The 140,546-nt window shown below is 39.6% G+C and overlaps 8 protein-coding genes, 5 long non-coding RNA genes and 4 pseudogenes across 23 annotated transcripts; 8 read left to right on the top strand and 9 right to left on the bottom strand.

The window, feature by feature from the left end:
• Positions 1 to 14,944: 14,944 nt before the first annotated feature.
• On the bottom strand, positions 14,945 to 16,515 carry LOC121051346. The gene is made up of 3 exons (XM_040513618.1): positions 16,408 to 16,515; positions 15,512 to 16,085; positions 14,945 to 15,388 (listed from the first exon to the last, which is right to left on the bottom strand). Exons 2-3 carry the CDS (start codon positions 16,082 to 16,084, stop codon positions 14,945 to 14,947), a joined length of 1,017 nt encoding a protein of 338 aa, XP_040369552.1. The 5' UTR covers position 16,085; positions 16,408 to 16,515.
• Positions 16,516 to 30,565: 14,050 nt separating this feature from the next.
• On the bottom strand, positions 30,566 to 33,226 carry LOC112185140. Its single transcript, XM_024323351.1, has 4 exons — positions 32,816 to 33,226; positions 31,955 to 32,581; positions 31,625 to 31,849; positions 30,566 to 30,958 (listed from the first exon to the last, which is right to left on the bottom strand). Exons 1-4 carry the CDS (start codon positions 33,224 to 33,226, stop codon positions 30,566 to 30,568), a joined length of 1,656 nt encoding a protein of 551 aa, XP_024179119.1.
• A 6,823-nt stretch (positions 33,227 to 40,049) lies between these two features.
• LOC112187408 lies at positions 40,050 to 45,737 on the top strand. Of its 6 annotated transcripts, XR_005806504.1 has the most exons (9): positions 40,050 to 40,382; positions 40,848 to 42,022; positions 42,437 to 42,510; positions 42,666 to 42,774; positions 43,618 to 43,754; positions 43,907 to 44,040; positions 44,204 to 44,302; positions 44,994 to 45,104; positions 45,477 to 45,737. It is a non-coding gene; the product is annotated as an uncharacterized LOC112187408 (long non-coding RNA). The 6 variants fall into 6 exon arrangements; XR_002931077.2 differs by having other exon boundaries at positions 40,848 to 42,510; XR_002931076.2 differs by having other exon boundaries at positions 40,848 to 42,510; positions 43,609 to 43,754.
• A 2,273-nt stretch (positions 45,738 to 48,010) lies between these two features.
• On the bottom strand, positions 48,011 to 54,816 carry LOC112187409 (receptor-like protein kinase FERONIA). Its single transcript, XM_040514670.1, has 2 exons — positions 53,475 to 54,816; positions 48,011 to 49,481 (listed from the first exon to the last, which is right to left on the bottom strand). Exons 1-2 carry the CDS (start codon positions 54,572 to 54,574, stop codon positions 48,011 to 48,013), a joined length of 2,571 nt encoding a protein of 856 aa, XP_040370604.1. The 5' UTR covers positions 54,575 to 54,816.
• Positions 54,817 to 56,577: 1,761 nt separating this feature from the next.
• Positions 56,578 to 60,400, top strand: LOC112185139 (annotated as a pseudogene).
• A 454-nt stretch (positions 60,401 to 60,854) lies between these two features.
• On the bottom strand, positions 60,855 to 62,821 carry LOC121048933 (annotated as a pseudogene).
• Positions 62,822 to 63,079: 258 nt separating this feature from the next.
• Positions 63,080 to 67,524, top strand: LOC112190837. The gene is made up of 8 exons (XR_005806500.1): positions 63,080 to 63,315; positions 63,759 to 63,817; positions 64,120 to 64,239; positions 64,730 to 64,771; positions 65,378 to 65,449; positions 65,560 to 65,615; positions 66,635 to 66,707; positions 66,827 to 67,524. It is a non-coding gene; the product is annotated as an uncharacterized LOC112190837 (long non-coding RNA).
• A 1,126-nt stretch (positions 67,525 to 68,650) lies between these two features.
• LOC121051692 lies at positions 68,651 to 72,482 on the bottom strand (annotated as a pseudogene).
• Positions 72,483 to 72,558: 76 nt separating this feature from the next.
• Positions 72,559 to 75,527, bottom strand: LOC112190834 (annotated as a pseudogene).
• LOC112190840 (PRA1 family protein B4-like) lies at positions 73,423 to 77,838 on the top strand. 5 transcript variants are annotated; one of them, XR_005806499.1, is made up of 3 exons: positions 73,423 to 73,907; positions 73,989 to 74,132; positions 77,699 to 77,838. XR_005806499.1 is itself a non-coding variant. In XM_040514672.1 (2 exons), exons 1-2 carry the CDS (start codon positions 73,456 to 73,458, stop codon positions 74,050 to 74,052), a joined length of 516 nt encoding a protein of 171 aa, XP_040370606.1. In that variant the 5' UTR covers positions 73,423 to 73,455; the 3' UTR covers positions 74,053 to 74,495. The 5 variants fall into 5 exon arrangements, 1 of the variants encoding a protein (XP_040370606.1); XR_005806498.1 differs by lacking the exon at positions 77,699 to 77,838 and adding an exon at positions 75,067 to 75,701; XR_005806497.1 differs by lacking the exon at positions 77,699 to 77,838 and adding an exon at positions 74,303 to 74,495.
• Positions 77,839 to 78,464: 626 nt separating this feature from the next.
• On the bottom strand, positions 78,465 to 81,551 carry LOC112190833 (receptor-like protein kinase FERONIA). Its single transcript, XM_024330337.2, has one exon. The coding sequence runs from the start codon at positions 81,310 to 81,312 to the stop codon at positions 78,667 to 78,669; it is 2,646 nt and encodes an 881-aa protein (XP_024186105.1). The 5' UTR covers positions 81,313 to 81,551; the 3' UTR covers positions 78,465 to 78,666.
• A 4,830-nt stretch (positions 81,552 to 86,381) lies between these two features.
• On the top strand, positions 86,382 to 89,665 carry LOC121051693. The gene is made up of 5 exons (XR_005806505.1): positions 86,382 to 86,574; positions 87,189 to 87,658; positions 87,750 to 87,800; positions 87,929 to 88,412; positions 89,293 to 89,665. It is a non-coding gene; the product is annotated as an uncharacterized LOC121051693 (long non-coding RNA).
• A 9,739-nt stretch (positions 89,666 to 99,404) lies between these two features.
• On the top strand, positions 99,405 to 103,498 carry LOC112185138. The gene is made up of 4 exons (XM_024323350.1): positions 99,405 to 101,183; positions 101,585 to 101,764; positions 101,852 to 102,010; positions 102,143 to 103,498. The coding sequence occupies exons 1-4, from the start codon at positions 99,405 to 99,407 to the stop codon at positions 103,496 to 103,498; spliced, it is 3,474 nt and encodes a 1,157-aa protein (XP_024179118.1).
• Positions 103,499 to 103,627: 129 nt separating this feature from the next.
• Positions 103,628 to 105,358, top strand: LOC112190835 (eukaryotic translation initiation factor 3 subunit M). Its single transcript, XM_024330338.2, has 4 exons — positions 103,628 to 103,727; positions 104,140 to 104,278; positions 104,358 to 104,570; positions 104,669 to 105,358. Exons 2-4 carry the CDS (start codon positions 104,211 to 104,213, stop codon positions 104,889 to 104,891), a joined length of 504 nt encoding a protein of 167 aa, XP_024186106.1. The 5' UTR covers positions 103,628 to 103,727; positions 104,140 to 104,210; the 3' UTR covers positions 104,892 to 105,358.
• Positions 105,359 to 114,106: 8,748 nt separating this feature from the next.
• On the bottom strand, positions 114,107 to 121,623 carry LOC112185136. Its single transcript, XM_024323349.2, is given in 3 exon segments — positions 114,107 to 116,935; positions 116,938 to 116,971; positions 118,736 to 121,623. Coding segments are annotated over 3 exon segments (5,376 nt in total). The 5' UTR covers positions 121,412 to 121,623; the 3' UTR covers positions 114,107 to 114,269.
• Positions 121,624 to 128,317: 6,694 nt separating this feature from the next.
• LOC112190505 lies at positions 128,318 to 130,546 on the top strand. 2 transcript variants are annotated; one of them, XR_005807168.1, is made up of 3 exons: positions 128,318 to 128,477; positions 128,806 to 129,102; positions 130,215 to 130,546. It is a non-coding gene; the product is annotated as an uncharacterized LOC112190505 (long non-coding RNA). The 2 variants fall into 2 exon arrangements; XR_002932432.2 differs by lacking the exon at positions 130,215 to 130,546 and adding an exon at positions 129,763 to 130,020.
• Positions 130,547 to 132,179: 1,633 nt separating this feature from the next.
• On the bottom strand, positions 132,180 to 132,805 carry LOC112186286. The gene is made up of 3 exons (XR_002930729.2): positions 132,748 to 132,805; positions 132,541 to 132,617; positions 132,180 to 132,219 (listed from the first exon to the last, which is right to left on the bottom strand). It is a non-coding gene; the product is annotated as an uncharacterized LOC112186286 (long non-coding RNA).
• Between the last annotated feature and the right edge of the window lie 7,741 nt (positions 132,806 to 140,546).

Below are 140,546 nucleotides of genomic sequence, written 5' to 3'. Positions count from 1 at the left end.
TGCTAACAAGTCAAAATTTAGTAGCGAAGGCTTGCAATCCACATCGATCAAATAATAAGGGTGAAATCCACACTCCCAATTTTACGATCTAAAGAAAGGGAAGATATATGTGTACGAACAAGACATCCAACAATAGGAACAAAGGTGTTTATGATTCTTGGCTCTCTAAATTAGGGGTGGGCACTTTGTATCTTTTTTTTTTTTTTTTTTTTATTTTTTATTTTTTTAAGGAGAAAGGGATTAGGCGATATTAGTTCCTCGGAGACAGACAATGCAGGCACTTTGTATCGAAAATGCGGTTACCGACCCGATATTAGGCACTTTGTATCGAAAATGCGGTTACCGACCCGAACCACACCGAACTAAAACGGTGTCGTTTCATGGTCACACCGTACAGAACTGCATAAAAGCGGTTCGGTTGCAGTTTCGGGTCATAAACCGCCCGATTTAAACCGACCTGCACCGAATTATTTTAATTACATTTTATTTATTTATTATTTCTCTATTGATGGAAATGTTGGTTTTTAATATATAAGAAATCTATTTTTGTTTAGGTTTTCAGTTTGTAATCAGTTGCTATGTTTGCTTGATCATTGATATATATATATATATATATATATATATATATATATGTGGGTTTGTTAAGTGTTCAAATATGGTCTTTCTGCAAGTTGCTTGATATTTGAGTGACATTTGTCAATTTGTGTGAACTCTAAATGCATTCAAAATTTATTTATGCTTTATTGAAACTGTTAGGTAAAAATAAGCATGATTTTGGCCCTCTCTTTCTCTTTCTAGTTGAAATTAATAAATTGGTCCAAACTGAAACCGACCCGCACCGCACAGAAAAATGGTGTAACCGAAACAATCGGTTCATCCCTTTTGTAATGCGGTTGCGGTTTGATATATAGGCCAACAAAAAAAAAACGGTTTGGTTGCGGTTTGAGTCTTAAACTGAACCAAACCGCACCGCGCCCACCCCTACTCTAAACTCTAAATGATGAATGCCTTGTATCAGCAACTCTTGTGTTGCATTTTGCAGTAAAAAAATCCACATGAAAGTTCTACCACGTTGGTGATAAGTAACTGGTCAAGGTACTACAAGGATTTAAATCTCTTTATGTGATTTGAAAGGGTCATTCCAATCAAGTTTACATTCAATTGCGGATCACTGACCACGAATTGAGCTACGATGTGCAGGAACACGGGAAGGTAGAGTGAACTGGTTTGATGATATTTACTGTACAAAGGTACTTGATGATTAGGTTCTTCATGATAGCAGGAGAATTAAGGAAAAGTGGAGGTGTCTGATAGATAGAATCTCCATCGCTAATCTGCTTATAGAAATTTGTGTATGGATGGGTTTCTCTGATTTCACTGACTGTAATTTTCTCGAGTAGGAAGTGGGGCATGATCATTCAAAGACTTGCAAGCCAAATATCAGACAAACAAGATAATAGACTATGACGACGTGTTGACGAATTAATTAGCTAGTAAATTAGTAGAAGAAAAGTCTGTCCTCCCTTATTCATGCGTCTTGATCGTGTTTAGCTGTTTGAGAGGTCATTTTACGCATTCATCAACTTCTGTGCAAAACTGTAAATTGATGTTTTTAGGGTGATGACTACTACAGTCCTTAAGCAAATTCTACAGATACGTACCGCTGCAAAATTCTACTTTTAATATAATAAAGGGTTAATGCTCATACACCCCAAATCTGGGAAAATACTTCTCATACACCCCAGTGTATTATTTTTGTTCCCTTTTACACAACTTTTTCTCATTTTCTTTCCTACCTACCCATCTTTTCAAAATCCCTACCATTAGTACCCCTTTGTTGTTTTGGTCTGTCAGAGTCTGCATCTGCATATGTCTCTTTCATAAGTCTCTATACTATATATGTTGTTTTAGAAACGTGGTGGGCCCATCAGAGTTTGTTTCATTTGAATATATATATGAAGCTGACAGTCATCCTCTAATTCGAAAGGTAAACAGTACGATTTACTATTCATAATTTCAATTGTAGACAGACTTGAGTTAGTAGCTATATGCAAACATACTACTAAAGAACTGCAGAAAGAGAGAGAAAAACTGAGAAAATTGAAAACCTATCGGGACAACCTTGATAGAGAATCTCCCAATTACTGGGATATTATTTATAGACTACAGACTAGAATCTATAAAATAGAAGAAGAGATAGAAAATCTCTTATATGTTCTGGAAGAGGAACAAAAACCTCTGAATTATTTGAGCATTGGTTAGATCCGCACCTCACTGGTATCAGAGCTTGTAAAACAGCTCAAGGAGAACCCCTCCTTAATGGGGACAATGTCAGAATTGTTATTAGAGAAAATAAATTCTCTACTGAAATCTTCTGATGAGAAATATCAGAAGCTGTTACTAGAAGTCTCTAGATGTCAGTCGACTCTAGACAAATTTCCTGCTATAATCCACCAATTGGAAAGATTGGAAAACAAACTGGATTATATCAAAGATCTTCCAAAAACGGAAGAAGAAAAACTAACGAGTGTTAGTAGAAAAATCAAAGAACAGCAAAAAACGCTGGATTCTATACTGAAGGACAAGAAATTGCCTACAGTAAAAAAGAAGACTAATGGATTCAAACCATTAGAAAAACCAGATACAAATCGTGTTCCTAGCATGATTTTTCTGGAACCATCTACTAGTCAGACTAGTATCCGGTATGAAAACCCGGAAAAAAGAGAAATAAAGATGTTAAGCATCTTTGGAAAAAAGAAAGGAGTTCAACTCCTGAATTCTGAAGAATTTGAATACAATGAAATCGAGCATGAGGTAAAAAACTCCTCAATTCCAAAGCTAGATTTCAAACAGATCTACAGACGGGGAACATTTGACCTGATGGATAGCCATCATTTCAAAGTACTTGAATTCACAACCCCCTCAACAACAGGAGAAACAGATCTCTTGATGATCACCCCTGCTGAAGTTGCCAGAGCACAAGCAAAGCAGTACCAATTTATGCACATTGGAGCAGTCCAAGTCGGCATAAAACTGTTGGCAAGAGAAGGCATCAACTGTTCAGTCCTATGTGTCCTGCAAGACAACAGATTGACAGACTTCCAAGCTAGTCTGTTGGGAACTCTAGAAGCATCACTATGCAACCAGGTAGCATATTTCAACTGCTTCCCCAACTTCTCAACCAGCTTGAAGGATGCAGCCCACTGCCTCAGACTGAGAGTCAAGACAGACGGGATCTCAATGAAAGAAGAAATGCAAGAATTGGCAATAGTATACAGAGTGTACTATAAACTGATGAGCACCACAGTGGAACCGAAGACAAGGATCTCCAACATCCCTGGTCTCACTACTGGATTCCTCACCAGCCAGAAGAACCATTCACAGCAGATTCACAAGGTTGCTTGGAATGAAGTAACTTTTCCTCTTGAATGGAAACTATCCGGTCCAAAAAAGCTACCGGAGAGAGCATCAGCAAAGATCTACGAGAGTAGACGCACTGGAGAAATCAGCCTCAACTTCGACAATCACAGAAAAAGTGATGTCTGTCCTGAGAACATCAGGATAAACAGCAGTCTTCTGAGAAGAAGCTACAGCACCAGAGAAGCCGGTGTCAGTGGTACAAAACCCACTACTGAAGAGCCAATATCAGAAGAAGATCTGGAAGCTGATCTATGCAGACCAGTCCATATGCTCAGAGCTGAGAGGCTCTATGATCTTTACAAAGAAGCTGAGAATTGTGAAAGTCCTGAACGATTAGAAAAACTAATCGAGGAAATGAAAGAATTCAAATGCAGAAAGACAAGAAAAGTCTTTCCTTACCAAGATGTTGAAATGGAAGAAGGAGGAAGCTCCAGAACTTTCATCAAAAAAGAAACAAGGGAAATGAAACTCCCAGTTCAGAAAGCCCCCACGGGTAAAAAAGGAGAAAGAAATTCTCAAAGATTCGTCCCCGAGGACAATCTGCCAAGAGTTCCGATCACGAACTATGGCATCTGGTTGAATCTAGACAAGAGTCTAGACAAAAGAAAAACCATTGACCAATGGGTAGACAGCCTGATGATGGCCTCTGCACTTACCCTTGGAAAATTTGAAGCACCAGATTTGCAGGTGTACTATGAGACTACTCTCACCGGAGTGGCAAAAAAGTACTACCTATCTTTCAAAGAAACCGCCAGAGGAAGAGACTGGCTTGAAGAGATAAAAAATTCAAAGTCTCCGTATGATTTTGCAGTACCCCTGTACGATCAGTTCTGTGGAGATCTCTCAAATCTGAGTGAGAAAGCCAAAGAAACGGCAAAGTCGAATATCTATGCTCTCAAAATCTGTGACATGAGATATTTTGAAGAATACCTGAATGAATTTCAGGAATATTACTGTACAATTGGTGAACTAGAGAATACTGATCTAGTTAATCTGTTGCACAGAAAGCTCCCTGAACCATGGAGAACAGCTGTGAGAGAAAGCATAGCTGAGAAACCAATTGAAAGATTTTCAGTTGGAGGAATTGCCGACAGAATCCGGCAACTACTGAAGGAGCAATGCAAAGCCAATCTTAGAGCTAAGATGGCCAAGAAGCAACTCAAAGGAGTTGAAAATTTCTGTTACGGAATACTGGATATGCCCACAAACTGGGGATGTCATGACACCAAATTCCACAGAAAGAAGAAATATTACTCTAAAAAATTCAAAAAGAGTAATCAGAAGAAGAATTGGAGATTCAAGAAAAGCTCCAATTACAAGAAGCAGCAGGATGAAGATCCAAAGAAGAAGTTCTTCAAGAAAAAGAAGAATACTCATCAGCATAAACAGCCTAGCAAGAAAGCTTGCAGATGTTGGTTGTGTAAAGCTGAAGGGCACTATGCCAATGAATGCCCGGAAAAGGGTAAAAGATCTACTAATGCTCTCTTTGAAGAATACGAGCAAATAGTAGAAGTAGCAAACATGAAAGGCTACGAAATAGCCTATTCTGATGATGAAGAAGATGACAGGTCAGTCTACTCTGCCTGGTCTGAAGAAGAAAGTTCATCAGAAGAGTCTGAGAATGATTCTGAAGTAGAGTACTTCGAATCCAGACAAATGAATGTTTTGAAAGTCAAAAACTGGGAAGAAAGCAAGACAGAATCCTTCATGTCTTCTTATCAGGTGAACCCTGGTTCATTCGTTTGTGACTACTGCTTTTGTCACGAAAAGAATGGTCTCCCTATGTTCTGCGAAGAGTCTAAGAAGACTTATCACAAAGAATGCTTCATAGCTGAAGCAAGAAGAAAAACCAAGAATGGTCTTGTCAGCCAATGGGTTGAGCAAGAATATGAAGAATATTTCGCTGAGAAAAAAGCGAAAGAAGTTGAAACTCTGTTCCAGGAAACCATGGAACAAGCAAAAGGAGTTGCAACAACCGTGTTCCAAGAAACAACAGTGGAACAACAACCTTCTTCCTCAAAAACAAAGGAAGAAATCATCGGTGAAGAAACGATCGATGAAGAAATTGAACTGGTTGAAATACCAGAAAATGAAGAACTGGTGAAACCACCAGAAACTGTTCATCTCTTAGAACGACAGGAGAATACTGACACATGGGATCTACTTGGCCAACCTTCCGGCAAGTTTGATTATATGGTCAGATACGATCCTCCTCCCTGGTTCACTGGTCCAGCCAGCAAAGAGATAAGTCCTACAGATTGGGATGATGATGACAAATCACCCACTCAGGAAAATGTTCCAGAAGAATGCAAACCATTCATTCCCCAGGAACAAGCTCAAGAAAATGAGCTTCACCAATCGAAAGTCGTCTCTACAAGTAGATACAGCAACTACATAGAGATCGGACTCAAGTTCCCTGATCACAGGAAATATCATCTACATGCTTTTGTAGATAATGGATCAGGTTTTACTGTTGCAAAAAGATTTGCAATTCCAGACGAACTCTGGAAAGAAGATAAAAAGAAGTCAGCTACTGGTGTTACATTCGATGGAAGCCATCTCACCATGAAGAAAGTAGCAAAAAATGTTCATATCACCATTGGTGGAGGAACATTTATCATCCAGAATGTTTGGCAGTCTGAAGGCCAAGGATCTGATTTCTTGTTGGGAAATGATTTTATTCTCCAACAACGATTCATTCAGGATGAAGAAGCGATAGGCTTCAAGAAAGGAGAACGGGTGTTCTGGGCAGACCGCCTCACACATGCATTCAGTGTGGTTGGTCCCGGTTTTACTACTCACTATCAGAGATCGCAACAGAATAGTGGTGATCTTACCCCCTACAAACCCAAATTTCAGCCCATACTCCAAATCAAACAACAAGAAGAACTGCTTGTTGAAGAATCTTCAGAAGAAGAAGAAGAAGAAACTAGTGAAGATGAAGAAGCTAGTTTCATCTATGAGCACAACCTCAAGCACTTTCAGAACAAGCTTGAGTCTCAGCAAATTCCCACTCTTGAGAAAATCAAGAAACTACTCGAACAGAATGTAGATACAAATCCTCAGAAGTTTTGGGAAAAAGACCCAGTGGTCTGTGAATTGAGATTGCATGACATGAACGCTATCTGCCATGTCAAAGCCATTCCTCAGTACAAAGAGGAAGATCAAAAAGAATTCAGAATTGATATTGAAGATCTCCTGAAGAAGAAATTAATTCAACCGTCCACTAGCCCTCATCATGCTCCAGCATTCTACGTGAGAAATCATGCAGAGAATCTACGAGGCAAAGCTAGAATGGTTATTGACTACAGAGATGTCAATAAGAAAACTGTCAAAGACGGATATCAGATCGCTCAAGTCAGAGTCCTGATCAACCAGCTCAGAGGAGCTAAAGTCTTTTCGAAATTCGATGCAAAGTCGGGTTTCTGGCAGGTCAAGATGCATCCTGAGAGTATCCCTCTCACTGCATTTGGAACACCACAAGGTCATTACGAGTGGCTGGTAATGCCTTTTGGTCTCAAGCAAGCTCCCTCAATATTTCAAAGAAAGATGGACAACATTTTCAAGCATGTAGCGGAGTTCTGTGTCGTCTACATAGATGACATCCTGGTCTTCTCCAAAAACAGAGAAGAACACATGAAGCACCTCCACGAGGTAACAAAGCTGATAGTTCAGCATGGAATTATCCTAGGTGAGAAGAAAATCTTCTTTATCCTTGATGAAGTTGATTTCCTAGGAATAAACATCAAGAATGGAGTCATAAAACTCCAACCTCACATCCTTGAAAAGATCTGGAAGTTCCCAGACAAAATTCCTGATGCTAAGAGTCTAGAGAGATTCCTTGGTGTCATAAATTATGGGAGAGATTTCATCCCTAGAATCTCAGGGTTAACAGCAATGTTATCTCCCAAGACAAGTTCCAAAAGAAAATGGAACTTCACAGAAGATGATGAAAAGATCGTGAAGCAGATAAAAAATCTCTGCAAGAACCTCCCTCCTCTTCAACAACCAGAAGAGAATGATGAAATTATCCTCCAGACAGATGCGAGCGATAATTACTGGTCCGGTGTTGTTCTGGCGAGAGCGCCTGGAACTAACATTGAAAAGATCTGCAAATTTTGTAGTGGCAAGTTCAGCCCTGCAGAACTGAATTATCCCACAGGGGAAAAAGAAATTTTAGCTGTCAAGAAAACGATTTTAAATTCTCCCGCTTATCTGGGAAAAACCTTTACTGTCCGCACCGATTGTGCTAGAGTAAAGAATTTTAAAAATTTTAAACTTGACAAAGCTGCTGATAGAGGAAGATTAGCAAACTGGCAATTATTTCTTAACCAATATGATTATACTGTTGAATTAATTGCAGGTAACAAGAACTATCTTCCAGACGCATTGACCAGAGAACTGGCAATGTTCAGCCAAAGAGAAGACGACGAAGGTCGTAATCCCAGAAGCAGAAGAACTGGGAAAGAACAGGAACCTGAAGAGGATCCAAAAGAAACCAAGGAGAAAATCCTGAAAAGGTTTCTGCTAAGCTCAAAAGGCTTGGCTTCAACTGATCAATCCCAGGGTAAAGGATTGGCTAGCCCGTCTCAAACGGCAGACGGTAAAGGCACATCAAGACCGTTGACGGCTGCTGCTTTGCCAAAAAGCAGACCAACTCCGAGTGGAGTTATAAATGTTTTTAATTATGAATTAAGAACTTTTGATACTCCTGTGTTCAGAACTGGCAGGAGACTAGCTTATCACCAGAAGGCAATCCTGGATAATCTCTTATTTGCCTTTCAAGAAAGAAGCAGTGGATTAATGTTCCCGGCTCTGTTTGCATTAGCTGAAGAACTCTACGAGAATGGTAGACCACAAGGTGAAGAGCTTCATACACAGCAGAGTGCTGTAAGGAAAGAAAAACTATCCTTCCTTGAAAGTCCAGAAAGTGCTAGGATCCCTATCATGGCACTCAATGAATCAGACTGGTATGAATTCCATAATCTGATAGGAAGGCACAATCCTGAAAACCTAGTTCCTCCAACCCTCTTCATTGTCTCAGGACCATATGTTGGAAGGTACCTGGTAAATGTTCAGAGTGAACATCCTCAAGAACACAAGCTTTGGCTTGTTGAAAATGGTTTTGTCCATAATCTGTGGACTAAAACTAATGATGATCTAAGAGGCTTGCCGCCTATTATTGTCAACACAGTCAAGAACATCAGAAAAGATAACTGTATGCTTCGTCTGAAGTTCAGATCCACTCCTCCAGAATGGATTCAGAAGACAGATGGTGAAGTTGAATATATTCCTCCATATCATTATGTGAGAATTATTCAAAGAAGATATCTTCAACCAGCCTGTACTGCATACAATGGCCAACCTAATTCTAGCATTCCTTGGATGAAGGCCATGGCTCTTGACTACATCAAAAAGATCATCTCTGAAGACAGCAACAACACATTCCTGGCAGCAGGAGAAAAGACAATTATCACTGCTTACGATCATCCTGACGTAGTCAGCAGCGATATATTCCTATCTCTAACCAGAAAAGAGATAGACTCGACAATGGCATGCATGCGTTGGGTGGAAAAGCTTGAAAATGACAACCACTACAAAATGTATGTTGATACAGACGTCGAGGATAATGCAACAACAACTCGCATGGCCCAAGCAGACAACAACTCCTTTGTCTTTGGCCACCATTCTGAAACGGACGAGAACATGTGAAGCTACAGGTGAAGAATCAGCACCAAAATAGCAACTGTAGAACTTTAGACTTTTCTAAAGCTACTTTTGCTTTTTCCTTTTCAAAAAGAAAAGGTTAAGTGAAAAACATTTCACTTCTTCCTTTTGCTTTTCCCTGACCGACCTCCACCAGCAGGAGCACTACGAAAAGCAAGAGTCACGGAGTTGCCCTGTACATTTTGTATTTTGAATTCTGGTTTGAGTTCCGCTCCCTATATAAGGAGCTTTAGCTTCTCTTAGAAGGCATTGGAAGTTTAGATCAGAAAACTCCTCTGAAAAATAAAAATAGAATAGCAGTGTGCTTCCCTTCCTGTTTAGGTGTGAAGTAGTGTGCTTTCAGTACAAGTAAGTAACTGTTCTCATTCTTATGGATAGCTAAACAGCTTTTGCTGTTTACCTGAGAATGAGGCTCTGATTGTTTAAGAGTTTTATATGTATATTTGAATAAATAAATTCAGATGGATGTTCACCCACTTCTTTAATTTATAAAATGTTTATGTCATTATCTTTACATCTCGTAATCATCTTTATCATGCATAATTCTACGATGACAAAGTTTAAACTCTGTTCCAGGAAACCATGGAACAAACAAAAGTTTACAATGTCAAAGTGGAAAGTTTAAACATTCGTATGCATGTATCTCATGGAAAGCTAAAGTTCTAAAGCTTTACTGTTCAGCCAAAAGAATCAGTTTTAAAATGGAAAAATTAGGACAAGCAGCAGTGATTCCGCCCTTTGAGTAGCCGTTTAGACAGGAAGTCGTTAGGCGAAATGTGGCATGTTGAAGGCTAGTCTTGTTTTTGTTTTAAAGTTTTTACTGTTCCTTTTTGTTGAATAGAACGGTAGAAGAATCTAAGGTCAACATAGGATACAAATGGCATTTGTTTGTTAAAACTATCCCTGTTAGTCTTTGTCTTTCATCAATAGTGAAATACCAAAGTGTTGGGCAGTTGGGAAAAATACCAAGGTTTTCTGGGTATGCGGGAATTACCCCTATAATAAATAGAACCGGGTGTGGGACTCCAAACCCCTTTCAAAAAAAAAAAAAAAAAAAAACCAGAGTCATTATCAGACATAAATGGTAGGAAGCTATATAGGCAACTGAGATGGTGATTGAAAATTTGAAATTGGATTTACATAGCTTGGAATCTTTCAAGAGCACAAGACTTTCACAATTTTATGAGTTCAATATTACCAAATTTGTTTAAGGATAAGTAAATTGACAGAGAGAGAGAGAGATAATAGAGATTAAGTGTGTCTTTCATTTCATTCAAAGGAGGTATTTATAGGGATACATTTTGAAGTAAATAATGATACAACTTGATGGCATCTTCAATTGTAGCCTCTCCTTGTGGCTTCTTCATTTGCAGCTTCACATTGTGGTTGTGATGATGATGATTGCCACACTTGTTCCCCATTGGCATAAAGATTGACTCACAAATCATTATACCTAAAATACCTATCTTATACATGACATAGACATTTTATACTATGAACAATACAACATGTTTCATATATACTACAACACTCCCCCTTGGATATTTCATGTTGATAGTATTTGTCTAAGCCGTGCGCTTCGAAATTGCCTCGTTAAAAACCTTGCCAAGTAATAAAACCCTGTGGGAAAAAACAACCTTGGTCGAAGGAGAAAAAGAGTGCAATGCGCATTGAGTGTGGAGTTTGTTTCTAGATACTCCCCCTGATTTAGACTCCCCCTGAAGATCATGAGAGTTCGGATAATCTTCTTAATCCGATACTCTTCACATGTTTCTCGAAAGGGGTTTTTGGTAACGACTTAGTAAATAAGTCCGCTACATTATCCTCTGATCGGATTTGATTTACTTCAATGTTTAGAAGTGTTTGCTGTTGCTGATTGTAGAAGAATTTCGGTGATATATGTTTAGTATTGTCACCCTTGATAAAACCTAATTTCATTTGCTCAATACAAGCTGCATTATCTTCGTAAATGCATGTAGGTTTATCTGTGGTTAACTTCAAACCACAAGTTCCTCGAATGTGTCTATTTATAGACCTTAGCCATATGCATTCACGCACAGCTTCATGTAGAGCAATAATCTCTGCATGATTTGAGGAAGTAGCGACAAGTGTCTGTTTTGTAGATCTCCAAGATATCGCCGTGCTTCCCATGGTAAAGACATAACCTGTTTGGGAGCGACCTTTATGAGGGTCAGAGAGATACCCTGCATCAGCAAAGCCCATCAAAACATTATTTTTATTTTGATGGAGGGGAGGAGGAGAACGTCGGTCACCATGGATGGTGTTGCCGACGTCTGTATTACGGAAGGTGGCTTTTTGCCTCATAGGGTCTGATCCCAATCTTCCGTCTTTTATTTTCTCTCTGTAGGGATAAAACAAGCCCATATCAATCGTACCTTTTAAGTATCGAAAGATTGTCTTTATGCCAATCCAATGGCGGCGTGTTGGCGCAGAACTATGTCGAGCTAACAAGTTCACTGCGAATGAGATATCTGGTCTTGTGCATTGTGCTAAATACAATAATGCGCCTATCGCACTTAGATAGGGTACTTCAGCCTCTAATAATTCTTCGTCCTCATCCTTTGGACGAAACGGATCTTTTGTGGGCTCAAGACTTCGGCCGATCATGGGAGTACTTACAGGCTTTGCTTTATCTTCATTAAAGCGCCTTAGTAATTTTTGAGTATATGCTGACTGATGGATCATAATCCCATCACTACGGTGCTCGAGTTCTATTCCGAGGCAAAACCGTGTTTTCCCAAGATCTTTCATCTCAAACTCGGATTCCAAATATTTAGCAGTTTCCTTTAACTCATCTAGAGTTCCAATTAGGTTCATGTCATCGACATAAACTGCTACAATTGCAAATCCGGAACTTGTTCTTTTAATGAACACGCAAGGGCATATTTCATTGTTAATATATCCCTTTCCAATCAAGTAGTCACTTAGACGGTTATACCACATCCGTCCGGATTGTTTCAATCCATATAGTGAGCGTCTTAATTTTATTGAAAACGCGCTCCGTGGTTTAGAGCCACTTGATTTTGGTAATTGAAGTCCATCAGGAACCTTCATATATATCTCTGAATCTAGATCCCCATAGAGATATGCTGTAATTACATCCATAAGCTGCATGTCAAGTTTTTCGGAAACTACCAAACTGACAAGGTAGCGGAACGTTATAATGTCCATTACGGGAGAGTATGTCTCCTCGTAGTCGATTCCAGGGCGTTGTGAGAAACCTTGCGCCACGAGGCGGGCTTTATATCTCATCACCTCATTTTTCTCATTACGTTTTCTAACAAAGACCCATTTATGGCCAACAGGCTTTATATTTGGTGGTGTCAGCATTATAGGCCCAAATACCTGTCTCTTTGTTAGTGAATCCAATTCAGTCTGGATCGCATTTTTCCATTTAGGCCAATCCGCTCTTCGTTGACATTCTTCAACAGAGCGAGGTTCGATATCATCATATTCTATGATTCCTTTTGCAACATGATATGCAAACGCATCATCAATTGCCATAGAATTTCTATCCATCATCTCATATACATTATTGTAATTTATGGAGATTTCTCTATTCTCTGGAGTTGGTTCTGACATTGGAGCGTCCCCCAATGGTGTCTCTTGGACATAACCATAATCCGGAATATTCTCGTGGGATGGATTATTCATATCTATGATTAATGGATTATTATTTTGTGCCAAATTCGCCTTCTTTCTTGGGCGAGAATCCATCGAACCTATAGGTCTCCCGCGCTTCCTGGCAGGAGCCGTGGGCCTAGCCAATGTGTCACCCATAGAGGGAACGTTGGCGCCATTCTCATGTATTTTTGAGACGGCATTATGTCTTTTAGGGACATCAATCCTTGCAGGTGTATTTGCAGCAGGTATGTGTGATCTTGTCACTTTAGCGATATCAGAAAACGCATCAGGCATCGATTCTGCTACGTTCTGAAGATCGAGAATTCTCTGCACTTCTTTTTCAGATTGTGCAGTTCGGGGATCAAGATGAGACAAAGTGGGGACAAACCACGACAATTCTTGTCCTTTTTGTTGAACATTAGTTATGTTCATGTCTCCCCCTAAAGACGGGAAGACTGTCTCATCAAAGTGACAATCCGCAAATCTAGCGGTAAATAGATCACCTGTCAAGGGTTCTATGTAGCGGATTATGGTTGGAGAGTCATAGCCAACATAAAGGCCTAATCGTCTTTGAGGACCCATTTTAGTGCGCTGTGGTGGCGCAATTGGCACATAGACTGCACACCCAAATATGCGTAAATGTGAGACATTAGGCTCATACCCAGTCACCATCTGGGATGCAGAAAAAGGTTGGGTGGCAGTGGGCCTTAGACGAATAAGCACAGCTGCATGTAATATTGCATAGCCCCAAGCAGAAATAGGGAGATTGGTGCGCATAACCAATGCCCTAGCAACCATTTGAAGTCTTTTAATGGCAGCTTCTGCGAGACCATTTTGGGTATGTACATGAGGGACAGGGTGTTCAACCTCGATCCCAATGGACATGCAATAATCATCAAAAGTTTTTGATGTAAACTCCCCAGCATTGTCAAGACGAATTGACTTAATAGGATGATCAGGGTGGTGAGCCCTTAACTTAATGATTTGTGCTAGGAGTTTAGCAAATGCAGCATTTCTTGTGGATAAGAGCACGACATGTGACCAACGTGTCGATGCATCAACCAACACCATAAAATATCTAAATGGTCCGCAAGTTGGATGGATAGGTCCACAGATATCACCTTGTATTCTTTGCAAGAATGGTATATTTTCTTTAATGTCTTTTGCATAGGATGGTCTCGATCCTACTTTTGCTAAAGAGCAAGCTTTGCAAAACGAATGATATGCTTTAGAAGTAATTCTTTGAACCTCTTTTTGGTTCGTATTCCTCTTTGTTTTAAAGAATGGATGTCCGTGTGAAGTTTTTAATATACGGATCATCATATCACGACCTGGGTGTCCCAAACGGTCGTGCCAAAGCCTGTATGTGTCGGAATCCCATAAATTTTCATTCATGACATGGTTGGATTCAATGACTCTAATAGTGGTTGCGTACAATCCACTAGAGCGACACATGAGTTTCTCTAATACTCGTGTATTTCCGTAGTTATTAGAGGTGATGTAAAGGAACTCTTGTCCATTCTCACAATGTGTTTTCACATGAAGATCATTGGCTCTTATATCTTTAAAACTTAATAGGGTTCTTCCAGCCCTTGGAGCATATAAAGCTTCGGCGACATTAATATTTGTGCCATTCGGCAATAGAAATTGAGCTGGTCCACGACCATGAATCAATTTAGATGGTCCTGCCATCGTGGTCACTGAAGATTGACTAGGCGTCATCCATAAGAATAATTGCCTATGTCGTAATATAGTATGTGTGGTGCCACTATCTAGAAGGCATTCCAATTCTCCCGGAGACATACTGAAAAATAAAGTTCGGAATATTAACACATGTCAATGACATTGATAATGCGATACTTTATTAATAGGGAAAATAGTCAATGATTACATCAAAGTTTCCAAAGTTTATTCCAATATAAAATCAAACTTTATACAAATTGTAATTGCTCAATCCGTTTGGTAATTTCAATAAAATATGACCAGGTAAGTATAGAGATGTTGGTGGAGCGAGGCTCGCTTAAGTACCATGATCTCAATTACTTGCCTAGACATCATACTTCATTGAGTACGCCACATAAGAAAGAGTCAATACAATTGTTATTTGACTAAGGCACATTTGCCGTTTTATTGGAAAACAGAAAAGACTATTTTAATCAAAGTCTGCGGCATCCTCGTGCTCTTCATTTCCAGCTTTGAAGTCTTTTATGGTGAGAATTACATCTTCACCATCATCTTTTTCAGCAAGGTGAGCTTCTTGCTCCCTCATTTCCCTGTACTCCTTGTAGCTTGCAGCTAGTTGTGTACTTGCTTGGCATTGCTTAAACCAATGCTCGATTGATCCACACCTATGACACACGTCATTGTGGTTGACTTTCTTTATTTGAGGTGCACGTTGTGGATATTCCCTAGGCGGGTTGTTGCTGCTACTACCACGGCGTATTATGCGACCTCCACGGCCCATAGTGTTACGGCCCATGGTGTTGTTATATTCTCCTCTCCCACGTGTGGATTTGCCACCACGTGTGCCCGCTCCAAAGTTGCGGTTTCCTTCCTTATTGGGGCGGTTGTATGGACCCATGCGTCCGTCATGTCCCTTGTTAGGGTATACATGCCCCTTATTAGTAGGGTACCGCTCCTTGCGCCCTTTCTTGGGTGCATTATAATTCGCCTCACGAACGCTTTTGGTTCCTACGGGCCTTGAATTATAATTCTTTACAAGGATATTGTCGTGCTTCTCATCTACCGACAAAATATTGATACGTTCATTGAACTTAGTAAGTCGTCCAGCATTATATTCAGTGCGATATTGCTTTGATAGTATAATTGCTGCGACGGGGAAGGTGGAGAGAGTCTTCTCAATCAGTTCTTCTTCTGTGAGAGGTTTTTCACAGAACTTCAGCATGGCTCTTAGCCGAAGAGCTTCTGAATTGTATTCAGCAACAGACTTGAAGTCGGAGAAGCGTAAATTGTTCCATTGAATCTTCAAGTCAGGGAGGAGGGAATCTTGGATATTATCAAAGCGCTCTTCTAGCGCTACCCATAGTTCCCTTGCATCTTTGATGGACATATACTCCAATCTGAGTGCTTTGTCCATATGGCGTCGCATCAAGATAATTGCTTGTGCATGCTTTATGGGTGTTCGTTGGAACACAAGGCCCGCGTTTGGTGCCTGGATTATGGGCAATATCCCTTTTGATGTGAGATGGTTCTCAACGTCGGTTCTCCAACTATGGTAATCCGAACCAGTTGAGTCAAGGATTTGAAAATCGAGTCTAGGTTCATTCGACATCCTTGAAATATAAGAAAAAGATGTATTAGTTTCGGAGTTTAAAACTTCCACGAAATAATAAGATTTCCGAGCTATGCTACCAAGAAATCAATATTTGGATTAGACCGAAACAATGATGTTTAATAGGGTCATAAATCGATGCTTGCGGACGCTCTTAGTCCGAATATTATGAACACTCTTAGTTCATTGACTACGAACGCTCTTAGTTCGTTTAGCGTGAATTTCTATAATTCCGCTTTTTAATTGTAAGTTCCCAAAAAGAAAAAGGAGGAGAAAAAATAAATAAATAAGACTCAAAAGCGGGAACTTTTAGTAAAGAATACCTTGAAATAGTGTTGTCGGAAATGACCGAAAAAGTTGCCCAAGAATAGCCGGAAAAGTCACCGGAAGTGGCCGGAAAAGTCGCCGGAAAAGTGTCGGAAAGTTGCCGGAAAAGTGTCCGGAAGTCGCCGGAAAAGTGTCCGGAAGTCGCCGGAAAAGTGTCCGAAAAGTCGCCGGAAAAGTGTCCGGAAGTCGCCGGAAAAGTTACCGGAAAAGTGTCCGAAAAGTCGCCGGAAAAGTTGTCGGAAAGTCGTGTCGACAGATGCTCGGCAGCAACTCGGCAGCTGCTAGGCAGCAGCTCGGCAGCTGCTAGGCAGCAGCTCGGCAGGTGCTGTGCAGGGTGGCTCGGCAGCTGCTCGGCAGCTTCTCGGCAGGAGCTAGGCAGGGGCTCGGCAGGCCTTCGGCAGCAGCTCGGCAGGTCCCTTCGACAGGTATCGACAGCTGCTCGGCAGGTCTTCGGCAGCAGCTCGGCAGGACTCGACAGCGGTTCGGCAGCGGTTCAGATCTTCCGGCAGCCGGTTCGAGCGGTTTCCGGCCGGTTCTGGGGGTTCTGAAACCGGTTCTGGGCTTCTGGAATCAAGGGCTTTGATATGAGCTAGGGTTTGGAGGTTTTTTGTAAGTTTGAGAAAATGGCTTCGATTGGATTATGAACTACCTCTTCTCTTCTCAACTTCGATCCTAATTCTAGAGCAATTTCGTGCTGATAACGTGTTTAAGGATAAGTAAATTGACAGAGAGAGAGAGAGAGATAATAGAGATTAAGTGTGTCTTTCATTTCATTCAAAGGAGGTATTTATAGGGATACATTTTGAAGTAAATAATGATACAACTTGATGGCATCTTCAATTGTAGCCTCTCCTTGTGGCTTCTTCATTTGCAGCTTCACATTGTGGTTGTGATGATGATGATTGCCACACTTGTTCCCCATTGGCATAAAGATTGACTCACAAATCATTATACCTAAAATACCTATCTTATACATGACATAGACATTTTATACTATGAACAATACAACATGTTTCATATATACTACAACAAAATTAACAATTGATGGTGAAAAATAGAGATTGAGTTGAAATGTTACTGATCGAATGTACTATACAAGAATTTATTACGTATATTATCCACGTACCCTCCTATGATTCTACAAATTAAGAGTGCTTCATCCTGTTAACAATGTTGCTCGTCGATCATCTTGGGTGAAAATATAAGAGGATGAATTTCTGGCCTAACTGGCCTTGACTGAGGGAAAATATGTACGTAAATTCGAAATGAGATAATCGAGCAGTTCTGTGTATGATATTAGGCTAGGCTAGCTATGGAGGAGGAAGGTGGTGATGTAAGAGGTGTTACCAAAGGTGAAAATTCCAAGTTGATATCTCCCGGTCGTCCTGTTTCTTTTACTGTAAAAATCGTGTACGAGGCCCGAATAGCCACAGTGGATTGTGATATTTTCCACATTAGCGAAGATGTGAAATTGATAGTTGGTTTCATGTCGGTAACAGTTTACAGACACGTTATTGCGTACTTGTTAGTTGGAAGACTTGCTAGTCAAGATTTGGTAGCGAAGGATTGCAATTTACATGGTGACATTGATCAAATAATAATGGAGGTGCTTACTTCCTCTTGTGCTTATTCCAAACTCCAAGTGTCTTCCTCTTGTGCTTATTCCAAACTCCAAGTGTCGTCCTGTTTCTTTTACTGTAAAAATCGTGTACGAGGCCCGAATAGCCACAGTGGATTGTGATATTTTCCACATTAGCGAAGATGTGAAATTGATAGTTGGTTTCATGTCGGTAACAGTTTACAGACACGTTATTGCGTACTTGTTAGTTGGAAGACTTGCTAGTCAAGATTTGGTAGCGAAGGATTGCAATTTACATGGTGACATTGATCAAATAATAATGGAGGTGCTTACTTCCTCTTGTGCTTATTCCAAACTCCAAGTGTCTGTCTATTAAAGAGCTGGACGACTTTTCTCTTCACGAAAGTGTCTGTCTATTTTGTTGAAAAGTTTGTCTCCAACTACAAGTAGTTGGTCATGAACTCATGATAAGGCCTTATGGTGTTGAGTTAAATTTGCGTAGTCTATTTTAGATGCCATAAGATTTTGGTTAAACAAGATTGGTGAAGTCTGTTTAAGGATAAACATAAAATAATTTTGGAATGAACATAAATTAACTTGAGAGTGAGAGAGATTTGATTCTGAGAATGGAGAGCAATGTGTGTATTTCATTTCATTCAAAGGAGGTATTTATAGGGATACATTTGGAGTAAATAATGATACAACTTGATGGCATCTTCATTTGTAGCCTCATTTTGTGGCATCTCCATTTGTAGCCTCATTTTGTGGCATCTCCATTTGCAGCTCCACATTGTGGTTGTGATGATGATGATTGCCACACTTGTTCCCCATTGGCATAAAGCTTGACACACAAGTCACTATACCTAAAATACCTATCTTATACATGACATAGACATTTTATACTATGAACAATACAACATGTTTCATATATACTACAACACTCCCCCTTGGATATTTCATGTTGATAGTATTTGTCTAAGCCGTGCATTTCGAAATTGCCTCGTTAAAAACCTTGCCAAGTAATAAAACCCTGTGGGAAAAAACAACCTTGGTCGAAGGAGAAAAAAGAGTACACGATGGTTAAGTGAGTATGCTTCTGGATACTCCCCCTGATTTCAACTCTCGTTGATTAGACTTCTTATTGTGTCTCCCAAACGTGGTGTTTCTCTTGTTGCCTCATTAAAAACCTTGCCGAGTAACAAAAACCCAGTGGGACAAAAATTACCTCGGTCGAAAGGGAAAAAGAGCACAACACATTCTTCACGTTTCGAGACCATATATGTAGACATCTCTCCCTCTGATTGATCTTTTGAGGAGAGTCAGTTGTTGCTGATTTTATGCTTGGTGTTGTCGCTTTGGATGTAGCCTTGCTTCATTTGTTCAAAATAAGCAGCATCATCCTAAATGCTTGTAGGCTCATCTGTGGTAGACTTCAAATTAACCACAACTGTTCGAACATGCGTAACTATGGATTCAATCCATATACATTCACGATCTTCTTCGTGAAGAGCAATAATCTCTACATTGTTCGAAGATATAGCGACTAAGGTCTATTCTGTAGACTTCTAAGATATCGCGATCTTACCCATGGTGAACACTTTACCAGTTTGGTGGAAGACCTTTGTATGGGTCAAGAGATACCCAATATCAACAAAACCTTCCAAAACGCTGATGTCGTTTTGGGGTAGAGATAGAAAACGCAGGTCAGCGTTTGGCGGCGTTTCTAGTGTGAGATTGGTCCGAATCCATCATCTTTCTATAGGGATAGAATAAGCCCATATCGATCGTACATCTCAAGTTATAGAAAGATATCTTTTACACCAATCTAATGGTATCGCGTTGGCGCAAAGCTATACCTTTAGCTAACAAGTTCATGGCAAAGTGAGATGTCTAGTCTTGTGTATTGAGTTAAGTACAATAATGCGCTTTATTGTACTTGTGTAAGGCATTTCAGCCTCTCTAGCACATCTTCGTCTGATCATCCATTCAGACGAAGAGGTTCCTTTTCAGGATCAAGACTACGAATGATCATGGGGTGCTTGAAGGCTTGACCTTGTCAAAATGCCTAAGCATCTATCAACACGGTGCTCAAGTTCAAAAACCGAGGCTTAATCGTGTCCCCCCAAAAATCCTACATCTCAAACTCGGATTTCAAGTGTTCAGCGGTTTCCCTTAACTATTTAAGGGCTTCTAATGAAGATCATGTCCGACATGAAAACCGCGATAGAATCCAAAACTTGTTATGGAAACGCGTGGGCATATCCCTTCCCAATCAAGTAGTCACTTTAGTGAGCGTTTCAACTCTATTGTAAACGCGCTCCGTGGCCTAGAGCCACTTGATTTGGGTAAATAAAGTTTCACTATGAACTTTCATGTATATTTCGTATCTACATCCCCATAGAGATACGTAGTGACCACATTTATAAGCTGCATGTTCAGTTATTTTGGAAACTACCAAACTGACAGGGTAGTGGATGTAATGTCATCCATTACGAGAGAATATGTCTCATCGTAGTTAATTCCAGTGCGTTTTGTGAGAAGCCTTGCGCCATAAGGCGAGATTGCCATCTCGTTTTCTCAACACGCTTTCTAACGAAGACCCATTAATCAATAGGTTTTATGTAAGGAGGTGTTGGCATCACTGGCTCAAAAACCTTCCTCTTCGTTTAATCTGGATCTCATCTTTCCATTTAGGCTAAATTTCTCTACGTTGGTATTCATGCTTCAACGGAGTGTGGTTCGATATCATCGGTCTCAACAAACTCATGCGCAACAGAATGCGTAACTATATCATCAATTATGATGGAGTTTCTTTTCCATGTCTCATGTACACTAGTGTAATTTCATAGAGCTCTATATTCTCAGGAATAGGTTCTGACGTTGAGGCGTCCCCCAACGATAACCATAATCTGGAAGATACTCATGAGACGGATGTTGAGTGTCGATGATCCAAGGATGCCAAAGTCTCCTTCGAATCCACGAGCTTCCCACGCATTCTAGCTGGGGCCATGGCCTATAACGCCAGAGTGCCACTTTCTATGGCGTTGGCGCCTTGCCTACCTCTGTGTAGGGTGGCGCTACGTCCTCTTTGTAGGGACGTCCTTCCTTGCAGGCATTTTTGCAGTAAATGTGTGATCTCGTCACTTTTAATAGGGATCGAGATGAGACATAGTGGGGATAGACCACGACAATTCCTGTCGTTCCTGTTGAACATTCGAGTTCTTATCTCCCCCTAACGATGGGAAGACTGTCTCATCAAAGTGAAATCCGTAAATCAAACGGTAAGGAGATCGCCTGGCAAGGGCATTAAGTGGCGGACGTTTGTTGGAGTCTCAAATCCAACCAAGTTACTCACTTGTTTTTAAGGACCTACCATAGGCGTGGTGGCAGCGCATTTGGCACATAAATGGCTCACATTGGCACATAAATGACTCACTCAAATGTGCGTAAGTACAAAATATTTGTATCCAGTCACTAGCTGTAACCAAGGTTTTAAGTTTCTCCGAAACTGCCGAAATTTCCGTCGAAATTTCCGTAAATTTGAAGTACCGAAACGAAATTTATATGCTATATCATTTCCGTCAGGAGTTTTCCGACATTTACCGAAATTTTCCGTACATTTCCGCGAAATTCTAAATTTCCGAAATATCTACACACACAAAATATATTTAAATATTCAAACCGAAATTTTGTCCGAAATTTCTCTGAAATTTTTGCTAAATTCGTATTTCACAGTTTTCGACTTTTCGCTGACAAAATATGAAATTTTGGTTTTTTTTTTTTTTTTCAATCCTCCTTCATAACACAAAAGCTCTCTTTCTATCATGTGTTTCATCCACCATATAATTATTAATTAAGAAGGTATGTTGAAGGCTTTACTGTTCTTTTTAGTTTTTACTAGTATTTTCTTAGTGCGTGGCTTTTTGACCACCATGACCATAATGATGTCTTTTAACTTTTTCGTAGGCTTGGAGTTCAGTTTTGTCACAACAAACTTTGAATTTTTCTAATTATTAGTGAAAAAGGCGTGATGGCCAAGCCTCCCACTGAGTTCCAGCCATAAAAAAAAAAGTAAATCACATTCACATTATCAATATACAGAACATTTATAATTACATATAGAATTATAGATAGTGTTTAGCAACTTACTACAGTTTTAGTTAATTACTCGTCGTCTCGTCCATATTAAATATCACAATTCTATTATTTATGTATAATTTTAGAGAGTTTACATTGTAAATAGGTTTATTAGTTTAGTCTATGTAAAAGTTTCATTCAAAAATATCATTTTATACATTCAATTAATGTGATTTCTTTATTTTTAACCGAAATTTCCACCGAAATCGAAACTTTCTCCGAAATTTCTTTAAATTTGAAGTACCGAAATCGAAACCGAAACCGAAATTTGAAACCTTGGCTGTAACGCAGGGATACATTGAGTGGCGGTAGGTCATAGAGTGATTAGCATAGTTGTATGCGATATTGCATCACCCCAAGCGGATATAAGGAGATTGGTGCGCATTGCCAATGTCTTAACTACCATCGTAGTTATTTCCGCGAGACCATTTAGGTGTGTATATGGGAATGTGATATCCAACATCACTCCCTTTGCAATAACCATCGAAAATCTTCGATGTATACTCACTAGCATAGTCAAAATACATTTGACTAAATAGGATGATCCGGGGAGTGAACCCGTTGTCATATTATATGTGCTATGAGTATATCATAAGTAGCTTTTATAGATGGACAATGGCACAACACGTGATTAGTGTGTTTGCGTGTCAACCAACATCATGAGATATTCAAACGTCCGCAAGTTGGTTGAATAGGTCCATAAATATCACCTTGGATTCTTTGTAAGAATGGTATATTTTCTTTAGTGTCCTTTGCATAGGATGGTCTCGATCCTATCTTTGCTAAAGAGCAAGCTTTGCAAAACGAAGTAAGTCTTTGGACCAATATATCTTTGGTTCGTACTTCTTTTCGTTTTGAGGAATGGATGTCCGTGAAGTCTTTAATATACGGAACATCATATCATGACCTGGATATCCCAAACGGTCTTGCTAAAGCTTATATGTGTCAGAATCCCATAAATCATCTCTTATGACATGGTTTGATTCAATGACTCAATAGTGGTTGCATGCAACCCACTAAAGTGACACATAAGTTTCTCTAATACTCATTTATGTCCGTAGTTATTAGAGGCGATGCAAAGGAATTCTTGTCCATTCTTACAATGTGTTTTCACATGAAAACCATTGGCTCTTATATCTTTAAAGTTCAAAATTTAACACATGTCCATGACATTGAATAATAATGCAACACTTTATTAATAGCCAATGATTACATCAAAGTTTCCAAAATCTATTCCAAAATAAAATCAAACTTATACAAATTGTAATTGCCAATCCGTTTGGTAATTCCAATGAAATATGACCAGGGAAGTAGAGAGATGTTGGTGGAGCGAGGCTCGCTTAAATACCCCGATCTCAATTACTTTCCTAGACATCATACTTCATTGGGTACGCCACATGAGAAAGAGTCAATACAATTGTCATTTGTTGACTAAGGCACATTTGCCGTTTTATTGGAAAATAGAAAAGGACTATTCTAATCAAAGTCTGCGGCATCCTTGTGCTCTTTATTTGCAGCTTTGAAGTCCTCAGTGGTGAGAGTGATATCTTCACCATCTTCATCTTTAGCAAGATTAATATCTTCATCTTCAGCAAGATTGATATCTTCATCTTCAGCAAGATTGATTTCTTGCTCTCTCAATTGCCTATACTCTTTGTAGCTTGCAGCTAGTTGGGTACTTGCATGGCATTGCTTGAACCAATGCTTCAATTGATCCATATCGATGACACATGTCATTTGTGGTTACCTCCTTTCATTTGAGGTGCAGGTTGTCCACATTGTGGATATTGCCAAAGCGCTCTTCTAGCACTACCCATAGGTTTCTTGAATCCTTGATCGACATGTACTCCAATCTGAGAGATTTATCCATATGGCGTCACATCAAGATAATTACTTGAGCAGCATGCTTTGTGGGTGTTCGTTGAAACACAATGCCCTGGTCAGGTGCCTGTATTATGGGCAATATCCCTCTCGTAGTGAGATGGTTCTCAACGTCGGTTACCCAGTCATGGTATTCCGAGCCTGTTGAGTCAAGTGTTGGAAAGTCGAGTCTAGGTTCATTCGACATCCTGAAAAATAGGAAGATAAGATATATTGGTTTCGGAGTTTAAACTTCCACGAAAACTAAAATAATAAGATTTCTGAGCTATGCTACCAAGAAATCAATTTCCAAGAATATTTGGATTAGATGAAAACAATGATGTTTGCGGACTCTCTTAGTCCAATTATTATGAACACTCTTAGTTCATTGATTTACGAACACTCTTAGTTCATTTAGAGTGAATCCCCACGATTCTACTTTTAGTCCATAAATTGATGTTTTGCGGACGCTCTTAGTCCGATTATTATGAACACTCTTAGTTCATAGATTACGAACGCTCTTAGTTCGTTTAGCGTGAATCCCCACGATTCCACTTTTAGTCCATAAATTGATGCTTGCAGACGCTCTTAGTCCGAATATTATGAACACTCTTAGTTCATAGATTACTAACGCTCTTAGTTCGTTTAGCGTGAATTTATATAATTCCTCTTTTTTATTACAAGTCTCTGAAAAGAAGAGAAAAGGAATACAAACTCAAAAACAGGAACTTTAATCTTTAAAACTTACTTGTTGAAATTCGGAGCAAATTCTCTTCTGAACAGATCCCACTTCAAATGGTGTACAGGTCTCACAACGACTCCAACATGGCTGAAATTTGGAGATCAGATATATGAGACATAGATGAACAACTTTTATGAAGAAAGGATTTTGATTATATGTCCCGAAAAGGACGTTTCTTGGCGTGCAAGAAGGCTGATCTGCACAGGAATGAGCGTGCTGGATAGCTCCCACTTCGGATGGTGTACAGGTCTCAAAACGACTCCAGTAAGGCTGAAATTTGGAGGTCAAATAGAAGAAACATTTATAAACATCTTTTATGCAGAAAGTATTTTGATCAGAGGTTCTGAACAAGATGTTTCAGGGTGTGCAAACAGGCTGATCTGCACAGGAACGAGAGTGCTGAACAGCTCCCACTTCAAATGATGTACAGGTCTCAAAACCACTCCAATAAGGCTGAAATTTGGAGGTCAGATAGAAGAGACAGAGGCGAACAACTTTGTTGAAGGAAGGATTTTGATCTGAGGTCCCGATCAAGATGTTTCGGGGCGTACAAGCAGACTGGAGTTAGAGCCTCGTGCTGATAACGTGTTTAAGGATAAACATAAAATAATTTTGGAATGAACATAAATTAACTTGAGAGTGAGAGAGATTTGATTCTGAGAATGGAGAGCAATGTGTGTATTTCATTTCATTCAAAGGAGGTATTTATAGGGATACATTTGGAGTAAATAATGATACAACTTGATGGCATCTTCATTTGTAGCCTCATTTTGTGGCATCTCCATTTGTAGCCTCATTTTGTGGCATCTCCATTTGCAGCTCCACATTGTGGTTGTGATGATGATGATTGCCACACTTGTTCCCCATTGGCATAAAGCTTGACACACAAGTCACTATACCTAAAATACCTATCTTATACATGACATAGACATTTTATACTATGAACAATACAACATGTTTCATATATACTACAACAAAGTCTTGGCTATCCCAATGTTTTTATTTTGGGTCAAAAATTACCTAGCAAATTTCTAAGTATATCCAGCAATTTATTTATATTCAAAATTTATAATTAAACCCAGCAATTATTCCCAAAATACCCACCTAAACAAATTACATGTACCAAGCAAACTGAATAAACATATAAACAAATCGCAACCCTTCAAAAAAAAAAAACAAATCGCAATAAGGGAGGAAAGATGGGATTACGTCTATTAATCCTATTATGAAAGGAGGCCTATGCTCCCTTGTGGTTACTGCTCTACAGCATGATGTGGAAGATCGATCTGAAATTGGGCGCATTATGCATGATTGTAAGTCATATTTGACGTCTTTTCACTCTTTTCAGGTTAGGCACATCTTCCGTGAAGCAAATGGTGCTGCAAATAGGTTGGCACACCTTGCTAGTTTTAATTATCTTTCTTATGTTTGGCTAGATGAGTCTCCTGTTATTATTCGGGATGTACTCTATGAGGACTTTTGTACTGATGCTCGAGGTCAAGGTATTATGTCCCCCTCGACGCATTCTAATTCTAATATAATAAGTCAGGCGTGGGGATGAGCCTCCCAGCTTGGCTGGGTTCCAAACCCCTTTCAAAAAAAAAAAAAGATAGACATCCACATCCAACAATTACAATAGCCAAAAAACTTCCTTATAGTTCTAGCTAAGCGTATGGTGCATTTCACTACAGCCACCATAGATTGGTACCCATTCTAATATTTGATGCTCATAGTACCTTGATCATGGACATCTTGCAAAAATACATCATAACTTCATTTTGGCCATCCAAGTCAGCTTCCAAATATGAGTCTGGAAGTTGCATCCTTGATTAGCATAAACAATCACCAGTACTTTAGCACTCACTTTTGGATGAAGCTTCAGTTTGGCAATGTATTCTCCAACTCCTGAATCTGTGGAAGAGATGCTATTGGCTTGTTGACATCCCTACAGATTAATGAAAGAGCAGAGAATGGAGCGATTAGACAATCATGGATTCATGGGCATGAAAGAACCGAAAAAGTTTCTGAAGCTAAGATTGTTGAATTGGACCATTTCCATACCCTTCTCTTCTCTCAAATACACACCCAATTAAATGAAACCAGCCTCACCTGACCATTACATCAAAACCATTGTCTTGTGGGAAGAGTGATGCTGGTGAAGAACGCTAGGAATTCTGGGATTGTTTGTGCAGGGTGCATAGTTTTGTTAAAGATGTGGGTATTTTGGGAAACTTGTTGGGTTTAATTCAATATTTAAAAGCATATTTAAATATAAATTAATTTGCTGGGCGCACTAAGAATTTTGCTGGGTACATTTAGAAACACCCTTTATTTTTATTTTTATTAATTCAGGCTATTTTAAAAAATAAAAAATTGTATAACTTATCTAGAAAAAAAAAACAGTAATTATAGCATAGACCAATTACGATAAGGTGGAATTTTACCCTTCATTTTGATTCAGACTTTTTTTTTCAATACATAGTTCTTAATACTTAATACATAGTTTTTTCAATACTTAAGGATGTCTTTCCTGATACCCCATTAAGATTTTTTTTTGTTTTTATTTTATTTTTAATACCATTTTACCCTCACCTTTATTACTTAGAGAGAGAATGGAAGAGAGAGAAACCATAAGGGACTTCGCCGGAGCCCCGTCACCGGCTGCGGGATTCTGGTCACCGGAATCTGGAATCTGGCCAACTTTCTCCGGATTTCGGCCACCGATAGCCGGATTCCGGTCACCGGTCGCTGCCCACCGGAATTTCTGAAAACCTCACCGGAAAGGTTTATTGCCCCCAATAGACCTCTATTGCTCCCCAATAGACATCTATTGCCCCCCAATAGACGTCTATCAGTCCTGTATTGGTCCCCAATAGATGTCTATTGCCCCCCAATAGAACTTTCAATCTCCGGAATGAGAATTAATCTCCATAAAATTAGACAAATAAAACTTTAATTAAGGAAAAAACAAGGAGATTACATCAATTCAAAACATATATTGGCCTCCAATAGATGTCTATTGCCCCCCAATAGACACTTTTTTTTTTTCGCCCCGTCTCAGACTTCATTCTGCCCATAGTTTACCAAAAAAAAAAAAAAAAACCTGAACGAAAAAAAAGGTCGGGGGTGAGAGACTTGAGCAGAGTGGCCCGTGAGGGCAAGCCATTGATGAAGCCATTGATGTTCACGAGAGGATATTTCCAGTTATCAGTTTCCAATCCAGTTGTGCCCACCGCGTCGGTCCTAGCAGCGAGGATGTTGACTCCCGGAACAATCAGATCAGGCTTCAGAATTTTCGGGTTCAACCCGTTCGGTCTTCTACCCGAAAACAAAGCAACCACAAGAGCAGGATTAGCGTCGACAAAGTAGCGAGCCTGTCTCCCGGAGCAGCAACGACGACCAAGCAGGGACTGACGTCGAGAATCGCCTGCTACAGTCTGGTACCCTCCGGCATCGGCGACCTTATCAATTCAAACAAAATCTTGGCCTCGATCGGTTTGGCTGCTTTGATAAGAAGTTGGATACAGAGGGGAGGGGGAGAGAGAGAGAGAGAGAGAGAGAGAGAGAGAGAGAGAGAGAGAGAGAGAGAGAGAGAGAGAGAGAGAGAGAGAGAGAGAGATCGGGATGAGAGAGGAGACAGTGGCAGATGTTGTAATTCTTTGATTGAGTTTAGGGTAAAATGGTCATTTGATATTAAATTGTGTATGTGGGAACAAAAATCAGTTATTGGGGTAAGTGGGATGATTTTTACTTATTTTGGTGCTTTGAGTCAAGATCTCTAGAAATTAATCTTCTTCAGGGGTTTCCCATATTTCACTAAGATTTGTGGTTGATTGTGACTGAATTAGTTTTCCTTCTATTGATAATCACCAATATATACAGATATACAGCCTTGATAAACAAGGAATTCGTATAATCTAGGGATACAGATAAAACCATAATCCTCCTGTACATGATTTCCTAAAGATATAAGAAATCTATTCTTAATTACATAATATTCTCAATTCTAATTACATAATATTCTCAACACTCCCCCTCAAGTTGGAGAGTGGATGTTAAGAACTCCCAACTTGTGCAACAAATTCTTAAACCTTTCTTTGCCCAACGCTTTTGTAAAAATGTCTGCCAATTGCTGCAAGGTTCCAGCGAACCTAGTGCGAACGGACCCATCAACTATCTTGTCACGAATGAAGTGACAGTCCATCTCAATGTGAAGAGTTCTTTGATGAAATACTGGATTTGCAGCAATGTGTAAAGCTGCTTGATTATCACAATATAACATGGCAGGTTTGGCAATAGGTATGTGCAAATCAGCAAACAAGTTTTGCAACCAAGTAAGCTCACAACATGTACCTGCCATAGCTCTGTATTCAGCTTCAGTACTTGATAAAGATATTTTTTTTTGCCTTTTGGTGCGCCATGAAATAAGAGATTTTCCCAGGAACACGCAATAGCCAGTGGTAGAACGGCGAGTAATGGGACAACCCGCCCAATCAGAATCACAAAAAGCTCTCAAACTTAAATCGTTTTCACTATGCAAAAGAAGACCTTGACCAGGACATGATTTAAATACCTGACGACCCGAAGTGCTGCAGCCATATGATGTAAACGTGGCTCATGCATAAATTTGCTTAAAACATGAACTGAATAGGTAATGTCAGGTCTGGTGATGGTGAGATATATGAGGCGGCCAACTAAACTCCTATATGCTGCCGGATCCTTAAGAAAGTCTCCTATTTGACAATTTTGTTTCTTCCATTGGAAACTCAACAGGTTTGGCACCCAAAAAACCGGTATCCTTGATAATTTCCAATGCATACTTCCTTTGGGAAAAATATATACCTTTTCCTGAACGAGCAATTTCAATCCCAAGGAAATACTTAAGATCACCCAAGTCTTTAATTCTAAAGCGGGTATGTAGAAACTGTTTAAGAGCCTTAATAGAGTCCAAATCATTCCCAGTGATGAGAATATCATCAACACAAATCAACAAAACTGTAAGGGAATTACCAACCTTCTGAATGAAGAGAGAATAGTCGGCCTTTGATTGAGTGAATCCAGCAGAAAGTATCACCTCAGTAAATTTAGCAAACCATTGTCGTGATGCCTGTTTCAAACCATATAAGGACTTGTTGAGGCGACAAACATAATTCTCCCCCTGTCGCTGAAGACCAGGAGGAGGTGACATGTACAGTTCTTCATGGAGATCCCCATTAAGAAAGGCATTATTAACGTCAAGTTGGTGAAGGGACCAGGCCTGACAGGCTGCAAGAGCAAGAACACAACCGATAGTAATCATCTTGGCAGTGGGGGAAAAGGTATCATGGTAATCAATGCCTGCAGCCTGTGTAAAACCCTTGGCCACCAGACGAGCTTTATAATGCTCAATAGAACCATCTGCCTTACGTTTAATCCGGTATACCCACCTACATGCTATAGGGCGTTTTCCAGGAGGAAGAGGAACAAGAGTCCAAGTATTATTGGCAACAAGAGCGGCAAGCTCAGCATCCATGGCGGTTTGTCAGTTAGGATCAGAAGCAGCTTGAGCATAAGAGGTAGGCTCCTCATCCCTACTAATAGCAGCAACATAGGATAGGTGCAGTGGTGAATAACGCTGATAGGAGATGAAATTGCATAGAGGAAAGCGTGTACCTTTGAAAGGATTCGGCAAAGGAGATGACAAAGGGTGTGGAGGCAAAATCACTTGCGAGCAGACATAGTCCTTAAGACGGACATTAGGAACATGTGGGCGTTGTGAGCATCGCGGAGCAAGGATAGGATCGTGGTCGGCCAAAGGAGGAGGTTCAATGGCAGGTTGGTCGAGGGGAACAACAGGTTAGTCAATAGGGTGGAGGACAGCAGTATCCGTGTCGAACAAAAGATGAGAGGAAGGAGGGGAGCTGGAGGATTGTAATGAGGTATCAATCCTGGGCTGGGATTGCGATGAGGTATCAATCCTGGGCGGGGATTGCGACGAGGTATCAATCCTGGGCTGGGATTGCAACGAGGTATCAATCCTGGGCGACGCAGGTTCTAGAGATGGAGGTGGTGGAGGTGGGCGGTGTGAGATGGTGCTATCAAGGATAGGAACAGGAAGCGAGAAGGAAGGAGGAGAAGATGACGAAATCCCTTGAGAAGAGGATTGAAAATGGAAAGTATCCTCCAAAAAAATAACATCACGATTTGCAAAAATCTTTTTGGTTTCAAGATTATATAACTTATATGCTTTCTGACCAATCGGATATCCAAGGAAAATGCATTTATGAGCACGTGGAGAAAATTTTGATGAAGGAGTGACAGAAGTGGCAAAAGCGATACAGCTAAAAGCACGCATTCGAGAATAATCAGGAGGTGTATGATAAAGTACCTCAAAAGGAGTTTTCTGGTGAAGTAAAAGAGTGGGCAGCCTATTAATGGTGTAGGCAGCGGTGAGAAGACATTCACCCCAAAATTGAAGAGGCAAATGAGATTGAAAACGAAGAGCTCGAGCAACTTCTAGGAGGTGTCGGTGCTTGCGCTCAACAACACCATTTTGTTAAGGTGTGTAAATGCAAGAATGCTGAAAAATGACTCCTTGATCTTGAAAGAAGTTGCATAAAGAAAGGAATTCAGCACCATTATCGGAACGAAATTGCTGAACATGGGTATTAAATTGAGTTTTAACATAGGCAAAAAAATGTCGAAGTAAATGCTGCGTCTCACTTTTGTGATGCATGAGAAAAACCCATGTAAAAAGAGAAAAATCATCCACTATAGTCAAAAAATAATGAGCACTATTAAGATAAGGCGTCTTATGACGTCCCCAAATATCACAATGAATAAGGGAAAAACATCGAGAAGTTTTTATTGAACTAGAAGGAAAAGGTTGGCGGGTCTGTTTAGCTAAAGGACAAACCGTACATTTATGACTAGAATCAAAATCAAAAGAAAGAGAATTCTTGGCTAGAAATTGTAAACGAGCAGGAGAGGGGTGTCCCAAGCGGCGATGCCAGAGATCAGATGGTATGGTGATGTGACCGACAAAGAGATGTGTGGTAGGAATGGAGGAAGACAACGCCACAAGATAATATAAATTTCCACTTCGCTTACCCACACCAATCATCATCCTCGTAGCCAAATCCTGCAAAATACACCAAGAAGGGAAAAAGGTTACTGAACAGTGCAAATCATCTATAGTGCGTCCAACAGACATCAAATTGACATCGAATGAGGGAACACAAAGCACATCCCGCAAAACTGCATTATTAATAGTGATGTTTGCCTTGGCTCCACTAGGCAAAGATACAGAAGGAAAAGATGCATTCATGTGGCTAGTAAAAAGATGTGGTGCATTAATAATGTGGTGAGTTGCTCCACTATTGATTATCCATCGATTAGGATCCACCATAGACAAACCTAAAGCAAACTCTATAGCAGAAGCAGCATTAGCCTGAGGAGTTGGTGGCTTCGGATTCAATGCAGCAATAACCTGAGTGTATTGATCTTCAGTCAGGTTGGGAAGTGTCACTTGCAGCTCCTTAAATGAAGGTGTGCAATCAACATGATTAGCAGAGGCATCATTGTGTGGTGGAGGTCGATTTCCTTGTTGTGGATTGCGTTTATAGAGCCGATGACCAGGTGGAAAGCCATGTTTCCTATGACAAGTCTCCTCAGTATGATAAAATTTGTTACAATAGGTGCATTGAACTGGAGTGCGATTGCGAGAACTGCTGCCTTGATTGCCAGGATTGTAACGAGGTATCAATCCTGGCCTGGGATTGTTACGAATGGCCATTACTACTGCATTAGATGGAGCAAGGGCAGCAACACCAAGTTCTAGCTGCTTCTCTTCCTGAGTTACTGAAGCATAGGCCTGTCTCACAGAAGATAATGGATTCATTAGTAAAATTTGACCACGAGTACCTGCATACGATTCATTCAAGCCCATAAGGAATTGCATGAGTTTGGTGCGGTCATTTTGTGCCCCACAAGTACAATTCTCCACTGTATTGTATGAGGCAAGTTCATCCCAAAGTGCTTTCAACTTGGTATAATAAGCAGCGATTGAGAATTGGCGTTGTTCAATCTTGTAGATGTCTCTTTAAACCTGGAAGATAAGTGGGGCGTTTCCCAAGGCGAAGCGTTCCCTGAGGTCTTCCCAAATTGCACGAGGTGTTGTGCAGGAGAGGACCGAATCAGCAAGGTCTGGTTCAAGAGAATTGAGAATCCAGGACAAGACCATGTCGTTGCATCGCTGCCATAGAGCATGCTCCTCTGGTTTCTTGATTGCAGATGGTTCTTTGATTGCACCAGTGATGAATCTGGTCTTATTCTTTGCACTCAAAAAGATCCTCATGGCGCGACACCATGAGTTGTAATTGTCTCCTGTCAATTTCTTGGAGACAAGGATGAGATCGGGATGGTCTGAATGATGAAGGAATAGCGGATTTGCAGATTCATCAGAGGAGGTGCCGCTGCCACCATTGGGAGTTTCAGAAAAGATATCGTCTCCAGCCATGAAGAGTCAGGGAAAATGAAGAAGGATAAAGGCTGCAAAAGAATTTTGCAGAAGAAAGAAGAGTCAGGACGTTGCTTGCTCTGATACCATAAAGAATTATGATTGTGACTAAATTAGTTTTCCTTCTATTTATAATCACCAATATATACAGATATACAACCTTGATCAACAAGGAATTCCTATAATCTAGGGATACAGATAAAACCATAATCCTGCTGTACATGATTTCCTAAAGATATAAGAAATCTATTCTTAATTACATAATATTCTCAACTAATTACATAATATTCTCAACATCATTAAAGTAATTGCAACAACTTGATGTCAGTTATTTGAGGTGATGTTTATTCGTTTAATCTCTGTTTGTATTGCTAAGATAATCCGATTCTGTGTTGTCTTTTATTAGGATATATAGGCGACAACAAAACAGTTGATGATTTTGATGAGCAGACTTGGAGCAGTTTTGATGATCATTGGTATGTTAGTTTAACCCACCCCACCCTCTGAATTATAGATGGGAGTTCTACTAGGAATTCTGATAACCTATTATTTCCCATTTGAACTAAATGTGTAGGAAATTTTGACAGTGAAAAGAGTTTTGTTATAACAAATGTCCTATTATTCTTCGCTTTCCAAATGATGTCTTTCTTATATCACGGGCAACTCTTCTGTTGCATTCGATAGAAACAAGCTTCATAAGCTATATAGTATATTGGTGACAAGTAATGCTAGGAATACTATATACAGGCATATAGATTGAATTGTAATGTGATTTGAAAATGACACTGCAAGTAATATTACATTTTATTGGTTTTCGTTACAATCCAGTACAAATATATTTAGAAAATTACACAGAAGTGTCATTTTAAAATTTTAATTAGCAATAAAGCCACCTAGTTTTTCTTGTACAACTAAGGCCACTTTCATCTTCAATTTATTTTGTACTTTACGATTTTGCCCATATGCAAACAAAACAGTCTCTGTCTCTCTCTCTCCCCTTCCTATCCGTCACCACAGACCTCTCTCTCTCTGTCTCTCCTTCCTCCCTCCCCGTAACCATAGACCTTTCTCTAGAGCTCACTTGGACCACCGGAGCTAACTGCCGCCGGGATAGAATGATCGAGCCTCTCCACAGTTTGAATTCGTCATCGGGCTGCTGGAAGAGACTGATTGAGCCTCTCTACGGTTCGAATTCATCGTTCAATTTTCTGATGCGCCGGGCCGGAGGCTGTGTGCGTCACCGGAGGTAATGGCTTCATCGACAACGGTCGGGGTCTCCTCCATCTTCCTCCGTGACTGGATAGTCGTTATTGTCGTCTAGAAGATCTGGTATGCGAGCTCCAGTGTCGCAAAACCACCTGGCCTTACGGCTCCAGCGTCAGGTCCAATAACGACAGCGACGACATCGTCTCCACCTTCGAAGGTAACTCCAACCTCTTCTTGCAGCTTCTGCCTCGTTCCCACCGCCGGGATCTGAGATTGCGTATCTGAGCTCCGATTTGAATTCGTCGGGATCTGAGATTGCATATCTAAGCTCCAATATGAGATTGCATACCTTGAGCTTCCGATCATTGAGCCCGGTGGCCAGGAGCTCAAATTCGAAGCCCAGTCGTTCTCCGACGAGCGGCTTTGATCTAGCGGCTGAGATCTGAAGCAGTCGATGCTTTCAAAGTCGTCGGTGGCGGTAGAATCGCCTGGTGGAGTGAAATGTTTGGGATTTTAGGGTTTTGATTATAATGTATAAGAACATTGATGATTTTGATAGAAATGTTTGGTGAAATGGAGTAATGGAGTGATCTATATGCAAAAGTAGGAGTCTTCTTTTGAGTTTTGGTATAGAACAGATTGGATTTTTAATTCTTTAACTGGTGAGTGTTGAAAGCCTTCGATATTGTAAATGGATAGTTGTTTTAATGTTTCATAGAAGTTTTTGTGTAGGTTGGTAATAGCTTTCTCAGTTGGTGATAGTAACTTCGTTAGTCTCTGGTAATAGTTTTTCAATCTTGCAAATAGATTTTGTTTTGCATGATAGTAGTTTTCTGTGTTCGTGTGAGTAGATTTTAGTGATGATTAAAGTAGTTTTTGGTGCCGATAAGAGTAGTTTTTTTTATATTGGTGGGAGTACTTTTTATTGGTGGTGACAGTAGCTTTTATTTCTTATGAGAGCAGTTTTTCTTGCTAGTGACAGTAGTCTTTGTTTCTGGTGAGAGTAGTTTTTGCTGCTGGTGATAGTAGCTTTTCTGATGACAGTAGCTTTCTGATATTTGTGATAGTAGTTTTTGTTGTTGGTGTGAGTAGCTTTAAGTGTTGCTGAGTGTAGTTTTTGTTGCTGGTGACAGTAACTTTTGTTGCTGATGACAGTAGTTTTTGTGACCTCGCCAAAAAACTCAACAGAGTAGCTTTTGTTGCTGGTGACAGTAATTTTTGTTGTTGGTGGGAGCAGTTTTTAGTGTTGGTGATAGTAGTTTTTGTAACCTCACAGAAGGCCTTCGGAAATTTCATCAGAGTAGCTTTTGTTGGTGGTTACAGTAGCTTTTGTGACCTCGCAGGAGGTTGCTGTAAATCTCACCAGAGTAGCTTTTCTTGCTAGCGACAGTAGCTTTTGTTGCTAGAGACAGTAGCTTTTGTGGTCACCGGAGTTCACTGGAAGTTGGCCGGAGACCCACCGGAGTTGGCCGGAGACCCGCCGGAAGTTGGCCGGAGGTCGGCCGGAAGTTGGCCGGAGTTGACCGGATGCCTCGCCGGAGATGAGAGAGAGAATGATTGTTGACTTTTTACTCTAGTGGCATTTCTGTAAATATATTGGTTTTTATATCTAAAATATAACACCTTTTTTAATTTAGTGGCCTTATGAGGGAAAAAACTAGTTGGTGGCCTTATAGCTAAAAAAACATTCAAATATGCGCTTATATGTAATTAACCCAAATATATAATGTAATACAATTACCGTTCGTGATTCTGACCAGATTGCTTTCATTTCTTTGAAATGATGCTCATCATCTCCCGCTTGGGTTGTTTATCTAAGAGAAGATGGTATCTGATATACATTTAATGGAATCGTTGATGGCACAATTTTGCTCACTACTGCTTGTTTCACATTCCTTTCAGTGCAGTTGATATTCCCTTCTGCACTCTGCTGAAGCTGCAATGCAAGTTCTAGGTCCCTAACAAGATCAGTCATGGATGGTCGTTATGTCCCATTGTTATGCATGCAACTGATAGCTATCTCAACGAACTTATTCAGGCACTCGACTGCAATCTTACCTCTCAAACGTGCATCAATGATTTGATCAAGTTCCCCATTCTGATGACAACTCTTGGCCCACTCAGCCAGGCTCTTTTGCTTCAGCTCTTCTGTCTGAATCAATGCTAGCCTTGCACACTGTTGAAGAGAAAAGATCCCACATTAGAAAAGTGACAAATAAAATATAACTTATAAGTGGGTGGATCTCACCCAATTGTACCGAGGCCTTTTATGATTAAAACTCAACACCTATCGAGTGGTTAAGTTGGGATAATATCGGTATAATGGTGGGCCACATGCCATGCTTGTCGTTGTTTAACATGGTATCAGAGCGGGTCTCTCTCCAATTGCGTCGTCATCATGGACCTGGATATCGGTTCATTCATTAATTGATTCACCAATCTCCTCTCCAATCATGGACCTAGTTTGGGTTCATTAAATTGGCCATCGGAAGTTTCCTATTGGATTATTGCCAAGTGTCCGATGTGGGCCTTGGATTTGTACAGAGGCCTTTTATGATTAAAACCCAACACCTATCGGGTGGTTAAGTTGGGACAATATCAGTATAATGGTGGGCCACATGCCACACTTGTGGCTGTTTAACACACCTCTTCACCACCGTGCTGATGTGGGTTTTGGACATGTTAGTCGTGCCTTTAGACAACCCAAAATCCGAAACTTTGGACATGTTATCTCATTTTGTAGAAAATCAAGTCTATTAGCTTGTAGAGCTTTTTAAGTCATCTCTCTTCTCTTGTATTGTTATCTCATTTTGTAGAAAATCAAGCTACAACTTTAGTTAGTAGAATTCTACTTTTTCCTGACTTTCACCTGAAGTGGAGGACGAGATTTAAATTTTGTTGACTTTTAGAAATCATTTGTAGTTTTGTACTCTGACTTGCTCATAATGAAACTTCTCCCATCGACCCATCTTGTGGTTTCATGGGAAAAAAAAAAAAAAAAAGGTCTGTCTAGCTCGTTCTTTTAAAACTATGAGTTTTAGATTATAATAATTGGAGATATTGTTTGTACAGGAAGTGTCTGGTATATATGTGACTGTGTGAGCGTTTAGTCGTCACATTTCCTTGACAAAAGTCTTGAACTTCTCTTGAGCAAAAGTGAGACATGATCCAAGACTCTGCTCTTTTATTACTTTAGAATCTCGACGAACCGACCAGTTAAAGAGAATAGACGTCCATGCAGTTATATTAGACTTGGAGTTTAATCTTGGGAAGTCTTTACCATTTTCTTGTTCAATGTTCAAACAGAATCCCTTTTACATTGTCTCCACAGCTTCACCATCTGCAATAAGAGAAGCATTGAAATTGTTGAGAAGGGCACAAGCGAGTGAACTTTTGGCGGGTAGTTAGGGGAATGCTGTAAGTAAATACAGAGCGTGAAATAGGGGGCAACTCTCTGGCCACGATCAGCGTGTCCATGTGCTGAAACAAGAAAAGGTAGAGATTAAGCTTTTGCAGCTGGAGATAATCTTTGCATGATGATGGGGTGGAGAGGAAAAGAGAACGAAGCTGCGGATAGACTTTGACAAGTAGTACTGCTCTCCTTTCAATTGCGTTTTTTAGTCCTTGCAATTGGGAAATGTCTTTCTGCATAAATTATTAGCTCAATCAGAATAGACACTAAATTAGTACGTAGAAAAGACTTGATCACGAGATTCACGAGTAACTGGTCAGCTCCTTTTTAACGAGTGGACGGCAGAGACTTGGTGGACTTAGGGGCTGAAAACGAAAGCAGACCCCATTTTGCTCTGTGGTGTAGAGTAGCAAAGGTTCGTTGGGCTAGACACAATTTCAATTCCGTTGACGTGTGCAGTTACTCCCTACTTGAAAGCAGACCCCAATGACTTGAAATCTCTTTCATTATCAAGCATAAAAGATGAAAAAGACTAGAATGCTGATTGAAAATTGGAATTTACACAGCTCGGAATATTCAACAAAACGCACAATTCTTTCACATTTCTTATGAGTTCAAAATTAGTACCATAGTCCATAGCAGTTGTTCTTAAAAAACTGAGATTGAGTTGAAATGTTATTGACTGAATGTATTACAAATATTTACTACATATATTATCCACGCACCCCCTATGATTCTACAAACATCTCTCTCATCTTGTTAACAATCCCAACCGGATCGATGATCTTGGAGAAGATTGTCCTGGTCAACCTTCGGATGGATTCATTTGCCCCACTGCTTCGCTCACTACAACTAGACCCTTCATTGTCCTTGATCAATGCAATCTCATCTTGAACCGTCCTTTCAGTGTGATCAATATAATTCTCGTTGTTCTGTTGTATTTCCAATGCAAATTGAATCCCTCTCACAACATTATCCATTGACGGCCGTTTCATCCAATTATCATCCATGCTACTCATTGCGATGGAAACAAATTTATTCAAGCATCGGAATGCAATTTCACCCTTCAAATTTAGGTCAAAAGTTTGATCAATTTTCCCATCACGATGACACTTCTTGGCCTATCCAACCAGGCCAACTTGATTACTATCCATAATGGTCACAGCTAGCCTCCTACCCAATACTTTCGCACAACACTACGCTGAATGAGTACACATCAGACTTATTAGTCAATTGTCGTCGTTGGTAGTAATCAATGTCAAGATATCTGAAACTATCCTTCACTTCATGCTAATGTGGGTCTTGGAAATTGTAATAATTACCCATTTTTGACAACCCAAAATCCAAAACCTTGGCTACCCATTTCTCATCTAATAATATGTTTGCGCCCTTTACGTCGCGGTGAATCATGGTACCTTCGATACTTGTGTGAAGGTAGTGCAAACCTTGTGCTGCACCAATACAAGTCTGAAGCTGTAGTTTCCAAGGAAGATTTGGTTCCTTTGGTTTGGTGATAATCCACCACTCATATCCCTTCATTTCAAACTTCCCTCACCTCATAATCCACTCACCTTAAAATCCTATCACGTAGAAGCTAAAGATATTAGCGCCAAGTTGCATGGTTGAGTTTTGGATCTGCATGTCAATTAACATCAATCAACTGACAATCTCTGGCACTTTTTCATTTTGTGTACACAATGGTTTCAATTATTTTATCAGTCTTTGGCATTGGGCGAAAGTCATTATATACTTTTCAATTCAACAAAACAAATTAATTATTAGCAAAATTTCTATTATACATGCATGGATGTCATATATGCACATGATCCAACAGTGTGTGAGTCTCGTCGGAGCGTGTTACAAACGTTTTTATATACTTTTCAATTGAAGAAAACAAATTAATTATTAGCAAAACTTCTATTATACATGCGTGTATTGGCATATGATTCAACAGTATGTGAGCCCCATCAGATAATGTGTGTGCCATATAAGTATATGATTCAATAGTTCATGCAAATTTTCAATCAAATTTATAATCTTTAAAATATCGGAATAAATCAAATCAATGAACAATTAAAATTTATCCAACATGAACTGTTGATATTACTAATAATAAATCACGATTATAAATATATATTTTCTATTTGACAAAAAATGTACCAAAAACGAATAAAATCATCCATTTGAATATCCCAGCAAAAATCAGGTTGGTACTTGGCAGCCAAATCTAGCAGAAAATAGTGGGGGAGAAACGGTGTCGTTTCCTCCCTGTTGTTCGCTCGTATTCGCGAAGCCAAATTACCAAAATTAATCCTCCTCCCGAGCATGCTCATCCTTTGCTCCGCCCAAATAAAAATCCCCAATTCAGTGAATTCACAGCATCACATCGAACGGCACCGTTTCGCACTCCGATGTTCGCTTGCCGAGACGATAATAGCAGAAATCGGAAAATGGGTAATCTGGGAGGAGCGCTGTGGTGTTATCAGGAACTCAAAGTTTGTAGCTTTATTGGGCTATCATCACTTCAGGGATATGCAGGTGAATCCTTATAATTTCGATTTAAAATGCAAATTGGAAAAGCAGGAAATTAGTCCTCTTTTGCTTTTGTTAGAATTGGAATTATGATATGCATGGTGATTTTTTGTATTTCATTACGGTTTTAGCTTCCTGTGAAGTGGCTGCATTTTTGGGACTGCAAACATTATGTTGGTAATTGCAACAAGTGGATGCCAATTAATTTGTTTGATTTATATTTATATGTTGCTCTATTATGGATTTATGGTGTTATCTTTGATGTAAGATATATCCTTTTTTGACGGAGAAACGATAGATGATGGTAATGAGCAGATTGTCAACCACTACTCTCTTGTTACTGCAACTGATATGTTTCTTGTTGCCTCTTCTCCTGCATCACTGATTCACTATGAAAACTTTCCATTACATTGTTCTAAAATTTCATTATTCAATTTTAAGTTCGCGGTTTGATAACTTTCTCGTTTCCAGGGTATATTGCAAGAGTTATCATTGTCATTCGACTGAACTGGCTCGGAGAATGGGAAACATCACTGGTGTGTTAGTTATGAATCATAGATTGGAGGTTGTAGTAGTAATAATGATATCGCGTTATTTCCCATTTGGACTTTTGAACTTAATGTGTAGAAAAGTTGACAGTAACGAGTCTTGTTATTACAATTTTGGTGGTGAGGGGAAATCTGTAGCTAAATTTGGAGTGAGAAAGCCGTGCTGTAGTGTAAGGCACTTGGCTGATGTTAGATGACTGAGGTGCTTTTCTAACTTGGGATATGTTGTTGCCAAGTTGATGTTGCTCTGAGGGTGAGAATGTTGAGTTGATATCTCCAGTCCAATTCCGGTCATCATAGGTGTCGGATAAGTTTCCAGAATAGCCACAATTAAGGGTGATATCATCGACCGGAGTGTAGATAGGAGGTGAACCGCTAGCTACAAGGAGGGTGACGATGTGGAGATACAAGGAGATGGAGGGACGTGTGAGAGTTGGCTTCATGGTAACTCTGGGGATCAAGACGGAGAATTAAGTAGGGTGAGAGGTGTTTTGATGGAGAGGCAAAGCTTTCTCTGATGTTTTGTCCTTTTGTAACGCAGGAGCGTAGACTTGCAACAGACCAGAAAAAGAAGAAGACTGGTCTCTAAATCAAAGATTCTTGGTTAACACGAGAAATTAACAAGCACTTAATTTTCTTTTTTACTCTTACGAATTCTTTTTTGACTGTAATAAACACTGATTTGTTAGTTGAGCAATGTGTTTTGCAGAACCAACTCCTTCTGTGATCCATCTTCAATTACATACCAATTCTTTATCTGCGCGTTGTCTGCCAATTGATAAGTTTTCTCATTTCATGTAAATAACTGTGTCATGATAGTATTTGTAATGGTTATAATCTTTCACATCCAAGTAAACTCCGAAGTAAAGCTTGCATTAAACAAAAGAAAGAAAAGAAAACTGGGGTCTATGATGGGTTGTCGTATAATCTTTTCGTCCAGCATCAACAAATCTTTTCGGCTATCTTCTCAGTAATTTTATGGGGGAAGACCTCCAATCCTTAAGTATGAAAGAGGTTTAGAATTTGGAGCAGCTACTTGATTCTGCTCTGAAGCACATAAGGTCTAGAAGTTCTCCACTTCAAGTTCCTTTATTTTTGGTAATATATGTAAAGAATTTTCCCATAGTTCGCAAGGTTTGCTCATGTATTGTAATCTGCAAATCGTTTCATGCATTTGCCAGTATATATAATTTTTTTCCATATTTGTGATTGAAGATGACATTGTAATTCATATGCATCTCTGTTCTTATCTTTGCAGTCAATTCATGACTTGATGTCTTGATGAGTACTTTTTTTCTTCTGTTTTTTTCATTAAATGAGTGTGTGGGAATGCTTCGATGGTTTCTGTGTGTTATGAGTTTGGCTTTTTGCCCTTGGGTATCTGAGAAATTGATTGTGAAATTTTTTAATTTTTAATTTTTTAGTTTATATTTGTTTTGAATTTTGTCAGTTTTTAAATGTATTGGTGGCATGGATTTCTCATTTGGTTTCTTGGCTATTTGGGATTTGTAGCGTTGCAGTTGGTGATGGCTTCCATTGCAGTGATTGAGCTTTCAGTTTTTGGTTTGGTTGAATACATTGAGCAGGTGAATTAATTGGATGTCAGAATTTAATAATTAAAACAAAAAAAAATGCTTTTGAAGATTTTTTTTTTTTTGTGATTACATTTGTGTGTGTTTGTACTGCCTAAATTTGTGAATTTGTTGTGTTGATATTGTTAGAAGAATGTTTCTTTTCTCAGGAGATAGAGAAATCAAGTGACCATACCAAAAATTTCTTGAATAGATTCAGTGGATTGCATTCTGAAGTCCAAAATCTAACCACAAAGAAATACTTGAACTGATTTCTTGGTGAGTGGATCTAAAACCTTAACTTTTGAAGGCATTCATACAATCTGTTCATTCATTAGGGGAGCCTCCACCATTGCTTTGACTTTGAGGTCTGTGAATTCATATCCATCAATGGTTGTTCATGACAGTCGACTAATCATCCATAAATTTCAGAATTAGATGGTCTGACAATCAACTATATATTTCCTCAAACCATTAAATTCCCTTTTCTTAAATATTTGGATACCTGCCGATCTTCTTAGAGGGGATGGACTTCTTCACAGTTGGCTTAAACAGAGATATCCTCTTAATCTAACCCTCAATAATACCGTCAACAACATATTGTAGATGCCGTATCAAGCTAGCAAATAATAAGGACATGAACAATTTGGCTAAAGGATACATTATGCATTAGTTAAATGTGTGTAATGCATTACTATGCATTCTGCATTTGAGATTTCCATTAAACATCTTTATTACTCTTCTATCTCATCATGCATCTAGCACTTACACCTTGCTTTGCTGTCCTTTGTATTAAAGTTTCTGACGAAATTAGCTGTTATACTTGGTTTTCAGAGTGTAGAGTGTACAACAATATACCAACAAAATCATTGCTAATTAAGATGCTAACCAACTCAAAAGAATGTTTTACTCAGCTATGAGTGGATAGGTTTCTGTTATAGCATGTGTCAAATCACCATTTGTTCAGTGATGAACCCTTCCAAATCCACTCAGTAAACAAGAGAGTTTTATCATTTATAGGAAGTAAGTGAAAAATAAATAAAACTAAAGCTTAGTTATGTATGTAAGGGTAGGTAAGTTGCCATTCACAGATTTTCACTTTTCTGAGTTAAGGTACTGCAGATCATAAAGTGAGGTCAGTTTTCAAAACCGCTATGAAGTATAATGAGGAGAAAAGTGAAGTTCATGTTATGGCAAAAACTTTGATCGCAAAATTTGAGGAAACGTGGATGCAGCTTCTGCCTAAAGTTACTGTATAGGTATATCCCAAAATGATGTCCTATGAGTTACACTTTCCATTATGTCTTCTTTATCATTTGAGGTTCAGTAATGCTGTGGTATTACAGATATTCGTAGCATCTTGGTTAATAATTTCTTGATAATCTTTAACTTATGAGCAATATACTTGCAGGAAAAGAGGCTAGAAGAGGAAGATGCAGGAGCACAGTTAAATATGGAGCTCACTAAAGGTGATGTTCATGTTACGGTTAGATCGCAAAATTTGAGTAAATGTGGATGCAGCTTCTGCCTAAAGTTACTGTATAGGTATATCCCAAAATGATGTACTATGAGTTACACTATCCATAATGATAAGTCTTTTTTATCATTCGAGGTTCAATAATGCTGGTAATTTGGTATTACAAATATTCATAGCATCTTGGTTAATCATTTCTTTATAATCTTTAACTTATGAGCAATATGCTTGCAGGAAAAGAGGCTAGAAGAGGAAGATGCAGAAGCACAGTTAAATATGGAGCTCACTAAAGGGGCTGCTTATGCTAAAATGGCTAGAAACTTACGCAACAAGGTGCGTGTGAAATAAACAACCTTCTTATGTGTATCTAATGGATCTGGAATGGAAGTTGTTATAGATACATCATTTACAATTGAAATAGTGGACTCTGTTTTTAAATCCTCTGATGTCTTCTTTTTAGCTTTATGAGGTTGATATGCATTTGGGAGAACTCCGAGTTATGGTTGTTCAAAAATGCAGGTTGTTTAGTAACATTTTATCTAATTACAAAGTGCTTTCCATCTATTTGATCTAATATAGTGCAAGTTGAACCTATGTTCATAGACTCCTTTGTGTTATGAATTGAGGAAAGCTTAAGGAGTGAGATAAACGGCCTCTTTTTTTTTTTTTTTTTTTAACAAATTTATTTATTGCATTTTATTTTCACCAGCATGAAAACTCCTGTTGTGATTTGGTTGATGAATTCTGGGTTTTAATACATTCTGGTAGTTTGATCTTTTCTGTAAACCTCCATATGGAGACTGCTTCATTATGTGTTTCATTACTTATGTCAGTGAGATATCTACATTTTTCAGATACTAAACTTTATCATATTTATCTGCCTAAGTAAAACTTGACTTATTTGGTTACTTACCTACTATAATTTTGTCTTTTGTCACCTGTTTAATTTATATTCCATGTCCTGCTGTTCTCTATATTTTGTATTCTGATTCATTCTCTCTCATCTTCATACCTAATATTTCAGTTGGTGTCCATCACATTCAAGAGCAAATGAGGTTGATCCTCACCATTGTTGCTGAAAGCTACAGCCAAGGAAAAAAAAAATGGTTTCTGAGCTTTGAACATCGTAACTAAAGTAAAAAAGGCTTTCTGGTCTTATTGATATTTTAGTTGGATTTAAGACGAGTTTTACTTTTCCAACATATTTGAATGTTTACCAGGAAAGTTTTGGTTTTATGTTTACTCTTCTCTTCTGGTTCAGTTGTTTATTGAACTGATTTAAACTGATTAGTGTCTTTGATATAAAGATGAGCCTTATGTCATAACTTATACCAGTTGTGTCATTGATTTCATTCCAAAGATTTTCAGTAGCAACTTTTAAGGTTTAATTCCACTTGCTTCTCACATTCCAAGTGCATTCTAAATTTGAATCTTAGCTATATTGATTGTTTGCCGTACCTACTGAGCTTGTGAAGCTCACTCACTATGTAATTGTTGTGGTTTTCAGGAAAGGAGTCCATGAGTGGACATGTTAATGAGATACCAGAGTTGTCTTGAGCAGAAAATGTTTGGAGCTTTGTTTTGCTTATGAAGTGTGCGCTGAACTATGCTTTCCTTGTTTAAATGACTGCTCCCTGGTGCTGGATGCTTGTCATTCCAGAATTGTTGCTCTTTTTGCTTTTGCATTGTACATGTGTTGTAAGTAACTGAAGTGTTAACCTGGAGCATTCTTTTGGTGCTTTTTGTAGTGGAAAACTTTGGAAAGCAAGTGGCTCTTTTAAGTTTATGAAGTGAAGTACTTTTCTTCTCTCAGAATTTTGTAAGGCCCCGTTTGGAAACAGAATTTTGATTTGGATTTGAATTTCAAATCTTATGTATTTAAAATCTGCAGAATTGAAATATGTGTGTTCTAAATTTTGCTGTTTGGATTAAAAAAGATATATAGAGATTTAAAATTGAAGATTTAGATTTTGTAATATTAGAACAGTATCCATCTCAACCAAATCAACCATCAAAGGCTTCAGGGCAATCTCAAACTTGACTCAGAGGGAATGAAGTCGGCGGTGGAGAGCTCAGCCACCATTGATGGCATCAATGAGTCGTCGATGACGCAGGAGAAGATACAGAGGCTGAGCCGAAACGCAAAGAGAGAGTGAGAGAGAGTAGATTGGGATTGAGTCGGCGGCGATGTAGAATAAGCTACAGAGGGAGGGAGGGAGGGAGCAGGAGAGAGAGAGAGAGAGAGCTTGGAGAGAGAGAGAGGAGAAAAGAAGAAAGAGAGAGCACGATCTGCTCTTTCAAGGAATCCAAGACCTGATGATTTGAAATAACTAGGGTCCCCTAGTTATCTGAAATCATCAAAATTTGCTATCTGAAATCTCTGGGGTGATTTTGAAGAAATCCAAATACTCGCTAAAAAAAACAGCCAAACAAGCAGATTTGGATTTGGGGGTTTCAAATCCAAATCCACACTTCCAAATCCCTATATCCAACAGGCCCTAAAGGTTTTATGTGAAATGTTCCTGTGGAACTTTGTTAAAAGTCTAGATCAGTGAAAGAATTATAAACATGCTTTTAAGTTAGAGTTTGAAAACTTCCAGTTTGCTTTTGTTTATTTTGAGAACACGGATTTAAGATACTTAAAAAAAAAAAAAAAAAAAAAAACGCCTTACACTGAATTTAGTTTTAAACCAGCACATTAGTCATAACTCGGGTTTGGGTTGTGACATTGGTGGACTACCCTATTGGGCCAAAACTGTTGGGCTGGGGTTCTGCCCTAGTCCATTGTTATTTTGGGCTAGGGTTTAGGCCCTTGGCCCAACCCTATGTTTTTAACTTTTGTCTATTTACAATAATGTTTCTTGTATAAGGAACCTAGATCTCTAGCGCCTCTGGCGTAGTACCAATGGAGAATCCCCGCTACCTCTACGTATTTGATGGTATAATAAGTAGGTCTATTTCTATGTACCATTTTTCTACCTATGTCCTTAAATGGCAGCGGAAGCATATGTATTGGCCTATTCTATTTTGTGATGAATGCTATTATCACCCTTCGGGCCAATTAAAAAAAAATTATAATCAAATACATATTTGAGAAAGCAAAAACATTCACTCAAATCATTATAATTGCAGTCATACAATTTCCAGCATAAAAATTTCAGTAAAACAGAGTACTTACACAGCAAAAACATACACAATACTACTCAATACATCTATAATTATCTTTGCATTAGTCCATAAATTTGGGACTCAACTGCTCAAGTTTGAATGCAGAGTTTAATAAGAAGAGTTTGGTTAAGAGAGATATTGAGATTGTATGTGTTCTACTTAATAAAAACTAACATGAAAATTCTTGTTCTTTGTTTAATAAGTGTTGGTGTAATGGTGTTCACCTGGGCAATTGCTGACCAAGAATTTATGCTCACCCTTAGATTTACATCCAAGGGTGGAAAACAAAGCACCTCAACTTAATAATAATTTTCTCTGTCATTGAATGTAAATCCAATGGTGGTTGAGCATTATTTTCTTGATCAATAACTGACCACGTGAACATTTACGGGGGCCAAATTGGCATCAACATGTATATATATTAATATTACACATAGCCAGAGTCCTAGTGTCCTAGAGACTAGACTATTGCCATTCTTATTAATTATAAATAATTATATGTATGCGTAAGATATGAAGACAAGGGCTCAGCCCCCAAAGAAAAAGAAGAACGTATGCAGTTATGGGCGCAAACCTGAAAAGTACTGAATTGCATGTAGGTGATAAAAATCAAAATTTGACTCGGGGCACTGCCCCCACTCGTCCCTTGCTGCGTCCGTCAGTGCGTGGGCAGTGCTTATTCCTCTTTGGGCTTTACAAAATTTTTTATTCTCTAGCATTTGGCTCGATTTCTGTCAATTAAATGGTAAAGGGATTCGAACTCTCACAAAAAGGTCTTGCGCTATTTGAATGCACTAAAAGGGAACATCCTCAGGAAAAAAAATTTTCTATAAGAATTAATGCATTCATCGTGTTAATCATATTGCTCATCGATTATCTTCCAACCGGATCAATGATCTCAGAGAAAATGGTCCCAGTCAACTCTTGGATGGATTCGTTCGCCGCACTGCTTTGCACACTAGAACAAGACCCTTCATTGTCCTTGATCAATGAAATCTCATGTTGAACCGTCCTTTCAATGTGATCAATATAATCCTCGTTGTTTTCCTGCATCTGCAATGCAAACTGAAGCCCTCTCACAACATCATCCATTGAGGGCCGATTGATCCCATTATCATCCAAGCAACTCATTGCAATGGAAGCAAATTTATGCAAGCATCGCACTGCAATTTCACCCTTCAAATTTGGGTCAACAATCTGATCAAATTTCCCATTGCGATGACACTTTTTGGCCCATCCAGCCAAGCCAACTCGATTATTGTCCACAATGGTCACAGCTGGCCTCCCACACAATACTTCGCATAACACTACGCCAAATGAGTACACGTCAGACTTCTCAGTCAATTGTTGACGCCGGTAATAATCAGGGTCAACATATCCGAAACTACCCTTCACCTTCGTGCTAATGTGGGTTTTAGACATTGTGATATTGCCCATTTTTGACAACCCAAAATCTGAAACCTTGGCTACCCATTTCTCGTCTAATAATATGTTTGTGCTCTTTACGTCGCGGTGAATGATGGTGCCTTTGGAACCTGTATGAAGGTAGTGCAAACCTTGAGCTGCACCGATACAAATCTGAAGTCGTCGTTCCCAAGGAAGATGCGGTTTCTCAATGTGGTGCAAATGATCACTGAGGGTCCCTCGTGACATGTAATCGTACACTAAAACCATCTCACCTTGATCAGCACAATATCCAATCAGAGACACCAAATGACGATGGCGCAGTTGAGAGAGCATCTTGATTTCCGTCATGAACTCGTGGGCACCCTGCGAAGAAGTGGCTTTAAGCCGTTTGATTGCAACAAGGGTGGCCCCATCATCAAAGTGTCCTTTATACACGTGGCCAAACCCACCAATCCCAACGATTAAAGTGTCATCGAAGTTTTTGGTGGCGGCTATGATCTCTGCCAGTGAAAAGTACCGACACAAATAAGACGGGATATGTGACCCAATGTTGGTGATTGATTTCGTCATCCTGTGGCTGGAGCCGGAGTCCTTGAGTTTTCTTGTACGCCTGAAAACTAAAAACCCGAATAGGGAAGGAACAAGTAAGACGGAAACTACGCCGGCAATGATAGCAAGCATAGGAATCGACTTCTTCTTCGGTTTTCTTTGGCTTTCCGGCTTCATCTTGTCGGCCGCCGGCGGTTGGTCGGGATTGGGTCCGGCGAGATTTCCGCTTGTGTCATTCAGTTTGAAGATTTCGAGCCCATTCAAGATTGCATTATTATATCGAGTTTTCGAATCGTCTTGATTTGCTTGTAGTGCAACAGAGATGTCAACTTTCTTCTTGTTTGGAAGACTGGGCACGAACACAAGGTAGTCTCTATATACGGGAATCGGGAAAAATTCACCAACGGTGTCTGGACACTTAGGGGACTTTCAGAATGATACCTGAACTTACAAAGTTATCAATGTGATACCTGGACTCATTTTTTCGTATCAACATCGTACCTATGACCAATTTCCGTAACGGCTCCGTGACGGAAATTGGCCGTAGGTATCACATTGATACGAAAAAATGAGTCCAGGTATCACATTGATAACTTTGTAAGTTCAGGTATTATTCTGAAAGTCCCTAAGTGTCCAGACACCGTTAGTGAATTTTTCCCAATTTTGCACGTAAGTCACTTAATGAAGACAAAATGACCGATTTACCCTCAAATTCTTTCTTTCTTTTCTTTTCTTTTTTTCTTTATTCTTCTTTCTTTCTTTCTTTCTTTCTTTCTTTCTTTCTTTCTTTCTTTCTTTCTTTCTTCTTCTTCTTTTCTGGTTTCTTCTTCCCCTGATTTGAATCATCAAGATTCAAATCATCTTGCTCGTCTTATTCCCACCGCCGCTTGATGCGCCTAAAGCAAGCGCACAATTTAACCCTGAAATGTCGTTAGTAATATAAGTAAGTAGGGATCGTTCTATTCCGGGGATTGAGGGTACACCTGTAATTGTGTAACAAATAAAGAAAAGTATTATTTACAGAAATAAAATAAAGAATAAATATATACAAGAAACAAAATAAAAAGGGAGGGGGGTTTAAGAATTATAGAATTGAAAATTAAGATAAATAAAATAAAGAAAATGTAAAAACATATATACAAGGGTGGATCGCAAGGAACAAAGATCAAAACCACATCCATATGTAAGAAATCCAATTAGAATTCCTATAGTTGATTTTAAATGTCATGAGAGAGGAGTTGATCATGTGAAACATTCGAAAGCAAATGAATTCCCATTTTTTACTTTTCAATGCTAATTAACCTAAGCGAAAGCACCTAGATTAATCCTATCAAACATGCAATCAAACCCTAGAAAGCTAGTCAATCATGTCATGTTTAACGCATTACACATAGAGAAAGGCTATCAACTCAAGTGTACAACTTAGTATGGAAAAGTCCACCTAATTGCAATCCTCTTTAATTAAATTCGGTCTTTGCACAAAACCTTTACTACTTTGATTCAAGTTTACACAAAACGAAAAGTCGATTTCATGTTCTTAAACCTAGCACCAATTATATCAAAACCCTAAGTGTTTGCAACCACATAAGATTAAAATACAAAAGTTTTCTATCATGCAAATTTAATTAAACAAACCCACATAAGCAACATAAAAATCAACATATAGAAATCACAACTTTATCTCAAAACATATAAACGAGCTTTAAACTTTGCCCTTAATATTATTTGTTAACTAGAATTCATAGTTCTTACAAAATCAAACAAAGAAAACAAGAGAAAGGATATAATACACCTTGAAAGATGAATGATAAAGCCTTGAAACGAAGAACTTGAAGATCCTTGAAAGCAAGCAATCTTCTAGGGACGACACAAGGGTGGATGGCGGTTAGGAAATTGATGTATTGCATGGCTTCTCTTTCTCTTGGCTTGAAAATGAAGAACAAGAAAACTAGAGAATGAAAAAGAAATATGGAGAGGAAATGGAGAGACAAAGAAGATGAAATGGATGAAGGAATTGGTGACTAAGGAAAATGGAGAGGAAATGGTGAGACAAGGAGATGGAATGGATGAAGGAATGTGTTTTAGAATGAGAGGAGAAGGTGTTTATATAGAGAAGAAAAAGAAGAGTGAAATGATGAGTGGAAGAAAAATAATGAAAGTGGAGTATGAAAGTGATTTGTAAAATATGGAAAAGAAAGAGAAATGATGAAATGAAAGCAAAGCATGAAGGTGCAGCAACATGGAAGTGATGATGATCTATTAAACAGATTGTAGAAAAAATATATCCAAGGAAAAAGAGAAAAGCATCTAGCTTTCTTCATGTGGGTGGGAAACATGAATATGTGGTGTTGAGCTGTTTTCAGGTCAGTTTCTTCCCCTTTATTCCTTCAATTATTTCTCTAACAAGACTTCATTATATTCCTTCGACTTCTTCATATGAAATGTTCCACTATGAGTGTAGATCATCCTGACAAATTTTCAGAGCTTCAATCCATGTGGTTGGGCCGGAAATGCTGCTGGACCTCTTACAGGTCCAGTTTTCCGGTTTTGCTTCTGTAGAAAATTGGGCTGATTGTTTGAAGGCCTTCCACTCATATTTTTCTCTGGAACTCTTCATAAGAAATGATCCTTTGGGTGTCTAGAATGGATCTGGAAGGTTTCAGCTCATTTGAAGTTCATTTGGTCAGGCGGCCGCTCCTTCTTCTTTGCTTGGCTTGGTTTCTCCTAGCCGGAGTAGGAATATGTGTAAAATTGATCTTTTAGTACATTTCCATTTTTCTCCATCATTTCCAGGTAATTATGGACCTAACGCTCATTTCACCTTCATTTACTCCAATGTACCTAAAATAGAAATTGAATTAAAAATCAATTCAGTTAAGGAATTAACTAAGCAAAATGTGAGGAATTAACTATTAAAATATCACATTAAAATGCTCCTATCACCGCTGCGTCTCAATCCACCTTCATGCACCACAGATGTTTCTGGTTCCTCCAACTTCAAATCCTATAGCAAATTGAAATTGTGGATTGAGGCTTCACCGTTCACTCCGAGTTCATCCCCGCCGCCGCTGCCAATGACTTGACCACCACCACTCTCGTTCTCTCCTCCGACCCCCTTTTATACACCATTGATCAGAAACTCAGACCCCGCCGGCCCTGCACTCTCAAATCACAGCTCCAATCACACCCCTCCATCCTCTCCTTCTTCTCGACATGTAACACCACCTCCACACCATCCTCACCTGCAACTTCATCGGTTTAGCCGACAACTTCGGCCTCTAACCCAATTTCGATCAGAGGCAATTTTCGGCAGACAAAGATTAACAACTTCGGCCTCAACACCATCCTCACCTGCAGAAAATTCGAGCTGTTCTTATTCACCAGCTTCGCCACTCCGCTGCTACCCACCATTGTGCCTCGCCGATTAGTAAACAAAGGACTCGGAGCCTCCACCATCGAGAAATTGAGGCTCACGTTCTGCGTGTCCTGCGCGGCCAATCGACGACCTTGCTAGGCTGGTCGTATCCAAGCCGGTCCTGCATGTCGTAGAATTGAATGGCGGTGTGGGCGACGAGCCTGATACTGCGATCCCTGGGGCCTTTGGTGGTGCAAACCTTGCTGTGGCTGTCCTTCCGGCCGGTGGCCCTTAGAATGTGGCCTTGAGCCTCCACGATTTCGCTGGCGGTGGAGGAAGAAGCAGTCCTTATCCCCAAACCCAATCGAGAGGCAGCGGAGGATGACGTTGTTGTGCTGTGGTGGAGGTTGTTGTGGTCAAGTCATTGGCGACGGCGGCAGGGATGAACTCTGAGTGTGCGGTGAAGCCTCAATGCACAATTTCAATTTGCTATAGGATTTGAAGTTAGGGGAACCAGAAACATCTGTGGTGCATGAAGGTGGATTGAGACGCAGCGGAGGTGGGAATCGGACGAGCAAGATGATTTGAATCTTGATGATTCAAATCAGGGGAAGAAGAAACAAGAAAAGAAGAAGAAGAAAGAAAGAAAGAAAGAAGAATAAAGAAAAAAAGAAAAGAAAAGAAAGAAAGAATTTGAGGGTAAATCGGTCATTTTGTCTTCATTAAGTGACTCACGTGCAAAATTGGGAAAAATTCACCAATGGTGTCTGGACACTTAGGGACTTTCAGAATGATACCTGAACTTACAAAGTTATCAATGTGATACCTGGACTCATTTTTTCTTATCAATGTGATACCTACAGCCAATTTCCGTCACGGAGCCGTTACGGAAATTGGTCATAGGTATCACATTGATACGAAAAAATGAGTCCAGGTATCACATTGATAACTTTGTACGTTCAGGTATCATTCTGAAAGTCCCTTAAGTGTCCAGACACCGTTGGTGAATTTTTCCCTACGGGAATCCCATTTCCTCCACTCCATTGGATTATGTCCGCTCTCTGTTCCGCTGGTAGGTCGGCTATAAAAATCTGAAACACACGATCTCTCTCCAATCTAAAAATAATCTCACAAAAATGGAGCCTCACCAGGTAATAAAATTGTGGATCTACAGGAAACCCCCAGGTGAGATTGTAGCTCTTGCTGATGGTTCTGTTCACCTCCATTGACCGGCCGGTTCGGTAAACGTCTACCGGCGCAGTGTAGTTCGGTATTTTTGCAAATTTGAGATGAGTATTATTGCTTTGTGATAACATGCTCAAAGTTCTACTTGGATTATTTAAGTAGATCTCGTCCGTTGAATCCCAGGTGCGGTACATGCCCGTGTCTTCATTCGGTGAGACTGGACTTCCGCCGACGTTGATTCGATAGATCATCTCCATAGCCGTGTGGTTTTTCACTGGGACGTTCCGGTTTTCGTTGCCGATAATACTTGGCCCATCGTCTTGGGCTGCAGTGTGGTAAAGATAGGCAGGCATGGACATAATTTCAATCCCGTTGATAAAAGCGTATCCATCTTTGCTGGGAGTGAATGTGATGTTCAGCATCTGTTGTTCTGGCTCAATGTAAATACAGAATTCTTTGAGCATTGTCTCAAGATAATCAGCATCTGCACTGATAGAAACATTGAAGTCCTTGAGAAGGGTGTAGCCACCCGTTTTGACAGAGAAGAGAGACTTGGAGCGGTCGAAGTTGGCACTGTATGAACCTGGGTAGAAGTACAAGCGGATGAACTTTTGGCCCGGTCTGACGGGAAATCGGTACTTGAATTCCGAGTGAGAAAGTCGTGCTGTGGTGTACGGTACTTGGCTGCCCGTGGAGGACGACGGTGGTGCTTTCAAACCTCGGGATGTGCTACCGCCAACTTCTATGGGGGAAAGCTCTGAGTTGATATCTCCACTCCAAGTTCGAAAATCAAAGTTACTGACCATGCGACCGGAAGAGCCACAGTTAAGTGTGATATCATCAGTCGGAGTGTAGATGGTTGTGGACTCTCCGGCCACCAGTAGGGTGACCGAGAGTAGAAACAAGCTGGAAGGGTAAAGTAGAGCGAGAATGGGTTTCATGATGGGTGATAAGTACCGTATAAAAGGGGTGTAATTGTGTATAGACGTAATTGTTGGTTGGGTTCTTTAGGTTATATAGGCAGCAGAATTATAGAGAGGGATATAAAACTGTCAAGGCAGTTAATCGATAGTTATATGTATGGTTGTGTTTCTCTTGATCAGTAGAAGCTAAGATATTATCGTCAAGTTGCATGGCTGAACTATACTCTCTAGTCTCTAGCACTTTTTTCTTCTTGTTTTTGTTTGGGCAGTGGACTTGACTAAGTTTATCATTCTTTGTCATTCCGCGAATTCAAGAAAACAAATTGATTAATAGGGGTTGATATAATGTTGTAGAAAATCAAGTCTCTATAAGCTTGTATAGCTTAAAGTCGATCTTCTCTTCCCTTGTATTGAGATTTCACGGGGAAAAAAAAAACTGTCTAACTTATTCTTCGAAATTTTATAGTTTAAGTTTCTAATATTAAAACTTTTTGAGATATTACTTGTTTGAAAAGTGTTTTGATATATATATATATATATATATATATAGAGTGTTTACTCGTGACATTTACTCGGACAAAAGTTTTGAACTTCTCTCGAGTAAAAGTGAGACGTGATCGAAAATTTGATACCCAAATCCAGCGGAAAATAGTAGCTGAGAAGAAACTCGCAGGTAAGACGCGAAAATTGAAGTGGAATAAAAAAGTCGTTCGCTCGTATTCGTGAAATAAAAAAGTCGTTCGCTCGTATTCGTGAATCCAAATTACCAAAAGTAACCCTCCCTAATATGCTCCTCCGCTTCGCCCAAATCAAAAACCCAAACTGACAGCATCCATCGAAACGCCATCGTTTCGCACTCCGACATCTGCTTGCCGAGACTAGAATAGCCGAAATCGGAAATTGGGTAATCTGAGAGGAGTGCTGTGGTTTTCTCAGGAACTCAAAATTTGTAGCTTTATTGGGTTATCATCACTTCAGGGATATGCAGGTGAATCCTTGTAATTTCGATTTAAAATGCAAATTGGAAAAGCAGGAAATTAATCCTCTTTGCTTTTGTTAGAATTGGAATTTTGATATGCATGGCGCTTTTCTGTATTTCATTACGATTTTAGCTTCCTGTGAAAGTGGCTGCATTTTTGGGACTGCAAACATTATGTTGGTAATTGCAACAAGTGGATGCCAATTACCAAGACGTTTATTTGTTTGATTTATATTTATATGATGGTCTATTATGGTGTTATCTTTCATGTATTGATATATCCTTTTTTTGACGGAGAAACGATTGATGATTTGATGAGCAGATTGTCAACCACTACTATCTCTTGTTACTGCAACTGATATGTTTCTTGTTTATACAATTAGTGTTTTGTTTAGGGAGGAGTTTTAAAATTTTGCAAAGATGTTGAAGGATCCTTACGTTTAATTTATCAAGATGTACTAGCAAAGTGCAGCCCAGTTCTGGACCAATTACATTTTCAAATTTGTAGTTGTTGGTAGAAGATTAATTAATCTATTTGCTGTCATTTGTTTTCTTTTTTATAAATTTTGGTTAGGGAAAAGATTTTCTTCATGGGGACATGCATATAATCAAATAGACAAACCAAATACATCTGCATTCAGGCTATGGTCATCCAATTGATCCAGTGTTTATATGCAATGGGAAAACCTTATACATGGTTCATTAAGCTTTGTTAAAATATTTGTTCATAATTGAATACCTCAAGACTTTCATGGACTGTTAAAAGTCTATATTGAATACACCCAGACTTTTAAATTCCATAGATTTCTTTAAAAGTTCCACTAATTCCATATACAATACACCCCCCTTAATTTTTTTTTTAGATATCTATACTCTTTCTCCGTAGTTATTACCAAGCACATTCTTGTTTCTGGACAACTATGTAGGTACTTTCATGTATATATACAGTATGCATATCACACGTGCCTGATAGAAGAACGTGAATTCCGTTTGTAGTTGGTTATTTATCTATGTCATAATTATCTGCAGGTTGCAGACGAGCATGTTAAGACTCTGTGACGAAGCCATACAATGTGTGGAAAACGCTAGATGGTTCGATTTGGTGTCACTTATGCTAACTTAAGTTGATGTGATACTATGAAAGGTCTCAGACACAGGTACACAGGGGCGGAACCAGGATTTGTAATTTGGGGGGTCTAGAATAAGAAGGGAAAAAAAAAACCAACACTAAATAAAGTTAAGCACTCGAGGTATATTGCGTAATTAATCTCGTTAAGAAAATAAACCATATATATAATATACATAATGTAGATATATACAAAAAATGAATGTCCTCTTAACAGGTTCATGAGGCGTCAATTCTTTATACATTTTTTATTTGTTTCCTATATAGATTTAATCTCCCCCTAATAGAATTCTTTTAAATTTTAGTAAATACTAAGTATTTGAAAAGTATTTTTTGGTAAATACATAATTATGAGATTTAATTAACATTTGTATCTCTTGTATTACAATTTACTTTTGAGTTTCTTCTTCATCACACGTTTTAGATTTATGTATTTAATATATAATTATGACTACATAAGAAGACTGGTGGGGGGTCCAATTGGCTAAGATTGTGCAAGTTATATATGATTTCATAGAAATCATTCATTAATTAGCTAATCAGCCTAAGTCTTTAGGGGGGGGGGACCGAACAGTGGTTCGCCACTGCAGGTACAGTAAGCTATTGTTTTTCTAATGCCTTTTTAGCAGTTGGAGGCTCAGTGTTGCATGACTGCATGATACAATGACATATCTACTATTTAGCTAGTAATATGAACGACATGCTGTTGATGGTCCAGAGTTTTCATTTCTACCCTTATTGCATCAATATAGCAATAACCCTTGCTTCAAGCTTAGCCACTGTTTTATGGTTAGTGACTAGCCCTTATGGTTACAAAGATTGCTAAGGTCTTTACACCAGTGGAAATTGTAATAGGATTGGATATTTGGACCACATGATCACTAGTGATCGCCTCCTGCAACTTTAACATTAAGCAAATGATAGTTGAATGGTGACAAGTGTTTGTTTCTATCGTCAATATTCATCTATCTTTGGTTGAGCATACAAGAATTCATGTTGTTCTGTTCGCAGATCTTGAGTGCATCTTCACTGTCATCTGCAATGTTGGTACAAATTCTGATTGTCTAGATGAAGTATGTCAAATGACAGAACTTATATCTGGAAAGGTTACACAGCAACCAAATGACAAACCTGCATCGCGCTTAAAGATGTAATAGACCATTGTGATTGTGACATTTGCTTATATGATTTTGAATGTACTTCTGATGTTTATCATTTCTTTTTTACAGTTTGTTCAATCTGTACAACCTACTGGAGGACCCATGTAGTCGGTTCTCTGTTTACTTGAGCGCTCTAAATTTGGCCATCAATGGAAAGGTCACTGAGCACGTCCTCCCTTCATTCAAACAGATAGATTGTTTCTTGAAGGAGTGGAATATTGGGGTCTTGGACCAGAGGCAGCTATTTCTTACCATATCTAATGTTTTAAAAGAACGAAAAAGGTATCCTATGCGTAGCCCTTTCCTATGAAGTTTTATTTTTATGTAAATGCCTTCTCTAAATTAGTTATAAATTGATTATTGTTGTAGGGAAACGAGAATTGATTATTTTTATGTGAATGCCTTCTCTAAATTAGTTATAAATTGATTATTGTTGTAGACATTTCCCCCTGATGTCTGCATCTCCCCCTGATAGCATACAAGAATTCATGTTGTTCTGTTCGCAGATCTTGAGTGCATCTTCACTGTTATCTGCAATGTTTTTACAAATTCTGAAAGTCTAGATGAAGTATGTCAAATGGCAGAACTTCTATCTGGAAAGGTTACACAGCAACCAAGTGACAAACCTGCATCGCGCTTAAACATGTAATAGAGCATTGTGATTGTGACATTTGCTTATATGATTTTGAATGTACTTCTGATGTTTATCATTTTTCTTTTACAGTTTGTTCAATCTGTACAGCCTACTGGAGGACCCATATAGTCGGTTCTCTGTTTACTTGAGCGCTCTAAATATGGTCATCTATGGAAAGGTCACTGAGCATGTCCTCCCTTCATTCAAACAGATCAATAGGTTCGAAGGAGTGGAATATTGGGTTCTCGGACCAGAGGCAGCTATTTCTTACCATATCTAATGTTTTAAAAGAACGTAAAAGGTATCCTATGCGTAGCCCTTTCCTATGAAGTTTTATTTTTATGTAAATGCCTTCTCTAAATTAGTTATAAAATAATTGATTATTTCTTTGTTGTGTTTTCAGCTTGGCAAAGGAGTCTATCAAGTTCCTAACTAAGTACTTGGCAACATTTTCTGGCGAAGATGCACATGTTTTGAGCCAAGCCAAGGTCAGCTGTTTCAAACCTCAAGATAATTGGCATTTGGCTCAGATGTTCCTCGTCTTTCTAGTAGGATTGTCTTTTGCGGTAGTTTTTCCGGTTTTTATTGGACCTTAGTCAAGTTCCTTATTTTTCTTTCTTTGGGAAAGAAATTCCTCACGGCTTGGTTGTTCAGAAAATTTATGTTTGTTTGCGTTGTTACATTGCAGTGTGATTTGTTAGATATGCCTGTTGTAGCGCAGTCGGAGAAGGATGCTAAACATGCATTGGCATATCAGCTTTTGAAGGTATTTTTGACCCAGAGGCTGGATGCGTACTTGGAGTTTCAGGCAGCAAATTCTACTCTGCTACAAAGCTGTGGTAAAATTTTAGTTCCACGTCATTCATAAATCTGGGCTATTGCTGTGTTCTTCAACAGTAGATGTATTCTAATTGCTTACTAAGTGTGCATGTTGACATTTTGCAGGTCTGGTCCATGAAGATTGTATTACTAAAATGAGGTTGATTTCATTGGTGGATCTGGGCTGTGATGAATCTGGACGAATTCCTTATAGTCTCACTAGAGATACACTTCAGGTTGGTTTGGATTACCTGTTCTGGTCCTGCTGGTTTTCCTTGTTAATAATATTTATGCACTCTTCTGACAGATTAATGATGATGAAGTGGAACCTTGGGTAGTTAAGGCTATAACAGCCAAGTTATTGGACTGGAAGATGGACCAGATGAATGAAGTTGTAGTTGTAACGTAAGTTTGTTTTGTTTTTTTTTTTTGTAATAAATATATGTTTTCCTGGTTCATTGTTTTTGGCATATCTGAGTTCACCTTTGAGTAATCTGTTTCAATGCTCGGTATGCAGCCGCTCTACTCAGTGTGTGTTTGGCAAGGAGCAATGACATACCCTCAAGACAAAGCTAGCATCTTGGAGGGTAAACAGCTGCCTTTAGTGCTTAATCAGAGTTTTCATTTTGCAGTCTATTGTCGAAATTTGTTTTATTGTGTATCAATCAGTGACAAAATTCTCATTTCAGGGCAATATTGCACACGTCATCAGCACTGTTCAAGCTAACAGGCCCGCAGAAGATGGTGCCCGGGCAGCTCAAGGCTTGGTTCGTTAGGATGCTCTTTTTTTCTTCTTTTTTCCCTTTCTTAGTTAGTCTGGACCATATGATGTGACGATCCAAATGTCGTGGAATTTTTGCCGGATAGTGTTTTGTTAGATCTATAAATCTTTAATCTTTATCACTCTACACTTTTCTAATGGTGAATGACTGCTGGGCTTATACACGTAAGCCTGACCAACACTTGGATGTCAGTTGCGGAGAATTTTGCCGAGTCTGCAGACACCTGGTATCGAAAAGTGAAATCAACTGTTTTGTTCATCATTCATGCTACTGAGCTAGGCTGTCATTCTGTTTTAGTTTTCTTAATTTCGTTCATTTATGATGAAGAGCGGATTGACGCAGGAGATCATATGCGATGCAATTTTTATCAGTTGCAAAATTTTGATTTTGACTGAACAATAAGGAGTTAAGGATTGCACCACAAAATGACTCATGGAGGTTGGGACTATATTAAATTGAGTTGATCCCCTCTAATGTAACCAAATAAAGATAGTTAGGTATCCCCGATCATCAATAACCTTGTGATAAAGCTCCTCAAAATGGAGAAAATTAATGACAGCCATCTGAAAATCCGGGTCGAAAAGAACTGCTTGGAACTCGAACCCGAAGCCAAACGGGTTGGCGAGCCCAGTATAAAACCCAGAAATCTCAATTGAAAACCCAATTCCCAGTTCACATCAAAACGCCACCGAATGGAAGCCCTAAATTCCACCCAGATGCAGTTTATGGTAAAATGGGTGATCTCTAGTTATTCAAAGTCCGTAGCTTTGTTCTGCATCACTTCAGGGATATGCAGGTTATACTCGTATTTTTTTGCACTTTAAATCGAATTTTAGTTTGGAAAGGCAGAGTTAATCTTTTTTGCTTGTTTATCAGCAGGAATTGAGATTTGAGGCGATTTACTAAATATTTTGCAGGTGTTGTTAATTTAGTTTCATGCATTGTTCTTCAGGTTCTGGTTCTTATGCTTCCCATAATGTTCATTTTGATATTTATACTGAAATTTTGTGCAATTACAAAGGCATTACCATTTTATGCTTTCTATATGATTATTGATGCTCGTATCATCAGACATTTCTGTTTCACTTGACGGGACTATTTCCCTTCTGAAATTCTATACATTGGTGATACTTAGGGGAATTATGCTAAGGATGATAATTTAGAATGCACTGTTATCTGATTTGAATACTCACTTCAATTGATATTGCATTTAGATTCATTGAAGTATTAGACGTAGCGTATTACTTACCTTACAACTGACATTGTATACCAGAGAAAATTGTAGGGAACAGTCATCTCCCACTCGGATTGGTGACCTCAGAGAAGATTGTCCCAGATATGCATACAATGGAATTGTTGGCTGTAGAACTTTGCTCACTACTGCTTGTTTCAGTTTCACCGATCTTTTCAGTGCACTTGATGTTCCCCTCTGTGTTTCGTTGAAGGTCCAATGCAAGCTCAAGCCCTCTTACAACATCATTCATGGACGGCCGTTTGGTCCCATCGTCATGCATGCAACTGCTTGCTACCTCAGCGAATATATTCAAGCACTCGGCTGCAATCTTACCTCTCAAACTTGCATCAATGATTTGATCAAGTTCTCCATTCTGATGACAGCTCTTGGTCCACTCGGCCAGATTCACTTGGTGTAATTCTGTTTTCTCTGTATGTATTAGTGCTGGCCTTGCACACAATACCTCACACAGAACTACACCAAATGAGTAGACGTCTGACTTCTCAGTCAGACGTTGTCGTCTGTAGTATTCTGGATCCAGATACCCGAAACTCCCTTTCACAATCGTGCTGATGTGGGTTTTGGACATGTTTGTTGTGCCTTTGGACAGCCCGAAATCTGAAACCTTGGCCACCCATTTGTCATCCAATAAGATGTTTGTGCTCTTCACATCTCGGTGAATGATGGTGCCCTTTGCACCACTATGAAGATACTGCAACCCTCGAGCTGCACCAATACAAATCTGAAGCCGTTGTTCCCAGGGAAGAGGTGGGTTATTAGTGTGGTAGAGATGGTCACGGAGGGTTCCTTGTGCCATGTAATCATACACTAAGATCATCTCACCTTTATCAGTACAATATCCAAAGAGTGAAACCAAATGGCGATGACGAAGTTGGGAGAGCATCTCAATTTCAGTCTCCAACTCATGGACACCTTGGGATGATTCTGGTTTCAGCCATTTGATTGCAACTGGAGTGGCTCCACCATCAATGCATCCTTTGTATACATTACCAAATCCTCCAGCTCCAATGATAAAAGCATCATTGAAGTTTTTGGTGGCGGCCTTGATCTCTGCCAATGAAAAGAAGTTATACGGATAAGAGGACCCGGGGGTTGTTGTAAACTTTATTCTCCTCTTGCTGGAGCCAGAGTCCTTGACTTTCCATCTTTTTCTGAAAACCAAGTATCCGAGGACAGAGAAACACAAGTATGCTGGAACCTACACCAGCAACAAGGGCAAGCACAGGAAATTTACTATATACTAAAGCTCCTGCACTATTCATTTTACTGTTCATATTTGGTGTATGAAATGACTCTTTTGCCCTCTATTTTTTGTTAACTACGGCCCTGCCCTTCTGTCGTTCTAGAATCCTCCCTCTTTTTGGATTTTTTGAGCGAATCGCGCGGAGAGAGAAGAGTGCAGCGGAGGAGGGAGAGAAAAGGAGATTTTGTTTCCGCCGTGCCCACAATAGCCCAATAGAAATCGGAGAAGCTGATCCAGGAATTGTATTTGCCTAATCTACATCAGTGTAACTTTGGGTTAGGGTAACAGAGGGAAGAGGAATACCAGGAGCTTAGTTCGTAGAAGATGTGCAGTCCTTCCAACCTTCCACGTGTAGTGATCGATTACCATACACACCTATCGGCTTGATGTCCTTTTTTTTTTGTCTTTGTCTTGATTTTAGTCATTAGTTCTGCACATACATGGGATTTGAGTGAAGTAACAGAGGACGGACTGTATTGTGGCCACTGAGCTTGCGAAGCCCCTCACTGCTTACTGCATGTAAGATTAGCTCAATTTAATTACTTTAGTTCAATTTTCTGATTATTTACGTCTGCACAGATCAAACTTTTGGAGAAAAAATAATGTGTGTGATTGAATTGTGATACTAAGAATGGAAACTGATTAGACATAGCTCAAAATGGGTGAAGCTTATATTTTCAAGCTTTCCTTTATCCTCAACATCTGCTTAAGGCTTTTCAGTTGAGATATTATTGGAGTGGTGTTTTTCTGATTTGACTCTGGTGAGTTCTTCGGGAGACATTACTGTTTTGTTTTTTTTCAAAACTTCTGGTTAGTTACTTTCGAGAAGGTGTGTTCCTGCAGATTTGTTAATACATATCTGACTATTAACAAATCAGATGATGGTGATCAATGACAAGAAATCTGTTTCTACTGTTAATGTTCTTAAGGGTCTCTCACATAATGGTGACTAATGACAAGAATTAAATTCGATCTTATTCTCTGACTTCTTCATGCAGCATTGACAACGCATTTGGTACATAAAGTGGAACTAATTTTTTAGGACACATCAACAATATACCCTGATAATACAAAACATTTGATAGTTAACTAAAAGTAAACGATATCAAGTAGTAGGAAATTGGTTTTAATTTTAATATTGATTGAGATTTTATTAATTTGTATATGTTATTGAAAGGCTTTTCTTGATTTTGTTTTTTTTCAGGCAATGACAGAAACGAGTTTGGAGTAGAATCTCAGCCAAAAGAGGCTGAGGAAAGTGTGGTAAGTGATTCTCAACATCTGCATTACGAATTGTGTGGCTGCTCAATTGGTTTACGAGTTTGAGTTGCGAATGGAAGTTCTTTTGCATTTTATTATTCTTAGACTACTTATAAGGTTGGATTAGTTGCTAACATGCCTTCTGGGTTTTGTACTTTTAGACTACTTATAGAAGTTCTTTTGCATTTTTATTATTCTTAGGTTCCATACTTTTGTCAAATTTGTAGTAATTTCATAATCAATTTGTTCATTATAAAGAGTTTAGGATGATCATTTCTCATTTCTATACTATTGACCATGGCAAGAGCTCCATGTTGTGACAAAGCTAATGTCAAAAAAGGACAGTGGTCTCCTGAGGAAGATAAAGCTAAGTCTTGGGACTCATGGAACTGGTGGCAATTGGATTCATCTGCCACAAAAAGCTGGTAAGTTTATTAAAGGGTCTTCCTAAACTGGAACCAATCTTTAAGGATTTAAATGCCAATATGTATGGCAACCACGTATCCTATTGCATGTAAAGTAAATGGTTTTATTATGTTAGATTCTTAATGGAATTCTGGAATCGAATTTGGAATTTGTATTATTGGTTTTGGCTCATGATTGGTTTCATCAAGATCTTTAATTTAAACTTAGATAGTCACTCGAATTTGGTAAAGGAGTTAATGTCACTCCTGGCTCACAAGTGATATTAATTCTGCCACAATGACATTGTAAACCTAGCAACCAGTATGATTTGTTACCTGTTGTTTTGTTTTATGCTACGCCTTCAAATTTTTGACAATATTCGGATAAATGGTAGAAATTCTAATGACCTATAATAAAGCCCAAATATATTTTTAATTCCGGAACATTTTGTTCTCTGTTTATCATGAACTTATGACAACCTTGCTTTTGTTGTTTTTCTATCTAAAACAGGCTTTTAGATTCTTCAACAAGAATCAAGTTGACCACATTAAGGTAAGAAGTAATCTTCTATATGTATATTTGTTTTGTTAAATGAGGGCCAGGCTTGGTCAAAAAGTTCTATGTTGAGGGTGGTACAATGCGCACCCACTGTGTAACTTACGTACCAAATTTTGAGGGTGGTACAGTGAGGGCTTGGTCAACATAATCTTCTATGTGTCTATTTGCCAAAAAGTTCATTCAAGTCTGTGATGTTAACCAACTGATCGATTTTTTGATTTGAATCAAAGAGTTTCCAGTTTCTGGACATAGAATATTACTCTAGCTGTAGATGAATAACACTTCTAGCTGAATTTTGATTGAATTTCTTTACAAACTTCTTTGTTTACTTCAACAATTTTAATTTCTATCATAATTTACACTTTCGGTTTTGTACAGCTCCCAAACTGAGATTTAGTTGATAATCTAAGAAAACAAACTTATACCAAAAGCAAATAGAAAAGGCTTGATTTTGAAACAAACCGTCTTTCTACGGTTATTTTTTCAACTTCCGCACATCATTACTTTTATTCAGTTTTCTGCTCCGATCTACTCCCAAGTTCTGAATTTTGTTCATTTAGTATATGTTTATGTAATGTCCATTTGAATTGTATTTAACAGGGTGATCAGAACAGTGGTTTTCTAATAAATAAGCCAAGCTGCCGAAATTGCAGACAGTCACCCCTCAATTTGGTTCGTTTTCGATCCCTATTTGTTCTTCAATTTAGTTTACATTGGTCACTTTATATGGATTTATTGATCTGCCAGAATTGAGGCATTAATTTAATGTTTTCATATTGTAGGAACTTTGTTTCTTCCATGACTTGGCATCTGAGTAATCGACTGCAATACTTTGAAGGTAACAATCTGATATTTTCCAATCAGTTCTCTGTTTATCTTATGAAACCATTTCAATTTGATACTTTCAAGCACAACAAACACTCGGCCACATTTATCGTCTTTTTCCTTTATCATTGTCGTTTTTTATTTATCTATTAATTTTAAATACATACAATTTGATCTCAATTAATAAGCCAACTTTTAAGTTTTCAATAGTTCCAGTATCCAAAATGTTTTGCCATTGCTTTCAGTTTTCAACTTTCTTTCTATTTTGTCTCTCTCTGTTTCCAACTTCAATTTTAGATCTGTTGTTACTATTCCTTCCATTTTGAATTCTTGCTCATTTTGAAGCTCTTCGATTTTCAATTAATTCACTGAGGTATCTACAGCAAGATTGTTGTTTTGCTTATGGATGTTTGTTTTAGTATTTCATTTCTGTTAAATACAGGGTTAGAAGATCGTTTGAATATTGACAATTGTCAACTCCTTAATCTTTATTGTTTTGTGAATCTGTATGCCTTATATATCAATGCTGCTTTTTATTTTGAAAATCACTATCTGCCCTAGAGACAATCCTTTAGATCTGTATGAATTCAATAGGAATTCATCTTTGAAAAGAACATTCCCAAGATTATTGTTCTGCATTTTGATAATGTCATTCATGTTGCTTATTAGATAGTTGTAGCATGCGGATCCATATTCTTTTGTTTAGTTTATACTGATAGAGCTGCTCCAAGTATGTTGTTACATCATTCTTACAAACAAATATCCATTACAGAAAAGTCAGTTTATCAACATGCAGGCACTACTAGCTAACAAATGTACTACTACTTCTTACTGTACCAAAGTGCTTTAAACTTCAAGCAGTTTTGTTTTTCATCTGATGTTAAGCTTAGAAAAATAATTCGTTTGCAAGAACATATAATGCATAAGCTTTTGACAGAAAATGAAAATTCAGCATCCTTCAGATTCATATAAAAGTTGTCTTGCTGCCTTGACAATTAAAGGTTATGTATTCTTTATAATGTTTCTGTACAGGTTAAGCAATATCAGTATACCAAAGATACAAAACAAATTGCTTCTAAAAAGTCATGGTTCTCTTACGAATCTGGTATGATTTGCAAATCTGATGGTTTCTTTTTCTAATTTTTTTTTTCTTTTCTATATGCTCTCCTTAAGTATACTTGGTTAGACTCCACGTCTAATCTAATTCAAGCACTCCTTCCACAGGTCTGGGAATGGCTTCCTGTGATTTTGATCATTGATTTATTTGTATTATCCTCCAACACTGTGGCACTCAAAGGTCAGACGATAAAGTATTTACAGTCTTGGACATCATTTTACACTTTTCAATTTCAATATATGCATCACTATTTATGCCTGGTAAATGCTAAATGCATATATCCACGTAGTTTAGTGTTGTTTAATGATGTTCATGATGTAAATAGATACTTCTTCTTGATTTGATGTGGAGGTGTGCATTAGCTAATATTATGTTTTCATAGCATTTCTTAAATTCTCCATCTGCAAGATTTTTTAACTTTGGATGATGACTGCAGTTGAACATCTTTCTTTTTCTTCTTTGGGTGAAACAGTGATAACTCGATCAGCTATGAGTAGGTGTATAGCAGCCTCCTTCAGTACTCATGTTGTAAAGTTTTTAGTTACACAAAGGTGCTGAACTTGGGAACTTTGAGATCTTTTCTCACATGTTGTTTGTTATAGGAGAGATCTTCTATCATTGTTGTGTCTGAAATCTCTTTCTTTGAGAAATGCAGCACTTTTGAAAATTGTTTTTGTTATTTCCTGCATAGGAAGAGGCAGTGACAGATTATTAATATGAATGTTGTAAAATATGTTGCAGTAAACATGTAAAATGTTTGTCATTAATGAAATCGATATCTGATAGCTTTTAGTTCTCCTTACAATTTTATATCCTTGCATATTTTTGGTAGTCTGTGTATATACTATATAGAAATTTCTCCTAAAAAACATCGGTTTTCTTTTCTTTTCCTTAATTTCTTACCAATCTCAAAGTAGATATCTATTTATTCTCTGTAAAGTTAAGAAATATAGAAGTGATCATACTGGTATGTGTTTTTGATAATGGCATATGTTTTTGATTCATGAACTGGTTTTCAGTATACTGTAATGATGAATTTTTAAGTTGTTTTGACTGGAGATGTTAAAGTTAGTTCCTTTACACACCACAAAATTTTATTTATGCTCAAATTGGGTCTATTGCATATGAATCACCGTGAGTATATCTCATGCAACCAAGTAAAGCGGAATAATACGTCTCAATTAGCGGAACCTGCACTTCTACACTGCAATTAGTGGATAAAATACCGACAAATCAAGTTGATAAAATACCAGTTATTTATTTGCTACTCTATTCTTAAAATTTAATATCTCATTTCATCAATTAAAGTTTCAACTTCCACAAGTTTCAGACTAAATATGCATAACTCCTCTACAACATCCTCTGCAACAGCATAACTCCCGCAGCAAAGCGCGGGCAACTATTCCTAGTGACTTACTATGAGGTGTCATCTTTGGGTCGGGGTTGGTTCTGAGCTGGCCTTATGGGTCAATTAGCTTGAAGATTTCGAGTCCATTCAATGTTGTGTTGGAGTGAAATTCAAATTTTAGACGAGGTTGATACAATTTAAGAGGTCAAGGATGAGTTTGATTATAAAAAAAAATAATAATAATAATAAAAAAGGACTAAACTGATGTTTGGCCTAAAGTTTGAGGGACTAAAGTCACTAAACTGAATTTAGTCCTTATAATTAAACATTATTAGATTTCTGCCCTTGGCATTGCCCTGGAGATTCTCAATCTACATGAATGGAATAGTTCCTTGTAGTGCTTATTTCCTCTTTGGACTTTACAAAATTTGCTAGTCTTTGGCATTTGGCTCGACTCTAGTCAATTAAATGGTAAAGGGATTCGAACTCTCACAAAAAGGTCTTGCACTATTTAAAATGCACTGTTCTAAAAAAAAAAATCTACAAGGATTACGTTCATCTTATTAACTATGTTGCTCATCGATTATCTTCCAACCGGATCAATAATCTCAGAGAAAATTGTCTTGGTCAACTCTTTAATGGATTTGTTTGCCCCATTGCTTTGCTCACTAGAACAAGACCCTTCATTGTCCTTGACCAATGAAATCTCATCTTGAATCGTCCTTTCAATGTGATCAATATAATCCTCGTTGTTTTCCTGCATCTGCAATGCAAACTGAAGCCCTCTCACAACATCATCCATTGACGGCTTATTGATCCCATTATCATCCATGTAACTCATTGCAATGGAAGCAAATTTATGCAAGCATCTGACTGCAATTTCACTCTTCAAGTTTAGATCAAACAATCTGATCAAGTTTCCCATTGCGATGACACCTTTTAGCCCATCTAGCCAAGCCAACTCGATCATTATCCACAATGGTCACAGTTGACCTCCCACACAATACTTCGCATAAAACTACACTAAATGAGTCCACATCGGACTTCTCAATTAATTGTTGACATCGGTAGTAATCAGGGTCAAAATATCTGAAACTACCCTTCACCTTCGTGCTAATCTGGGTCTTGGACATTGTGATATTACCCATTTTTGACAACCCAAAATCTGAAACCTTCGCTACCCATTTCTCGTCTAATAATATTTTTGTGCTTTTTACATCACGGTGAATGATGATGCCTTTGGTACCTGTGTGAAGGTAGTGCAAACCTTGTGCTGCACCAATACAAGTCAGAAGTCATTGTTCCCAAGGAAGATGCGGTTTCTCGGTGTAGTTCGATAAGTTACTTATCGATTTCAATAAAAGTCAAAGTGCTCGGGAGTATTTTCAGAAATTTTTGTAAAGTGAAATCCTCAATTTAGGAGTTGGATAAGGAAGTATACGTCACGACGAGTTCGTGGAAATTTTCGAGGAATTTTCCGGTGACCCGGACTATTTATAACGAATTTCCGAAGTTGTGAAATTTTAGAACTTAAAACAAGAAATAGAAAATAGGAGGAGAAATCCCAGCCATTGATCCACCCACCGCTTCATCCTAGCCGTCCATCCTTAACTGGATCAATCTATATATCCAATTATCCGTGTGTTGCTCTGTTGGGAAAACTAGAAGGATCGAGAGAGAGGGAGAGAGAACTCGGTGTTCTATGACCCGACGGGACCCGGAAACCCGCAAAGAGGATCCGACCGGCGCTGCTCCGTCCGGCCACATCACAGCGGAGGACCACCGAAATTCTCTTCGTCTCAACTGTGCCGACGTCCCTGTGGCCTCTGATCGTCCATGCATCGATCGTAGATGAGCTTTGTGTCTCGTTCGGCGAGTTCTGCAATCACCGGAGACTCCGGCCACCGTATGAGCTGCAAGTGGTATGAAAATCATTCCTCTCATCATGCTCTACACGTTTATGTAAATAGCTTTCATTTTCGAATGGGTTCTGATGAAATTGGGTTTTGGGTGACGTCGGAATTCACTGTGATTCCGGTTTCCGGCAGCTGTTTGGGTGTCTTCAACTCTTTTACGAGGGTCATTGTGGTCCTAGGACTCGGAAGCATGGCTGGTTGAGCTGAAATCGTTGGCCTGGCTGAGTTGATAGTTTCGGGTACGTTCTGCAATAGCGATGTCACCGTTCGTGGTGGTAGTTTCAATCACCCCTGGTAACTTCTTGGTTTTGATTTGTGCTTTGAGTGTCTATTGATGTTGGGTTAAATTCGTAAACGCAGAATTGGCCAGGTTTGGAAGTAGTTGAGTGGGAACTCTCGCTGACCTGCGTTCTTCGTTGGAAAACAAACCTGCAGTTCGATCTAGTTGATCACAAGGTGAGTTGGATTCTATCAAAGGTGCTAGAAGTTTACCTGTGTGGTTAGCTTTTGGAAACTGGGTTGCTTTGTTGCATGCCTACTGTGATGTTGTGTTTGAGAAGAGTAAATTGGATTGATAGTCACAAGAAGTCGAAGCTATGTTGTAAGCTTGCTGTTTTGTTCATGTTTGCTAAATGATTTTGGTTATGGATGTTGTAGTATGTTTCTCATTCTGGTGAAATTGGCAAAGCATAAATATGCAGTTATACGTTGAATTGGTTATGACATTGTGAAAAAGATTAAGTGGTGGTTGGGTGCCCTTAGTAATTTGGGCACACCTTGTGTGAAATGGTAATATGAATATATTGGGTGGCCTTAGTAAAAATTCGGGTACACCTAATATGTTTGAAATTAAGTCGTTGCTTGATTTACTTCGACATGATCAAATTGGTCAATACTGGTCAAACTAAGAAATGTCGGTCAAACAATGGTCAAAGTTGGTCAACTCCTGGTCAAAGCATGAAAAGTTGGTCTGGACGATATATTAATCGTCGAGATTTCCTATAATTGTTCAAAAGATATTAACTATCGAAATGTCGGAATCTAGGACTCTAGTTACCCGAGGAACAGAAGGTTCACGACTCTCGGAGTACGTAAGAGAAAGCATCGGAATCCAGGTAGGGATTCAGGACTCTCCTCGGTTAGTGATTTTCTTATGTTGTTATTAAATGATGCACGTTAGTTGGTATGGTTTGGTCATGTTCAAATGCAATGCATACTAACCAAACCATGTGAGAAATGTGATGGCTTGAGAGCGAAAGGTGGCTCTGACTTCCTTGGGTTCGATCCCCAAAACCTCCGGAGGGTTAGTTACACCGGTCGGACGGTGAGCGATCGCAATGATGACCCAATCCGTGTGTGTAGCTAGGTAGCGGACGCTCTCGCTACGCTTACCTGGTGATAAATTAATTTGAGGTAAGGTCGTGTAGTGGGTCTATGGGACCGGCCATCAGGTAATCTTTGGATTTGGCGCCGTATTTATTTAAGCATCATGCATCTGTTTTCAAGTTGAAAAACATTAAAGTTTGTCGTTTCTTTAAAATGTTTGACTTAAGCATGTTTTCATACTGGGATCCCAAATATATATTAAAGGGTTTCAAACCTAGTCGTGGTAGAGTTCCTGTAAGAGCAGCGAGGACGAAAGCTCACCCCTACAACAGTGTGGATGCAGGTACTGTGCACTGGTGACGGGACAATAGCGGACGGAGCTGGGTGTGCAGAACAAATTTGGTAAATTACCTTTTTATTTCTTGAACTTCGTATTCCGAGACCTGTAAACAGTCAACTGAGTGTCAAATCCAGTCACACTCTTGTTCTTTGAAGTGCGTACCCTTTGTGTGAACACTAATTCCAAGCTTTAGCTGATTGAAACGAATTTTTCACCTCAAAAGTATTTGTAGCTTCCGCTGTGTTTCTACAAAAAGTTTTCAAACAAAATGCCTAGCGGTTCTCTAGAATGTAAATCGAGCGTTCGGTTTATGTTTTAGAGTCTCGCGGCACTGTGACGTGCTTAAGCTGGTGAGGTGCAGCTTGGGGCGTTACAAGTGCAAATGATCACTAAGGGTCCCACGTGCCATATAATCGTACACTAAGATCATCTCACCTCGATCGACATGATATCCGATCAAAAACACCAAATGGCGGTGGCGTAGCCTGGAAAGCATCTTGATTTTTGTCATGAACTCATTGCGCCCTGTGATGATGTGGCTTTGAGCCTTCTGATTGCAACGAGGGTAGCCCTATCATCAAAGTATCCTTTGAACAAGTGGCCAAAGCTGTTTTTGGTGGCAGCCTTGATCTCCATCAGTGAAAACTAATGGCACAAATCGGACGGTAGTAATGAGTTTCCTATACAGTAGCTAGAGCTAGAGTCTTTGACTTCCCACTTCCCATCGCTAAAGACTAAAAACCCGAGCAAAGTGAGAGAAAGTACCAGTAGTATGCAAGAAACTACGCTGACTGCAATAGCAAGCATATGAGTCGACTTCTTGTTAGGCTTGTTGGGGCTTGACTGTGGATATGGGTTCGGCCCGGCTAAATTACCATTTGAGCCGTTTAGTTTAAAGATCTCGAGCCCGTTCAAGATAGCATCGTCGTATCTTGTAAGCCCACTGTCAGGGTTTGCTTAAAGTGCGACAGAGAGATTTACTTGGTTTAAGTTCACAGGGCCAGTCATGCATGTATACATAATAGTCCCTGTATACCGGACTCCTATTCTCACCGCTCCATCTTGTTACGTCGGATTCTATCTCTGCGGTTATATTGGCTATGTAGATTAGAAATGCTTGGTCCTTAAGTTCAGTAATTTAAGACTCGAACTCACAAAAGTGCAGCCTGACCAGATATGAGAAGTTTGAGTGCACAGGAATTGCCCAGGTGAGATTGTAGCTGTTGTTGATGGTTAAGTTCGGCCCCATTGACCGACCTGTTATGTAAAATGCTTTTGGGGCAGAGTATTCCGATACTGCTTCAAAACTAAGTTCAATGGCAGCGTTTGATGGTAGCACGCTGAATCTTTTACTTAAATCACCACAACACATATGGGTAAAGGCCACACACATATTGCCACATAATTAAAAAATTGTGGATATAGACCTCATACCCACCTTTATATTCAATGTTGGTGTCTATATCCTCAACCGACAAACACAAAACATGGGTGCCTAATAATTTAAATTTTTTTTTTATTTAAACTAATTATTTAATATTTTTTTGGGTTTTCTTTTCTGTACGCCATTGTCTCTTTCTCTTCTTTCTCTCAGACTCTTATCTCTTTCTCTTCTTCTGGAAAAATAAACCATCTCTCTCTCTCTCTCTCTCTCTCTCTCTCTCTCTCTCTCTCTCGTCTTATTGCGTCTATTTCCATCGACCTTCCTCCGATTCTTCAATCACAAATTCCCTTATAAACCCAAAAAGCTCTATCCAGATCTTCACAAAAATACTTGATACAATTTCAAATCCCGATCCACCGACAATGTCAACCACCGTCCCCCCGATCTCCACCACCTCTGTCGCCGCCGCAGGATCCATCGAGTCCCAGGCCTCCCAGCCTCGGATCGCCACCCTGGCCTTCCGCGCCTTCATCAACCACATCACCGACACCGTCCGCAACGGCCTCTTCCAACGCCTCCCCTGGGCCGAGCTTGCCTACCGCTCCACCTTCGCCAAGCCTGAGTCCTTCTCCGACGCCACCCTCCGCGTCCGCGTCAACTACCTCGCCGTCGTTGCCCTCATCGTCACCGTCTCCCTCTTCACCCACCCCTTCTCCCTTGGCCTCCTCGCCGCCTGGCTCTTCCTCTACCTCTTCCGCCCCTCCGATCAGCCCCTCGTTATCTTCGGCAGGACTTTCTCCGACACCCAAACCCTAATGGGCCTCGTCGGCCTCAGCGTCTTTGTCGTATTCCTCACCTCCGTCGGGGTGTGTTAGTATGTATAACCTACCCTCTATTTTTGAATTAGGGATTGTGATTTCTTTATTTCTTATGCGATTGTGGTTTTTCTTTGCAGTAAGGGATTGAAGAGATTTCATACTGTGTTTGTAGAGAGCGAGGTTGCGAATCACCTCAGATGAAAGAAGCCATCGACCATCAAAACTCGTTCCTCGTGCTTCAACCCGAGACCATGGAGAAGCTCCAGCGACAACACAATCAGGTACCATTTTAGTGTTTGTTATTTTATTTTCTTTGATGGCTCTATTCGATATATATGCGGGAGAAAAATTGGATGATTTTTGTTGTCTATGGTTTTCTGGTTATGGCTTATTGATTGAATTTTGTATGGGTCTATGCCTATCATCTCTAATCCAAGATCCCCAATTTCAGCACTGAGTAGGAGGAAGAAACCATGGCAGTGATTGAACCTAAGTTGATTTCAGCAATTGATCCCTAGAAAGTTGAAATAAAATGAATAATATCAAGAATCTGATCAATTTCAATTTCGGAATTGCAAAGAAGCAATAGGACTGGATACTGGACCATGAATAGAAGCAATTGTTGACCGGAAAAAAAAAAAAAAGCAATTGAAACTCTGACTCTGATTCCTACCCGTTGGTCCCACCATGTCAGAATTGTAAAGAAGCCACGCTCAGCAAAACTGAGACAATTAAGGGGAAAGCAACCCCTCTACAGGGCACTGACCCAAAAAAAAGTGGCTGCAGCGTGGCAATTACCTATTGACACGCACATGTGTGTCCTTTGGCCCAAATATGTCACGAATGTGTATGTGGCCATTGCCAATAATTGTAATAGTGAATCATCAAGGTAGAGGGCGTCGCTATCCTACACCCGGTACATGCCGGTGTCTTCTTTGGGTGAGACTGGACTTTCACCAACATTGATTCGATAGACAGTCTCCAATGCATTGTTGTTTTCTATGTAGTAGTTCATTTCATTGCCCAGATATGAAACTCCCTAGCTCTTTGTTGGTGAGTAGTAAAGATTGGTTGGCATCGAAACGATTTCAATTCCGTTGATAAATATGTATGTGCCTTCGGCTTTGGTGCTTAGAGTGAGGGTGATGTTTATACTCTTTCATTCATCGTCAATGTTCAAACTGAATTCTTGACATAGAGCCTCCATAAAATCAGCATTCGCACTAGCTGAAGCATTGAGGTCTTTGAGGAACATATATTGGCCAACTTTGACAGAGAAGAAAGCTTTGGAGCACTTGAAGTTTGGGTATGAAGCTGGGTTGAAATACAACCGAATGAACTTTTGGCCAGCAGTGAGATCATCAAATTTTTACGTAAATTCGTAACGAGATAACCGTGCTGTGGTGTATGGTACTTGGCTAGCTGAGGAGGAGGAAGGTGGTGCTTCTTTGACTTGAGAGGTAGTGTTACCATCTTCTATGGGGGACAATCGTGAGTTGATATCTCCAGTCCAATTTCGGTTACTATATAAATCCCGAGAGCTTCCAGAGTAGCCACAGTTGAGTGTGATATCTTCCACCGGAGTGTAGAGAGTTGGTGGGTCACTGGATACAAGTAGGGTAAAGATGTGAAGAAACAAGCTAGGACAGGTATAGAGGAATAATGGTTGGTTTCATGTTGGTATTTGGCAACTGTATTTTGAAATTGGTGTATTGACTAGCTTTTTCATGATAAATATTTATAGCAAGAGAATTCAACATGTACTAATTGAGATGGATGTGATGGAAGGATTAAAAAGGAATAAACTGCTTCTCCGACTAGAGGACCTTATTGAATTTCTGAACTAAGTCTACACCAGCGATTGCTTTTTTTTTTTTTTTTTTTTTTTCTGCTCGGTTTCTTCAACGTTTAGGTCAGCCATGTTCTTACTATAAAAAATCATCTATCTGGCCTGGCATGCGACCCTTGTTTATGGATATTTTCTACAATGCTAAATGATTAGTGGGCAATGGTCGATCAATTGATTTTTGACATGGTAATTGGCTTAATGGTTCAGTTGTTGATAGACTGGGTATTGTGCATCAGCTTGGCAAATTATTATGTGCCAAAGTTTCTGATTTCATCAAAGATGGCTCTTGGTATTGCTCTACTAATTTAATTACTGACCTTGCTGCACTTTGGTTAGAAATTTCAATTGTTAGGCTTCCTTATTCAAACATGGAGGATAAGCTGGTATGGTTGGATTCTTCTTATGAGAGTTTATTTTTATCTATAGCCTATGAGTTAAAGAGGAGTAAACATGCAATTGTTTTTTAGGATAGATGGGTTTGGCATCAATGCTTTTGTCCTCGAAACTCTGTTACTTTATGAAATTTCTTCATGGTAAGCTTTTAACAGATGATCTCTTACTTCAGCGAGGCTTGTCTTTTCTTTCTATGTACTCTCCCTGTCATGCATCTGCTGAAACGACCCACCATCTTTTTTTTTAGTGCTCTTTCTCTATGAAGGTCTAGTCTGCAATTTTATCTTGGTTTAAAGTCAATGCTCATTTCCTAGATATATATGGTTTCTTATCTTACCCATTGCAACATGGTTTTGGTACTCAATTGCAATTGCTATGGTGGGGAATGATGGGAGCTGACTTCTACTCTCTTTGGGATGTTAGAAATTCTATTTGTTTTGATGAGCGTCACTTAACTACTGATTATTTGATTCACTCTATCAAGCAGCAAATTCAAGATGTTGATTCTTGGGATTTTGGAATTATGCGTAACTAAGTAGATGAGCTTTGTATTTTCATTGCTCTTGGAATTAGCGGTATAGCCTCAAGAGCGCATCAAATTCGTGAGGTAAATTGGCATGCTCCTTTTGTTTTTCAGATAAAGGTTAATACAGATGGTGCTGCTCGTGGGACACTAGGGCTCGCGGGCTATGGAGGTATTTTTCGTGATCACTTGGGTAATTGTATGGGTTGTTTTGCTGGTTCCATGGGTATTGTTACTGCCCTAGAAGCAAAGCTTCAAGCCATTATTAATGCAGTTTCAATAGCATCAGAAAAAGGATGGATTTCTCTTTGGATTGAGTGTGATTCAACGGTAGCAATTCACTTTCTTGCCAATAAAAATTGCTCAATCCCTTGGTGTCTAAGTGTTGATTGGGTCAATCGTTGTACCATTCTCTCCTCTATGCAGATTCTTCTTTCACATATTTATCGAGAAGGGAATCAAGTGGTTGACTGCTTAGCTAACTATGGGGTAGATCATGAGGGGCATTATTGGTGGGACTCTTGACCTCCTTGTGCTTCAGCTGCCTTTGTTCACATTTTGCAAGGTTTACCGAATTTCCATATTAACTAATTCTGAAGTGCTTGATAGATTTCTTGCAAAGGTGGTTTCTGCTGCATGGTTGCTCTATTCATCAGTTTGTCACTATTTTAGCTCAGTGCTCACTTTGTGTACTTTATTTCATTCTGTTTTCAGAAATATTTTGGTTCTTGTCCCTCTCTCTCTTCTTGTGTTTTCTTTTCTTTTATTAATAAAATAAAGTAGAGGGACGGGCGGTGAGTTTCCAGTTGCAAAAAAAGAAAAGAAAGAAGAGGACCTTATCGAATAGAAGGAGACGATCAACAAAGACTTGAAAGTTCAAAAATTGGCAGCATCCAATAGGCGCGCTCTCATGAAAGAATCTTAATGCACATCAATCAAATACTTGTAACGCTTAATGCACAAATGTCTTGGTCTTTGGCATTTGGCTCTTAAGTCTTTAGGTCTCCAAGATTCTCCAATCCACTGCTTTGACAAGTCACAAGTAGTACACTGGGTGCTTACTCTCCTTTTCATTTGTGTAGGCCAAGTCAGGCAGCTGCCTTGATGGACTAACGAGTCTTCTGCAATATGAAAAAGTTTTTTATTTTTTTTGGAGATAAATGGGAAGAGTATACGCCAATCATATGCTGATAATTTTGGAAAAAAAATTCATTTTGGATCACGTTCTTGTTGACCACACTTATCCGTAAGTGTCTTTTCTTTTTCTTTTTCTTTTTCACACAAAAAAATAAATAAATACAGGTCGGTAAGTTGCATATCACTTCTTAAACTCTCACATTATCTTTGATTTATAGTTCCCTCATTTTATGTAAACAACCGTGTCATGATAGTATTTGAAATTCACAAACTTCGTGATCAAATTTTCTTGTAGTCTTTTTGCCTCATTATCAAAACACCAGCAAATTACTACCGACCTGTTGGTTATTTGGAATTTTCTTTTTAGTTGATGAGCTGGTTCATTTGGACAAATGAAACTTTTATTGTTTATGATGAAATTTAATTTGGAACTAAACCGAGAATATATATAAGTAGTTTATCATCCTTCAAATCAATAGATTGTATGTAGAAATTTTTTGATCAACAGGACAATTTCTATCATTAGTTGTAGAAGACCTACATAAGTTGGGTAGCAAACTAGCAATGGGTATGTGCAACATGACGAAGAAATGAGGCAATGAAGAAGGACCAACAATGAGACATCATTGAGATCCATCAACAACAGAAGAACTGAACATTGTGTACAGCAGTCTTGTAAATTATTTGCAAAATTGGAAGAATTCCTTGACATGGCAGAAGGAAAACTACGGTTCTGATAGGTGCACTTAAAATAGGAGCAAATGATATATCCTTGTTCAAAATTACATCATCACACTACTCACTTGGATTGAAGCACACAACATATATAATTAATTACAAACTGAGTTGAGACATTGAACACAAATGCACTACATCAACAGTCTCGCTCATCGATCGATCATATTTGATCGAATCATCTTCCATTGGGATCGTAGATCTCGGAGAAGACTGTACCTGACAGCCCTTTAATGGAATCACTAGCAGTAGTATTTTGGTAACTACTACTAGTTTTGGTCACCCTGCTGTTCTTGGAACCTGACGAGTCTTCCCATGTGCCACTAAACCCTGCATCACTATCATTCAGCACTGAAGCCTCATCTTCACCCTTCTTCCCGGCATTGAAATCCAAATCCGAACCCTCTGCGGTCTGTTGAAGTTTTAATGCACAATCAAGCGCCCATATAACATCATTCATGGACGGTCGTTCACTCCCATTATCATTCATACAACTAATTGCAATTTCAACAAACTTGTTCAAACACTCATTTACAATCTTACCCCTCAAATTCGGGTCAATGATTTGGTCAAGTGTTCCGTTTCCATGACAGGTCTTAAACCATGCAGCTAGGTTCATTTGCTTCTTATCCGCTGTACGGATCAAAGCCGGCCTAGCACACAACACCTCACACAATACTACGCCAAATGAGTACACATCAGACTTCTCAGTCAACTGTTGACGACGGTAGTACTCTGGGTCGAGATAACCAAAACTACCCTTAACCATGGTGCTAATGTGGGTCTTAGACATGGTGGTCGTGCCCATTTTTGACAACCCGAAATCAGCGACCTTGGCCACCCATTTATCGTCCAACAAGATGTTGGTGCTCTTCACGTCTCGGTGAATGATCATACACTTGACACCAGTGTGAAGGTAGTGCAACCCACGCGCGGCACCAATACAAACTTGAAGCCTTTGTTCCCAAGGAAGAGGTGGATTTTCAGAGTTGTACAAATGATCGCGTAGGGTCCCATTTTCCATATAGTCATACACCAAAATCATCTCACCGTTGTCGTCACAGTACCCGACCAGAGACACGAGATGGACGTGACGCAGTTGGGAGAGCAATTCGATCTCCGTCTTGAACTCAAGGGCACCCTGTGACGACTCTGCTTTCAGCCGTTTGATCGCAAAGGGGGTGGACGCACCGTTGATGGTACCTTTGTACACGTTACCAAACCCGCCACGCCCAATAACGTTCGAATCATCAAAGTTTTGCGTGGCTGCTCTGATCTCCACCAATGAAAAGTGATGACACAGCTCGGACGGCAGAGATGAACCGTAAGACGTGGTGGACTTAGTAGTCGTTGAAAAAGAAAGCAGACCCCACTTGACTTGACTTGAGCTATAGTCCTTGGCCTTTCTCCCTCTTCGGAGAACAAAGAAACCGAGAACAGAGAGCATAAGTAACCCGGAAACTACGCCTGCGATAATAGCTGCCATAGGAGTAGACTTTTTCTTACTGGGTCTCTTCGATGGTATCTTTGGTGGTATCACCGGAGGTGGGTCGGGGTTGGGTCCGGCGAGATTCCGACTCGGGTCACTGAGCTTGAAGATTTCTAGCCCGTTCAAGATGGCATCGTTGTAAGTAGTATACGAATCTTTCTGTAGCGCTGCGAGTTCTAGAAAGAGGTTAACTTTCTTCTGGCTTCCAACCGGAGACATGAACATTCCCACAACGTAGTCTCTGTAAACTGGATTCCCATTTGCTCCACTCCATCCGATGACATCTGCAAGTTCTTCTGCGGTTTGATTGGCCATGAAGATTTGAAACGCTCGATCTCTGGACTTGGTAATATTAGATTCAAACTCACAGAAATGGAGTCTCACCAGGTAATTAAACTTGGGATCTAAGGGAAATACCCATGTGAGTTTATAGCTCTTGTTGATGGTTTTGTTCATCCCCATTGACCGACCTGTTGTGTAAACTGCTTTTGGGGCAGAGTATTCTGGAACTTTGGAGAAATTGAGCTCGATTGTATTGTTCTGTGGTAGCACGCTCAATTTTCTACTTATATCATCCAAATAGATTTCGTCGCCATTTTCCCAAGTCCGGTACATTCCGGTGTCTTCGTTCGGCGAGATGGGGCGTCCTCCCACGTTGATTCGGTACACCATCTCCATAGCTGTGCTGTTTTCAATGTAATAGTTTTGTTCGTTGCCTAAATTCCGAATCCCTTGGCTTTCGCCTGCGGTGTAGTAAAAACTGGTGGGCATGGACACGATTTCGATTCCGTTGATGAAAGCGTACGCATCTTTGCTTGGTGTGAAGCTGATGTTGAGTCTCTCTCCTGTCTCGATGTTTACACAGAATTCTCTGACCAGCGTGGGCCCGCCGGAGGCGTCGGCGGTGACGGAGGCGTTGAAGTCTTTGAGGAGAGTGAAGCCGCCGGCGGTGACAGAGAAGAGGGAGTTGGAGCGTTGGAAGTCCGGGGTGTATGTATCTGGATTGAAATGCAAGCGGATGAACTTTTGGCCGGGAGAGAGGGGAATTGTGTAAGTGAATTTGGAGCGAGAGAGCCGAGCTTTGGTGTAAGGGACTTGGCTAGCGGTGGACGACGGCGGTGCATTTATGGATTCGGATGCGTTACCAATTGGGGTGAATTTTGAGTCGATATCTCCACTCCACTTTCTGTTGTCATTGGAGTTTCGTTGGCCGGAATAGCCACAGGCGAGGACGATATTGTCGACCGGAGTGTATGGTGGCGACTGACCGGTGACGAAGAGAGTGAGGATGTGGAGGAACAAGTAGAGGTAGAGAGGAGTGATGATTGGTTTCATTGTAGGTAGAGAGAGATGAGAGGGTAAGGATGAAGTTGGAAACGGGGAAGCTACTCTGCTTATAGAATCATGAGCATAACAGTACTCTTGTGTGTTTAATTTTCTAATTCAAATTTTGGCTTTGGAAAGTTAAAGGTTAATGGAGGATAATTAAGCTTAAAAGACTTTGCAGGCGCTATCAAACACGTTATAATGCACTATATTTCATCAGAACCCTGAGGTAAAGCTTCCATTAAACAAAAGAAAAAAAGAAAAACTGGGTCTACGATGGGTTGTTGTATAACCTTTCAGTCCAGCATCAACGGCAGCGATTTAGGTCTTGGAAAGTTAAGAGCTTTATTTTGTAAAGTGTGTTCCATTATTGAGGAAGTGTTTTTCTTTGTTTGCTTTAGTTGTCCAGTCCACTGTTTTAGTGGAGGTTTCCTTTTTCTTTTGAGGGAAATTCGTCCAAACAGTATCTGAACTTTTCCAGACTATTAATTTTCATACCTATATTTCAAAAAACATCAAAATGGTACCTGACGATTTAAGCCCGACCCAACTTCCGTACCTAACAACAGTAAAATCGTTAACTCTGTTAACTTTTGAAGGGTATTTTCGTCATTTTACTATTCATCTGATCTGAAACCATCCTCATCTCCATCCTCTTCTTCTCCTCCACTGAAACCATCACCAAACCAGACTCTCAGCAACTTCACCCTATGTTCTCTCTTCTGATTTAATAGACTCTCAGATCTATTGAATATTGTTCTGAATTTTTACTTCATTTCACATAAGAGCTTCATGCTATATTTATCATTCGACACCACACAGCAAACCTACCATACAAGAAAATTTTACTCACGTATTTCCAACCTTGGCACCAATAAAGCCTCCAACTCCGTCACGAAATCATGTATCTCCTTGTCCAATACACACCTCAAACACCCCGGAAACAGTGGCTTTGCTTTAACCGAGTAGGTACCATTCTTCAATTTCCTCCTCTCCGATATCGTTGGAGCATAAACCTGAAAAACAAACCACAAAAAAAAAACTTAACACATTTACATTACAAATTCGGCAACACACCCAAAAACCACTACTTCGATTAGGACTGAGCAAACTCCTTGAAATCCATATGTGGGTAGTTCCTGGCGAGCAACCGAGCGATTAACTGAGCAGTCTCCTGGCCCTTGACTCTAGAAACTCGAACGATCCACCACTGTGGGCCCTCACGAGCTAGGTTGTTGATGTTGAGCTCTTCTTTCCAGTGAGCGAATTTCTGGGTGAGCTAATTCTCCAGAAGCTTCTCCTCGACCTTTTCTTTCCAGTTGGTGCCGGCTTTGCTCTCTCTCCTCTTGTTTCTGAGCTGCCTTCTCTCTCTGGCGGAGAGCTGCTGCTGCTGTTGTTGTTGGGTGGTGGATTCTAGAGTGGCGGAGATGGAGAGAGGGAGGTGGGTGTGTTTGGTTGTGGGGATGGAGATGGGGAGGAGGGAGAGAGTGGTGGCAAGGACTCCATTGGAGAAGTCCTTGGGTCATCTTTTTCGAGCTTTGGAGAGCTCTGCAACTACTGGGATAAGGGTCGTTGTGGAGTTTTTGTTCGGGTGGTTATGGTTTTGTTGGGTTTAGTCAGTCTATGCTCAACAAAACCAACAAAGAAAGAAAGAAAGAATCAGTTATTAATAGATCTGAGAGTCTGGTTTGGTGATGGTTTCGGTGGAGGAGAAGAAGAGGATGGAGATGAGGATGGTTTCAGATCAGATGAATAGTAAAATGACGAAAATACCCTTCAAAAGTTAACAGAGTTAACGATTTTACTGTTGTTAGGTACGGAAGTTGGGTCGGGCTTAAATCGTCAGGTACCATTTTGATGTTTTTTGAAATATAGGTATGAAAATTAATAGTCTGGAAAAGTTCAGACACTGTTTGGACGAATTTCCCTTCTTTTGATGAATGAGACTCAAGCTCCTAGCCAAGATAATACTTGTGTACAATTCTTGGGCCTACTCTAATGTAAGATTCTCAATCATTCAGGTGAGATAAGTTGCAGCAGGACTAACAACACGTCTAATGGTCTCCAGCTATGACTTGGGTTGGTACATGTAAACATCATTTTAAGCAAGAACAGTACTGGTGGCTTGAGAATTGTTTTTTTGAGCTTTAGGGGATGGAAGGAGTCAAGAGCTGTCAGCCTGTCACATATGGATTTGGGTAATTGGGTAACGCTCAAAACAAGCACAGAGCAAAGCCGATTAACACTAGGTAAAGATGTAAAATGTTATATGTTAGTTTCATATACGCCCAATCTTGCATAGCATTAGCTTAATTGGCGAATTGCTAATTGTAAACTTTTTCTGGAGCAGTGTACTCTGGAACTGCGACGAAGTTGAGCTCGATTGTACTGTTCTATGGTAGTACGCTGAAGTCTCTACTCACATAATCGAAATAGGTATTGTCGGAGGAGTCCCAATACCGGTATATTCCAGTGTCTGCGTCCGGCGAGATGGGGCCTCCTCCGATGTTGATTCGGTACACCATCTCCAGAGCTATGCTGTTTTCAATGTAATAGTTTCGTTCGTTGCCTAAATTCCGAATCCCTTGGCTTTCGGCTGCTGCGACGAAACAGAGAAAACCCAATGGCAGCTGCACAGAGCTTCAACAATGACGACCAGGGGCGGATCCAGGAATTCAACCTTGGAGGGGCTTGAATTTCTTAACAAATGAAAAAAAAAAAAAAAAAAAGACTCTGCACATCAGCAACATCCATGAACTCCATTCAAGTTTACACACAAATTCAGCAAACCCAACCCAGAAATCAAATTCACGTTTACACACACACAAAAATTCAACAAACCCACAAATTCACGTTTACACAATTTCAAATACCAAAAAACAACCCAATACCCAGAAGGCCAGAGAAATCAAAAAGGGTTTAGCTAATTAGCTTTAACAATTTCAGTTTGGGTTTTATGAATTGGTTATCAGAATACCTATTAAACATCGGTGATTAGGTATTTCGGTGGACTCACTGATTAAGCCATCAAGGGCCAAAGACAGAGCTAGAGGAGGAGGAGAATAAGAGAAGTGACCAGGAGCAGTAGTTGGTGGAGTCACTGATCAAGCCATCAACGCATCGAGGGCCGAAGACGGAGAGGAGGAGAAGAAGAAAAGAAGAAACTTGGAGCTTTAGTTTACTGCTAGAGCGTGGAGGCCTGGATCTCAGAGACGGAGAGGAGTAGAAGAAGACGAGAAGAATTGGTGGTGGGGCTTGAGAAAGGGAAAGAGACTTCAAAAAAAAAAAAAAAACAGATATATAGACTTAATTTTTTTTTTCCGGTCCAAAAATCTCGGTAGGGCTTGAGCCCTACCGGTACATGGCTAGATCCGCCCCTGATGACGATGATAGTCCAGACCTCCCGAGGAAGATCCGGCCCTCGCCGTCGTCTGAGCAAGCCTAGGCCGATGCCGGCGCTGAGGTACCTCCTCTCTTTCCTCCTTCAAAAACCCACTCTCTGTTTCAAATTTCATGGATTTCATCCACTTCGTTAGTTTTTACCTGAAAAACGTTGGAAGGAAGTAGAATTGTATACGCATCGGTAAAAAAATGTGCCTTAACTTGAAGCACAGAGCACAATCAAATACTGGTAGCGCGGTGAATCAAAATGAATTTATAGTTAGTTTTCTTAACTTTTTTATGCCTTATCTATTATTTATTATTTGTTGTTATTGTTTTCGTTGAGTCTTTGATGCAAAAGAGCAATCTTAGCAAATGCAGTCAGTGTATGATTGATATGTTTGTGCGGTAATAATAGTAGAAACAGTGAACCAGCTACAGAGAACTTGAGGGATCTGTAATAGACATTCCTTTGTTTCGTTTTGTACTATGTAGAGCACTAACACATTCATGAGAATTCAGGGGTGATAGGTTGAGATGGGAAGTGGCATAGTATTATTATTTTGAAAAAATGGTAGAGTTCTGGATAAAAAAGTTGAATATATACAATTAGTGTTTTGTTTATGGAGGAGTTTTAAAATTTTGCAAAGGGGTTGAAGGATCCTTACGTTTAATTTATCAAGACGTACTAGCAAATTACATTTTCAAATTTGTAGTTGTTGGTAGAAGATTAATCTATTTGCTTTCATTTGTTTTCTTTTACATAAATTTTGGTTAGGAAAAGATTTTCTTCATGGTGAAATGCATAATCAAAGAGACAAACCAAATACATCTGCATGCAGGCACTACTACAGAAAATGAATCAGACGACACCTCTCATACGACGGTACACTGTTTTCCGTGGTGTGAATCATTTCTCATTATTGAGACGACGGTTGTAAAATTTCCGTCTTCTAATATGAATTCAACCAACGGTTGTTTTGCATGTTGGATTTATGAATTATTTCAGAAGACGTTTATAAAAAGAAGCGTGGTGTGAGGTTAAAATGATTACTGGACGGCAAGTTTCTCCATCTAAATGGTGCCAAAATTTTCCCCAAACTCCAAACTTTGAGCTGTATCATGTATTAGTGATACGACGGATAATCTAAAACTGTGGTATGATTGTATGAATCAATATGTATGCAAGACAGAAATAAGTCCTTCCAGCCATCCCCCCCCAGCCATTTCCCCCCACCTAGTTTAAGAGGGGAGGCAAACTCAAAATTTAAAATTTGACAACATAAATTAGAAAACTATTGTGTGAGGGCTTCTCTAAGGACTATATTGTCCAAATGAGAGCCCAGTAGCTTTAAACCACCGAAAAAAACATACACTTTGACAATTTCAGAGGCTGAAGAGCCTGCAGCCTGTCCCTCTCTCTTCCCACTGTTCTCTTCAACAAACCCGACCTCGACCCCAACCCCGACCCCGACAAACCAAAACAAAAACCAACTCGATCTACCTCAGATCCTTTCCCAACCTCTCTCTCTCAATCGCATTCACTTTCCTTCAACAACAACGAGACTAGGGTTTCATTGTTAGGCCTCCGATGTCAACCTCTCTCTCTCTTAATCCCAATTTACCCAAATCGAAGATAGGGTTCAGTCCTGGGCGGTCCTGGGAGGGTCGGCGACTAGGCGTTTCAGTCCCTTTTTTTTTTTTAACTCTTCATACTTAATCCCAATTTACCCAAATCGAAGATAGGGTTCTGGGTGTGATGAAGGCCATTTCTCCTCTCTCTCTCTTTGCGACACGGCCACACGGGCCATCTATTATCAGCCTTTCTCTGACTCCGAGTCGCCGGTGACGCCGTGACAATGGTGACATTGCTGATTTGCTGCCTTGCTAGTAAGTCGAACTTCTGGGTTTATCAAATTTCTGCTTAGATTGATGTTTGGATTTTTTTTTCCAGTTTCTGCTTAGATTGATCTTTTTGTTTTATGTCATACACGGAATTGTGGTGTTTTGATAGAAAGAGAAGTAACAGTGTTTGGTTTGAAGATTATTTAGTCTGTTGTGTTGGTGGGTCTCGAGAGAGTGAGGAGTGCAGGTTTCGAACTTTTCTTTTGCTATGGTTTTTGTTAGTTGTCGTTTTCGTTGATTGGGTGTTTTGGTTTTGGATTAATGGGTTTTTATGTTTTGGGGTTTTGTTTGTCTTTGAATATGGAATCTGGGTAATTGATTAAGAGAGTTTCAGGCTGTAGTTTTATTGTTTAGCAATTTGGAATCTGGGTAAAGGGATGAGTTTAAAATTTAGCTCAATCGATGTATGCAAATGATATTGTGATATGTAGGTTTGTGATATGGAATTAACTTTGTGCTGGGATTCTGACTTTTCATTTTTACTGAATACTTTGTGCAGTTAAATTTAACTCAATCTATGTATGGTAATGATAATTGTTGTTACTGTGACGTTTGCCTTGCTTCTAATTATTGTTGTTTTGTTTATTGGTATGAACCAGGAAAGACCAAGAGTTTGAGAGGACAGGTTGCTGACACAAGGGCAAGAAATATTGCTCAAATATAGTTTCTGTACAGGTTGCTTTTTCTCTTTCGTTTGTGTTGTATTGGTCATGTTTGTTGTATATGTGAATTTGTTACCTTAAAAAGATTAATGTTAAAAATTGTATGTTGTGATTTAGTTACAGTGCAAGCACAGAAAAAGACTGCTCCAGACATGCAATGCAAGGACAATGTTATGGATTCTGATGTGTGTGGGTTCTTTATGTCAGATGCTATTCATTTGGGGGATTAGGATTGTGTTTAGTTCAATGAAGAGGCAGGACATGTGGTTGAGGAGTGCAAATTCAGAGTGTTATATGTTTCTCCACCTCAGCCCCCTTCTTCAGTCCCAGAAAGGTCGGAGGAAGGGTCTTCACCAAGAGCTTCAATAGTGGAGAATGAAAATCTTAATGGTGCTGAGTTTTCCAATGTGAGTACTTTAATTATAAGGCTATATAATGAATATTTTCCATATTCAGAAGAAAGATATTGATTGGTTTGCTGTTTGTTGGTGATTTCAGGCTGCAAAAGGACTTTTGGAGCAGCTTGAATCTCTGGAGAGATCCGCAGAGGTAAATGCCTTCATGTGCAAAAACTAAAGTCTTACATTATATGTTTACTATTTTGCCACATATACCTCATCCAGTTTCTGAGTTTTTCTTTGCAATTAAGCTAGAGAGACTGATATGCATTTTTTTAGGTCAAATATCTGTTGCTTTGAACCATAGGAGAGAGGGTGTACTTTTTGAATTTTAAAGAAACGGAAGCCCATAAGGATGACAAGAACCTAACACTCTCCCAAAGCTCATTAACCCACACTTGCATCAATAGATTCAAAATCTGATGATTTCAAGGGGGACCTTATTAAGTCATCAATTTCATTATTTCAAGCAACAAATTCAGATGAGGTATTACTTGCATATGAAATGAATGGAGAGGTAAATTATGAACAGCTTTGCGTTACATGGTCTTCAATTATCAGATCATATTTCTTCTGATTTTTTTATGTTAAAGCCTCTAAACAGGGATCATGGCTATCATATGCATACAATTTTTCCTAAATGTAACACGTCAATCAATTTTTACAGATGAAGTAATTGCTGTTCACTTTCAATTTGATGGCCTAACAGATCATGAACTTGGATCCTGGAGAACCAGCAACAGCTTATAAAAAAGATTTGCAGGTAATTTACCATTTTCACATTGGATTTTCACCTCCCAAAAAAGCTTTAATTTTTTCTTCTTCTTTTCTTTCAATAATTATCTCAATCTGAATCAATCACATTTGATATTTGTATGCATCTGCATGTATTCGTTATCTTTGATAACATTATTCTCTTAAGAGTTAGATTGGTTTTGATTTTGTCTCTGTTCATACCAATTGCCTTTCTTTTGTGTAAAAAAATTTAAATTGTTATTATGGTATTTGAAACTTGCTTTTCTCATTGCTGTCAAATTTTTATATCTAATCATGAAGACACTCTGAAGCTTGGGAAAAATAGACTGGATTTTAATACCTCCGAGCTTTTAATTTCATATTGTGCATCTTTAGTCATTTCTTTCATAGCTCTCCCTGCCCTTTTCTGCTTTTGGTTTGAAATTAAAAACTAGAACTTCTTTCCTTCTGAATTGCTTGAATGCTAAGCCTATTAGTCATTTTAATACCTCAGAGTTCTACTTTTTGAGATTGGATGATAATTATTTATCACTTGGCTGTTTGAGATTGGATGGTATATCACTAGCTATTAATGTAATGTGACATGTGCACTCTGCATATGATAGTTGTGCACTCTGCATGTAGAAATTACATGTGCACTGCATATATTAATTATTTATGGCAATGGTAGTTGTAATTAAGTTTGATAATATACATATGCACTCTGCATATGATAGAGCAGATTCATAACTCTGTCCATGTATCCGTATATAGACTATTACGGATTCATAACTGTATGGACTTTTACTTTGTTCTTTTCCCTTTCTGGAAATCATCTTTTCAAGTGCAGAAGGCTAGCACTAGTATATTCTGCTGTCATCTTTTGACGTGGTGGTTTTGTTCTGCAGGGAGAATTGGAAAACCCATCTTTAAAAAGCACATTTTGGCCAAGTTTGTCGTGGTGGTTTTGTTCTAAAAACAATGATCCAGGTTTGAAGACTGCTTATAAACTGGACCCAGAAGATGGAGCAGTGACGAAAGCTTTTGAAGTGATAGAGAGAAATTTGTTTAGCTAGAAGTTGTACTGAGGCTAGAAGTTGGTCTTTTTTGGGTTGGCCTTAATTGCAGTTCTCCTATAGATTTCTGAATGTATTTTGCTATAAGAGTTTCAAAGATGTGATCCCTTATTTTATGGATACAATTAGCATTATCGGATCCATTTAGATTGCTATGGGATTATAACAGCTTTCTATTATGATTAAATTACCATTCTTTTGGTCATTTTTGCTTCCAGAATCTGAATTTTGCCATTACAACAATAGTAGGAAAATATGTCATCTGATGAGGTTTTTAGGGTACAATCAAACAAAATTTCTACAATTCAGACGACGGTTTGTATTGATATCATGGTCTCAAATGTCATGGTACAACAGTTTGAGTTATATGTGTCGTATGAAAGCACACATGCACTGAATTTTTAAGTCATCACACTTCATTTTCCTAAAAAGCGTGGTCTGAGTAGAAGTCACACCACGCTGGAATCCTAAAACCGTGGTATGAGTGGAAGTCACACCACGCTGGAATCCTAAAACAGTGGTATGAGTAGAAGTCACACTGCGACATATTTTTGTCGACAACATGTCGGCAGATCTGTCGGTCCATCAGACGACGAAGTCAGCTGCAAACCGTCGACCCAATGATCGGTATACGACGGTTGAAAACCGTCGTCTGACAGCGTTTCATCAGACGACACCTCGATAGACCACGGAAATGCAAAACGTGAGACGACAGTTTTAAACCGTCGTGTGAAGCCTTTTGTGTAGTAGTGAGGCCATGGTCATCCAATTGACACAGTGTTTATACATGGTTCATTAAGCTTTGTTAAAATATTTGTTTCCTAGACCCTTATTTTTTGTTTTAGATATCTATATTCTCTTTCCATAGTTATTATCAAGCACATTCTTGTTTCTGGACAACTATGTAAGTACTTGTATTGTATATAAACTGTATGCATATCACTCATGTGCCTGATAGAAGAACGTGAATTCTGTTTGTAGTTAGTTATTCATCTATGTCATAATTATCTGTAGGTCGTGGACGTGCATGTTAAAAGACTGTGACGAAGTCAAGGCATCCAAAATCATTCGAGCATTTATGAGGAAACTTGACAGAAATTGCTAAACATCTAATTTTTTCTCTCACTAAAAGTGAGAGCATCTCTCTCTAGAATAGAGAACCACCCCCACTACCAGTAGTGGATATCCCGGAACCAGCTTTCCGATCCTTTGCTTAGTCGCAACAACCCCGACCAACCCCATGTCATAGCATTCAAAACCACCACTGGTATAACCCAGCCATTAATCATGTTGATCTAAAGTTCTTTCCATCTTTCTTCTATCGGCCTTTATTCTGCAGTACCTACGCAGTACTTCCCAGATCTCCACCAGATCTACTGCTTCAATGCAAGCAGCCTTTATGTCCATTCATACTGCTCCGCCGCACCATCTTTACTCACACCCACTGTTAGAGTTTGAATAGAAATCGGTTTCTATTGAGGAGGATTAGATTTGTCTCAAAAAGATCTGTCAAGGATTTTCTTCCTCACTCGGATCCATCTCAAGGGGATATTACCTCTCCAAGATTTTATTCCTCACTCGGATCCATCTCAAGGGGATTTTCACCTCACTTGGATCTTCCTCAATGAGATTTCCAAACGGTGGTGGAATAGAATCAGTTTTGACGGTTGAATTCAAAAGCACAAGTCTGATCAACTTACCTTTTGAATTTGAACTAAAGAGGTTATTGAAAGGCAACTTACCTCTTCAATTTAAACTGAAGTGGTGTCTCAAACATTATATAAACCCACCAGGTCTTCCTTTCCAAAATACACAGATTTATTTTCCTTCCTTTCCTTCAGAGAGAAAAACACTTAGTACGTTCGCTAGAATCCAAGGTCTGGTGCTAGGCTCTTGGATTATCGATAGTTGTATCCTGGTGGACAGAAGCCTAACGAACTACAAGCACTGAGTAGGGGTGAAATTCTGTCTAAAGGACATTGCCAATCTGCAAGCCTTTATCGAATCACAAGTCTGTTTCTCTTGCAATTACAATTCCTTTATCTCAGATATATGTTGTGTATTGTAATCCATATATTATTGTATAAATTATTGCTGTAATTACTTATATATTGTAGAAGCATATTTTCAATTCATTGATACAAATCCAACAATCTTTAGGCAGAAATTCATGGATCAAGTATCAGTGAATGGTGTAAAAACTCATGTTGAGAAACCAGAAAAATTCAAGGGCGTGGACTTCAAATGCTGGCAACAAAAAATGTTGTTTTATCTGACAACATTGAACCTTGCTCATGTCGTGAAGGAAGAAGTTCCAAAGGTAGAAGGAGATGATGTGACTGCAGAACAATTGAATGCAATTGATGCATGGAAACATTGTGAGTTTCTCTGCAGGAACTATATTCTGAATGGTCTGGATGATACTTTGTATGATGTATATAGGTCATACACCACTGCAAAGGAACTTTGGAATTCTTTGGAGAAAAAATACAAAGTTGATGACGCAGGTTCAAAGAAGTTCATTATTGGAAAATTTTTGAACTATAAGATGGTGGATAGCAAGACTGTTGTTAGTCAAGTTGATGAACTCCAGGTGATTATTCATGAACTTCATGCTGAAGGTATGGTTATTAATGAAAGCTTTCAAGTTGGTTCTGTTATAGAAAAATTACCACCTTCTTGGAAGGATTTCAAAGTGCATTTGAAGCACAAGAAGAGTGAAATGAGAAGCAACCCTTCTTGTTTTGAAACTACGAGTTCAAGAAGACCACCTGAAAAGTGAGAAGCAACCCGATGGATCTGTTATTGAAGCCAAAGCAAATATGGTTGAGGGAGTAACTTCCAAGCCAAAATTCAAAGGTCAGAAATTCAAAGGCAATATACATGCTGTCAAATATGCAACAAAGGCCAAGAATTTCAAGAAAATTAAAGGTAGTTGCTGGGTGTGTGGAAAGCCTGGACATAAGGCACAAGAATGTCGCCACAAGAAAGATGCACCTGTTGCCTTTAGGAACAACAACAACAACAACAACAACCAAGCAAATGTGGCTGTGGCTATGGAGGATTTTGTGGCTGTTGTTTCTGAAGTCAACTTGGTGAATGACAATAAGGACTGGTGGATTGATACTGGTGCGACAAGGCACATTTGTGGAGATAGAAATCTGTTTACCACCTATCAACCACTTAATGGTGAGGAGCAATTGTTCATGGGAAATGCATCTACATCAAGTATTGCTGGAAAGGGTAATGTGGTTTTGATATTCACTTCTGGGAAAAAACTCACTCTAACTGAGGTGCTACATGTTCCTGAAATTAGGAAGAATCTTGTGTCTGGTCCTTTGTTGAGCAACAAAGGATTTAAACTTGTTTTTGAATCTGACAAGTTTGTTCTCACTTAGGGAGGAACTTTTGTAGGAAAGGGTTACCCGGCAGAGGGGCTCTTCAAACTCAATCTGTATGTATATGATGTTGCTAATAATAATATAGATAATGCTTCTACTTACTTGCTTGAGTCTTCTAATTTATGGCATGTTAGATTGGGACATGTCAACTTTCGTTCTTTACAAAGAATGATTAATCTTGGTTTGCTACCAAAATGCACTATAGATGCTGCACATAAATGTGAAACTTGCACAGAATCAAAATTTGCAAGGCAAACTTTTAGATCAATTTTTGGTAGATCAAATGAGGTGTTGGGATTGATTCATAGTGACTTATGTGACTTTAAATCCACACCAACTCGTGGGGGAAAGAACTATTATGTTACTTTCATAGACGATTGCAGTAAGTACTGCTATGTGTATCTAATACATAGCAAAGATGAAACTTTGAATATGTTTAAGACATATAAGGCTGAAGTTGAGAATCAACTTGATAAGAAAATTAAAATCCTAAAGTCAGATAGAGGAGGTGAATATGAATCTAATGCATTTGCAGAATTTTGCTCTTTACATGGCATCATTCATCAAACTACTGCACCATATTCCCCGCAACAAAATGGAGTTGCTGAAAGAAAGAACAGAACATTTAAAGATATGATAAACTCCATGTTAAATAGTTCTGGACTTCCTCACAATTTGTGGGGTGAAGCATTACTTACTGCTAATGCAATCTTGAATAAAATTCCACACAAGGGAACTAACAAGTCTCCATATGAAATATGGAAAGGAAGAATGTCTTCGTATAAAACATTAAAAGTGTGGGGGTGCCTTGCTAAGGTTCAAATTCCTTTACCAAAGAGAAGCAAATTAGGACAAAAAACAATTGACTGTGTGTTTATTGGATTTGCCAATAATAGTGCAGCATATAGATTCTTAGTATTTAAATCAGAAGTGATTGATATACATGTAAATACTATTATAGAATCTGTGGATGCAGAATTTTTTGAAGATATATTTCCATACAAAATTAGAGTATCTTCAAATAAAAGGAAATATGATTCAAGTCATATTGATGATGCTACATCATCTGGTGTACAAGGAAATGATCTGGAACCAAATACTATCAATAATGACGATCAAGAATCAGACTTGGAACCAAGAAGGAGTAAGAGAAATAAAATTGCCAAGGACTTTGGACCCGAATTTCTTACTTATATAGTTGAGTCAGAACCACAAACATACAAAGATGCAATGACATCTCCAGATGCTCCTTTTTGGAAGGAAGCAATTAATAGTGAAGTTGAATCCATTTTGCAAAACCACACTTAGGAATTGGTTGACTTACCTCCTGGTAATAAACCAATTGGATATAAATGGATTTTCAAAAAGAAATTGAAACCAGATGGTACCATAGATAAGTATAAAGCTCGTCTAGTTGCAAAAGGATATCGTCAAAAAGAAGGGTTGGATTTCTTTGACACTTATTCACCGGTCACAAGAATTACATCTATAAGGATGCTAATTGCAATTGCATCGGTGTATAATCTGGAAATTCACCAAATGGATGTGAAGACTGCATTTTTAAATGGTGAATTAGATGAAGAAATATATATGGAACAACCGGAAGGGTTTGTGGTAAAAGGTCAAGAAAAGAAGGTTTGTAGACTTGTTAAATCCTTGTATGGACTTAAACAAGCTCCCAAACAATGGCATGAAAAATTTGATCACACAATGACTACACACGGTTTTAAGATCAATGAATGTGATAAATGTGTTTACATAAAGAATTTTAAAAATTCTTGTGTCATTATATGTTTATATGTAGATGACATGCTTATCTTGGGATCCAACTTAGATATCATAAACTCCACAAAGAAAATGTTGAACTCTAAGTTTGATATGAAAGATATGGGAAGAGCTGATGTGATTCTTGGCATTCGCATTCGAAGGAGTGCAAATGGATATGTTTTAACTCAATCCCACTATGTGGAAAAAGTACTCAAGAAATTTGGTCACTTTGATAGCAATCCTGCCGTAACTCCTTTTGATGCCAACAACAAGTTAAAGAAAAATGTTGGTGAATGTGTATCACAATTGGAGTACTCTCAGGTAATCGGATGTTTAATGTACATTATGAATAGTACTAGGCCGGATATAGCCTATTCCATAAGTAGGCTTAGTAGATACACCAACAATCCTGGAAAAGATCATTGGGAGGCTTTAATAAGAGTACTAAGGTACTTAAAGTATACCATTGATTATGGATTGCACTACACAAGATACCCTCCTGTACTGGAAGGCTATACTGATGCTAATTGGATTTCAGATTGCAATGAATCTAAATCCACAAGTGGATATGTCTTCACTCTTGGAGGTGCAGCAGTATCTTGGAAATCATCAAAGCAAACGTGTATAGCGCGATCAACAATGGAATCTGAATTTATAGCCTTAGATAAAGCTGGAGAAGAAGCAGAATGGCTTCGCAATTTCTTAGATGACATTCCATTGTGGCCTAAGCCTCTTACTGCTATTTGCATACATTGTGACTGCATGTCAGCAATAGCTAGAGCAAAAAGCCATATATATAATGGGAAATTGAGGCACATAAGACGTAGGCATAATACAATCAAGGAAATGCTCAAAAATGGAACTATTTCCATTGACTATGTTAAATCAAAAGAGAATATTGCATATCCTCTTACAAAAGGTATACCTAGAGAGCAAGTAAAGTATACATCGAGGGGAATGGGTTTAAAGCCAATTCAATAAATCAAACTTGGCGAAAACCTAACCTAGTTGATTGGAGATCCCATGGTCTAGGTTCAATAGGCAAATTAGTTGAGTAAGATTCAAAACTTTGAACACACAACATTACTCATTCCTAAGATGGGAAAAGTGTGTTACCTGTGACGAAGTGAAAGGTTGAATTCAATATTCTTAATGACACTAATCTCTTACATTTCAAGAGGAATATAGCAGGATATTCATAAATTAGGTGTCACCTATACGAGAGTAAATGTGGGGTCGCATTTATGAGAATTATATGGCTAAGTTCTCTAAAGCTCTCATGAATCCGGGATTTGTTCAGGACCAAAATGAACACAAACGTATGAACTGAAAAGTGTCGGAAGTGATACGTGTGATGCTTGTTGTCTTGGCCTACTACAACGGTGAACAGTTCAAGATTTTATATCCACTGCGTCACCAAGTACGTCCGATAAGTATTCACTAAGGTAGGTTCAAGTCCAAAAGACACCTCTCCTGATGCGCATCAATTCCAAATTTCTCTCGAAATGTTTCATCATTAGTACAATTCTGCCATAGTTCCTTATATTCATCTTTCTATTCAAATGTGGGGGACTGTTAGAGTTTGAATAGAAATAGCTTTCTATTGAGGAGGATTAGATTTGTCTCAAAGGGATCTGTCAAGGATTTTCTTCCTCACTCGGATCCATCTCAAGGGGATATTACCTTTCCAAGATTTTCTTCCTCACTCGGATCCATCTCAAGGGGATTTTCACCTCACTTGGATCTTCCTCAATGAGATTTCCAAACGGTGGTGGAATAGAATTCAGTTTTGACGGTTGAATTCAAAAGCACAAGTCTGATCAACTTACCTTTTGAATTTGAACTAAAGAGGTTATTGAAAGGCAACTTACCTCTTCAATTTAAACTGAAGTGGTGTCTCAAACATTATATAAACCCACCAGGTCTTCCTTTCCAAAATACACAGATTTATTTTCCTTCCTTTCCTTCAGAGAGAAAAACACTTAGTACGTTCGCTAGAATCCAAGGTTTGGTGCTAGGCTCTTGGATTATCGATAGTTGTATCCTGGTGGACAGAAGCCTAACGAACTACAAGCACTGAGTAGGGGTGAAATTCTGTCTAAAGGACATTGCCAATCTACAAGCCTCTATCGAATCACAAGTCAGTTTCTCTTGCAATTACAATTCCTTTATCTCAGATCGATACATGTTGTGTATTGTAATCCATATATTATTGTATAAATTATTGTTGTAATTACTTATATATTGTAGAAGCATATTTTCAATTCATTGATACAAGTCCAACACCCACCCCATTCAGGCCCATCCCCCCGGTTTTTTCTCCAATAAGCTGTTAATTCCTCTGCAAATCCCCTGTCTGCATACTTCTGGAGTTCAAAACATCTAATCTGTCCCCTGCAACAAGAACAAATTAATCTTACACAACTCCCAGGTATCTCTCTATCCAAATACCTAGCATCTGCAAGTTCTTCCACGAACCTTTTCCCATTCTTCACCTAATGACCTCCATCCACCACTTTCCCTATTTATATGCTACTTCCCATACAACCTCTTCAAGCACAAAAGCTCCATTGCATCGGTTCAGTCAATACACCTCCCCTCAACACCTCTTCTATCTATCCCCTTTCAACAATACCCAGACCGCGACTTCCTCCATGGAACCCAATCAAAATGTCAATCTAAATCCGGATAATCCAAACCAAGCTGATCAGGTACTTGACCTTAATCAACCCGACCCCCAAGCCGACCAACCACTCACACTACTTGGCTTCCTTCTAGCAGACAAATTTCTCAATGTAGCAGTTGTAATTCGGATTCTTTCTCGAGCTTGGGCATAGTTTAGGGAGGTTCATATTGAAACTATCCGGGACCATCGCACTTTCACTATCACTCCATTGGAATGGGAAACTGGTCAGCAAATCCTGAAAAGAGGACCCTGGTCAGTGATGGGCCACACCATCTGCATCAACACCTGGCCTCTTGAGGCTAGATTGGAGGATGTTCCTGCCCACCTTTGGCAATTTGGATTCAAGCTCATGGTCTTCCAAGGGGGCAGATGACCTATGCCAATGCTGAACTCCTGGGGGCAAAAGCTGGTACGGTCCTAAATGTCGAAGACCCAAACACTATCATTGGCTGGAGGGGCTTCGTTCGGGTCCGAGTCAATATTAACACACAAAATCCCCTTGTCCCAGGTGTGTGGATTAGCTGTGGATCCAATCCCCCTATTTGGGTGGAGTTTAGATACGAAAGAATTTCTCTTTTCTGCTACAACTGTGGCCACCTCAGTCATAGTGAACGCTTTTGCAATCAACCTCGATCCCCAAGAGCTGATCGTTTGGGAGTTTGGATGATAACTCCCACTGCTAGACGCCTGTCGTGGGGTCCTCAAGCACCTGGGGATAGGGGATGGGATCGCTTCCAAAGCCAATGCTTCCGAGGCCGAAAAAATAGCCATCAATGCCCAGCCGCTTACATGATATCCCAACCCCTGCTTCAAGCTCTGAGTCAACCGAATTTCAGCAACAGCTCACAAAGCTGAGCTTCTCTGGTGATCTCGGATAAATCTCCGTCCCCGGTCAGGGAGCCCACCTTCTCCCGTCCACCCACTACTCTGTGTGTGGCCTCCTCCTCCGCTGGACCCAAGGAAAAAGGTAAGGCCAAAATGGTTCAGGATGATGAGTTGGTCGTTGCAGCTGTTATTGAGGATAGCAGGAGTTTGTTTATTGGACCGGACCCAACTAGTTTCCCTACTCTGGGCCTATCGGGTGAACTAAATTTGGGTAACACTCAGTTCATCTTTGACAACTCAATCAATGAGTTTGTCCCACTTCCTCCACCATCAACTCAGCTACCCACTCAATCAAGTCTATAATCCTCTCCACGACCTTTTTCAACCCCACCTCACTAATTCCCAAGCACACCTTCATCCTCCCACCAATGTTCATGCTCCCATTGTTGACTCTCTGGAGGAGTTAGTGGCTGCAAACATTAAACCAAACCCAGTTACACTTCCCACTTCACCCCCCCTGCATCACCGCCAAATGAGGCTATTTCAGGAATAGCCTCCTTCATGGATCAGCTCCGCCTCAAACGTCTTGCTGATGATACCACCATTGAAACTGACCCAAAGTGCAAAAGATCAAAATTCAGATCAGTTTATTCTTTTGATATGGCCTTATCTTTGGCTCCATCTTCTGATCCCTATCTCCCCAATCTCAATTTGGATAATGATGGACCTCCTTTGTCGGGGAGGAGAACCCGAGGATCTAGCAAAACTGGGATGACTCGACCTAGAGGCAAGATTCGGGGCACCCATGGTCGTGGTCGAGGGGGTCGGCGGTCGGTTTACTCTGATACTCCCTCACCCCAAGATCTGAGTGTTGTCTCGGAAATTCCTGTTATTCCCACTTCTCAAGTTCAGAGAGATGCATTCCTGAGAGAGACCCTTGCAACAACTGAAGGATTATTTGCGGTTCAACTCATTCTATCAGAGAACTCTCACTCCAACATCCCTCCTCTGGACCTTAATGTGTCAAGCTATTTGCCCATGAGTCACAATCCTCTATCTCCACCAACTGATCTTGAAGGTCTCCCTCTGATACAAGCACCAGATCAACATATTCCGATAGAACTATTGTCTGACAATGTCATGCATCACCCCCCTCTGATGGCGCCGGATTCTGCATCCATAGCTGCACCAACTTCTCTAACTGATCATGATCCTCCTAAGGATCAGGGCACCGGTGGCTGGCCCGATGCAGCCACGGGCCCAATATGAGGCTTATATCTTGGAACTGTCAAGGCCTAGGGGCAGACCTGACCGGAAAGACACTCCGACGTTTGGTTAAACGTCATAACCCCTCTATGCTTTTTCTTATGGAGACTAGACAGCAGGAACCAGTGCTAAAGTATTGGCTGAAACAACTGCGGTTTGACCACTTGCATGTTGTCAATCCCACAAATAATGGTGGCGGTGGTCTTGCTCTTTTCTGGGACAACTCTGTCCAGGTCTCCAGTATTATCGGCACGGTTAATTATGTAAATACTAGTGTGTTTTTCATTTCAGAAAATTTTCACTGCAATGTTTCTTGGTTGTACGGGAACCCCCATGTGAATCAAAAAACAGGCTTTTGGCGTTCTTTGTACACAACTTTCTCCCCTCATGCTCTCCCTTGGTTGTGCTTGGGTGATTTTAATGAAATGCTGTGGCTCCATGAAAAATGGGGAGACAACTTTCTCCAACTCTCAGATCTTCTTTTCCAAGGGCCAGACTTCACTTGGTACGCCTATCAACATGGCAAGGTGGTAATCAAAGAACGTCTGGACTGTGCCTTTGCCAATAATGAGTGGATTGCAAACCATCCACAGACCCAAGTCTTTCACCTTCCTTTACTTGGATCGGACCATAGACCAATCATGCTTGATACTAATCCAAAGGAGTTGAAGTCTCCACCAATTTTCTGCTTTGAACATCTCTGGACCACTCATCCTACTTGTCAACAGATAATACACTCCAACTGGCATACTTCCTCCTCTCTGGATCTTTCCTCCTCTTGGGCTACAAACCTTCGAAAGTGCCAATATGCCCTCTCTCTTTGGGCAAAGGATACTTTCCCGAATTTTGGCAAGATTGAAATTGTTGGACAAACTCGGATTCAGTCTCTATTAGACTCTGACCTGACTGATGCTCACCAACAAATCAAATCAGTCTCTGATGATATTGCTTCTCACTGGGCTCTTGAGGAAATGTATTGGAAACAAAGGTCAAGGGTTTCGTGGCTAGCCCATGGAGACCATAACACTCGGTACTTCCATCAGTCAACAATCATGCATCGTCGAAGAAACAAGATTCTTAGACTTAAGAATGATGAGGGTACTTGGTTAACAAATGAGAGAGATATTGTTGCCCACCTAAACCACTTTTTTCGGGAAATGTATGATGCTTCGCCAACTACCCACATGCAAACAGTTCTTGAGTTTGTTGATCCGGTGGTAACCAGGGATATGAATGTGGCCCTGCTGGCAGATATCACCATGGAGGAAGTAAAAGCTGCAGTTTTCTATTTGGGAGGGCTTAAATCTCCGGGACCGGACGACTTTCCTGGTACTTTCTACCAATCATATTGGGAAATTGTCAAGAAAGTGGTCCATGAAGCAACAGCTCAATCTTTTGCCTCTGCCTCCATTTTGAATCAATTTAATGCCACCTATATTGCTTTAATTCCTAAGGTGGAAGTTCCCCAGCTAGCTACCCATTTTCGTCCCATTGCTCTCTGCAACTTTGCATACAAAATCTTGACAAAAATCATATCTACCAGACTCAGACCTTTTATGCCTTCCCTTATTTCTGAAAACCAGTCGGCTTTCGTCTCTGGCCGACAGATTCAGGACAACATTCTAGTGGCCCATGAACTTTTTCATCACCTCAAGTTACTTAAGGCAGGATCTGACGGTGAATTTGCAATCAAACTTGACATGAATAAAGCATATGACCGGGTGGATTGGAAGTTTTTGGAATTGGTCCTTCTCAAAATGGGTTTCCATCATCTCTGGGTAAGATTGGTCATGTCTTGTGTTACATCTGTGACTATGGCTATTCTTGTTAATGGATCCCCTGGTCGCAAATTTAAGCCATCCCGTGGTTTAAGACAGGGAGACCCACTTTCCCCTTTCCTTTTCCTTTTCATAAATGATGTTCTTTCAACGATGATCCGGAAAATTTGCGCTGCAAACTTACTTGATCCAGTAAAGATAAGCCCTGATGGTCCTTAGGTCAGCCATCTTTTCTTTGCAAATGACTCAATCTTCTTCCTCAATGCTACCAAATCCAACTGTGAAGTATTATCGAACACATTGTATCATTATTGCAGCGCTTTGGGTCAATCCATCAATACTCATAAGTCCTCACTCTTTTTCAGCCCCAACAAATCTCCTCAAGTTGTCAACCTTATTAGTTTGATGTTGGGCATGAGCCCGATTCTCAACCCGGGTTTTTACCTTGGTCTTCCTACCGTCTGGGGACGCTCCATGCTTTAGCCTATGTCAAGGAGAATATTGAAAAGAAGATCTCAGGGTGGAACATTTCCACTCTCTCCCAAGCTGGGAAAGAAATCATGATCAAGGCTGTGGCAATGGCAATTCCTGCCTATCCGATGTCAGTTTTTAAATTCCCCTCTTCTCTTTGTAACCAAATCAACTCGGCTCTTGCAAACTTTTGGTAGGGAGACAACACTACTACGGGAATTCATTGGAAGAAGTGGGCTTCTCTTGCCTTGCCAAAAACTGATGGGGGCATGGGTTTTCGAAGTATTGAGACTTTCAATTTAGCTCTTCTGGCTAAGCAGGGTTGGAGGATATTGACTAATCCTAATGCTCTTTGGGTTTGTGTTCTGAAAAACCGCTATTTCCCTCGGTGCTCCTTCTTCGAAGCATCCCGGGGCTCCTCTCCATCATGGGCATGGTCTAGTATCTTGGAAGGACGAAATATTCTCTCTACTGGGTGTATTTGGTAGGTTGGTTCTGGCAACACAATTGACTTTTGGAGGGACAACTGGATCCCACGCCTTCCGTCATTCAATTTGCTAAATCAAATGCCCCTTAATTCTCCGGTCATCCATGTCAGTAATTTTATTGATACAACCAACCAGGAGTGGAACTTGGACCCTGTCACCCCTCTCCTCTCAATGGAAACCATTAATGCTATAAGGGCTACCTCATTCGGCAATCCGGAGGAATTAGACTCTTTACTATGGTCGGCAAATTCTTCTGGTATCTACTCGGTACGGTCTGGGTATGAATCTAAAGTTATGACAGCTGCTCCCAATCCTGCAGGACACCCTCATCTTTCGCACTCTATCCACACGAGTATTTGGACTTGGCTGTGGAAAGTCAAGGCAACTCCTCGCATCAAACACTTCATGTGGCGTGCTCTCTCTGGTGCTCTAGCAACTAACCACAATAGATTCCGAAGGCACCTGGCTTCATCCCCTATCTGCACCCTATGTGAGGCTCATTCTGAAACAATTGAACATGTTTTATTCTTATGCCCTTGGGCAATGAGAACATGGTTCTGCCACCCTCTGTCTTACAAGGTTGATCCCCAATCCGTCACATCGCTTGATAGATGGATTGTGACTGTCTTTAGATTGGAAGATACATCTTCTTCATCCAACCGGTTCTTTCAAACCCATGTTTTGTTCTTACTATGGTTCATTTGGAAGCAGAGGTGCAACAGTGTGTTCAACAATGAAATTCCTGATCCAGTCCACACTGCTTCCCGTGCCCACTCGGCAGCCTCAGAATATCTCATGATCCCTCAAGGCCTCTCCCGCAAAATCACGAAGCCCATTACATGGGTGACAGAATTGAAATTATGGAATCCCCCCTCCCCTGGTCTTCTGAAGATCAATACAGATGCGGCATGGGATGAGAGGTCCTCGGAGTGTGGACTAGCTTCCATTATTCGTGACTCCAATGGGTCTGTCCTTGGTGGCTTTGCGAAGTCGACTCATGCCTCTTCCTCTCTGGCAGCAGAAGCCATGGCTATTGTGCTTGGTCTTTCTCTGGCCTCTTCTTTATCCCTTTCTTCTTTTCAGTTGGAATCTGACTCCTTGGTACTGATTTCAACCTTCTTAAACCCTCTCTCATCGATCGACTGGTCGGCTTCGCGGATTGTGGCAAAGATCCGGGTACTAGCTGGGCAATTTGATCGAGTAAACTGGCTCTGGGCGAGTAGGTATGCTAATCAAACTGCAGATCTCGTGGCGGCGTTGGCATCGCGCAGGGTGTGCACCGAGGACTGGGTTTCCAATCCTCCTCCCTCCCTAATGCGCATACTTCTCTTTGATGCTCAAGGGCCTCCTCCTTGAGCCGAGTCTATGTGGTTCTTTTTAGTTTTGCTTTTTCTTTGCTTTTGCTGTTTTTTCTGGTTCCTTTCTGGTCTTCTGAGCCTGGTTGTCTTCATGTATCTTTAAAGCCAAAAAAAAAAAAAAGACTGTGACGAAGCCATACAATGTGTGGAAAACGCCAGGTGGTTCGATTTGGTGTCACTTATGCTAACCTCAGCTGATGTGATACTATAAAAGGTTTCAGACAAAGGTACAGTAAGCTATTGTCTTTCTAATGCCTTTTTAGCAGTTGGAGGCTCAGTGTTGCATGACTGCATGATACAATGACATATCTACTATTTAGGTAGTGATGTGAACTGTATGCTGTTGTTGGTCCAGAGTTTTTATTTCTACGCTTATTGCATCAATATAGTAATAACCCTTGCTTCAAGCTTAGCCACTGTTTTTTGGTTAGTGACTAGCCCTATGGTTACAAAGATTGCTAATGTCTTTACAACAGTGGAAATTGTAATAGGATTGGATCATATGATCACTAGTGATCGCCTCCTGCAACTCTAACAATAAGCAAATGATAGTTGAATGGTGACAAGTGTTTGTTTTTATCGTCAATGTTCATCTATCTTTGGTTTAACATACAAGAATTCATGTTGTTCTGTTCGCAGATCTTGAGTGCATCTTCACTGTCATCTGCAATGTTGTTACAAATTCTGATTCTCTAGATGAAGTATGTCAAATGGCAGAACTTATATCTGGAAAGGTTACACAGCAACCAAATGACAAACCTGCATCGCGCTTAAAGATGTAACAGACCATTGTGATTGTGACATTTGCTTATATGATTTTGAATGTACTTCTGATGTTTATCATTTCTTTTTTACAATTTGTTCAATCTGTACAACCTACTGGAGGACCCATGTAGTCGGTTCTCTGTTTACTTGAGCGCTCTAAATTTGGCCATCAATGGAAAGGTCACTGAGCATGTCCTCCCTTCATTCAAACAGATAGATAGTTTCTTGAAGGGGTGGAATATTGGGGTCTTGGACCAGAGGCAGCTATTTCTTACCATATCTAATGTTTTAAAAGAACGTAAAAGGTATCCTATGCGTAGCCCTTTCCTATGAAGTTTTATTTTTATGTAAATGCCTTCTCTAAATTAGTTATAAATTGATTATTTCTTTGTTGTATTTTCAGCTTGGCAAAGGAGTCTTTCAAGTTCCTAACTAAGTACATGGCAACATTATCTGGCGAAGATGCACCTGTTTTGGGCCAAGCCAAGGATGAGGCTGTTTGCACAATTGTGGAATTTGTGAAGACACCAGACATGTTTCAGCTTATTGTAATGTCTTGTGGAATTTCAAAGATGTTGCATAGCACTTTCGTAGTCTTATTTCTACTTTGTGCGTGTTCATCCTAGTTGCTTGTATTTTTTTTTCTTTCGTTTTTTTTTTTTTTTTTTGAATATATTCCAATTTTATGAGGTAGACTAAGGCTACCAACATAAGCAGTTCAAAATTGATTTTGAGCCATTTACGTACCAGTAGTATGCAAGAAACTACGCTGACCGCAATGGCAAGCATATGGGTCGACTTCTTGTTGGGATTGTTGGGGCTTGACTGCATCGCCTTTGGTGGTGGAGATGGGTTCGGCCCAGCTAAACTACCATTTGAGTTGTTTAGTTGGATGATTTCTAGCCCGTTCAAGATGCCATCGTTGTGCTTAGTATACCTATCATGCTTGAGCGCTGAGAATTCTAGAAAGAGGTTAACTTTCTTCTGGCTTCCAACCGGATTCATGACCATTCCGACAACGTAGTCTCTGTAAACTGGATTCCCATTTGCTCCACTCCATCCGATGACATCTGCAAGTTCTTCTGCTGTTTGATTGGCCAAGTAGATTTGAAACGATCGATCACCGTACTCGGTAATATCAGATTCAAACTCACAGAAATGGAGTCTCACCAGGTAATAAAACCGGGGATCTAAGGGAAATACCCATGTGAGGTTATAACTCTTGTTGATGGTTTTGTTCATCCCCATTGACCGACCTGTGGTGTAAACTGGTTTTGGGGCAGAGTATTCTGGAACTTCGACGAAATTGAGCTCGATTGAATTGTTCTGTGGTAGCACGCTCAATTTTTTACTTATATCATCCAAATAAATTTCGTCTGCGGTGTCCCAATTCCTGTACATTCCGGAGTCTGTGTTCGGCGAGATGGGGCCTCCGCTGACGTTGATTCAGTAGACCGTCTCCAGTGCAGTGCTGTTTTCGATGTAATAGTTCACTTCGTTGCCCAGATATTCCACCCCCTTGCTCTGTGCTGCTGAGTAGTAAAGATTGGTTGGCATCGAAACAATTTCAATTCCGTTGATAAATGCGTATGCACCTTTGGCTTTGGTGCTTGGAGTGAACGTGATGTTTATACTCTCTCCTCCGTCGTCAACGTTTAAACAGAATTCTCTATATAGAGTCTCCACCGAATTAGCATCTGCAGTACGTAGCTGAAGCATTGAGATCATTGAGAAGCGTATATCGACCAACTTTGACAGAGAAGAGAGCTTTGGAGTGCTCGAAGTTTGGGTACGAAGCTGGGTTGAAATACAACCGAATGAACTTCTGGCCAGCAGTGAGGTTGTCAAATCGGTATGTAAATTCGTAACAAGATAACCGTGCAGTGGTGTATGGTACTTGGCTAGCTGAGGAGGAGGAAGGTGGTGCTTCTTTGACTTGGGAGGTAGTGTTACCAGCTTCTATGGGGGACAACTTTGAGTTGATATCTCCAGTCCAATTCCGGTTACTATAGAAATCCTGTAAGCTACCGGAATAGCCACAGTTGAGGGTGATATCTTCCACCGGAGTGTAGATAGGTGGTGGATCACCGGATACAAGTAGGGTGAGGATGTGAAGAAACAAGGAAAGGTACAGAGGAGCGATAGTTGGTTTCATGTTGGTATTTGGCAACTGTATCTTGAAATTGGTTGGTGTATCAACTAGCTTCCTCATGATAAATATTTATAGCAAGAGAATTCATTATGTACTAATTGAGATGGATGTGATGGAAGGATTTACAAGGAAGACCTCTCTACCATGAAGGAAGACCTCTGTGACTAGAAGACCTTATTGAGTAGAAGGAGGGACACGATCAGCAAAGACTTGCAAGTTCAAAAATTGGCAGCATGCATTAGGCGCGCTCTGATGAAGGAATCTTAATGCACATTTGGCTCTAAAGTCTCGGTCTTCGGCATTTGGCTCTAAAGTCTGTTTTTTTTGGTCTGGCTCTTAATGCACGTCAGTGAAATTCCTGCATGGCTTAATGCACACGTACGTGTCTTGGTCTTTGGCATTTGGCTCTAAAGTCTTTTTTTTTTTGTCTGGCTCTAAAGTCTTTCAAGTCTCATAAAACCGTAAACTGTACTTTACAGTAAAAAAATTTCATTGTCGATCAGACAGTAAATTTGCTGTCGAACAGTAAAAATGGAACAGATAAAGAAAACTATTTATTGTTTAAATGGGTAGATTTCTGAGTTTAATTTGCCATAAAATAGAGTCGGTTCCCAAAAAAAACAGTTACCCTGCTCGTGTGTGTGGTTGTCTCTCTCCAATTCGATCACTGCTTTGACAAGTAGGCTTACTCTCCTTTTCATTTGTTCAGGCCAACTTAGCTGCCTTGACTGACTAACGGGTCTTTTACACCAATCATATGCTGAGAAGGTTCTGCCTGACCATATTTATCTGTAAGTGTTTTTCCTTTTTCTTTTTCTCACAAAAACAATAAATACTGTTTTTTTTTTGGAGATAATTGGGAAAAGTATACACCAATCATATACTGAGAAGTTTGGAAAAAAAAAAACTTCATTTTGGATCCCGTTCTGCATGACCACACTTATCTGCAAATTTTATTTTATTTTTTTTCACCAAGAAAAATAAATATCGGTTGGTAAATTACATATCACTTCTTAATCTCCCGCATTGTCTTTGATTTATAGTTCCCTCATTTTGTGTAAACAAACGTGTCATCATAATATTTAAAATTTACAAATTTCATCATCGAAAATTCTTGTAAAGTCTTTTTGCCTCATTATTAAAACACCAGCAAACTACTAATCTGTTGGTTGTTTGGAATTTTGTTTTAGCTGATCAGCTGGTTCCTTCAGATAAATGATACTTTTATTCTTTATAATGAAATTAATTTGGAACTAAACCAAAAATAAGTAGGTCATCATCCTTCAAATTAATAGATCGTATGTAGAAATTTTTTTATCAACAAGACAATTTCAATCATACGTTGTAAAAGACTGCAGGGCGGGGTGGAACACTGTCTGGGCTATAGCCTAGACAAGATTTGGGCCCAAAATGTCTCAAGTATAGGGATATTTGCCTCAACCCACAGTACCCCAAAGGGAGGAAAGAAAAGATAAGTACAAAAAAGAAAAAAGAAAAAAAAAACTTTTCTACAACCTCCTTCACCTCCTCCGAGGGGCAGCGCACTTCGAGTCCTCGCCTAGTTGCCTCTTTGGACGCACAGCAGCGCAGCAGGTCAATGAGATGCAACCAGATACGGACATAGGGGTGGGCTGAGGTGTGCTGCAGCACAACCCAGTATTTTGGGGAAGAAAAAAAATGATTATATGTATCTGACCCCAGCATATCTCCCCTCAAAAAAAAAAGTCAAACACATATAAAAGATAACTAAAGTACATGCATATGACCATATTTGTTCACTGCCTCTTGCCTCGAAAACGAGTGCTGGCACTAGTATAATTAATGTATGCAAGTCTCTCATTTTCTTCTCTTTTCTCCCCTTTTTTGTCCTCTCCTCCTCACCTCTGCCCACTCCTCAGTTCTACGTTTCTCAACTTCTCAAGCTCAGACAGTCAGACTCTCACCTCCCTCTAGTCTCTACCGAGTCACTCTATCTCCTCTCCTCAACAATCTGCTCTCATCTCTCAACCTTGTTCAGGTATTACACTTTAACTTCTCTTCTATAATGAATTTTTTTTTACGAAATTAGAATGTAATTTAGGTATTTCTAGATTTCTTGATGTAATTAATCAAATCTATTGATTTCTAGAAAAAGATATTGAATTTCTATTATTAATACCCAAATGCCCAATTGCCCATGATAGTGGCAATTTCTTTATTGTGTTGATTGTTTGAGAGTTGAGTTGATTATAATTTTCATTGGGTGCTTTTAAGCTTTTGAGTAAGTCAAATTTATTTTCCCTTGTGGTGGGGAGGGATGTGGTGGCCTGGTGGGGTGTCCGGGTGTGCTCCTTGCATATTTGAGTTTGACTTAAGTTTTTTATTTATACATGGCCGGCAACTTAAGATTTTGTTTTTAATGTTTTCTTTTTTCTAGGTTTTGTTTTTAATAACAGATCAACCTCAAAATCCTAAGCCATGATTTTCTTGCAGATTTAATGACATTGCATATTGAGAGAGAAATTGTTGATACTATTGATTCAAATTCGGTTATCGATGAGTTTTATGCTTCAGGTAACGGAAAAGCACAACTTAAATAGTTGAATTTGTATTGACATTGAATAAAAATTTGGGTGACAAAATGCATTTTGTGGATGATATTTTGATAAGTGCTATGCAATTGAGATATTCCATCAAAACAAAATAGACTCTGCCAAATTTTTTAGGATAATTTTTCTTGCCAGCATAAGGTAAATTTAGCCCACCTCAAATTTAATTCCTGGTTCCGTGCCTGGATGCAGCTAGTTCTTCTCTTCGTGATGTTAGGTCAAGTTCTTCTTCCTATACAAATTTTCATTACAGACTTGCAGTCATCTTCTCCAGCTTTCCCCATCCAAGCTTGCTTTGTTTTCTGAGTTGCTCCAAAACGGGAGGTATTTCTTTTCTTTTCAACTAAGTCTCTGTAGACCCCGTGAAATTCCGAACATCACTTTTTGACGGAATAATTTTTCATGACCTTTGTTTGGCCAAAGACTTTTGGAAATAGTTTGGGCTTGGGCCTTTGGCCTAAGAATAGCATAAGGTTAGAGTCCAAAATTTACTTTGGACACCCAATAGACGGATATGCTAGTGAACCTAGCTCAATAAGTTAGTTGACCTTTGTCCCGAATATCTCCTTGATAAAATAAGGTTCTTGTAGCTCATAAAAGCATCGTTGCATAATTTTGAAATCTACTTGTGCGTGCGTTTACTATTTCTCATTTTACTCTATTCCTTAACAATTGGTTGAGTTCCTACTCGTCTTACCCGATGCTTACTTGTCAACTATCCCTCCGACTTTATAAAAACACTAATTATTTACTCCTTATATTTTTCAAACTTGATCAAAAATTCTGACAAAACTTACTTTACCATTTTCCTATCTAAGTACAATTTTGGTGAGACACATTCCTTATTTGGTCTTGCCAACACTTTAATTTGAGTTTTCTTATATTTATTTTCCCCATCCTCTTGTTTTTTTTTTTTTTTTACAACTTCTTGTTTTTACCCCAAATTTATCTGCCCAAGCTGAGCCTTCTCTTTCACACGTAAAGAGCTTTTCCTCTTTTCTTGTTCACGTTAGAATTGGGCTGAGAGAAAGGAACCTTGTTCAGCTCCACCCTTCCACGTTGCCAGCATGCATATGGCAACTCCTTCAAGAACATCATCTCAGACCTTCAAAAGGGAGAACCCAGGCCATAAATCGTCATTCACCCTTCTCTTCTCACCTTTCCTCTCGACCCTGGACACATCAATCTGTTTGCGAGCCCCAAAACGCCTAGTTAGAGACCTCCGATCAAAAAACTTTCTTCATCAAAGTGGTTCGTCTATGTCTCCTCTATCTAGCCTCAAAATATCAACTCCATTGGATTCGATTTGAGTCCTGTACACCCATCGAAGAGGAAGCTATTTTGAAACAAGCCTGTTCCAGATTTCTGCTTGAATTTCCTCTCTTGCTCTACCCGAATCCCTCACATCTTACTTGAGATTGATACAAACACTTGGTAAGATTCTGTAACCGTCAAGTTCTCCTTTCTTTCCTCTATTTTAGGTTGAATACATTCAAAAAAACTCTTCCACATATTGAGAAGTTTCTGTTTCACTTTTCATGTTTGAGATGGAGCGAATTTCTTGACCTGCAACTGGGCTCGATCCAATCAGCTCCCTCAGCTCTCTTTTCTGTTGAAACCCTCAAGAGAAACTCATCTTTTTTGTTAGTCTTTGGTGAGTATCATCCTTTCCATAAAACTCTGTATATTTTTGGGTTGTTACAACTCTTGCAGATTACAATTGGTCACTGTTGTTGCTGAAACCATGTTGCTTTAACTTAGAACCTTTCATTCTTTCTGATGTGTTGGATTTGTGCTAGAACATGGTTATTTTGAACATTGAAATCATGCTTGATCAAAGAGTTTATTTGTGTTACTGTTGTCCAAACACCATGCCTTCAAAACATCATGTTAGTGAGCTACAAGACCTTCCCCTTATAGTATTGAAGGGTGACTGAGACTTTAAGTCTCTAGGAGCTTTATATATAACCTATAGGTGTCTTAGAGCCTACTTAACCAGCCATTTTGGGTACCAAAAGAGCTTTACACAAAAGAACCAGTTTCTGCAGTTTTTCAGTTTTCAGTAAAATCTCACCCAGTTGCATCCATTTCAAAATTGGAGCTAAGCCGTTGAGAATTTGGGGTCAGTTTCTTCTAGAGAAATATAGTAGACACAAAGATGAACATTTCAGACTTTGAATCACTCCAAAACCATTTTTCTAGAATTAGTTATGCAATTTTGAAATAGGTGGACAGAAGCTGTTATTTGAGAAAACCTGCACATTGTTTTACTTTAGCTTCTGAAACCTTTACTCTTCACATGGCTTCACTCAAAATTCTATAACCATTTCATTCTTACTGAGTTGGTTGTTAAACCATCTTCTTTCCAAAATTTTCCAAGAATTACCTCAAGTATTTTGACACTCTTCCTTGGTCCTTAACAGTTCCTACTTAAACTCTGTTTCCAGCTTTTGACAACTTGTCTTCTAAAGGTGTTTTTGCCACTTTTTCCTGAAAAACCAACTCTCCCTTAGAGCCCTAATGGTCTGATTGTTAATTAGTAATTAGGTTAAAGGAAAGGTTTTCTTCGGAGAGTAATGTGAGTGAATAGCTAGCCTAGTTTATCGTGATTAATGTTACTTATTTGGTCTAGGCTTGATATCTTGGTAAGATCTTGTGAAGTGGTGGTTGCTACAAGGTTGCATTGAGGCCAAGTGCTGCAAGAGAAAGCTCGAGTTCCAGGTAGGGGATGCCTTTAACTCTATCTATGCTTTTCTTGCATATACTATGTTTTATATGAGGCCTCTTGCATGTTTTGGAAATTATCTGTTTTTATAACTTGAAATGGTTTGCGTGGATTGGATTGATGTGTTGGCAATTGATGGGGATGTAAGGAGAGGTCAGTTCCTCCTTGAGACACCGGTGGTGGGCAGTGTGCACCATGCCCTTGTTATCTCCCCTTTGTCTCTAGCCTTGTGATTATTGAATTCCGAAAAGTGATTGGCTAGATGGACGGTTGTGATGGAAGTGTGAAAGATGATCAATTGCCGTGAGATTGTAGTTACGTGGTGACAATCACCTGGAAGCGCAAACCGGTTTTTATCTACTTTTATTCAAAACGATAAATCATATTTTTAAACTTAGATATGGGGGCGGGAGTGGGCAATGACTGGATGTAGGAGCCTAACCCCTACTTTAGTTTGTTTTGCAGGCTGTTGTTGTCGAAGCTTGGGTACGGAGGATAATCCTTGGAGGCCAAAATTTGTTTTGTTTAAAATTTATTTTATTTGGCTTGTTTGATTTCGTTAAATTTTTGTAACGTTATGTATGGTTGATGATGTGTGTGTGATTGCTTACCACCAAAGTGGAACTCTAGGGTTAGAACCTCCATTTGAGTTTAGGTCCAAGTGGGCTAGACATAGAAGACTCACGTAACTTACCATTCAATGAACTTAATGCAAACTTGGGCTCAGAACTAAAAATTGACATAGGTTCTAAAACTCAACACAACACTACCTTCCTTTCCTCTTCCTCGCCTAGTTCGTAATCTTGTGGTGACAAGCCAAGCCCACTATACAAGCCTAAGAATTTTGGGCTTATAGATATCGTGTTTTCCAACCTAAAGGCCTTGTCTCTTTGAGGAATTCTAGTCCCAAAATACTTACTCCAAGTGTTGCGGGTGTAGGGTTCCTTGGGGAGGCGGCGCTGTGGTAATCCGGTCTCCAGGTCGCCACAGTCTCTTGATTGGTTTAATGGGTTTGTTGATTGGAATAGTGTCCCTGATCAATTCTCTCTATTGTTTTAATGGGTTAAATGCGTTTGTTGTTGATTTCTTTTCTTTTCTGATCAATTCTGTTTACCATAAGAAAAATTGAGGAGTCATAATTTAGAAAATTATAGGATTTCTTCATCGGATTCATAATGTTAGTACTAATGACTCATTGCAACCTGGTAGGTATTTGAAACTAGTTTTGAATGGATTGATTGAGAACAATTCATGGTATGCTTGAGTTTGGATAGGCCTGGCTTGTTGCTTTCTAAACTCATTTATAGGGTTGAATTATTACTAGCTCATGTAGGACAACCTAGGGTATGATAAAAATCATAAAATGCATGTAATCTTTCTGATTATCCTATTAATGATCACTAATGTGCTGTTTGTTTGTTCAGAACTATTATCACCTATCTAATGCCTCTTCCATATGCTCTCTGACATATGCAATTATCTGAATGATGGTTGTTTTGTTGAAAATTGAAATGAAGATGATGTTGATTCTTATGCATATGGTTATCAAATTGATTTGGTTTATACGGAGCAGGGTGGTGAAAGAGAGGTTAGTGATGACTATAGGCAGATCAGTGGAAGTGGGTGTCTTAGGTCCTTGATGATCACCGTAAAGTGTAAACCAATGCCACAAGCCTATGTTCTTCCATAGCTACCGGCTTAATTTCAAAATCAAACCCACCTCAGCTATCAATCTTCGCAAGATAATCACTCTTTCTTTCGCAATTCTCTTGGGCTCAAAAGGAATAGAATACCATCTTTTGACTTGTTATGGGTCTTCTAAGTTTTGTTTTATTTAATTTTTTGAATTTTCGCAGCACTTTTGTGGGAATGTAATTAGTTTGTGCTTGGCAGAATATAGTAATGCAGCCAATGCTCGTGTTTCGAATGATTATCTAGTTCATCAAAATGAAGGTGGTTCAAAGGGGATAGATTTATTGCATTTTATGGAAGCAAGTTGCATTCGTGCCAATTCTCAGACATATATTTGGTTTTTAGAAGAGTGCTTGAGTTTTGGGTAACTGAGAATTCGATCTGTTAATGACTGAGAAATTTTTGTGCACTTATAATTACCCTAGACGGGTTTTAGATCCTGAATCCGCCACTAAAGACCTACACAAGTTGGGTAGCAAACTAGCATTGGGCATGTGCAACTTGACAAAGCAATGAAGTAATGAAGAGGGACCAACAATAAGCGTCCCATAAAGCCAAAAACTCAAAGATACATCATTGAGATCCATCAACAACAAACGAACTGAACATTGTACGTACAACATAATCTTGCAAATTATTTGCAAAATTGGAAGAATTCCTTGAAATGGCAGAAGAAGACTAGGGTACAAAAAATAAGAGCAAATGATATATCCTTATTCAAAATTACGTCATCACACTACTCACTTGGATTGAAGCACACAACATATATAGTTACAAACTGAGTTGAGATCATTAAACACAAATGCACTACATCAACAGTCTCGCTTATGGATCCTATATGGTCGAATCATCTTCCATTGGGTTCGTAGATCTCAGAGAAGATTGTACCTGACAACCCTTTAATGGAATCACTAGCACTAGAATTTTGGTAACTACTACTAGTTTTGGTCACCCTGCTGTTATTGGAACCTAACGAGTCTCCCCATGTGCCACTAAACCCTGCATCACTATCATTCAGCATTGAAGCCTCATCTTCACCCTTCTTTCCGGCATTGAAATCCAAATCCGAACCCTCTACGGTCTCTTGAAGTTTTAATGCACACTCAAGCGCCCATATAACATCATTCATGGACGGTCGTTCACTCCCATTATCATGCATACAACTAATTGCAATTTCAACAAACTTGTCCAAGCACTCATTTACAATCTTACCCCTCAAATTAGGGTCAATGATTTGGTCAAGCGTTCCGTTTCCGTGACAGGTCTTAAACCATGCAGCTAGGTTCATTTGCTTCTTGTCCGTTGTACGGATCAAAGCCGGCCTAGCACACAAGACCTCACACAATACTACTCCGAATGAGTACACATCAGACTTCTCAGTCAACTGTTGACGACGATAGTACTCCGGGTCGAGATAGCCGAAACTACCCTTGACCATGGTGCTGATGTGGGTCTTAGACATGGTGGTCGTGCCCATTTTCGACAACCCAAAATCAGCGACCTTGGCCACCCATTTATCATCCAACAAGATGTTCGTGCTCTTCACATCTCGGTGAATGATCATACACTTGACACCAGTGTGAAGGTAGTGCAACCCACGCGCCGCACCAATACAAACTTGAAGCCTTTGTTCCCAAGGAAGAGGTGGATTTTCGGAGTTGTACAAATGATCGCGTAGGGTCCCATTTTCCATGTAGTCATACACCAAAATCATCTCACCGTTGTCGTCACAATACCCGACCAGAGACACGAGATGGACGTGACGCAGTTGGGAGAGCAACTCGATCTCCGTCTTGAACTCAAGGGCACCCTGTGACGACTCCGCTTTCAGCCGTTTGATCGCAAAGGGGGTGGACGCACCGTTGATGGTACCTTTGTACACGTTACCAAACCCGCCACGCCCAATAACGTTCGATTCATCAAAGTTTTGCGTGGCGGCTCTGATCTCCGGCAATGAAAAGTGATGACACAGCTCCGACGGCAGAGATGAACCGTAAGACGTGGTGGACTTGGAGGACTTAGTAGTCGTTGAAAAAGAAAGCGGACCCCACTTTACTTGACTTGAGCTATAGTCCTTGGACTTTCTCCCTCGCCGGAAAACAAAAAATCCGAGAACAGAGAGCATAAGTAAACCGGAAACTACGCCTGCAATGATAGCTGCCATAGGAGCAGACTTTTTCTTACTGGGGCTCTTCGGTGGTACCTTTGGTGGTTTCACCGGAGGTGGGTCGGGGTTGGGTCCGGCAAGATTCCCACTCGTGTCATTGAGCTTGAAGATTTCTAGCCCGTTCAAGATGACATCGTTGTATTTAGTATACGAATCTCTCTGCAGCGCTGCGAGTACTAGAAAGAGTTTAACTTTCTTCTGGTTTCCAACCGGAGGCATGAACATTCCCACAACGTAGTCTCTGTAAACTGGATTCCCATTTGCTCCACTCCATCCGATGACATCTGCAAGTTCTTCTGCGGTTTGATTGGCCATGAAGATTTGAAACGATCGATCACCGTACTTGGTAATATCAGATTCAAACTCACAGAAATGGAGTCTCACCAGGTAATAAAACTTGGGATCTAAGGGAAATACCCATGTGAGGTTATAGCTCTTGTTGATGGTTTTGTTCATCCCCATTGACCGACCTGTTGTGTAAACTGGTTTTGGGGCAGAGTATTCTGGAACTTCGACGAAATTGAGCTCGATTGTATTGTTCTGTGGTAGCACGCTCAATTTTTTACTTCTATCATCCAAATAAATTTCGTCTGCGGTGTCCCAATTCCGGTACATTCCGGTGTCTGTGTTCGGCGAGATGGGGCCTCCGCCGACGTTGATTCGGTACACCATCTCCAGAGCTGTGTTGTTTTCGATCGGATATGACCTTGCGCCGGTGTCGACAAAATTAGCTGAAGAAGTATAGTAAAAACCGGCGGGCATTGACACGATTTCGATTCCGTTGATGAAAGCGTACGCATCTTTGCTTGGTGTGAAGGTGATCTCGAGTCTCTGTCCTGTCTCGATGTTTACACAGAATTCTCTGACCAGCGGGGACTCGCCGAAAGCGTCGGCGGTGACGGAGGCGTTGAAGTCTTTGAGGAGAGTGAAGCCGCCGGCGGTGACGGAGAAGAGGGAATTGGAGCGTCGGAAATCCGGGGTGTATGTATCTGGATTGAAATGCAAGCGGATGAATTTTTGGCCGCGAGAGAGGGGAATTTTGTAAGTGAATTCGGAGCGAGAGAGCCGAGCTTTGGTGTAAGGGACTTGGCTCGCTGTGCCCGACCGCGGTGCATCTATGGATTGGGATGCGTTACCTATTGGGGTGAATTTTGAGTTGATATCTCCACTCCACTTTCTGAGGTCATTAGAGGTCGGTTGGCCGGAATTGCCACAGGCGAGGACGATATTGTCGACCGGAGTGTATGGTGGCGACTGAGCGGTGACGAAGAGAGTGAGGATGTGGAGGAACAAGGAGAGGTAGAGAGGAGTGATGATTGTTTTCATTGTTGGTAGAGAGAGATGAGAGGGTAAGGATGAAGTTGGAAACAGGGGAGGCTACTCTGCTTATAGAATCATGAGCATAACAGTACTCTTTGTGTTTAATTTTCTAATTCACATTTTAGACAGTGGAAAGTTGAAGGTTGAAGGAGGATAATTAAAGCTTAAAAGACTTTGCAGGCGCTATCAAACAAGTTATAATGCCCTATATTTCATCAGAAATCCGTGATAAAGCTTGCATTAAACAAAACAAAAAAAGAGAAACTGGAGTCTGTGATGGGTTGTTGTATAATCTTTCCGTCCAGCATTAACGGCAGCGATTTTGGTCTTTGGAAAGTTCAGAGCTTTATTTTGTAAAGTGTTCTCTATTATTGAGGAAGTGTTTTTCTTTGTTTGCTTTAGTTGTCCAGTCCATTGTTTTGGTGGAGGTTTCCTTTTTCTTTTGATGAATGAGACTCATGCCCTTGGCCAAAATAATATGCAAACGTGAAGTAGTTACTTGGAAATGCAAGAAGTTTGTTGTTTCTCTAAATTGAGACTTTTCTTGTCAACAGTTTTCAAGCACTAGTGTGATTCGTGATTAAATTGGATTAAAGGTTTTGTTGTGTTGCACGCAGAGACTGGAATTTCTAAACAGAAAGGGACATGATGGAAGACTTCTGTATACAATTTTTGGGTCTACTCTAATGTAAAATTCTCAATCATTCGGGAGAGATACGGATAAAGATAATCATTCAGGAGAGATAAGGATAAAGATTATGCAACTTGTTTTCCGTTCGTAAAGCTAACTTCAGAGTATTACGTAATCTTAGACCAAGTCTTCAGAATAAGTCTTTGGGAGAACAGATGGGGAATTGTAATGTAGCTGTTGTCTTCTTTAGTAGAAAAGTTGCAGCAGGATTAACAACACGTCTAATGGTCTCCAGCTATGACTTGGGTTGGTACATGTAAACATCATTTTAAGCAAGAACAGTACTGGTGGCCTATGGCTTGAGAATTGTTTCTTTGAGCTTTTAGGGGATGGAAGGACCGGATTCAAGAGCTTTCACACATGGATTTGGGTAATTAGGTAACGCTCAAAACAAGCACAAAGCAATGGCAATTAACACTAATGTAGATGTAAAAAGTTATATGTTAGTGTCAAATACGCCCAATCTGGCCTAGCATAAGCTTAATTGGCAGATTTCAAAAAAATAAAAAATAAAAAAATAATAATAAATGAAGGAAAAAAAACAGCTTAATTGGCAATCTCCATTTTATCTTCTCACCCAAGGCTTTTGGTGAAATTAATTTTGAAAATCTTTACATTAATATTAATTGAATTCACAATATATGGCACATCTATATGTACGTTGCAGCAATGATGTTACATATTAGTTTAGGTTGTCTAAGTTGATGGTATGAATTAATCTAAAGCCAAACACGAATCGGTGAAAATTAAAACCCGACAACTTGAAAGTATTTCCGACAAAATTTTAAGATTTATGACATGGGCCACATGGCATGTTACTCTAAACAAGTGAACAAGTTCTTCCACGAGTGCCGGAGATGTAGAACCAATAATGGGTAGTCATTAAGTAGTGTAGAAGCACATGTGAAAATTAAATGCTGGGTAATATATGAACACTACCATATTATAGCATTCAATCTAAAACAATTTATTTCGCATGTATATTTATTCAATAACTGCAAAAATAGAAATGAGGTAAAACTGGAGCATATACACACAAACATAATACTGTGTCACAGTATGAGACCTAGCTATATATGATTCGCACATATTTATCTTAATTCCATTAATAATGTATGCGCGTTATCATCGATCATCTCACAGTGGGATCCTTGATCTCAGAGAAGATTGTTCCAGACATGCCTTTCATGGATTCATTGGTGGTAGAAATTTGCTCATCGCTACTAGTTTTGGTCGTTCTGCTGTTCTTCGAATCCGACGAGTATTCCCAGCTACAACTCATCCCAGCATCATTACCTTTCATTAATGCAACCTCATCTTCACCTTCCTTTTCGACGTTGGAGTATAACATTGCTTCCGCACTCTGCTGAAGCTGCAGTGCAAACTCAAGCCCCCATACTACGTCATTCATCGATGGCCGCTCACTTCCATTATCATTCATACAACTCAACGCAAGCTCAACAAACTTATTCAGACATGTGGCTGCAATCTTTCCCCTTAGATTTGGATCAATGATTTGATTAATCGTGCCATTTCGATGACTAGTCTTGGTCCATTCAGCTAGGCTCATTTGCTTCTTCTCCGCCGTGCGTATCAGAGCTGGCCTTGCACACAAAACCTCACACAAGACTACTCCAAAAGAGTAAACGTCCGATTTTTCAGTCAACTGCTGACGTCTATAGTACTCCGGGTCAAGATAACCAAAACTACCCTTCACCACTGTACTGATGTGAGTCTTGGACAAAGTGGTGGTGCCCATTTTGGACAACCCAAAGTCCGAAACCTTGGCCACCCATTTCTCATCCAATAAGATATTTGTGCTCTTCACGTCGCGGTGGATAATCATGCGCTTGGCCCCCGTGTGAAGGTAGTGCAACCCACGCGCCGCACCAATACAAATTTGGAGCCGTTGTTCCCACGGAAGTGGTGGATTTTCAGTTCTGTACAAATGGTCTCGGAGGGTCCCACGTGCCATGTAGTCATACACCAAGATCATCTCACCTTGCTCAGTGCAATATCCAACGAGAGACACCAAATGGAGGTGGCGGAGTTGGGAGAGCATCTCTATCTCGGTCTTGAACTCGCGGGCGCCCTGTGATGACTCGGGTTTCAGCCGTTTGATCGCCACCGGTGTGGACCCATCATCCACATACCCTTTGTACACGTTGCCAAACCCACCAACCCCGATGATGAAAACATCGTTGAAGTTTTGGGTGGCGGCTTTGATCTCAGCCAGTGAAAAGTGACGACACAGGTCCGACGGTAGAGATGAGCCGCGAGACTTGGTTGACTTGGTCGTCGAAAAAGAATATGGCCCCCACTTTGTTGCTTTGCTGGAGTTGGAGTCCTTGACTTTTCTTCCACGCCTGAAAAGTAAAAACCCGACGACGGAAACAACAAGTAAGACCGAAACTACACCGGCGAGAATAGCAAGCATAGGAATCGACTTCTTCTTCGAGTTTCTAGAGCTTTCCGACGCCACCTTTGGCGTGATATTCGGTAGCTCGGGGATGGGTCCGCCGAGATTGCCGTCTGTGTCATTGAGTTTGAAGATTTCCAGCCCATTCAATATCGCATCGTTATATCGAGTTAGGTAATCGTCTTGATATGCTTGTAGTGCAACAGAGATATTAACGGAACCTTTCTTCTGGGTTCCAAGATTCAGCATCGGCACAAAGTAGTCCCTATATATGGGAATCCCATTTCCGATTCCATTTTCTGTAGTCCAGTGGATTATGTCTGCTTGCGGTTCAGCTGTAAAATTAGCTATGAAAATCTGAAACATTCTATCTTTAGCCGCGGTAATATTCGGATCAATCTCACAGAAATGGAGCCTCACCAGGTAAGAAAAGTCGGGATCTACAGGGAATCTCCAGGTGAGATTGTAGCTCTTGTTGATGGTGCTGTTCCCTCCCATTGTCCGGCCCGTTCGGTACACCTCTTCGGGCGCAGTGTAGTTAAAGATTCTTGCAAAATTGAGATGGGTATTATATCTTCGTGAAATGCTCAAATTTTTACTTCGATCATCTAAGAAGAACTCGTCGGGTGGGTCCCAGGTGCGGTACATGCCGGTGTCTTCATTCGGAGATACTGGGTTGCCACCAACGTTGATTCGGTAGATCATCTGCAGAGCGGTGTTGTTTTTAACAAGATATCTGCTATCGCTGCTGCCAAGATAACTAGCCCCATCTCCTTGGGCTGCCGAGTGGTAAAGATTGGTTGGCATGGACATGATTTCGATCCCGTTAATAAAAGCGTATCCACCCTGGCTGGGAGTGAATGTGATGTTCAGACTCCGCTGATCTGGCTCAAAGTTGAGGCAGAATTCTGTAAGTAGTGTCTCAGAGTTATAGTAAATTCTACCGAGAGAAGCGTTGAAGTCCTTGAGAAGTGTGTAGCCACCGGCTTTGACAGAGAAAAGTGATTTCGAGCTGTCGAAGTCCGCGTTGTATGTAGCTGGGAAGAAATACAAGCGGATGAACTTCTGGCCTGGACTTACGGGAAATCTGTAAGTGAATTCCGAATGCGAAAGCCGAGCTGTGGTGAATGGTACATAGCTGCCTAAGGAGGACGACGGTGGTGCATTTCCGACTTGGGATGTGCCACCAACTGCTTCGGGGAAAAACTTTGAGTTGATGTCACCCGTCCAAGTTTGAAAATCGTAAGCACTGACCTTGTCGCCGGAAAAGCCACAGTTAAGGGTGATATTATAGGTTGGAGAGTAGATAGGTGCGGACTCTCCGGCCACCAGCAGGGTGACGATGAGTAAAAACAAGCTGGAAAGGTTAAGAGGAATGAAAATAGGTTTCATATTGGTGATGACTCTATTAATTAAAGGTACCTACGATGTAGTTTGCTTGGTTCATCAAGTTATATAGGCCCGAGAACTACAGATCAGAATTTCATGGATGGAAGAGAATTAAGAGGGAATTGGTTAATAGAGATATCATAAACGTATGGTTCGGTTTCTCTGAAAGCCACGTCGATCGATGTTGATCAGTTGAAGACTTGAAGCTACGTATGTACAGATATCATCAAGTTGAATGTCTTGACTTTTGGCAAAGGTTTTAAATATCGGTATCGTTGTATATATCGGTACTTTGAAAAAGGGAGATGTCGGAAATATCGGGGATATATCGGGGATACAGGGTAAGAAAATGTCGTTTTTGAAAAAAGTAAATTTATTAGAAATTTAGAACTACATATAAATACATATGAATGTCAACTTCATCTACATCCAAAAAGAGACTCTAGGCGGTTGAAAAGCCGCTCGCTGGTCTACGAAAATGCAATAATCAGACCAAGACATATGACCCATTACCCATATAGTGCGAATTGTAGTGATGAACATGATAGTTATAGATCTCTTTAGAGCTGCCGACTGTTTCTCCTATAAGGGGATAATAAGGATGAACCCAATTAGATGACTGATCATATACTTCTCCATATTGATTATATCCATAAGCATCATAACCAAATTGATTGTTGCCTTCATGAGATTCATTTGAGATCCCACTGCGCTCTGTGCTTAAACTGATTGAGTCAAAACTTAAGGCAATTGAAGAAACATCAGATGGGGTACTTTGATCATCAGTTGCACCTCTTGTCCTCCTCCCATATCGGGTCTTCTCTTGAGCACCATGGCCAGCTGTTCTCACTCCGTGGTCTTCATCTTGGGTGGTATGATCAAAATTACCTTCACATGTAAATTGGAATCCTCCATCCACAGAAGATTCTCCATAGTCATGTCTTTCACCTCCACCACCTGTTCCGCTTCCACCATCTCCACCATCATCAGAACTATCTGGAGTTGCTGTACCACCCCACGCACCTTCACCATAATTTAAAATCAATAAAAAGAGACAAACATAAGCATCTATCTGCCCCTCTTGTCCGAATGAGTGTAAATAAACAATAGTCACTGCTCACTAGTCAGCAATCAAAGACTATAAGCCCCAAAGGGAAAAAAAAAAAAAAAAAAAACAGCCATATTTTTACCTCAAATTTTACAGATATTTCTTCACTTTATCGGGGATATATCGTAAATATCTAATATATCGGGGATATTTGACGATGTCGGAGAAATTTCGCAGAAACGGTGAAAGATAAGATATTTACCCCCCTAAATATATCGGTCCGTCGAAAAAAGGAGACATCGGGGGAGATATCGGATATATCGCAGATATTTAAAACCTTGCTTTTGGCCGTGTGTACCGTAAAAGTGAATATGATCAACATCAACCAACTCCGGGTCTTTGGTTTGTGAAGCCAGCCGGTACTCTTGACTAATATTTATGACTTTTGGCATTTTGCTAAAGTCTTGATGTACCAATTCAAGATAACAAATTAAACATTTTGTCAAGTTAGGTTAATTTTTTTTATATCTTACAGTTTTTCTTTTTTTGGCTATTAAACGGAGGAGGCTGGAATACGCAGGCGGCAACTTACAGCCACTGACAGAGTTGACGTGACGCGAGGAGAGCCCAATGGGTCAAAGTAGGGGCTCAAGGTAATTTCGCAGTTGACGGTGCCGTTAGAGTAAAACATGCTTTACAGCCTCCTCGTTGGCGCATCAGCCACCATAATCGAATTTGTTCATCCCATATCCTTTCCTCTCCGAACCCCTCTTTTCTCATACCCAAAATCACTTCTGTTCTTTCTCTCCTCTCACCACTCAACTTCATAACCAAACCATTCCCTTTTGCTCTTTAATCAAAATCCAATCTTTGAACACAAACCAAGCCGATAATTTTCGTGGGTTTTCCGGGAAAGCAATTGGGTTTTTGTTTGAAAGGAAGTTAAGGGTCGTGTGAGTGCAAAAGAGGATGGCGTTGATGAAGCTGAGGAGGAAAGTAGAGGGGAGAGTACTATGCCGGAGCTGTTTAGGTACTTGACCGAAGAAGCTCCTGACCCTCCTGTGAGGTGGCCTTGGTTTCTGGGTAAAATGCTTCACTATCTTTCTCTATCTTTTTTTTGTGTTTTATGAAAAATTGGTGATGATTGGAAAAGTGAGCAAAATGAAAGATTGAGTCTTTGGGCTTGTGTTGAATTGGGGTCTTGGTAGTGTGGTGGAATCATAGTATTATTAAAACTTGTACTGGGAATTTTCCATTTCGTATAGGCACGGCATCCTTTGCAGCCCAATTTCAGTTTGATAGGTTTGAAAAAGAATTAGTAGAGAGTTTTGTAGATATTCCTTTAAAGAAGATGATTTGAGTTTAAAAAGAGTTGTGCCATAGAGGTTGAGGACGCTACTAGGCAATTACAATTGCTGGCAATATGTAATGGAGTGGAAGCAGATGGTTGAGGTACATGCCCTCCTTTTAGTATTGAAGATTGTTAGTTTTGTTGAATTTCAGTGGACTATGATTTGTTTGTGGTCCTTTAGTGCTCTAAGATTCCTGCAATTCATTATGTGATTGCCTAAAATGATAGTATGTGAGCACTGATTGAAATTATTGATTAAGTACTTGGCTTATTAGGATTTCCATTTACTTCTCAGAAAAGCTTCTTGTGTTATTGCAAGATGGGCAAAAGGTGTCGGGGTTACTATGGTATTTTTAGCAGTTTGGCAGTACTAATTTGTTCATCTTCTATATTTAACCTTATGTGTAGGGCTGGGCACGGGCCGGGATGGGCCGGTTATAGGCTGATACCGAGCCCGGTACCGGATATATTTTTCGGGACGGGACGGGACGGGCCTTGGTTTTTTTGAATATGGTACCGACGATACCGAAACCGAACGGGATCGGATCGGGCCCGGGCCCATTTCGGGATCCCAGACTCCCTTGTTTTTTCCTATCACTTGATTCACTTAAGGATATCTGGTTTTCCAGATTTCACTCATCCCAGAATGCAAATACATATTTCTAGCAGTCCTAGCACTACAGCCTACAAATCTACAATGTTGACACATTCAATTGTCTTAAAACAAATCAAAATGAAGCACATTTGGCCATTTGCCATGAAAAGAAGAAAAGAAGAATGACAAGTTGACAACAATCACAACATGTCAATATCTGCACATGACAAAATATCAAGTCAAAAAACTGCAACTGATTTAATTGTAGATCCTATTCATTTCATTGATCTCAGTATGCAGCCCTGCAAGTGCAAGAACCTAACAAACTAGCTCCACTAGTACCCAAATTTGAAAACAAATCAAACTGTACTAAGGCTATTGTCTTGGTGCTGCACAGGAGGAGAATGATTGTTACAAAAAATGCAGTTATGCACTAAAACAGTAAAACAATAGAACCTGCAAATTTGACACACTTGCACAGTTGCACTATTTCACAATCTAATAAGAGTAATATCAAATTATCAACTAATCAACACTTCAACACAATGAAAGACGAAGCAAATCAGAAACGAATCAACTCAAAGTTTTGCAGAAGTGCAGATAACAATGCAGAAGTGCAAATCAAAACAAAATTCTGCAGAACTGCAGAAGTGCAGATAACAATGCAGAACTGCAGAACTCAAAGTCTAAAACACAACAACACAAGTACACAACAGTGACAACACAACCATTATCAAACTCACAAGGTGCAAACTGAACTAGTCAATAGAAATAGGGACTGCAGCCTTTCCCTTCGATTTTGCCCTTGGGATTGTTGGACCACTTGGACGTGTGTTCCTGCTTGATGCACTGCTCTCATAATCTAACCAAATACCAGAAAAATAAAAGTAAGCACTCGAAGTTGTTCAGCACTTGCAAGAACACAGAAAAAAAAAATTAAAATGCAAACTGATCAAGTACCTAATTCAGCTTGTTCATAGAACTCGGTGTTTTCAATGGAAGGCTCCTCATCTACCACTTGAGCAATATCATCTCCCAACAACCAATTCTGCATGCATATTAAACCCTCCACTGATTTAGGAGTCAATTCTGTATCAATCACTCTGCCTCCGGTGCTAAAAGAAGACTCTGATGCTACTGTGGATGTTTGAATGGCAAGTACATCTCTTGCTATTGCTGCCATAACAGGGAACTTAGGACCATTTATCTTCCACCAACACAATATGTCGAAATCCTCTTCCTCATCATCAACAAATTCAAGGGGAGCATTCAAATACTGATCCACTTCATGTACCATGATAGCCTCATCACTCTCTTGGACCACCTTTTTCCAATTGTTTAGCATCTGACCCCTCACACCTTTCCTAGGATTACTTCGGCTACTAGTGATTGTGCTGCTTGAACTTGTAGGGCTTGGATGCCTGCGCATATGTCTGCCACCATCTACTGTTGATGCATACTAAGAAGCAATAAGACAAAAAATTATGCATTAATACTTAGAACAAACTAAGACACAAAAAGATGAAAAGTAAAAACATAAACAGCCTCGAAACAAAGTGTAAAATCATCAAAGTTCGAGTTGTACCTCATCGTATAGTGCCATCAATAGAGATTTAATCTCATCAGTTCTGTGTTGCACATCAAAGTCATCCAAACCCTCTTCCTTCAAGGAATGTGTGTAATTCCTAAGCTTGAACCTTGCATCGAGTACAAGTCCGATAATAACCAAGTGGCTGAGGTCTTGAAAGCTGCCATAGTATTTCAAAAACCTAGATTTCATATTTGCAGCCACATCGGTTAAAACCTTTTCTGTATCGGAACCAGTTGCTTTCTCAGGTTCAAGGAATAGGCTGTTAATGTTTTTCTCCATTGTTACGACATCATGAAATGTCGTATGCACAGTTGGATGCAAGCTTGCACTAACTCGCAGCGTCACGTCGTAAAAAACTCTAAGTAGATCAACAAAAATCTCAGCCTTTTCCCAATCTGATTTTGCAGGTGGTCCAACTCTGTTTCTCTTGTTAGTACTAGGAATCAGATTGCCCTCCTCATCATACTCCTCTTCTGGTTCCTTAAAATAACCTAGATACAGCTGATCCTCATCTTCCTGCATCCTAGCAAAAGCTTTCTTGAATTTTAAGGCTGCCTCCAACATTAGATAAGTTGAATTCCATCTTGTTGGGACATCAAGACAAACCAGCCCTTTAAGAGGAAGCTTTACCCTTTCCACAGCTTTTCAAAAACTATCTAGTCGATTAGGTGAAGACCTAACATACTTGACAACATTCCTAATGGCTAAAACACTCTTTTGCAGCCTCTTCAAGCCATGTCCCACAATCAGATTGGTTATGTGGGCTGTGCATCTCTCATGCATGTATTTACCACCTAAAACTGGTTCGTAACCTTCAGATTTGTTCATCTTTGATATAAGCCACTCTAAAGCTGACTTATTGGCAGATGCATTATCGACAGTGATGGTTAAAACTCTCTCAATCTCCCACTGCAGTAAACATGACTCTATAAGCCTGCCTATGGTTGCCCCTTGATGATTTTGGATAACACAAAAGTTTATAACCCTCTTGTGCATTTTCCAATCAACATCAACGAAATGGGCAGTAAGCACCATATAGTTAATGTTTTGCACACTAGTCCAAGTGTCCGTTGTAAGACACACCCTGTAAGCCTTCAAAATCTTGATTAATTCTTTTTTCTGTGCATCATACATTCTTAGAAAGTTTGTAACTAGTTTCCTACGAGAGGGTACTTTAAACAGAGGGCACACTCTAGTACAAAACTGATTAAAACCTTTCTTCTCAACAAAGGTAAAGGGCAACTCATCTATGACAATCATTTCTACACAAGCTTCTAGATAGTCATCTTGATCATAAGCTACTGCAGTTAGCTTGTTTCCCTGAGACTTATCACCTACAAGAACCCTCTGAGTCTTGCTAATATTAGGTGGATAGTACCTACAAAATTGATTAATATGCCTAATCATCCCCGAAGTCCCATTCTTAGAACTATCCACTGCAAAGTCTCCAATTTTCCCTCTAGGACAGTAAATACAGTGAGCTCTTTTTTTAACAATGTCTATCTCATTCCCTTCAGCATCTTTACCCTTCTCAATCTTGTCATACTCCTTAAAATGTTCCCAAACAAAACTACGTTTAGCAGAACTAACCGGATTAGCAGAATCACTTGGAGTTGCAGAACCTGCTTGAGTTGCAGGAGCTTCATCATTTACAGGAGCTTGCTTGCTTGAAGTGGCTGGAGCTTCAATTTGAAGAGGAGCAGAAGGTGAGGTTGCAGTTGAAGAATCTTCAAGCCCTGAAGCAGTTGGATGAGGCCGAGCAACTGGTTTCTTCCCTCTAGCCATGGAAATTGGAATCGAAGAATTGGTTGAAATTGGTCAATTTAGGAGAAAGTGTAAGAATGGGGTAAGAGATGAGATTGGGGATTTCGGAGAAGAGAAGAAGTGAAGAATGAAAAAAGAGAAAATGGATGAATTGGGGATGGATTCGGAGAAGAGAAGAAGTGAAGAATGGAAGAATTGGGGAATTAGGGATTGGGTCGAATGGATTCGGAGAAGAGAATAGGGAATTAGGGATTAGGTCGAATGGATGAATGGTCGATATGATCGATAGTTCATAGTTAATATCGAGATCGTGTGCATTTAGTCCTACATGAAACCATTCGTAGGACTAATCAGATACAGCCACGTCATCAAACGGGACGGGACGGGATTAAACGGGACCGTTATGGTTAGAACCGGTACCGGGCCCGATTTCTCATAACGGGACGGGTTCGGGTCGGGACCTACATTTTCCAAAATTCATCCCGTACCGTCCCGCCAATTTTCGGGCCGGGATCGGGATATCGGTTTCAGGTGCCCAACCCTACTTATGTGCGGGTCTGATCCGAACGTAAAACAGGTGAATTGGTACGGTAAATGGTAGCAACAAGCAAACGGGTGGATGGAAGAGGCATGGAAAAGAGAGAGATGGACAACAGACATGTATAAAAGAGTTCGTGATGCGACCCCTAGCAAAAGTGGAAATTCATGCAGTTCAGACGAGTAAGTAGTTTATATCATAACACATTGTTTATGTAAAAAAAAAAAAAAAATTATGAAGTCATATGCAGTCAGATTTTGCATTGATAGTGAAGAAAGGATGTTACTATTAGACTGTCACTTGTTTCATCTGATTTGTAATTGTGAAACATAGCCTTTTCTTTTTGCACAAACTCGGTATATACTGGCCAGATTCAACCAGATGCAATCTACTAGATTGGGAGGAGCATTCCAATATAATTGAAAATTTGAAAGTCATTCATAGAGATCTCAGATCTAGTAACATACTACTAAATGAAAATATGAACCAAAATTTCTGATTTTGGTATAGCAAGGAGTTTCATGCTTAAGCGACTCGTATTGGATAAGCCACCACTTATCACAAAACCAACACCAACAGAGCCCCATGTTTCATCTAGCCTTTGCAGAGCCCATATCAAGATTCAAGCGTGAAGGTTGCGGTCGCAGAAATCAATATCGAGGAGCTGACGAAGGCTTGGCCTTCGCAGAAACCATACCAATATCGATGGTGTATGCGAAGATGATGAAGGCGTTGAGGACATGCTGTAAGATCTTCGGTTAGCGAATCTGAAGATTTATCTCATCCTATCTCCCATCATCTTGGCCGGTAAGTCCTTGTTATAATTTCAAATATTTTTTATATCTGGATGTAAGATATCTGATATTGCTATGACAATTTTTTTCTAGTAGAGGACGGTTATTGAGGCTGGTCTTTAATTGAAACTTGAAAGACATCGGGTTGAAATGGTATATGGTAATCAACTAGGTTAATTGGGTTCTATGAATGGAGTATGCATGAATTTTTTTCCCTTAAACTTAATTCAATTTATTAAGTTTAAGAAGTCATACTACTGTTAACTTGCAAGTAGCCAAAAACCAAATTTGAAATTGATCATTGTTGTTGTTAAGTAAGATCCTAGTAATGCAACGGAAGTTAATCCTGGAAAATAACAAGAACGAAAGCAAAAATTATTTTTCTTGTCATCAACTCCCAATTTGTTGTTGTACAAGATTGTCTCATTCACTATCCAAAACCCAAACAAAGACGACTGGGTGACCAAGTCAGATTGACACCAAAGATAAATACAATGAAAGCATGTATAAACTAGTCATCCTATTAATTTGTACAGGACAGTATGATAACTTATTTGATCTATAATGCAGATTAATGGGAAATGTTTAGGCTTTTTATTTTTTTTATTTTTATTTTTTTTGCTGTTTTATAACAATGCTAGTTAATACTTCTGTCATTCTTATTCTGATGCAGTAGCGTCCAAGAGGCTTTCCAATTTAGTTTAGGGTTACAGTAGTTCTTGTCATGGTTTTGTTTCATTTCCCAGTTCTGAGGGATATGGTATAATATTTGGGCAGTTTTGGTTGGATGGGAGGTGGTACAGATGTGCCTACCAGAAAAATTCTCAGTTAGTTTTGATTGGATAGGGGATTATGTACCTACTAGACAAGGCTTGTTGAACCTTCAACTGTCATGCTATATTTTCCTAATAAAGTTATTGTATGTATATGCATATATTCAAGTATGCTGGTGATTTGTGTCTAGCAGATTCCAAATTGATGCGGTTTAGATTATACTAGAAATTATGCCCGCGCTTTGCTGCGGAAGTTACTGTTGTCAATGAATTAGATGTATGTAATGGAAGGAAGAAATTATTACGTAACATTACATGGTATCCCTGATCTCATAACATTACTGTTGTTCAGGAGAGTCATTGCTTGGGTAGACAATTTGTTCTACACGTTTTCCTTGGTTATGTTAAGCTAAACCCCACGCGTTACAGTCGACCACGTATGACACACCGCCCGAGCTACACAAAGAAAATAATGAGACCATGTCACTGGCAGACCACTTCATCTTTTTGCTTGTCTCGCAGATCACTTCATCTTTTTGGTTGTCATTCATCTGCTGCTGAAAACAATTGCCTACAAATTTGGAAGAAGAATTAATCAGCACATATTATAAAAGGAAAAACAGATGAATCAGAACAGATTGGACATTACTTTTATTATTTATGTCCTATTCATTACCTATTTCATCTCTTTTCCTAGTTTCTTGATTTGTGTAAAATATATGTGCAAGTCTATTATATACAGCTTGTTACTTAAACACTCACACAGAAGAAAAACGTGGTGAAGAACAGATTTGTAATGCAAAGCTTAGCAACAAAGATAACTGAAGCTAAAAATAGAACCAAGCGCGCAAAGCAACTACCAAGAAAACAAACATAGCAAAATTATCAAAACAAAACTGCTAACTCCCTTTTAATCAGTGTAGAAGGCTAATCAATTTAAAACTGATTTTCTTCTTTGCAATGATATAAATAACTGCATTATATTTCCAAGAGAAAAGAGCAAAACCAACATGCAAACATGTCAAGCTACTGAGTCTATAACTACAGCAATATCACCAAAAGAGATATGCAACATAACAAACCCAATATGATAATCGCAAACCCCTGCATTATCAAATACATCATACAGCCTTTACTGAAAATATCTATCATGAAAAAAGAAATCCCACAGTCACACAAATCCAGACCTAATGATTATTATACTGGCGTTGAAACTCATTCTCTCGCATCAATTCCAGCAAGTTATCTAAAAATTGAAGCTAAATCAAAAGCGTAGGCCAGAGAAGACCCACCTTGTTTGAACCGCTTATATAAATTCCAAATTTTGAAAAAAATAAATAAATAAAAGGAAGAAGAAGAAGATTAAACGTTCAATTGTAGGACTCAACATGGACATAACATATATGAGAAGTAATTTTTTATTTCAAAATTTCATACATTATAAGTCGAACAAAATTTTGCTTTCTGGTTGTTGAGTATAAATTGAAAAGGTAGAAGCAAATATGATAATTGTAGTGAGTCTTAAATGTTGATATTTCTTAGTAAAAAGGTTGGCTGTTTTTTTTTTTCTTATTATTATTATTATTATCAGGGAATAAACATTTGGAATAGTACATAAAAGATTGAAAGGTATAGAGTCGAAACTTATTTTATGTGCAACAGTCTATAAAGCAAATCAATCTTTCCAATTGTGCTTTCAGAATAAGTGCTGATCCATATGAATGCAGAGATAAAATTGTTAGTATACCAGTACTTAAAAGGTCTCCAAACTGAAAGACAATGAGAGAATTAGCAAACACCAGTAGACTACCTAATATTCACGAAAGTAACAGAGTATGAACTATGTGTGATCTACATTGGATAAAACATTTGTACTTGTAAAAGCAAAGACTCCTCAATTTACACCTCCAAAATATTCAAAAATCTCAGATCTTTTCTATGATTACTTGAAAAAGGTACCTGAAAATCAATATAGAAAAATCTTCAACAAATCAAAGCAATTGCAGCATTCTATCATTGATCCCATGATTAGATTCATATATAACTTAATAAAAGATTTGAAATTATCAAAGATGAAAACTGTACATTGAAGTAATAAGTACACCAAAAACGGTAATGTGCAAGAAATACAAAATGCAGAGAGAAATTGATCCTTGCTAGCTTTGAATTGATCATAATGCAATCATCTCTAATAACAGTTTCTTTTCTAGCGGATATATTACATGGTATATCTTCTTGTTTTAAGACTTAGGAGAATTACAATAATTGTTGCAAGGTAGCTAAAAGATGAAAGACAACAGACTACTCACCAAGAAGCTACAGCTCGTGATCTGTTCAATAACAACTTTCAGCCTCTCCTACAGAAAAAAACAATAGCATATTGGTATGAATTATTCCGACAGAGAACATGCAGAACCTATTCTCTCCACTGATTTGAGCTAAACTGGAGAAATTACAAATAGAAAACATACCAAGAAGAAGAAAGCATATACAATTGAAAGTGAAAACGGAACCAAGCAAAGAAAAAAATGATATATACTGACATATGCTTGAAACCATTTACTGAATCTAACCCCTTTCCATATGCAATTCTACAAAACACACCTCAAATACAAATCCACACAGAACTCAAATTCAAATCAGAAACCAAACACAATTAGATAAACTTACAAACCCACCTTCTCTTCAAAAATAAGCAGACAAATAAAAAACAATGGTAATTCCAGATCTTCCTTCTTGCTATACCCAAATTTTCCTGCAAAACAGTGAAAGGATTAGGCATCTCAGATTAACTCTCAACCTTTATTTACACAGTCCATATCATACTTTGGTCAAGTAATCCATTGTACTATCAAAAATTGCTTAACATGTATTCTTCCATTTACCTTGATTTACAGATTCAAGCTTCTCCTTTTCTTCACACCTTGCAGACCGATTTCTTACGACAAATAAATCAATTGCAGCAACAATTATAGTAGCATGTGAAACCTGCATACAAAACCAATCACAGATTAACATTAAAAACACAAATGAAAACCATAAATCCCTTAAAAAATTTTTTTTTAAAAAAATATCCATAGCAACCTACAATCACAGATTAAGAATATAATCAGCACAACTCGTTGGCTTTTTAGTGGCTGACCTTAAGAAAAAATTGTTTTGGTGTGTAAAAAATATGGTCAAACACATCACGGTATTAAACTAACCAGTATTTCCCAAGTTTCAAATTTTTAATGAAAAAACTTCAATGACACACATAATGACAGAGTATTAACGTAGATAATCCAGACTTGCAGGAATACTACAGAATTGTAAAAAAAAAAAAAATCAATAGATTACTTGTTCCTTGCCTTAACACCATTCCTCTTGTCAGTCCCTCCTTCATCATCAGAACGGTCATTTGAAGCCCTTGGTCACACACTCAAAACTCTTTGAGTTTGGCTCCGAAGCAACACTGCTTGATTTCTTCAGCACTCCATCAGGCACCATATATCTACCTTAAAGATAAAAAAAAAATTGAGGAACAATTGTGCTAGATTGTATTCACACATTGAATCTATACTAACATATAAAATCAAGAACACTTTTAATAATCAAAACGCTAGTATACTCAAAGAACATACAACAACAATATTCAAAAAAAGTCTAGACAGCAAGAACACTTACCAAATGAGGTCTTCTTTGCCGAATCTATTCCTGCACAAAAAAATAAAATAAAATAACATGCATCAAGTAAAAACCCAGAACCCGCCCACCTAATTACCCTAATCAAAAGCAACTGGAGAAAAGGAACAAAAGCAATGCATTGATAATCTGACCACAATTACCTTGATCAAAATTCAAATTCACAAATCGCAAGCAACAAAGCTCTGTCTGATGCCAAAAAACAAATTATAAAACCCCCAAAAAAGAAATTAGTGAGAAAGAGCTTGCAATAATTCCTGGGTTGCACCATCAAAAATTCCTCCAAACGACGACTCTATCTCTCTATCATGGAGGAAAACATTGATGTAACAATCGGTTGTAGCTGGGTTGCACCGATACGAACCCTCTCTCTCTTTTTCTCTCGGCTGCTTTCTTTCTGCTTCTCACTGTCGGGGAATAAGATCAGAGAGAATGAGAAATTGTGGAGGGACAATCCACTGAATAAGCCAAATTCAAATTCAAATTCACATATGAAAAGCAACGAACCTAACTCTCTCAATGTCGTTTATACGGCTGTAGAAGACACGGAGGAATCAGTAGTGGCATGATTGGGATCAACGATTTGGGTATTTTGGTGTAACAGTAGAGGTCGGTGTAAACATAGGCTTCCCGAAGAAAGAGATGCAGTAGAGGTCGCTACACCGAGAGGTTCTTTTGATTCGACAAAATACAACCCAACTGTCCAAGAAATCACCACTTTCCTCGCTCTCTCTCTCTCTCTCTCTCTCTCTCTCTCTCTCTCTCTCTCTATCTCTCTCCACCTCTCTGCAGCGAAGAAGCAAAAACACGATAGCACTGAGAACACCCAGGTGTTGACGCAAGAGACAGGAGGCAGGGGTACAATAGACTTTTGACAATACGGCTCGGCTGGAGCCGGCACTGTTCATAAACCGATGAACAGTGCGTTGAGAATTAGTATATAGTAAATGTTTATTCGATATTATGGTTGTGATGGTTAATGACCACCATGGTTGTAACATTGTTTGAATGAAATTTTGATGAGCATGACCCAAGTGTCATTGAAATGGTATAAAAAGCCCAGTTGTTCTCATACTTATACAAATGGGAGTGAAATTTGCACACCCCGAATTACATTATGCACTCCCTCTGATTATATCTTCACACTTTATGTAACGTCCCAAACCTGAATTCACCGGTTTACTAGTCATTTGGATAGTAAACGACCTTTATTTTCACTTTTACTGTCGTTTCGGTACTTTTAGGGGGCCCTAAAAGATGACTCTTGTTCGGGTCAAAATTTGAGAAAATGTTATTCATAAAAGTTGTAGAGGACGTTAAACCGAGCGCGTGCATATGTGGTACGTAAATATCGGAGTTCATATGCGAAAGTTATAAGTGAAAAATTAATGTTACTGTTCATGGTAAGTTTATATATATATATATGGAAAGTTACCACGGTAGGTTTCCATTTCTGGAAACCCACCTCGGTAACTCTCCCTCTCTCCTTCCTGGAGCTTGTTCTCTCCCTCTCCTCTGCAACTCCGGCGCCCTCTCAATTCCGGCCACCTGGGAACGAGCCGTGGCCATCATCCTCATCCTGGACTCGTCTATAGTGGTAGCTTGCCGTTTCTTAGCCGGAAATCGTTGAATCGAGCCCAAGAATTTTACTCTAGCAGTTTTGAGGCAACGCCGATATCTTCCGATTCCGGCCATCTCCGGCCACCAAACCTGCGTCGAAAGTGCGGTTTTCACCAAGGATCATTTTCCCTCTAGCCTTGAGCCACGATTTGCAGTGTAGAGGGAGAATCGATCAAAACCCGATCCTAGGGTTCTTGGATTTTCTGGGTTTTCTTCACCGGCCAATTTCGAGCATTTAAAGGTAAAATTGGAATATGCGGTAGTTGAGAAACTTGTTGGGTTTGTTGTGATGTTGTTGCTGCCAAAATTTGGTGGCCACAGGCGCGTGGAGGCGAGTAGGGTGGGTTTTTAATTCCTGTTTTAGCCCAATTAAATCCTATAATTGATGTAGAGCTCGTAAATGTGATTTTGGTTAGAATTGAAGAAAAGTTGTGTTGATTATGAAATTTTCGAAATTTAGAATTCCATTATCAATTTACGAGAATCCGACCGTCGGATATCTCTCGGTTCTGCCTTGGAACCTTTAAATTAACGGATTGATATTAGTGGTGTAATTTGGGTTGAATCCGAGAAGAAGTGGAGATGTGATTATGAGGATTTGATTTTAGGAATCGTATTAAATTGTTGAATAGTGATTCACGGAATATAATTATGTACAGGGCGATGTACCGAGCTATTGATCGACGAAGGAACTCGTATGTGTGATCGCCTAAATAGAACAGTGAGTGGACTTTTGTTTTAAATAATGATGCATGCACTTATTTTGAAATTATTGATTAATTTAATTATCATTTTATTGATCGAGCATAATATTTTGCCTTGGATTATAATTTTGACATTATTTTTCCATATGAATTTCGGTTACGAATCTATTATGCTCGGATTTGGATTTAAGATTTATTTTCGGAAATATGATTTAATTTTCGGAGATTAATTATGAATTATTTTCAATTATGATTTGGAAATGGATTTTGAGCCTTCGATAAGTATCTCCGATATATGGCTTTTATTTGAAATCATGATTTTCGACGAATTATTTTCCGAAGTGATTTCCGGAGATTTATAATACATTTCTGTTCGTCGATATTGAGATTTCTGGAATATTTTTTCTAGAATGGGATTTTCGATGGAATTATATTTATCGATTATTTCTTGCCTGATGGTTTATAAATTCCAGATTATTTTGGTGTGCGGGGTCACGTTGTTGGAATATGTCTTCTCTCGTGAGTAATGGGGAAGCCTTACTGCTGATTTTTGAGTTTTCGTATGGTTTTAAACCACCATACCTGGGTCGTCATATTTATTGCTAGCTAGTCTATTAGTACTCCTCCCTGCTTACTATGTGTTCGTGGGTGAGTAGAGCAGAGCATGGGATGCTCTAGAGTGTGGGACACTCCGACCCGAGCCTGGGAGGCTCCCTTATTTGTATGGTGAGAACTTCTCCCCCATATTTGAGTTGATACCTTCAGCTAGCGGGGCTACCTCGATTTCTTTTGACCAGCGGGGCTGGAATATTTTCACGAATTTTCGTGTTGCGAGAAATATGTTTTATCCACATTGCATGCATCAAGGTTTTTAAAGGATGAACATGTGGGAAAGTATTAAAGCTTTACTTTCTTTTGAATTATCTTATTTATCTATTTATTTTTGTCCACTCACTCTAACATGTTTTTAAATTACTTTCCCTTAGGCCCTTCGGTTTCAAATGCCCAGTTTGCAGGCGAATTAGTGGAGGTCGGGCGTACATGGCATTTGAGGCATAGTTGTCGCTACTTCCGCAGTGTAGGATCCCTTGATCCTTTACTCTTCTTTTTATATCCTTGTGTATTAGTATTGCTCTGATAACCTTTTGGGATTAGTATTGTTTAGTTGAGTTTTGTGTTTTGCGAAAGTGGAGTTGATGGTAATTGGGAGCAGGGTGGCTCCAGGAGTATAAGGGTGGTTTGCTTGAAGTGTTTTGTGTGTTTTACAGGTTGTGGGTAGTCCACTTTCAGGGGAAGTTCTGTCAAATTCTTGGTAGAATTCCTTCTAAGGTGGCTCCCGCAGGGCCTCTTTGGGTTTCAGGGTGAAAACCGGGGCGGGTCCTGTCACTTTATCTCTTTGTTGTTCCTCAATCGCCCCTTAAAACTTCCAAAATTTGCGGTTCTTTCTCTATGCTTTTCCTTGTTTTTTGAACCTGATCTCTGAGATTGATTCTCAGGTTTTCTTTCTTAAATAGATCAAGTAGAGAGACTCGATCTCAAGGGAAGAAAAACTGTAAAGAAAATATCAAGAGAGTACATGTCGATTATTAGAGAGAGATTTGATGTAGGATATGATATCAACATCCTATTCTTCAAGACCAAAAGTAGTTGATCAAATTAAACAAAACTTCCCAGATTCATTGCCCAATGAATATACTGAACAAGGATCACAAACACCCAATTTTATGCTAAGATTATTCCCAATATTGAGTCACAATCTTCAAAATTTGTTATTGTCTTTATGGGTTCTACACTTTTGTTCTTTATATTTGAGTTATTCTAAACAAAAGAAAACCCATTTTACTGAGAGGCAAATCAAGATTTTGAGAGGAAGTAGGAGAAAGGTTTTTGGGTTTGTTCAATCAATAGACAAGTGAAGATTCGTAGAGATTGATAACAGAGAAAAAGTTAGTTGATCTTACACCAAGTAATTTTCAAATTTGGGGAAGAAATATTAGTTTTTCAAACAGAATCGGTGTACTTTTCCCTTAGATTATTTGTCATCTTTTTTTGTTTCTAACAACATCAGTCTTCCAAATGAGTCCACAAATCGGATTGAAATGGAAAAGATAATGAAGAAGAAGAAGAAGAGCAGAGAGATGTTTGTTGAAGAAAGAAGAGAGAGATGAGAGCATCAAAAATTAGTGAAAGACACAACAATAATAACAAGGGTAATGTGGGAAAGCCATGTAATCAGAATATATAAAAAATATTAAAATAAGAAAGGGGAATGCATATTGTAATTTGAGGAGTGCAAATTTTACTCCCCATACGAATTTGTTGTCCATGGTTGTGTTATGCATACATAATAATAACCATACGGTAAGTTGTATGTAATTGACATGTCCATGCAGAAGCAAAAGTAGCTTAAGCCTCTTTCTTGATTTGGAGCTCCTTGCATGTATGAAGAATGAATTTAAGTTGAACTAAATTATTTGTAGTATTAATGTCTAATATTCAGCAGTAGCTAAACCTTAATCAATGCGAGTTCGAGGGGTGAACCGCTACTTGTGATATTCATGTTGTTTCCGCTATCTGTCAAATAAAATACACAGGGCGTCAAAGGGAGACCGCAGTTGGCGGTCTTCTCTTCTCCGATGCCTAAGTCAGTCAATATATTTGTGTTGACAGAATAACGTTAGGTAAGTAGTAAATGCGTAATTAATGAGAGAGGAGTGGACCTTTTATAGGTGGGGAAGAGACTGATCTCTTCCTTGTTTTCGATATGGGACTGATATGCTTTAGTTCCCAGCTTCTGATGCTTCAGCGAGGTGATCTTGGCACGGCGCGTCAGCGGTGATCTCGGGATGAGTCGGGGCTCAAGTGATAACTTGTTTAGGTGTGCTTCCATAGGTTATACCCTAGATAGTTGTCGGTACCGCTGGTGGCAGTATGAGTGTGGCTCATTGTAGCTAATTATGCTTGGAAAATGCTCATGTAAGTACAAGTCTCCCAAGTCCCCAGTTAAGGAGGGCAATCTTGGTTAAGGAGTTGCCTAGCGGTTTGAAGCGTTATTTTTGCTAGTCTTGCAAAAGCATAATTAGCCTCAATGCATTGTCACCCATGGACTTGTTCTGACAAAACGCTTTATACCCTTTCAGGTGGGCCCCTGCTAAGCCCCCCAGGGAGTCTTCCACTCCCCTGCTAAGATAGACCTTCGTTTGGCCGATAGATTGTTTGTTGAGGGGAACTGCGTTGAGCAACGGGTGTTGGGTAGCGAGCCCAATCTTTGATACCCGAGTGACGGGGGTCAATGTGCCTGATCAGGGCCGTCAGAGACTGTTGACATGTTCCCTTACTTTTTCCCGAATGAGCAGAGCTTGACTGCAGCACCGTGTGACGGTCGCTGTCGTTGTGAAGAGTTGCCTCGAGAGTCATTGTTGGCAGGAGTCTTTCCGCTGAGAGGCCATGGTTGGAAGTGTCGATAGCGCATTGTTGCATAGCTATGATTTTCTCGCTTGCAAGATGAAGGTAAGAAGTTCAGCTAGCGGTGTTGTGCATAGTAGAAACTCTCTCACTTATAAGAGGAAGGTAGAAGTGCCGCTAGAGGTGTTGCTCTTAGCGGAGACTTTCTCGCCTGAATGGTGAGAAGAGAGAAGTTCCAGTAGTAGTGTTGGGCTTGGCGGAAACTTTCTCGCTTGTAAGAGGAAGGTGAGAAGTTCCATTAGCGATGTTGCGCTTAGCGGAGACTTTCTCGCATGAATTGTGAGAAGAGAGAAGTTCCGCTTGCGGTGTTGCACTTTAGAGGAAACTTTCTCGTTGAATGGTGAGAAGAGAGAAGTTCCGCTAGCGGTGTTGTGCTTAGCGGAGACTTTCTCCCCTGAATGGTGAGAACAGAGAAGTTCTGCTAGATGTGTTGCGCTTAGCGGAAACTTTCTCGCTTGTCGATTGCTATGCTTACTCCTGACAGTTAATTTAGATAGCAGTTTCGTCTGACAGAGTTCGACACGTGTCTGCTATGTACTGGGTTGGCATGTAGGTGCACGTCGTCTCCGCACGCCTGTCTCTTCGCCATTAATGTGAGTTAATACTGCATTTGTAACCGAGGCAACGCCTCGGTTAATCTGGATAGTGAGTGCGATCGTGGGGCACGTGTACGGTTCTTGTATGATGTCATTTTTCAGGGACAACCCAGATTTATTTGATGTTAGCATAAAAGAGGGGGAACTTGGAGGGATTCGACACTTTCTTTAAACTTCAAACCTGAGTCGTCGTCTTCAAGCCCTATTCTGTGAGAGTTTTGGAGGGGTTAATTTCTGCAAGTGAAGAGTAAGGGTGTTGGCTTTAGAGGAGAGAGACTATCCCAAAGGCAGAAACGAGCATCTTCAAGCGCATACACTTCACGTACTTCAGGTTGGTACTTTGGCCTCCGTGTTTCACTGTTTGTTTATGTGTTGTGTCTCTCTGATATTTCTGCTTTTTGAATGTGTTCTTGCCACTGTGATAACGTGTTTGAGGGTCTAGAAGGGCTTGTGGGTTGGTTTAGGTGTTTTTGGTAGAGGGTTGATGTTTTGTGTTGTGCTAGACGGTCGAATTTGGGTTTCGAGGGATATACGTGGTTTCTGGGTTTTTTGTTGTTTCTGAGTTTTCTAAATACAATTGTTCTTGGTGTTCTTGGATAAAATCTGACATAGGAG

This window comes from Rosa chinensis, chromosome 2, assembly GCF_002994745.2.
Source record: "Rosa chinensis cultivar Old Blush chromosome 2, RchiOBHm-V2, whole genome shotgun sequence".
Lineage (NCBI taxonomy): Eukaryota > Viridiplantae > Streptophyta > Magnoliopsida > Rosales > Rosaceae > Rosa > Rosa chinensis.
The sequence above is the reverse complement of the archived record's forward strand: the minus strand, read 5'-3'. Positions and strand labels throughout refer to the sequence as shown.

Bases quoted from the DNA above. Each gene is read 5' to 3' on its own strand.
- LOC112187409 (XM_040514670.1), bottom strand. From the start codon at position 54,574: ATGAAACCCATTCTCGCTCTACTTTACCCTTCCAGCTTGTTTCTACTC. The intron at 49,482-53,474 runs GATTCCCGTAGG...TGAATTTTTCCC, and splicing joins CAATGGAGTGGAGGAAATGG to GATTCCCGTATATAGAGACT.
- LOC112190835 (XM_024330338.2), top strand. From the start codon at position 104,211: ATGGCAGAACTTATATCTGGAAAGGTTACACAGCAACCAAATGACAAA. The intron at 104,279-104,357 runs GTAACAGACCAT...TCTTTTTTACAA, and splicing joins CCTGCATCGCGCTTAAAGAT to TTTGTTCAATCTGTACAACC. The intron at 104,571-104,668 runs GTATCCTATGCG...TTGTATTTTCAG, and splicing joins GTTTTAAAAGAACGTAAAAG to CTTGGCAAAGGAGTCTTTCA.
- LOC112190833 (XM_024330337.2), bottom strand. From the start codon at position 81,312: ATGAAACCAATCATCACTCCTCTCTACCTCTACTTGTTCCTCCACATC.
- LOC112185138 (XM_024323350.1), top strand. From the start codon at position 99,405: ATGAGGCTTATATCTTGGAACTGTCAAGGCCTAGGGGCAGACCTGACC. The intron at 101,184-101,584 runs GTAAGATTGGTC...CAACCTTATTAG, and splicing joins TGGGTTTCCATCATCTCTGG to TTTGATGTTGGGCATGAGCC. The intron at 102,011-102,142 runs GTTTGTGTTCTG...TGTATTTGGTAG, and splicing joins CTAATCCTAATGCTCTTTGG to GTTGGTTCTGGCAACACAAT.
- LOC121051346 (XM_040513618.1), bottom strand. From the start codon at position 16,084: ATGTCGAATGAACCTAGACTCGATTTTCAAATCCTTGACTCAACTGGT. The intron at 15,389-15,511 runs GTAAAGAATTAT...TACCCTAACAAG, and splicing joins AGAAGCACGACAATATCCTT to GGACATGACGGACGCATGGG.
- LOC112190840 (XM_040514672.1), top strand. From the start codon at position 73,456: ATGTCAACCACCGTCCCCCCGATCTCCACCACCTCTGTCGCCGCCGCA. The intron at 73,908-73,988 runs GTATGTATAACC...TTTTCTTTGCAG, and splicing joins ACCTCCGTCGGGGTGTGTTA to TAAGGGATTGAAGAGATTTC.
- LOC112185140 (XM_024323351.1), bottom strand. From the start codon at position 33,226: ATGGCTGGAGACGATATCTTTTCTGAAACTCCCAATGGTGGCAGCGGC. The intron at 32,582-32,815 runs GTTTAAAGAGAC...TCTGTGAGACAG, and splicing joins ACGCCCCACTTATCTTCCAG to GCCTATGCTTCAGTAACTCA. The intron at 30,959-31,624 runs GTTTGTCCTTTA...CCGATTGGTCAG, and splicing joins ATTCTAGTCATAAATGTACG to AAAGCATATAAGTTATATAA.